Here is a 143,580-nt window from a genome sequence, read left to right as displayed (position 1 = left end):
ATGATTTTCGCTTACATATGTGTTTATAAAATAGAAGTTAATGCATTAACATTATTTAAAGTACAAAGATTGATGACAATTACTTCGAAAAATTATTTTTGTCTGTAATAAATTAAGTGGATAAATCGTAATAAGCAAATATATGACTTATAATTAATAAAAATTCCAATATATATATATTCTTAGCATATATATGAATGATATTATTATATTGGTAAAAACTCTAATTAAGATATTAATGTACATACTGCATGATTTAAAATTAATAAAAATTGTAATCATCATATGTACTTAGCGTAGGAATTATATTAAATTAAATGCTAAAAACTCTAATTAACATATGTAAATACCACATGCATGATTTAAACCTTTTAAAAATTCGAATAGTCATATATAAGTAGCATATGAAAGATAGTAAATTAAATTGTGAAAAACTCTAATATATGAATGATAGTTTTAAAAATATATTAAATTTAATACTTTTAAAAATTCTCCAGTCAATTATAATTAGCATATGAATGATAGTAAATTAAATGTTAAAAACTCTAATTAACATATGAAATTGCCACTTGCGTGATTTAAAACTTTTAAAAATCCTCTAGTCAATTATAATTAGCATATGAATGCTAGTAAATTAAATGTTAAAAACTCTAATTAACATACATATGAAATTGCCACCTGTGTGATTTAAAACTTTTAAAAATTGTAAGTATCACATATAACTAACATATACATGATTTAAACTTGTTGAAACCTCTAATAATCGTGCGTAATTAACATATGCCATACATCAATTGATTTATATGGATAATCAATACATCCAAAATAGTTTACATCGTGTACACAATAATTACGGCATTACATCGGCGGTGACGGTTGACCGCACGTACTTTCTCCTCACTATTGTTCCCTCCTTGTGATCGCTGCGTGAGTAAGGGGTGTCTTCATTTGATAGGAGGATGCTAGGGTCAATCGTCACCGTGAAAGGGGGTTGCCCATCCAACTAATCGTAATCCTCGTCAGTCTTGTCCTCAACTCCGACGATTTTTCTTTTGCCTGGGAGAACCACTTGACGCTTAGGCTCATCAGGCCCTCTGCCCTTCTTTCCTTTGCTAGACATGTCCTTCACGAAAAAGACTTGCGTTACATCATTGGCAAGGACAAAAGGTTCGTCCGAGTATCCAACCTTGTTAAGGTCAACAGTTGTCATCCCACTGTCATCAATCATTACGCCTCCACCAGTCAACCTAACCCATTGGCACCGGAACAGAGGAACCTTGAGAGGACCATAGTCAAGTTCCCATATGTCCTCGATGGAACCGTAATACGTGGCAGTTGTTCCATCGTGTCCCATGGCATCGACACGAACAGCGCTGTTTTGGTTCGTGCTCTTCATGTCTTGGGCTCTCGTGTAGAATGTGTACCCATTGATCTCATATCCCTGGAATGTCGCGATCGACCCAGACGGTCCCCACGCCAGGAAGGCAAGTTGTTGGTTGATCGACTCGTTACCCATGAGATGTTGTCGTAGCCACGCGGGGAAAGTATCAATGTGATGCCGTGTAATCCATGCATCGGACTTACCGATGTTCCTTGCGCGAACTAGAGCCAAGTGCTCCTCGATGTAAGGAGCTACCAATGAAGAGTGTTGCAGAACAGTGAAATGGGCTTTACGGAATAAATTGTTGTCTACCGTCGTTATTGCTTTCCTTCCGAGAGTTCCCTTTCCCTGTAGTCTCCCTTCATGGCGTGATTTAGGTACCCCGATTGGGCGAAGGTCTTCGATAAATTCTACGCAAAATTCGATGACCTCCTCTGTTCCATAACCCTTGGCGATGCTTGCCTCTGGACGAGCACGGTTACGAACATACTTCTTCAGAACGCCCATGTACCTCTCGAAAGGAAACATGTTGTGTAGGTACATAGGTCCGAGAATACGGATCTCTTTCACAAGGTGACAAAGCAGATGCGTCATTATATTGAAAAATGAAGGTGGAAATATCAACTCAAAACTGACGAGACATTGCACCACTTCATTCTGAAGGGCTTCTAATCTATCCGGATCGATGACCTTCTGCGAAATTGCGTTCATGAATGCACATAGCTTTGTTATTGTTGCCCGGACATTGTCTGGAAGGATACCCCTTATTACAACTGGTAGCAGTTGTGTCATCAACACGTGACAGTCATGAGACTTTAGGTTTGTGAACTTCTTCTCCTTCGTGCTTATTATTCGCTTGATATTCGTGGAGTATCCAGACGGTACCTTTATGCTCTCCAAGCATTCAAACATACTTTCCTTCTCTGCCTTGCTAAGAGTGTAGCTGGCTGGACTCAAGTAATGGCTTCCTTTCTCCTTTGGTTCCGGGTGAAGGTCGCTACGTTGTTCCATATGCTTCAGATCATTACGTGCTTCCAGTGTATCTTTCGACTTTCCGTATACACCTAGGAAGCCAAGAAGGTTTACGCAAAGGTTCTTAGTGAGGTGCATCACGTCGATTGCGTGGCGTACGTCCAAGAATTCCCAATATGGTAACTCCCAAAATATAGAGTTCTTTTTCCACATCGCCGCGTGACCATCTTCGCTCTCTATATGCTGGCTTCCAGGCCCCTTTCCGAACACTACTTTAAGATCTTTAACCATAGCAAACACTGTTTTCCCGCTGCGATGTTTAGGCTTCGTACGGTGGTCGGCCTTATGTTCGAAGTGCTTGTCTTTCTTCCGTACCGGGTGGTTTGCTGCAAGGAATCGACGATGACCCATGTATACAACCTTCCTACAGTGCTTAAGATACGTACTTTCTGTTTCATCCATACAGTGAGTGCAAGCCTTGTAACCCTTGTTGGACTGTCCGGATAGGTTGCTAAGTGCAGGCCAATCGTTGATGGTTACGAACAGCAGCGCTCGTAGGTTAAACTCCTCCTGTTTGTCCTCGTCCCACACGGGGACACCTTCCTTCTTCCACAACTGTTTAAGATCTTCGACCAGTGGTCTTAGGTACACGTCGATGTCGTTACCAGGTTGCTTGGGGCCTTGAATAATAATCGGCATCATTATGTACTTCCTCTTCATGCATAGCCAGGGGGGGAGGTTGTAGATACACATCGTAACGGGCCAAGTGCTATGGCCGCTGCTCATCTCTCCAAAAGGATTCATGCCATCCGTACTCAAACCAAACCGTATGTTTCGTGCGTCCTTTCCAAATTCTTTAAATTTTCTGTCGATGTTTCGCCACTGCGAACCATCGGCGGGGTGTCTCAGGATCCCGTCCTGTTGACGCTCTTCAGCATGCCATCGCAACATTCTAGCATTCCCCTTGTTCCTGAACAAACGCCTTAGCCGTGGTATTATAGGGAAATACCACATCACCTTAGCAGGAATTCTCTTCTTTGTTAGCTGCCCGTCAACTTCTCCTGGATCGTCCCGTCTAATCTTGTATCGTAGTGCTTTGCAAACAGGGCATGCTTCTAGGTTCTCATACTCCTCACCGCGATATAGGATACAATCGTTCGGACATGCGTGAATCTTATGAACTTCCAGTCCTAACGGGCAGACTATCTTCTTAGCCTCGTACGTTGTCTCGGGCAATTTGTTTCCCCCCGGAAGAATGTTCTTGACGAGTTTCAATAAATCGCCAAATGCCTTGTCACTAACCCCATTTTTTGCCTTCCATTGCAACAAATCCAGAGTGGTATCCAACTTTTTGTGCCCCTGCTCGCAACCTGGGTACAACGAAGTTCTGTGGTCCTCCAACATCTTGTCCAATTTATGGGCCTCCTTTTCACTTTCGCTGTCTTCCCTGGCGTCCTGCAACATCTGACCAAGATCATCCGCAACGTCGTTACCATCAGCAGCTATTTCCTCCTCGCCCGTTTGATTTCCTTCAAATCCAACATACTGAGCAAAGTCCGGAATATTGTCGTCTTCCACTTCATCCTCTTCCATTTCAACACCTTGCTCTCCGTGGGATGTCCAACAATTATAGCTTGGCATGAACCCCGACTCAAACAAGTGGAAATGAATAGTCCTGGATGCAGAATACTCCTTCTGATTCTTACACTTATTGCATGGACAACAAATAAAACCCCTTTGCCTGTTAGCTTCGGCCACTCTCAAAAAATAGTGCACGCCGTCAATAAACTCTTTGGACCGCCGGTCAGCGTACATCCATTGCCGATCCATCTACATGAGTCAAAAAAACCGCACACAAATAATTATTCTTACAATAATGACAGTCATACAATAATTATAAGATATCTTTATTCATACAAAAATCATAAAATATTACACCAAATAATTCTTAAAAACTATTTGTAAAGTTTTAAACTAATTTTAATGTGTTTTACTTCTTTTAATTTTTATTTTAGTTTGTTTTCTATTATTTAATATTAACTTTCACTAGAGTTTTCCTTCTCAACTATTTTATAAAACCTTGTTTAGCAAATGAACTAAATTTCTATATATTCTTTCTTCCCCACACACATTTTCTCTCTCATCAACCTGCAACTAAATTTTGGAGACAAAAAAAGTGTGCAAAACATAGGTGCAAATGTAGTATGACAAAAAAAAACATTGGAGGATGAAGTTGCAAACCTTTTAGGCACCTCCGATTTGTATGTAATCACCAAAATAAATTCAATAGAAATTTTGGCATGACCTCCCCTCTTTTTTGAAGAAATTTTGAAGCTTGTTCGGGCAGCTGGAGGAGGAAGAAGACATATATATAGGGGTGGGACTTTAGTCCCGGTTGGTAGCACCAACCGGGGCTAAAGATCATCGGGATTACCAACCGGGACTAATGATCCCGATGATCTTTAGCCCCGGTTGGTGCTACCAACCGGGACTAAAGATCCCGGGGGGGCCTGACAGGTCCTGACAGCATTCGAACCGGGACTAAAGATGATCTTTAGTCCCGGTTGGTAACACAAACCGGGACTAAAGATCAAATATGCCCGTTACCCTTTTGAACCGGGACTAAAGATCATCTTTAGCCCCGGTTTTTATTGCATCCGGGACTATTGTGGAAATCGGCCGACCGACGAAAGATGGTTTCTCCACCAGTGTAGTAAATAATCTTGTGACCTATATAGTACCTACTTCTGTCAAAGATCCCAGTGCCTCATAGACCTACCTGTCCTGCCATAGAAAGCAGGCGGAGGAAGAAACTAGGTAACATCGAGATTGAGTTAGTTTAAGTTCGATGCACGAGTCATCAACAAGATCGAGCCATGCCACTTCTGTTGGAAATTTGGTCATAATTCGGCATATTTTAATCCAAAATAACAAGATAATAAACATGATATTTACAATAGGATTTGATCCAGTGATAGTGGTGAATGTAATCAACATGAGCATGCTTAACGTTGAATAAGCATCAACAATCACATAATGACACAATGTTGACATTGCGATGAACATTAACAGTAAAACTTCTAATTGAAATAATGTAATAAGGTTATACCCCAAGAATGGTCCTCCGCTGGAGTTTGAGGTAGTATTGCCTCCGTTGGTGTTGACGGGAGTCTCCTTCTCCTTGTCTCCAGTGTTCGACATGTTGGTGAAGATGAAGTAGATATTGACGAACAGTGAGTAGTCGCGCCTTGCGCTCCCCAAAAACCTGATCGCCCGCCCGTCTGTGCAAACGTCGCAGCAACGCGTGGTTTCGGAGGCCTACTCTCCCAACGCGTGTGCACACACTCGTCGGGATGGGATTACCGTAGCAACAACAGCTTTGGAAAATGGATGAAAGTGTGTCTTCTTTTTCTCGCGGGAGATCAAATCCATTCCCATTTTATAAGAAGAATGGAAGATGAAGAGTAAGAGTCATGGAATAGGAAGAGGAATGGAGCAACTAATTGTCATCAACTAGCCATGAACCATCCTCCACTACACAACCATCAACCAACAATCAATTAAGAGTAATTGATATAAGTTACCAATGGAATAGGAAGAGGAATAGAGCAACTAATTGTCATCAACTAGCCATGAACCATCCTCCACTACACAACCATCAACCATCCATCAATTAGGACTAATTGATATAAGTTACCAATTCCTTAATCAAATGGATTAATTCTCAAAACTCTTCATCCCATTGATATCCCATAGAAGAATGAATTCACATGAATTCCTAGCATAATGAGCCTTGGAATTTATTTGATTTAATTAATTTAAATAGATTAATTACCCAATTAAATCTAACAATCCCCACCAAATTTCAAGGCTCATGAGAATGCTCTCTATTCCATAGCAGCTTTTATATACCAGTGTTTCGGTGAAGACTGTTAAGTTGAACTTTCACCTAGAAAAGGAGCTACACCTGACCACAACTGAACAATGGACTATGCCTTGAATTGTCAGTCTTGTGCAGTTAGGTTTCACTCAATTCCATAACTGATACTAGGCAACCATTAGTATTCCCTCGGGTTGGAGCTTATAAGTCATACTCCAGGCCTTTCATGAGTATCTAGAGACTGTGACTAGCAGTCGAACTCATATAGGTGTGTTCCTTCTAAGATGTTCTGCAGGTCAACATCTCTGCTTGGAAAAGCCACTCGGATCACATTAAGACATAAGCCATCCTACCATGCAGGAAAGAAGAGAAGCACATCATGAAAATGAGCCCTTTTCAAGGGTCTCTTCTCTCAGTCACACAATAGTTTGTTTCACCATCCAAATTCACGGGATCTCCGATCATAATGGACAGGTTTCCACTATTATGCAACCTTAGGTGGGTATCAAGCCCATTTCCCTCGATGCACTGTCTATCACATTACGTGGTAGCCCCTTGGTAAACTGATCTGCCAGATTTCTAGCCGTTTGGACATAGTCCAATGCTATCACTCCGGAGTTTTTCTGCTTTCTGACAGATTTCAGTCTTCTCTTGATGTGTCTAGATGACTTCATGTTGTCCTTTGAACTGTTTACTTTAATAATCACTGTTTGATTATCGCAGTTCATTAGGATAGCTGGCACTGGTTTTTCAACCACCGGTAAATCCATCAGGAGTTCACGAAGCCACTCGGCCTCAACTGTCGCAGTATCTAGTGCTGTAAGTTATGCTTCCATTGTTGACCTCGTTAAGATGGTCTGCTTGCAAGACTTCCAGGAAACAGCGCCACCTCCAAGTGTGAACACATATCCACTTGTGGCTTTTATCTCATCAGCATCAGATATCCAGTTTGAGTCACTATACCCTTCTAGTACTTTTGGATACCCGGTATAGTGAATTCCATAGCTCATAGTACCCTTTAGATAGCGCATTACTCTTTCCAGAGCCTGCCAATGATCATCTCCCGGATTTGAGACAAACCGGCTCAGCTTGCTTACAGCAAATGAGATGTCAGGCCTCGTTGCGCTAGCCAAGTACATCAATGAACCAATGATTTGAGAGTATCTCAGCTGATCCCTTGCTATTCTTCGGTTTTTCCTTAATAGCACGCTGGGATCATAAGGAGTAGGAGCTGGCTTGCAGTCACTATATCCAAAGCGACTCAAAACCTTGTCCACATAGTGGGATTGCACAAGTGTAATCCCACCCTCATCTCCTCTTTGTAGTTTGATGTTAAGAATAACATCAGCCTCTCCCAAATCTTTCATTTCAAAACTCTTGGACAGATAGTCTTTGACCTCCTCAATCACATTAAGGCTGGTCCCAAAGATCAGTATGTCATCGACATATAAGCACAAGATCACCCCTTCTCCCCCACCATAGCGATAGTATACACATTTGTCAGCTTCGTTCACAACAAAGCCTGCAGATGTAAGCGTGGTGTCAAACTTCTCATGCCATTGCTTAGGTGCTTGCTTGAGGCCATACAAGGATTTCAATAGTTTACACACCATTCCCTCCTGACCTTCTAGTACATACCCGTCTGGTTGATCCATATAGATCTCCTCCTCCAGCTCTCCGTTTAGGAAAGCTGTCTTAACGTCCATCTGATGGATGAGAAGACCATGAGAGGCTGCCAGAGCAAGTAGTACTCGAATCGTGGTCAAGCGAGCAACTGGTGAGTATGTGTCGAAGAAGTCCTCGCCTTCCTTTTGGGTATAACCCTTGGCCACAAGCCTTGCCTTGTACTTTTCGATTGTACCATCAGGCCTAAGCTTTTTCTTGAAAACCCATTTGCATCCTACGGGCTTGCACCCATATGGACGCTCAACGACTTCCCAAGTACCATTAGACATAATCGAGTCCATTTCACTGCGTACTGCTTCCTTCCAGTAGTCAGCGTCAGGAGATGAATATGCCTCTTCTATGGTTCTTGGGGTGTCATCCACGAGGTATACAATGTAGTCATCTCCAAAGGATTTTGCAACCCTTTGTCTCTTACTCTTGCGAGTATCTACAATGTTGTCCTCCTCAGGATTTTCCTCAGGCGTTTGATCATTGTGTTCTATCGGTGCAAAGTGCTCATGGGGCATGACAGTTTCTTTACTAGAAGTGCTAGGTGTATATTTCATAGGAAATTCATTCTCAAAGAATGTAGCATCTCTGGACTCAAGAATTGTACCAACATGCATGTCGGGTACTCCAGAGTTTACTATTAAGAATCTATAACCCACACTGTGGATAGCATAACCAAGAAACACACAATCAACAGTTTTTGGTCCAAGTTTCCGCTTTTTGGCTATAGGTACATTTACCTTGGCCAAACAGCCCCATGTTCGTAGGTATGAGAGATTTAATTTCTTCCTTTCCCATTCCTCGAATGGTGTTACTTCCTTATGCTTCATTGGAATTTTATTCAGGACATGACAAGCAGTCAAAACTGCCTCACCCCACCATTCCTTGGAAAGCCCCGCAGTGTCTAACATGGCATTCACCATCTCAGTTAGAGTACGGTTCTTTCTTTCGGCCACCCCATTTGATTGGGGTGAATAGGGAGGCGTCATCTCATGAATAATTCCAAACTCTTCGCAAAAGGATGCAAACTCATTGGAAAAATACTCCCCACCTCTATCAGACCTCAACCGTTTAATTTTCCTTTCAAGTTGGTTTTCTACCTCAGCTTTATAGATTTTAAAGAAATGCAATGCCTCATCCTTTGTTTTCAATAGATACACATAGCAAAATCTAGTGCAATCATCTATCAGTGTCATGAAATATTTCTTTCCCCCTTTAGTCAACACGCCGTTCATTTCGCACAAATCGGAATGAACAAGTTCTAGAGGTGCCAAATTCCTCGCCTCAGATGCCTTGTGAGGCTTGCGAGGTTGTTTCGATTGAACACAAGTATGGCACTTGGAACCTTTTACCAAAGTGAATTTTGGAATTAAACTCATGTTAGCTAAGCGCGTCAGACAACCGAAATTCACATGACAGAGTCGCGAATGCCACACATTAGACTCATCAATCTCGCTAATATGGTTCACAGCATTATGATTATTACACATGTCATTCAAAGAAAAGCGGAACAAGCCTCCGCTGTCATAACCTTTTCCAACAAAAGTCCCATATTTAGATACGACACATTTATTGGACTCAAACACAAGTCTAAAACCTTCTCTACACAATAGAGAGCCGCTAACTAGATTCTTCTTTATTGAAGGGACATGCTGCACGTTCTTCAGCTGCACGGTCTTTCCCGAAGTAAACTTCAGATCGACCGTACCAACACCATGAACAGCCGCAAGCGACTCGTTTCCCATCAACAAGGAGGAACCTCTCCCGACCTGATAAGAAGAAAATAGAGAAATGTCAGCACATACATGAATATTAGCACCAGTGTCCACCCACCAATCAGGTGAATGAAAAACAGAGAGAACTGTAGGTAATATTTTACCGTACCCCGATGTTCCTCCGCCCTCGCTAATGATCATGTTGGCAGACTTCCTGTCTTTGCGCTCAGGACAGTCCTTGGCCCAATGCCCAGACTTGCCACACACAAAGCAGTCTCCCTTTGCCTTTCCCTTGCTTTTCTTCTTAAAATTGGTTGCAGCCTTGGGTTTGACATCAGGCTTGACTTTCTTGTTGTTGTGGGATGCATGAGGGTTCTTCTTCTGTACCATATTGGCACTAGAACCTCCCTCAACCTTTTTGCCCCGGACGTCCTTTGCCCTCGCCTTCTCCTCAACACCCAAAGAGCCAATGAGATCAGGAACACTGAACTCTTGTCTCTTGTGCTTTAGAGAAGTGGCAAAGTCCGACCAAGAAGGTGGTAGTTTGGCAATAATGCCACCTGCCACAAACTTGTCCGGCAACTCACAGTTGTTGTTCTCAAGTTCCTTAGCCAGCATCTGAATCTCATGAGCTTGTTCAACTACAGAACGGTCATCGACCATCTTGTAGTCATAGAACTGCTCCATAACATACAGCTCACTGCCGGCGTCAGAAACTCCGAACTTGGCCTCAAGTGCATCCCACATGTCCTTCCCAGAAGGCATGTGCATGTACACGTCCACTATGTTGTCAGCGAGTACACTGATCAATGCTCCACGGAACAAGCAATCCGAAGCCTCGAACTTAGCCTCTTCCTCAGGAGAAAGAGGTGGTTCACTTCGTTTGCCCCGTGAAACATAGAAGCACTGCATCGCTGTCAACCACAATAGTGCACGTGCTTTCCATCTCTTATAGTTTGAACCATCAAAGGCATGTGGTTTCAGTGCAGCAGCAAAGCCAACTACCGAAAATGACCAATCAGGTTTTTGGATTGTTGGAAATTTGGTCATAATTCGGCATATTTTAATCCAAAATAACAAGATAATAAGCATGATATTTACAATAGGATTTGATCTAGTGATAGTGGTGAATGTAATCAACATGAGCATGCTTAACGTTGAATAAGCATCAACAATCACATAATGACACAATGTTGACATTGCGATGAACATTAACAGTAAAACTTCTAATTGAAATAATGTAATAAGGTTATACCCCAAGAATGGTCCTCCGCTGGAGTTTGAGGCAGTATTGCCTCCGTTGGTGTTGACGGGAGTCTCCTTCTCCTTGTCTCCAGTGTTCGACATGTTGGTGAAGATGAAGTAGATGTTGACGAACAGTGAGTAGTCGCACCTTGCGCTCCCCAAAAACCTGATCGCCCGCCCGTCTGTGCAAACGTCGCAGCAACGCGTGGTTTCGGAGGCCTACTCTCCCAACGCGTGTGCACACACTCGTCGGGATGGGATTACCGTAGCAACAACAGCTTTGGAAAATGGATGAAAGTGTGTCTTCTTTTTCTTGCGGGAGATCAAATCCATTCCCATTTTATAAGAGGAATGGAAGATGAAGAGTAAGAGTCATGGAATAGGAAGAGGAATGGAGCAACTAATTGTCATCAACTAGCCATGAACCATCCTCCACTACACAACCATCAACCAACAATCAATTAAGAGTAATTGATGTAAGTTACCAATAGAATAGGAAGAGGAATAGAGCAACTAATTGTCATCAACTAGCCATGAACCATCCTCCACTACACAACCATCAACCATCCATCAATTAGGACTAATTGATATAAGTTACCAATTCCTTAATCAAATGGATTAATTCTCAAAACTCTTCATCCCATTGATATCCCATAGAAGAATGAATTCACATGAATTCCTAGCATAATGAGCCTTGGAATTTATTTGATTTAATTGATTTAAATGGATTAATTACCCAATTAAATCTAACAACTTCTTCTCCACTTGTAACTCCAGGGCGGAGTACGCCACCAAGATGAATTCATCATGGTTGACTTGGGTTCCAGCACAAATCATAGAAGTGGCGATGACGTAATCAAACTACTATACCACAAGCGTTCAGTACTGTCCTGTTGGCTAAGGACGATGCTCTAGTGCTCTCTACCACCAATAGAAATGATTTAAACCGTTTGTTATTAAGGAATAATTAGTAATTTACTAATACAGTGACTAGGGGTAATTTTGTCATTACTTTTTTTTTGTCTAGATCGATAAGTGATTATCCATTCTGCTAGCATCGCTCATATTCCATCGAAAAAGTCTAAAAAAGATAAAAAAAAATTAGTCACTACTAAATGATGATTACCACATCATTTTTTTTACAACAATGTCTCTCCATATTTTTACTTCCGCTAACTAGAATGATAGTATAAATTGATCTAACCCCTTCTATTATCAGATTGCTTTCTATTATCAATAAAGAGCACCGTAGTGAGGCACAATGGGTAAAGCAGGTAAAAGCTAGTGGATCTCCCTGTGCCTCCCATGCCAACCAAAGCAACCCAGTGGAGAATTCAGATTGTCCTGGTGCTCACTCATCACTCTTCATCAGCCTATATCACTTGCGCTCGCTCGCCTCTAGCAAAAAAGGATAGTATGATAGCAGTATATATATGGGTGCTCTAATCTGATTCCATGCGGTTATTCAGGTTCTGCAATTTAGTTCAACTAGGAAGGTCCGCGCATTCGTGCAGGTATGTATCGTGTGCTGCATTTGAAAACAGATTATATTTATCAGATAGCCTCTGCCATGTTTTGGAAGTACATTTCCTCAGCGAATATTCTTCGTTGACATCACGTTGATAATTTCTCTATGCTATATACTATATAGTAGTATAAGCAATTACTATAATCTTCATCATCATCTAAAAAGGAGCTAGACCTAGTTTGTTTAGAAAACATGTTTATTAAATTAAAAGCAAGGTGTTTTTTTTCTTTTTTTTTGAATGCTTTGGGCCCTGATGGTGAAAACGTAAGACAGCTAAATTCATTGTTCCTTTTCCCCTGCCATACGATTTTCATGCAGCTCCTAGTCACCGTGTTGAGATGTGGTCATTGTACCTATGGAGGTTGTCTTGTGATTCATCGTAGTTGTGATCACTTTTTTGGTCAAGCTTAATTACTCCTATTTCCATGTCTTGTTATATCGTAAAATCTAAATGGACTCCAAAATTAATCATTAAAGTATATATATACAACAAAAATATATTTGCAGACAATTAATGTTTATATATAGGGATGATTCACCTTTTGAATGGTCTATGCACAAAGAAAATAAACGGAATTACCCGAAATGCTTAGAAGGCCAGAACAACACGCTTGAACATATATCAATAATATACTAAAAGTGCATTAAGCACCATCTAAAGTCAATTAGATGGTAACATAGTTTAGAGAAGATACACGAAAGATCATTTAGCTTGCTTGGATTATTTTAGCACATTTTAAAAAAAATCATGAAGTAATCAGATATTCTGTAACTAAAGCCATTGGATTTTCGATGCATTGGTGGTTTGGACTTCATATTTTAGTTAGTCCTATTTGCTTAGATAGTGTATATCTAATTTAGCTATGCATATTTGACAAACAACATACGATGATACAACCTGTATTGGATTATTTCGTAATTCTTTTACAGCAATTCAAATGACATGTAAAAGGGCAGGGATGTTCTTCCTTAATAAAAAAAATGTTTCATAGTTCACTTTGAAATTTTTGTTTGGATAAATATTGATTTAATTTAGCTATACATGTTTGCAGAATGATGTATAGTGATGTAATATGTGCAGCAAATTTGTTTAAGCTATTTCAATCATATTTGGATGCTATGCAAAGCGCGCGGGATGAATGTGGTTGAATGTCATATTTTGTACATAGGAAAATATAAGGATACGGATCTTAAATTCCTAGTTTAATTATAAACAGAGCAACAATTATATTAGAAATCAGACGTAGCTTAAAAATTATGGTTGTTTTAATATATTAATTATTTCTCTTTTAGCTTACTCCTACCCAAAAATAGGGATGGGATTAGCAGTAGTCTTCACGCATGTGAAGGGGGCGAGGAGGTAGATGCGATTTATTTTTATAACTTCTCCAAATAATGTAACTTAAAACCAATAATAATATGTTTAAATTTTTCTCAAAACTTCTAAGATTATTTATTATTTTCAGGACAAGACATGTGGCGGCGTAAGATTTTTCGTAAATTAAATTTAATGGTAAAAAATAATGGGTCCATGAATTTAATTGAAATATTTTATAATTTTAAAATGTGACATATGGTAATTTAAGTGTGCTCGAAAGGTGTTTAATTGGTTTTTATTACGTAGACTGATTTAATATGAATAATACATGTTTTCATTCTATTATAATTTTTCATTTTCATTCAGTTTCCATGCAAAGGAGTATTTTAATTTTTTATATAGTAAAATACAACTATAATGGATATTGAATTATTCAATTAATTTTAAATAAAATAATAGTTAAAATAAATGAAAAAAATCAAATATAATTTTAGAAATTATAAGCCATTTAGCTATTTTTTTAATATTAGGTTGTTAGATAAAAAATATAAGGCGAGAGATCAAAGGAAGTATATGTATAGCAGGACGAGAGACGGAGATTTTTTTTCTGAGACATATTCCAACGGATCCTAGTCTTTAGTTATCTATTTTTAAAATATAGATATAATTTTAGATCCATTAGAAAATGTGTTGGGTGTTGTATTTACTAATATAAGCTAAATGTTGCCAATTATATGGTTTAAAAATCTAATTGTATCGTGTGACCAATAGGTAGTCGCTAGCAGCATATGACCCAAAGAAATACATTTATTTTACTTTTAAAATGTAGTTAATGTAGGTATTGAATTCTAAATTTTATTGTAAATAATCTCATGCTGTGCATAGATAAAAAATTTGCTATTTAGATGGTATAGTTGTTGAAAATAATTTATTACAAAGTATGTTTTCCAATATTAATTAAGAAAATGCTTGAAAATAGGAGGGCATGTCGCCCTCATGTATTAGGGTGAGGGAAGGATATATGATACATAACTACCTACATATACCTAACGTAATGTAATGGATGCCAGCGGTGGGGTGTGGGCCTTTCTTTTTCTTTTTTTTAAGTAAATCCGATGGTAGAAAATATGGGTCCACTGTATATTAGTGAAAATCGATGGCTAGATGTTTTGTTTTTCCTATAATTTGCTAGAGTGAGACATGGTGAGATGTGAGCATTTGTAGAATGCCATATTTTTAACGGTTTAAGAGTGTTTTTAGGATGTTTAATAGACTTTTAGTATATAATAGATTATCAAACAACTAACTATTATATATCAGCCCCATACGTCGTGACGTATTTAGGACCACAATATAACTTTTATAATTTAATTAAAGTACAACGGAATCACAAATTGGAGATATAATTTAAAAATAATTTAGAAGACAGTTCAAGGAACATTGATCGGATATTTTATATTATTATTATAGATCTTAGTTTAACTATATATATTTATATTTGTGCTGTAGTTTTTTTAGAAAACATATCATCGATTTTTATGATGTATTATTTTATTGTCTTTTCTATGTACGTGCGTACTGTTTTTTCTTTTCTTTGCAGTGAACAGTACGTAAACTATTTGTTTTGTTTTTGTGTAGGTAAGTACGCACGGGAGAAGGACGTGGTTTGCATCGTATCAACTTGTACGTACATGGCAACAATAGTAGTGCTTAAATCATACAAAGAGAAAGTTATTATTTTTTAATAATAGATCTAATCCAATGGTGTAAAATGGCGGGTCCACCAATTTAAGTGAAAATCGACGGTGAGATTTGATAATACCATGTAGCGGTCTAGGAGCGTTTGTAGGACGTCACGTGGCGGCTTATGAGCGTTTGTAGGAAGTTTAATGGACTTTTAGTATATAATAGATAGATAGATAGATAATAGATAGATAGATAGATAGATAGATAGATAGATAGATAGATAGATTTGCATTTACAACTGCTTAATCAACTCTTCGATCAGCTCATCAGTCAAGTGACCATAGTATACCATACGTTTGAACCATGTAGCCTGGCCTCCATATGTGAACTACTCATCGATCTCTCCTATTGGCACAAAATGAAAACATAAAAGAAAAAAGAAAAACGAGTGTTTATCCTCTCCAGGCTTGTCACAGTTGACAGGAGCTAACTCCTGTTATCATAATCTACCACGCGCTCTATGGGCCAAATATATAATTCCGTGCAATGTATATCCGAAATCTGTGGTTCAGTTTGACATGGACACAGCTAGCATTGCTACCATTTTAATTTTATTCAGTTCATCATTCAGACCAGGAAATACATGGCTTTCATCTGCAGGACTTTCAAAGGCGGCACAAGCAATTTGAGCCGTTGCCAATTCAAGCTTAACAGGCTTGAGCCGTTTCCAATTCGAGCTTACCAAGTTTGATGGAGTACACTGGGAAAATCCATCTAGTGGTGCTCGGGCTCGAGCTAACCAAATTACCATCCCAACTGCATTGCTTTGTCCTACTGCTAGTGATCTGTAATGGAGGAGCTCTCGATGCCTTCCAAACCTACCATAGGAAGTCCACTAGCCTGCCTAGCACTCATAGACCCTTCATGGCTTCATCATTCTAACATTTCCCACATTCATATTGATATTAGTGAATCTAAACATATATATATATATATATATATATATATATATATATATATATATATATATATATATATATATATATATATATATATATATATATATATATATATATATATATATATATATATATATATATATATATATATATATATATATATATATATATATATCTAGAATGACTTACATTGTGAAACGGAGGGATTAACATCGATATGAATATGGGAAATGCTAGAATGACTTACATTGTAAAACGGAGGAAGTAACTGTTAACAGTAGTGGAGACACCGATATTAACTTTGGGCGTCATAACCTCCTTGGGGCATTGTTGAGGGTTACTCTCTCCCTTTCTTGGCGAGCTTCTCTAGGTGAAAACCACATTTTTTTTAGATGGATGATGGCGGTATCCTAGATATCGTGACCACCTGTGGTGGTATCATTTTTGAAGTATCGTCTCTGTGGTGTTGTCGTAGGCCTAGCTGTGTTCTTCAGTCACGCTTACCGGGGGTTGTTTGGTGCTAGGCTCCACTCTCAGTGGTTTGTGCTTGGGTGGTAGCGCGTGGTGTGTGGTCATGTACTTTGGTGCATTATGGTGTTTTTCTTGTAACTTTTACTCCTTTTTAATACATTCGGATGGCCAGCTTCGGCCTTCCTGGCAAAAAAATAAACTTGCTATCGTACAAGTTCAATCACAGATTAAAAAGGAAAAAATACTCATGTAATATGGAAAGCAACAGTCACGTTGATTATTGAATAACATATGAAAAAAGATCAAGACACAACTATCGGTTAAAGTTTTAAGCAAAAAAAGCAGGGTACTTGTCTAATTTCCCAATTCCACCCAGCAAATTACGTGCATGCCTGCCCTTACAACATATACTTTTCTACAGTGCTGCCCTGGCGTCCTACTTCCCAAAACTTAGGTGGCAGTAATCACATTCAAACCAGTAGGTTAACACACAAATGGACGACGGTCACTATTCCCGGGAGTGTACTGTAAAATTGTCCAATGTTGTAGAAGAAAACTGTTAACTAACAAATTATACTTTTAGAAGCGTGAACTAAATAATTCGAGGCGATAATTAATCCAGCAAATAATAAGTTTAGAATGGAGCATTACTCATTCCTGCCACAGTCACATACATACAGTGACTTCAAGCGACTTCACAGTTGACACAACTATGTCCCAGTCTTGATGAATCAGTGATAAGGAATACGACAGTATCAAGCTTGGTTTTTCTCCTGGAGGCATCAGCAATATGACATGCTGATGGTCTCTTACCACCGGCGGTGCTGCTCTGGTTGGCTCAGATTGTAACAGCAATGCTGGTAGTCATGCTGGTGGACTCAAGAGACACCCAGACACCAAACCGCCCGTTTGAGATACCTAAGAAGTGCAGACTACAGTACCAGTGGTCACGGCGATGGTGATCTGACCAAACCAGTACCTCAACAAGTTGATTTGGTCCAATGGGCTGCAGTTTATAAAACAAAGGAGCTCCCGGTGCCTCCCATGCCTACAATATCGAGGTATTGTCCTGGCCTCATAGAGCCATATGTATAGCCCATCAGCTCATAGAAAAGTATTTGCTCGTCTCATCTTTTATTGGGAAAAAAAGAAGGGGCCATATGATTTGATCTTGCGCAGTTAAGGTTTGCAGCTGAGTTAAATGTGCACCCATAATTTCATGTTTTTGTGGGGGAGGGTGGCGGCATTAGATCTGAGCCGTTCATTCCCAAACATCGGCTACGCAAAGCTACGCGGACAGTAGGATCGAGTCTCATGGCAGATCGTACAGTGCACGCAAACTTGGACGTGCGCATTATTTCACAGGAGGAGGAAGGTTTTTCTGAAAATCGCATGACGTGGTGCAATAAATTTCAAGTTTTCCTACTATGTTCAGAGAGGTTAATATGCACATATACTTTTTAATCCGAGGCTGGATTGCTGAGTAGTCTTCATGGAGTATTCATCCCTCCGTTAGGGGAAAAAGAAAATAATTAGTTTGACATGCACGTCACCACGTATCATGCTACCACTTTTGTTCAGTCAGTTCATTTCAGATCAGGGAATAGATGGTGATCCAACATGTTTTAAGACCATCCTAATAGAGCCATACAAACCAGATCAATTTAGGTTGTCGAATCTGAAAAAGAAAATGTCAACAAGAAATGTGCATTCCAAATATGAACACCTTATATTTAGCATCTTCTGAATGTTAGTGAACATCCTAACATCACTAGCTCAAATAAATAGAGATGAAAAGACACAGTTCTAAAGCATTCTTGAATCTTTTTTTTTTTGGGTCCTTGAGGAGCTACCAATTTTCCATTGTAAAATTTGGAACTTTCAGTACCCCTGGTATTACAAAGTACAGAGTATCAAATTAATGACAACAACAATCCTTTCGATCGCTCTCTATCTCCTATAGAATTTCCTCCTCCATCTGATCATTGATTTATGGATTTTATTTATCCAATTATTCCAACTATGTCACTATAGTTTAATAAAGCAACTACCAGGCTGCCTCCCATGTGGCCAAACTCAGAGTTAAAAGATGACAAGGAAATGTTGATGACTTTCTTTCATTATCTTAATTCAAAGCTTCCAATCCAAATCGAGTCAACATATAAAAACATAAGACATAATTAACTATTTGAAAACACGTTATTTTGTGCCAAATATCAACTCCTGACTCAGTTGGACAACTTAGACCTAATTACATACATCTGGTCTTGTGCACATCACAGGTTGCCACTATTAAGAGATGGATGATGATCTGAAAGATAATTTTCTCTAACAAATTGTAAAAGGGAACTCTGGAATACCAATGTACCATCCTTCAGGATTACACAAGAGCTTTAGTAATACTAAATATCTTCTAATGCCTCCCCAGCCTTACAAAGGAACCTATTGGAGATAGGACTAGTTCTCACTATAATTGTTCAATTCTGTTTCTCAGATTTTACCACTTGGGTTCACTTATCATCTCTATGTTATATGGAGCAAGAGAGTAGCACCATATCTGATATGAATACACAATCCAGTTCCATGCAGTAATTCAACTTCTTGTTGGAATTATTAAATGGGATAAGGTATCATCAACGACAGAACCAACCAAGGCAAAATAGCTCATCTTCAATACGAAAACAATTAGTATTGCATCCTGGAACCTTATATTTCAATAGGGATGGTGCAGGTACATGGTCTCAGCCGCTTAAACATTTGTGTGAATCATGTCAAGTGGCTGTTCCATGGTAATACCGAGATATAACCAAATTTATTGTCCCAGGCGGTGTTAACAAACGCGCTCCACAGCTAGTTTGAGCTCCAACGAGAGAGTGTGCAGTAGATGTAAAAGATGACCTCCCGCCTCCCGGTGACTCCTAGGCCTAACATAGCGGCCCACTTGACTAGTTCATATGTTGTTCATCCCTCCCTATCTGCTTGTAGCACTTGGGTCAGTCATATCTTCTTTATTGCTGCTAAAATGGGCAGCATCCTACCATATATCAATACAAAATCTGATTAACTGTAATTATTCAAGTCTTGCAGGTGAGACCAATGTACACCTACAAGTACATGCTTTAATTATTTCTTCAGCTCTCCGTAGAAATGTTGATTGCTCGGCCCTTTTTTTCAAAAGATAATAGAAGCTTTTATTGAACCCAATCAATTACATCTATGCCCATCCCTTTTAACCAAGTAAAAATTTCAAGATACATTACCATGAGATGGATATCAAAGGAAGAGGAGAGATCAATTCCAAAGGCGATACCTCCTGTGGGTGAATTCTTTCGTCCACAAACGTAAACATATCCTCCTCAATTAGACAACACAAACTAGCTACTTGTCGGTGACATGGGATCAGGAGTATCATGACTAGAGGTTTGAGGCAGACACAATCGCACACGTGGCCTGGTACCCCCGAGGGACGTCGGGCCCGAGGGTGATGTGTTCGCCCTCCTCTTAGTCCCCCCGAGGGGGTCGGGCCGCACCCCCCTCGGCCCCGAGGGCCGAGGCGCCCCGACCCCTCGTGGGTTTTTGCTCCGCGTGTATGGGTTAGGTGAGCACAGTGGGGCTCACCTAACCACATTTATTGCGGTTGGGCTGAGCGTGTCACGCCGCATGTAACGCAGTGCAGTGCACTCGTTTATCCGGTCTGTGACCAGTCACAGACCGGTCAGATCGCGGGTTAGGTGGCGACAGGCGGTCTGACACACGCCTCACCCCATCCCGTCAGGACGAGGGCTTCTAGGCGCTCGTCTCCAGCTGGAGCTAGCGTGTTACCTCCCAGAGATGGCACGTTAGTCCTGGTCAGATATATGCCAGGCTTCATCCTAACCATTACAGGCAAGATGTTGTGTGAAGAAGGGCGAGCATGTAGATTGCTAAGCTGACACGTGGTGGACAAGAATGACCGACGTGACTGGTCTGATACCGGTCATGTCGTCAGCAGACAGCCACGATTCCACGTCACGCCTGCTTCCGGCGGAAGTGGAGGTAGGTATGGGCCGTCCCATCAGAAGGTCATTCGGACGGCAACCATACAAGTCTCCGTCTGTTTATGAAAAGGTGGGGTAAGTCCCCACAAAAAAGAGAGAAATGGTGCATGTGGTATCCCCTTAAGATATAAAAGGAGGACCTTGCCCACTGAGAGAGAGACTGGACTTTTCCAGATTAGAAACCCAAAACAAGGGAGAGGCTGGCTGATACTTTGTAGCTCCTTCATACACAGATCTCCCAAAACACAGGAGTAGGGTATTACGCTTCTCAGCGGCCCGAACCTGTATACATCGCCCGTGTCTTGTGTGTTTCCTGTCTCGCGAGCCTTCCACATACAGAGAGCTTAGAATCTCTCCCTGAGCCCCCGGCCGAACCGGCAAAGGGGGGCCTGCGCGGTCTCCCGGTGAGGAGCCCCACGCTCCGTCACTACTTTTTTTTCCTTTTTTTTATTCCTTCAATTTTTTTTCTCTTTCTAGTGGTATAAAACTGCCACTTGATATCTTATCTGCATGTTCGGAAAAATTAATATCTCGAGAAAGGATAAGAGGCAACTACCTGCATGTAGTGGTCAGGCATACAATCTGACAAACAGAAATGAGCATATATATACATCTCGAGGTGTTGATCAGGGAGGAGGGGAAAAATACAAATAATGATTTTTAACGGCATTAGGATTATCAAATACCATTCAGAATTAGTACAGTAAAATTATGTGTTCTGCTATTTGTCCAAACTTGTCTCTCTTTCCTAAATGAATTTTATCGAAAAGTATGATGAGTTCAAACGCAAGAATAATATCATTGACGATAGTGTGATGGAACGGTTATATACTGCAGGGTTTACACTTTTGGAATGGCCAAAATTATGGTAATTTTGGTGGTCACCAAATTTTTGTGATTTTTGGAACTTTTTTTCCATGAAGTTATCTAAATTTTTTGTAAATTTTGACTGAATTTGAATAAATTTTGACCAAATTCAAAAAAAAATGGATGAGATAGTTGCTTGCTAGGGGGTCCCTGATTTACTGCACTAACTAGTAAGGAAAGATAGTAGCTGGTTGTTGACATGAAGAAAATAAAATAGTAGCACCGACACTTAATTTCCATGGTATATTCTTATCCAAGTTGATAAGAAGATATCACTGAATTAATTATGCCAGAGCATAAGCAACATGCTCATCATTTAAGCTACAGAGACTGTACGGAGTAGATGCTCCCGGTCTGGCCTTTGCTGCCTGCTGTCTGACCGTCTGCCTCCAAATTAACATTGAAAATGCGAGCAATTTATAACATAAAACCTCCCGGTGCATCCCAGGCCATCTTCCATCATCTGAGCAAAATATTAAGCGGTTCATATATATGTTTTTGCCGTCACACAAATACTCCACTGCCGCTTCATGCCTCCCGTCGGTCGCAATGGAGTCCAAGTTCTATGCATAATGGCATGGCACAGTTCAGTCACTTTAATGTACTGTGTAATTAAGTAGCAGTAGCTAGCAATTCACTTTTGTAAGATTTGCATTTTGGCTAGAGGTAGAAGAAAACAGAAAATCGCCCAAAATTCTCAAGCTGTTCCTGTGCTCTTCCCCTTTGCCCCCTGCTCTTCCTGCGCCATTGTGAAAATTCTTCCAAATTCGGCAAAGTGAGTGGGAGAATGGGAGTTTCAGCGTGCGATAGTGTCCATTTTCAACAGCAGCTTCTTTCGTTTGGATGACTAGCACCATAATTCTGGTATGTCCTATGGCCTACAGATTGGAAAACAGAGGAGATCCTGGTGACTCCCAAGCCTACCATAGAAACTACAGGCCTGATCCTCATAGCTCTTCAATCTTCATCTTTTATGGAAGAAAACAAAATGACAGTACGATCTGATTTCATGCAGTCATTCAAGTTCTGCAGACTGCAACTGAGTTCAGTGTGCATCTATAACTGTTTTTTTTTTTTTGGATACATCTGCACAGCTGATCAACTCTTCAGCTGATCAGTAAAATTAGTTTGACATGCATGTTCAAGGGTACCAATTTTGTTCAGTTAGTTCATTTGAGAGTTGAGACCAAGAAATAGCTAGATAGCGAGGCATTTCAGCATCTTTTGAGACCATACAATGGCATGACATCGATAACCATGATCGTCAACTAAATTTTTGAATGGATTTGGGATTGGCAAAAAAACATTAAAGCACCACTACAGTAATACTGCACATTCGACTCTTGCCATTGAAAAGGAATGCAGCACCTGACACCTGCATGTGCCGATATATGATCTGAGATTAGGGAGGATGGAGATATATAATACCTGAATGCTTAATTACTCCAATGTTCAACTCGGTTAAATGTTAGTCAGGAAAATATTGATGGTTCATTATTATCTGACATTTAACGACAGTATTTTTAGGACTCATTAATATTCCTTCATATGCTAAGTAGTATAGTATCACTCCGTCTTTTTTAGTATGACGTTGTTGGCTTTTAACATGATATTTAACCATGTCTTATTAAACATTTTATATAAACTTGGAAGGTAGCCCGCGCATTCGCGCGGGCATGTGTCGTACGGTAAGTTTGAGATATTTGTAAGAGTGAAATATTAAACAGAGAACATCTACCATGATTTCTCCATAAAGTGTTTTCATCGGCACTAATTGCTTTTATAATTTTCTAAGGGTGAATACCCAACATGATCCTTAAACTTTCGCTTAAGGATCAATTTAGTCCCTGACATTTTGTATTGTCCAAACAAGTACCTTAAGTTCATTGTGTGATTCAATATAGTCCTTGGACCCTCTAAACATGACATGTGTACATGCCACATCATCTATGCATGCAAATTTAATATTTAAATGTCCTTTACACCATTACGTTTTCATAGGAAATAAAGAAAAACTATAGAGAAAAAACAAAAAAAGGGTTTGGGCCATTGGCAAAAATATGTAGCATTGATAGCTAAAAAATTGGCATTTTCCTTTGTTTTATGACGCTTCTTCTTGTTTTTCTTTTCTTTATTTGATAGAAAATTGAAGGTTTAAATGGACATGCACGAATGACGTGGCATGTCCACGTGGCGTTTTAAGTGGGTCTAAGGACTATATTAAACCACGTAATAATCGTTAAGGTCTTGTTTGGACATTATAAAATATCAAGGACTAATTCGACCCCTGAGCAAAAGTTGAAGGACTAAATTGGCTATTCACCCATTTTCTAACCTATTAGCTTTATATTGTATCATATTTAAATAATATCTATAAGCAATTATTTATAATCTTCTTTATCATTTAAAATTAAGTAGAATTATTTTTAAAAAAACATGTCAACGGAAGTAAAAATAAGGTGTTTTTGAAATTGCATATCTATTATCATAGTTCATTAAAGAATTAATTAGGTGGAACATGAAGCTGCACTAAATGTTTGGGTTTATATAGTCTAATATAATTGATGTAGTTTGAGAGGCGTTCATATATGAACATTTCATGTAGGGTGGGTGAGAGGCTCCATGCAGCCTAACATGAATATGATAACTATGATAATGACGAAATATAATTGTGCAGTAATATTTTGAAAATATCATGTACCATGAATACTTTTTTTTTTATGTAAGATAGATCTAACGATTATAACTAACAGATTAAAAGGCCCATAGGACTATTGCAGAAATATAGATTAAAAATTATGGTTGTTTTAATATCCAACGTTATTGCGAAGCGAGCGCACCCAACTGGTTAAATTTCTTGCGGTGGAACTTGCCCACACGGGTTTAAGTCCTAGATTTGACAAGGGTGTGGACATTTACGACTAATTATTATTTTAGTGGTAAGTGACGTACCCATTGACAGCGAGACGCTGTGGTAACTTCTTCAATCTCAAAATATGTTAGCTCAGTCTTTTAGAGGTACTAAAGGAGTAGGGTGCATGCACTCTATGTTTTTAAAAGATTTCCAATATTATTGATTGTTTCTGTTTTAGTTTTATAGCTAAGAGAGAGGAAAGGGACGCTAAAATCTATTTGATTTTTTCTTAAAAAGTATAGATTAGTGAACAATAGTTGGTGCGTAGAATATATATGATCCAAAGTAATGAATTTTTTAATAATATAGTTAACTTGGTTCTTTATTTTTAAATTTTATAGTAAATAATCTAATTTATCTCCTACTTAGGCTACATTCGATCTCATTGGTTGGGCTTATGTAGGGCACACAAAACGATATAGGCCATTAACCATGATTAATTAAGTATTAAATATTACAAACATGAAAATAGTTTTTTTTTAAAAAAAAGTGTATAGAATGTATTTGCACAACACGCACGGTTTAGCAGTTTGGAGAACATGCTCAAGATAAATGAGGGAACCAATATGATAAACACTTTACAACTCAACCTTAAATTTGTTACTTATGTATTTAAAAAATATGTACAAATCAAAAGCGTAGATTGAGTCATGAACGGCTAAAATTCTGACCTTGTTTAGCGAGAAAAACATGCGACATATTTTTAGACAATATATTTTTTATTTGTGCTTTTGACAATATGTCCTGAGTAATATTTTAATTATTCATTATTTCATCTTTAACTATCAATATAGGCCCATTGATGCAAATAAATTGTATCTATACTCAACAATAGTTGTGTGAAATGATACGTTTATTTGATAGAACTTTATTTGATATTCTATATTATATTATAGATCTACTTTTGGCTACGAATGTTTGTGAAGTGATATATTTTTCTTATACTACCACCTTCACTAAATATATGACGTTGGTCATCAATATAAGAAAACAATAAAAAAAATACAAAGAAAGTATCATAGAAAATCCAGATTAAAGAGCGTTGTTTTCTTTCGGTAGTTTCACTAAATATTTAACGTTGGCCGTCATAAAAAAAATACAGCGGAAGGTGAAAATCCAAGTTTAAAAAAAGCGATTTTTTTAAATTTCCAGTAGTACGTGTACAGTATGTTTTTTTTCTGTATATCATTTCTTCTTTTCTCGGTCGTGGTTGGTAATTCGCACGTACGTATGCCTTCTCAGCCTTTTCTGGTCCATTTTTTTATGGAAAGTATTACTCGATAAATTAGGAGGGATAGATTACTATTTATAATATTTATAACAGATCTACTCCAATGGTGTAAACTGATGGGTCCACCAACTTAATTAAATGAAAATCGAGGGATAGATTTTTTTTCTTTTTTCTCAGAATTTCAAAGTTTTTTCTATTTTATTATAGCGCCATGAGGTAGCTTGAGAGCGTTTTTAGAGCACCATGTGGCGGTATGAGAGCATTTGTAGAAAGTTTAACGGTATTACAAATTAGATATAAAATTTAAAATAATTTAAAAGATGGAATGTTTAAAGAGCGTTGATTGGATATTTCATATTCATACGATAGGTGTATGTGTAATTTAACTACGTATATTTGTGTAAATTTGTAAATTGTATGAAATAAAGTCGATTTTTCTTTGGAACGGTACTACGTTCTTTTTTTTTCTTTTTTTTCTCTATCTTATAAGTACATGCACATGGGTCTTCTTTTCCTTGCGGCAAACACTGGTTTAGCCTTTTTTTTTCCTTTTTAGTCGTACGTACGTGGGGAAGGTATTTATCTTTTAGTCAACAGTTATATATTTCTCCTGTGAGGAAGGTACTATTTTTTAATAACAAATTTAATCTAATGGTCTAAAATATTGAGACCGCCAATTTAAGTGAAAATCGACGGTGAGATTACATAGTGCCATGTGGCGATATAGGAGGTACTATCTTGTAATAACAGATGTAATCTAATGGTTTAAAATATCGGGACCACCAATTTAAGTGAAAATCGACGATGAGATTAGATAGTGTCATGTGGTGATATAGAAGTGTTTATAGGATTGCCATGTGGCGATTGAGAGCGTCTGTAGGAAATTTAATGGACTTTTCTCTATCTTATAAGTACATGCACATAGTCTTCTTTTCCTTGCAGCAAACACTGGTTCAGCTTTTTTTTTCCTTTTTAGTCGTACGTACGTGGGGAAGGTATTTATCTTTTAGCCAACGGTACTATTTTTTAATAACAGATGTAATCTAATGGTCTAAAATATTAGGACCACCAATTTAAGTGAAAATCGACGGTGAGATTAGATAATGTCATGTGGCGATATAGGAGGTACTATTTTTTTAATAACAGATGTAATCTAATGGTCTAAAATATCGGGACCACCAATTTATGTGAAAATCGACGGTGTGATTAGATAGTGCCATGTGGCGACTCTATCTTTTTTTCATTCATTCTCCTTTAGTTTTTTTCTCTATCTAGAAGTGGAATAGAATAACCCGGTTAAAGGGTAATGATCATACGTCTGTAATGTTATCAGAGCGTTTATAGGATTGCCACGTGGCGGCTTGAGAGCGTATGTAGTAAGTTTAATGGACTTTTAGTATATAATAGATAGATATTATTTATTTTTGTTTGACTTGTTTTATTATCAAAGAAACTATAATCCTTACTAATTATACCTTTACATATTTATACTATTTTTTGAATAAGAGGAATGATTAAATGCTATCCGAAAATTCAACGGTGTCATAAAAATACAAAGGTAATAATGTATATCAAAGATGTATTTTTCACCTACTTTCAGGATAGCCATCCACAACCTCTGAAGGCAAGCTCAAAGTCTGTCCATGAATTTCATAATATAACATTGTTTCTACTTTCATAGTTGAAACAGATCCATAACACATTGGAAAGTGAAATCTATAATTTCACCACTGAGTCAGCTCGTAGGATTGGAAGTTATCAGGAACATGAGGACCGTGGCTGATTAATTCGTTGCAACAATGAAGATCTTTGAGTGAAGACAGATTGTTCGGTGAGGCAGGGTTTCCACAACCTGCCACCCGCATCGCACCGGAGTTGCAGCTTGGTTATTAGCAGATGCGTATTCGCCTTTCGGGAAGACTGGATGGTTGTGCTTAACTCCAACCCCTCAAGTCGATAAGCGCCTAGCTAGCGACGTACGAACTGTGTTGTAAAGCAACACCAATTTGGTTAGATTTTTTGGCAAGTTTGCCTTGGGAGCAAGGCAGCAACGCCCAGCAGCTTGAAGCCTGCACCCAGCAACCCAAAGCCATGCTTGCCTAATTGCTTATGTTTACCAAACTAAGTTAATTCATCATTAATCAATTTTAATCAATTTTATGGATCCAATAATGCTTGTTTCACCCTCTTTATTATTTCGTACAGTAACTATAGTCTGCAGTTTATATAAAATCCTCCCCCATTTTATCCTACATGAACTTAGTCCAAAGGGTGCAATGCAACAGAAATCTCCATGAGATAAAATGCGAAATCGATGACAAAACAACAACCCAAGGCGAATAGATCATCTACAGAGAAATCAGTGCCGCCACCTCAAATCCTCAAAGCTTTGTGTTTCACCTCCAATGAGTGAACTTATGCAGCCTATTGGTGCCTACATAAATGTGAGGCTGTGAGCCTAAATCAACTACCCTTTATTGTTCATTATGCATCATAGGGAGTTGGTCTTCCCATGGCAATACTGACCTATCACCGATTGGTTTTCTTCTAGCAACCTACCAGGTTGCCAGTTTCAGTTTCATCGATAGGGCAAAACTAGTAATGGTATATAGATCCATTAGCTTCTACTACTGCAATGACGACCTGACCAATCTACCATTTGGTGTTCACATTATTGTCCTTATATAATTGCTAACTATAACATAGGAGCTCCTAGTGCCTCCTAAACCTACCATAGCAAGCCAACTAGAATGGTCCACATAGTTAGTCATATCACTTGGGATCACTCGCTTTATGTTTTATGGAGCAAAAGAGTTCAACATGATACCAAGACCATACATAAATGCACGGTCTAATTCCCTGCGGTTATTCAAGTTCCACAGTTGATCAGTCAATTAATGTGCAAGAATGAAACGGCATGCTTAATCAAATCTTCAGCTCATCCATAGAAATGTACAATGTGCATACCTTTTAACCAAGTCATCTGTAGAAATATAGAATGTGCAACCTTTTAAATGTATAGAAATGTAGAATTGGGAAACCTTTTTAACCAAGTAATCTGTAGCAAGTTCATGGTACATGAAATGGGTCAAGAAAGAGAAGAACAGATCATTTCCAAATGGAGATATCGATAATGTTCCCATGTGGATGAATGCTTTTGGGCCACAGCGTAAGCAGTTACACGACACAGACACAAACCAGAAATTATTTAACCGCCGTTGTTCAAACTAAGTCTCAGTTGAATGCTGAAGAATTATTTAGAGCGAGCAAGTCTAGCAGCACGTATTATGACATTCGGAGTTGAGATCAAGCTGGTCGGGTAGCGATTCTGAACAATTATTTGGAAAATCCGGTGTCAAGTTTCCATCTTTGTATCGATTTTGAGCTGCCTCCTTAAGCTATATATTTGTGTTTTGATCCTTAATCTCAAAGTCAATCAGTTAGTACTAATTTGCCTATGTAATTTGAACTTCAAATTTCGAATATAGATCTACACAAAGCATCAACAATGTAGAGTCCGAGCTGGTTTCATGGGACCAATGATAGCATGCCTGGCTCCCTAACGTTATCCCAGTTCCAAAATTGACAGCGATGCCCAGTTAAGAACTGGTGAGGATCTTGATATTTTGCTAGTACACTACAACTATCGAGCCAGATTACCTTGGTGCAACTTAATTAATCGATAAACTCATATACGTGAAGATTATTTTTCTCCTTAATTAAGTCTGGTTGTCATTAATTATGCTATCCAAATGGTCTTTTTTTCTCTTTTTTTTTTTGCTTCTCATGGATGGAGATTTAGTATATAAGCAACCAGAAAACATTGAGAACAACGTCCACCTGGTACAGACAGACAACTCTATATGACTAATGTCATGGGAATTTTCAGATGGCAAAAAAACATATTTCACCACAGTTTTCAGTTCTCTCTCCTTCTAACTCGTCTAGCAAACCATTAGTACAAGCGAATCAAATATCTGTGTCAAAGGTCTCTTGTGCACCATCACCAACCTTGGTACGAACATTTGTCAATCAAGTCAGACAGTCAGATTGGGTAATTTGGTGGCACAACCATGGCAGTTCTCGACAGAGAGCCAGTGAGAGGCGCCAAATGTGAGCGATGTAGCCATGTAGGGGCATCTGACGAACAAATGCTCGCAATTTCCTTTCGCGAAGGCACACTGTCACCACTTGTTTCTCATCCCAGTGTCGTGGTACATAGCTACCATATTTCCTGATGCCTCTCATTCTTAGTGCAGCTAGCAGGGAGCCAGGGAGAGTAGTTTCCGACCAACAGCGTTGGAAAGCCTTGGATGAATCGCTTGATTTCTTGAAGCTAGTCGATCTGCTGAAAAACTCCGATGGACTTGCTCCTGAACTCCAATCCCTTACGACCTCCATCGCGATGTCTAGTTCATCGTCGCTGCTGTTCTTCCTGGTGCCTCTTGTTCTCAATAAAATATACTGATTCATGACTTCATGGGTGTGGACTAGATCTGACAAAGCTCCAACGGGCCGAAGCGAGCGTACCTCAACTGGTTAGATTTTTTTGATGGAACCAGCCCACCCGGAATCAAATCCTAGATTTGACACGGGGCAATCGCATCGTAGTGACTTTATCAATCTCAAGATATGCCGGCCCAGTCAAATTCTAGATTTAACATGGGTGATCGTATCGTGGTGACTTCATCAATCTCAAGATATGCCGGTCCCAGTATTTCGGAGGTGCAGGTTAAGTTGTGCATATGTGCGTTCATAGGGGTATGAGGTAAATGTACGCGCGTTGTGAGTACCTATGTTCGTACTGTGTTTTAAAAAAAGAAAACACTAATTCTCGATCGCATCGGAATTTCTGTTTCGGCAATAGTACACGTGCCCCACGCGCGGGGTGTGCGCTACTTTTTCTATTTTTTTTCCCACGATCCATCCCCTTTTATTTATGAACGGTCCTTGCATGGGATATCCATTTTAGGCCTCGAAGCTAGTAAGGTTAGGCCCAATTTACCTATTTTTTTTTTCCTTTTTTAAAATTCTAGCAGTTTATTTGTTTGTTGTTCATGGTTAATTTCATCATTCACTCCAGCAGTCTATGTAGCATTACGGCTCGTTCATCTCATCTCTAATGTGTGTAGCAAAAAGAACAGGATGGTGTCGAACATAAACGCACAACATAATCATTTATAATGGTGCTACTGTTAACGGCAGTGGAGACAACGACACTAAATTGTTATTGTACGTTCAATCACAGATTAAAAATGAAAAAATTACTCATGTTAATTATATGGAAAGCATCAGTCACGTTGATTGTTGAATTGAAAAACGATCAAGACACACAACCATCGGTTAAAGTTTTAAGCAACAAAGCACATTATGTGCCTAATTTCCCAATTCCACCAAGCAAATTATGTGCGTGCGTGCGCTTACAACATACTCCCTCCGTCCTAAAAAAAAGACAAACCCTGGTTTTCGTGCCCAACGTTTGACTGTCAGTCTTATTTGAAAAAATTATGAAAAAAATTAAAAAGACAAGTCACGCACAAAGTATTAATCATATTTTATCATCTAACAACAATAAAAATACGAATTATAAAAAAATTTCATATAAGACGGACAGTCAAAGTTAGACACGGAAACCCAGGGTTTGTCTTTTTTTGGACGGAGGGAGTATACTTTTCTACCCTGCTGTCCTGGCATCCTACTTCCCCAAACTTAGGTGGCAGTAATCACATCAAAATCATTAGCTTAAAACAAATGAACGGTCACTGTTCACTGGTGGGTACTGTAAAATATCCCTATGTTGTAGAAGAAAAGTTGTAACTAAAAGAAATCGTATTTTTAGAAGTGTGAGTAATAACTAGAGGCAACAATTAATCCGGCAAATAATATGTTTAGAACAGAGCATTACTCATTCCTGCCACAGTCAGTCATTCACCTAAGTACAGTGACTTCACAGTTGACACAAGTGTCCCAATCTTGGTGAATCAGTAGTGATAAGGAAGATTATAGTGTCAAGCTTGGCTTTTCTCCTAGCCGGAGGCATCAGCAAAATGACATGCTGATGATAGGCATGCTGGTGGACTCTTGACACCCACCTGCCCGTTTGAGACAACATGTATGTGCATACTACAGTAGCAGTGGTCACTCTGTGCAGCTCTGGCTCCGGTTTCTTTGGTCACGGCGACGGTGACCTGACCATACCAGTAGTGTGACTACTTGATTTTGTCCATTGGGATGCATTTTGTAAAACAAAGGAGCTCCCGGTGCATCCAATGCCTACAATATCGAGCTATTGTCCTGGCCTCATAGAGTCATAGTATAGTATGTCAGCTCATAGAAAAGTATTTGCTCACCTTATCTTTTATGGGAAACAAAAGGGGCAATATTATTTGATTATGTGCAGTTAAGTTCTGCAGCTGAGATAAATGTGCACCCGTAATTTCATGTTTTTGTGGGGGAGGGTCATGGCATTAGATCTGAGACGTTCATTCCCAAATCACCGATCCGATGGTGGTGAAACATCCGCTATGTACACTAAGTCGCGCGGCTGGTACGATCAAGTCCCATGGCAGATCGTACAGTGCGCACAAACTTGGACATGTGCATTATCTAACGGAAGGAGGAGGGTTTTCCTGACGTGGTGCAATAAATTTCAAACTTTCCTACTATGTTCAGAGAGGTTAATATGCACATATATTTTTGAACCCGAGGCTGGATTGCTGAGTAGTCTTGATGGAGTATTCATCTCTCCATTAGGTGGAAAAAAGAAAAAAAATAGTTTGACAAGCACGTCAGCACGTACCATTCTACCACTTTTGTTCAGCCAAGTTCATTTCAGACCAGGAAATAGATGGCGATCCAACATGTTTTAACACCACTCAAATAGAGCCATACAAACCTGACATCAATTTAGGTTGTCAAATCTTGAAAAGAAAATGTCAACAAGGAATGTGCATTCCAAATATGAACACCCTGTTTTTAGCATCTTCTGAATGTTACTGAACATCCTAACATCACTAGCTCAAATAAATAGAGACGAAAAGACACAGTTCTTAAGCATTCTTGAGTCACATCACATAAACCTTGAGAGTATTTCTTTTAGGTTCTTGAGGAGCTACCAATTTTCTGTTATGAAATTTGGACCTTTCAGTGTACCCCTGGTATTAGGAAGTATGGAGTACCAAATTTATGATATCAACAATCCTTTCGATCGCTCTATATTTCAGCCAATAGAATTTCTTCCTCCATCTGATCATTGATTATTTTATCCAATTATTCCAACTATTTCACTATAAAGCACCTACCAGGCTACAACCCATATGGCCAAACTCAGAGTTAAAAGGTGACAAGAAAATGTTGACGACTATCTTTTATTACCTTAATTCAAAGCTTCCACTCCAAATCGAGTCAACATATAAAAACATGACATAATTAACTATTTGAAAACACGTTATTTTGTGACAAATATCAACTGTTGACTCCATTGGACCTCTTATACCTAATTATATACATACATTTGGTCTGTTGCGCGTCACATGTTGCCACTATTAAGAGATGGATGCTGATTTGAAAGATTTTTCTCGAACAAATTGTACAAAAGAACTCTTGAGTACCAATTTACCATCCTTCTGGATTTACACAAGAGCTTTAGTAGTAGTACTTGATATCTTCTCGTGCCTCCCAGGCCTTACAAAGGAACCTATTGGAGATTGGACTGGTTCTCACTATAATTCTTCGTTTCTGTTTGCCAGATTGTAGCACTTGGGTTCACTTATCTTCACTTATCATCTCTATGTTCTACGGAACAAAAGAGTAGCACCATATCTTATATGAATACACAATCCGGTTCCATGCAGTAATTCAACTTGTCGTTGAAACTAGGAAGGTATCCCGCGCATATGTGCGTGCACCATATTTAATGTGCGTGAAATTTTATTACAAATGGCCATGTGTGGGTGACTTTGTATTAATTTTTTTTTACTATATATAAATAATAAATGAACTTATTTAATGTGCTTTGAATGCTCGTTATAATTTTTTTTCTGATTACCCTTGCAGCACATAAGTTCTAAATAAAATTACTCGAAACCGTACACTTCTCAATTTATGAGAAAATATTTTGTCGAAACAATAGATGTAGTTCCTATGAGAAAATTTTGGGTATTTTGACTTCCTGTAGAGATGTCTTACCCCCAAACATTTGCTCAAAAAGTCCAATTTTTTTTTGTTGGATTCTATTTGAAGTTTTAGATATTTTCATTCTATTAGTCCTGCTAAAAGTTTGAATATTTCTATTTAGAGAGGGTTTTAAACCCTTTTTTTTAATTTGAATTCTTTTCATGTCCATTTTTTAAAGAAATTAGGATAATTCAACTCTATGAAGTATCTTTGAAATGATTTGATCTCTACAATTTGGGATAAAAATATAAGTAGGTTGAGCCTACAACCTGACATGGGGTAAAGTCATCTCTTTATGTTTGAGTGAAGATGAGAAGAGAAGATTGAGAAGATAAGCAAAATGAGGTAAGCCACTAGTGCATGATTAATTCAGTATTAACTATTTTAAATTTCAAAAATGCATTCATATGATTTTTTAAAACAACCTTCCTATAGAAAATTTTTGCAAAAAAATATACCGTTTAGTAGTTCGGGAAGCGTGCGTGTGGAGAACAAGACAAATTTCCTCTCGATCTCCCACTACTTGAATTCCTAAAATTATCTATCTTCAATTGAGTAAGAAATATTAAAATAATAATAAATACACATTTCTAGATTGTTTTACGCTAAATTTTAGTAATTTACGATGTAGCGTAGCAAGTTTTACCAAAAAAAGAAGTAAATGAACATGATGTTTAATTTCCGCATGCAAGTGACTCACTATACTGGTAAGGCCACCTCATGATTGTTTCACTGCTAAGATTTCTTGTTGCAGTCTACATGCTTGATACGATCAATATGATCTTCAAATGAGCACCTTTTTATTTTCAATATGTTGTCTATAAAAAATTAACGCTAGATGGGGTACACATTATGACGTAAAAAACGATAACATTTAAAGTTTTTCTCTAATTTATTAGTGACTTCATAGATCATATATATAATTTAGATGCTATGATCATCTTAAGATTATTTATTTATCTCCTAAAAAGATCATTTATTGATAAAAGCACCAAGATCAAATTGTATAGGTAAATAGCCCCCATATACATGTTGAGATAAATTAATTAAGTTGATTGAAAGTTGTTAGGTGTCTAACGGGATATAACTAATGGGTCTACCATCTTTGTTAAAAATTAAGTTGGGATATTCTGATTTTCAATAACGATTTTTTTATTTAGTGGAGGCCTCAAGATGGATGTGGGTCCGGAATGTAATTTTTATGTTAGCATTTAAATATAGTCAATATGAATATTAAAGTATTGATTTCACTAAAAATATAATATTTCAAACAAATCATAAGTTTAATATATGATTTAAAAGTAATAATTATTTTATTTATATTGTTCCTATAAGTGCTAGCAAAAGGAGAAAGGGACGAACAGCGCCAGTAGGATAGCTGGCTAGATCTAATATGTGGAGGTTTATTTGTGGTTTTTTTCCTATAAAGATAATTTTAATTTTAATTATCTTAAAATAAGAGAAAAGGAACAACATACACCGCACGAGGACAGGGAGGGAGGGAGGGGGATGTTTTCTTTATCTTTATATATTAATCTTTTACTACATAAAAAACCGTAGTAATGGTGGTGAGTCCTGAATGATCCAATGGTTGAGTTTTTTCCTAGGATCCTCCTCATAGGATCGACGGCCGAGGTCACCTCAACCATCTGCGCTCGCATCGCGCCGAATCGATCCCCTCACCGCACGCATTGCGCATCCATCGCTTCGCTACCCTCTCTCACGCTCCATCGCACGCTGCCCTCTTCCGCCGGGTTCACATCCTTTACCATAATGGCACTACCATTACAGATACTGGTGTGTGGGGCAAGAGTGCAACGGCATGCTTAATCAAATCTTCAGCGCATCCATAGAAATGTACAATGTGAATAGCTTTTAACCAAGTAATCTGTAGAAATATAGGACGTGCAACCTTTTAAATCTGTACAAATGTAGAATGGGGAAACCTTTCTAACCAAGTAATCTATAGCAAGTTTATGGTACATGAAATGGGTCAAGAAAGAGAAGAACAGATTAGTTCCAAACGGAGATATTGATAATGTTCCCTGTGGATGAATGCTCTAAATTTGGGCCACAGCGTAAGCATCTTCTGCAGTTAGACGACACACACACATACCAAAAATCATTTAACCGTCGTTGTTCAAACTAAGTCTCAGTTCAATGCTGAAGCATTATTTGGAACGAGGAAATCTAGCAGGACGTACGATGATATTCGGAGTTGAGACCAATTAAGCTGGTCGGGTAGCGATTGTGAACAATTATTTGGAAAATCTGGTGTCAAGTTACCATCTTACGTTATTGCAACATTGTCGCAATTATTAAGTGTCAAATCAATAATTATTGCGATAAAGATGGTAACTTGACACCAGATTAACATTGTCAAATCAACATTGTCGCAATTGTTGGCGTCTACATATGCAGGCCAGCCTACGTTATTGCAAATTGATACTTCCTCCATCCCAAAATATAAATATTTTTACCATAGTGACAAGTCAAGCATTTTCAACTTTAATTATTAATAGCAAAAAAATAAAAAAATTCAATCATGTAAAATTGATGTTACTAGATTAATCATTAAACAAACTATCATAATATATAACTTTTTTATTTAAAACATATTACTTTTATAGATATTATTGGTTAAAGTAGTATCTCGAAGACCGTGTTAGGATAGAAAAATACTTATATTTTGAGACAGAGGGAATACATAATGAAGTGGTCGTCCTGTGGAAAGAGGGTATAGTCTAGTGGAAGTTCATAAACAGCACTAGTTGCCCTCTTTGCTAATTAATTTGTTGCTACTGTGGAAAGAGACATCTCAGAGTGAATTTGAACTTCACAGCGAAAAGGAACTCTTTAGTACCATCCCTATATACAGCTCTCGTAACACAAGAGTTTCCGGTGCCTCCCAGTACTACCACATCAACCCATTGAACTTGTTCTCGCAACTCCTCATTTCTCTCAATCATCTTGTAGCACAAGCTATAAATAGATTCTGCTGGTGTTCTGTCACCGACACGGCGAAAAATCTGAGCACTTGGGCTCTCTCATTTCATCCTTTTATAGAGCAAAAAGTGAAGCGCCATATCATATACTCCCTCCGTTTCAAAATGTTTGACACCGTTGACTTTTTAGCACGTGTTTGACCATTCGTCTTATTTAAAAAATTTTGTGAAATATGTAAAACTATATGTGTACATGAAAGTATATTTAACAATGAATCAAATGATATGAAAAGAATAAATAATTACTTAAATTTTTTGAATAAGACGAATGGTCAAACACGTGCTAAAAAGTCAACGGTGTCAAATATTTTGAAACGGAGGGAGTATTAGCAATGCACAATCTTTAATTCCCTGAAGAAACTCAATTTGTATAGCGGTTGAGTTCAATGTGCACCTACTAGGACAACTGCATGCTTAATCAACCTTTTCAGACTTCAGCTCATCAATGAAGTCCCGGCCCCATACCTGTCAACCAAATAGCTGAATTGTTGGAGTGGCCCCAATTGAGTATCAACTCTCCTTTTGGCCAAGGGCGGAATCAGGCATGGGGCAGCTAGGGTTTGGGCCCCATACCTAGCTCTATAATCCCCATTATAATCTTGAAAAATGCTATGTAATTTATGAAAATATTTAAGATCCCATTAGCTTAGCCCTAGGCGTGGAAATTTTCTGGCTCCACCACTGATTTTGGCACAAAAAAATATTAGTGCTTTCCTTCTAAGCTAAAATTAAGTAGCACTGGAGCTACAAAGGATTCCCTGGTGCTCTATGGCTCAAACGGATCCTTGCAATTTATCCAAAATTAACTTGCAATTCAGCTTGACATAACTGGCATGCACTTACCAAGTTACGCTGCCACTGTTGTTCAGTCTGCTCATAATGTTGATGACAATCGCCATTTGGCATCTTTGAAGCTAGCCATCGTTGTAGAAAAAAATCAGTACTAATCGTTGGAGTGGTGCAGAATCGATATGAAAACAATTAGTATCGCATCATAGAAACTTATATTTCAACAGGGATGGTGCAGGTACATGGTTTCTGCCAGTTGGCTTGAACACTTGTGTGAATCATGTAAGTGGCTATTCCATGGTAATACCGAGATATAACCAAATTTATTGTCCCAAAGTCCCAGACGGTGTTAACAAACCAGCTCCACTGCTAGTTTGAGCTCCAATGAGAGAGGGTGCAGTAGATGTAAAAAATCCAGCCAATATGATTCCAGCTCCGATATCTTTTGTGATGTGATAGGGACCTGATTCAAACAACATCGTGACTGCAAACCACTGACTTGTTACCTGGAATTCGTAAAAGATGAGGTGACTCCTAGGCTAAGAGCATCTCCAACAGCTTCTCTATCTCACTCTCCAAGCCAAAATTTAGCCATTTTGAACAAAAATCCCACTCCAACAGCCTCTCCATCCCACTCTCCAAGCCATCCGGATGGCCAAATTCCTTCCCTCACTAGCCAAACTTGGCCAGCCTACTCCACTTGCTATTCACTGGCCATCCGTAGGTCCCACTGTGCTCCTCCATGTCTTCTTCGTCGTCGCCTCCAAATGGAAGCCGCAACGCCAGCTTCCCACGCCGCCGCCTCCAGTCGCGCGGCCGCCCCGGCCCGCACCGCCTCGGCGAGCTCGATGTCGCTACGGTGCTACGACGCCGCCTCCAGTCGCGCGGCCGCCTCCAGCCCGCACTGCCTCGGCGAGCCCGGTGGCCACCTCGCCGACCGCGCCGACCTCCGCCGCCTCCTCGGCGCCGCCATGTTCGTCGTGGGCCACCTCGCCGACCTCCGCCGCCTCCTCGGCGCTGCCATGGTCGCCTCCGGGGCCACGTCGGCGGCGCGATGCGGCCTACTTCCTCGGCGTGCACAGCTTCACCTTCTTCCTCGCCGCCGAGGTCGCCAACGGAGTCGTCCAGTCCGCCCGGTGGCCATGCGTCGTCGCGTCGTCGGGAACTGGTTCGGTCACGAGTCGCCGCCGCCGTCGCCTCGCGCACCCGCGCCTTGCGCGCACGCGAGTCGCCACCGCTGTCGCCGTCCGCCGTTGCCTTGCGCGCCCACGAGTCGCCGCCGTCGTCCGCCGTCCGCCGTTGCCTCACGCACCCGCTCTTTGCGCGCACGCGAGTTGCCGCCGCCGTCGTCGTCCGCCATCGCCGCATCCAAGGTAAAGGCGAGGGGAGGAGGCAGTAAGTAGTACTGTAGATGGTAGAAGGGGTGGCCAGGTGGGGAAAAGAGAGTGGAAGAAGGGTAGTAGAGGCTGACGTATGTGTCCCATTTGTCATAGACTTATAATGGAGATGGTAAATGGAGAGGCTGTTGGAGTAAACAACGAGTTTGGCTTGTCAAATTAGATGGAGAGTTGGCCAAATAGATATTTGGAGAGTGAGATTTGAAGAGACTGTTGGAGATGCTCAGCACTTGACTAGCTAGTCTTCATAAGTAGTTCATCTCTCGCTATCTGCTTGTAGCACTTGAAGCTTCAAGATCATCCAGTGAAGACACAGGGGTGGCTGAGGCAGAGTCTTCGCAATCCGACGCCCAAATCGATTGAGAGATGCAGCTTTATATTCGTGACTGCTATACAGCTCTGTGTTGGGAACATGCACGGATTTTGCTTCCGGGCAGGTTTGGTGGCTGCCCGGGTTTCATCCTGAAAGACAAAAACAAATTCAATGGTCTATTAAACAAACATTCAATGGCATTCCATTGATAACCATGACCGTCAACTAATTTTTTTAACGAATTCGGGATTGCCAAACATCATTCAGCACCACTACAGTAATACAGCACATTGAACTCTACCATTCAACTACAGTAATTCAGCACCTGGCACCTGATGGCTCATTATCTGATATTTATGGAGAGTATTTTAAGGTTCATTAATGTTCCTTCCTACGCTAAGTAGTATAGTAATATTTACCTCAGCAAACCATTATTCAGAATTTATTAACGAAGAGATGTTTTTCACCTACTTTCAGGATATCGCATTAAAGAAGAAAAGAAACTAATAGAAGTCGAAGACGCGGAATGGTAGTGAATAGAGAGAAAGATTCTTCTGGTTTTCTTGTTCCTGAAAATATTCTATCTATCTCCTAGACGCCGTAGAGAATTGAGAATTTTCATGTCTTTCAATTCTCGTACTCGTAATTGGAAAGTTACGGAAGGAGATCCATCATTTTGCAATGAAAACTACATAAAAAACTCTGGACAATTTCGAAATCAGGCCAAGCGTCTTAATACATATGCAAAAAAATTCATTATTGGCCCACCATTGATTAGAAGATTTAACTTGTATGAATCGCTATTGGTTTGATACGAATAATGGCAGTTGTTTCAGTATGTTAAGGATACAGATGTATCCACAATTCATTTAGAGTTACTTAATAGCCTATTTCTTATACCATATCTCTATCCCGTGAAATTCTCGAGCCGAAAGATGGATGCATATGCTATGTTTCATTTTGCTAAATGATATCAATTAAACGGTGTATCAATTCCATAAATTGGATATAGCAATAAATAAATCAGCAAAATTCTTTTATTTTAGATAGAAGAAACTTTTCTTCTATCTAAAATAAAAGAATGTACCCTTCTATCCAAATCCAATTTGCATCGATAAAATAAATCCAAATTCCAGTAGTAGATGAATAATTGCAAATTTTTGTGTGTACGAGATTAGAATAACTTCAAAATAACTGACATAATTTTTTATTTTTCCTGATCAGAAAAATACATGAAAAAGAAAGGAGGTAGAAAAATTTTTGGATTTATGGTTAAAGAAGAAAAAGAAGAAAACTGGGGTTCTGTTGAATTTCAAGTATTCAGTTTCACCAATAAGATACGGAGACTTGCTTCACATTTGGAATTACACAAAAAAGATTTTTCATCGGAAAGAGGTCTCCGAAGACTTTTGGGAAAACGTCAACGTTTGCTGGCTTATTTGGCAAAGAAAAATAGAGTACGTTATAAGAAATTAATCAGTTAGTTGGATATTAGGGAGCGGTAATTTCATCGTTCGAATTTTTTTTCTTATTTTATTAGTAGTCTTATAGTAGTCTTAGATTTTGCATTTTGATGAGCCTCGTTTTGAGGAATTCATGGAATAATCCATTTTCATGGAATAATGAATTAAGGAAGAAAGGATATGAGTCTACCGCTTACAAGAAAAGATCTCATGATAGTCAATATGGGCCCTCAGCACCCATCAATGCATGGTGTTCTTCGACTGATCGTTACTCTCGATGGTGAAGATGTTATTGATTGTGAACCCATATTAGGCTATTTACACAGAGGAATGGAAAAAATCGGCAAATAGGAAAGCTACTTAGGCAGGAGATAGGGGAATTCCTTAAGAAAGAAAAAAGAATAAGAACACAGATACATAACATAAAAAAAAGAATAAATAAGACGAAATTCGACCTCCCCCTACATATTTAATTTCTTCTCCTATACAAAAACTAGCAAGACCTACTCCATTGGTAATTCCATCAATGACACCCTTGTCGAAAAACTGCGTTAGTTCGGTTAATCCTCTTATACCCAAGGTAAAGGTCCTAGTATAGAAAATATCTATATAACCGCGATTATATGACCAACTATATATCTTTTTTTTTAGTTGATGGAAAAAATACTTTTTCGGACCCCCTTTTACAAAGGAATTTATTAAATCCAAATTCTGAAAAAAAGAGTAAGCAGATCCATAAAACATATATGCTATGAATAGACCAAAAATAGCTAGACTTACAGAAGAAATTGCATTAGTGATAAATTCATATGAATTTATGGAAGAATTAGAACTTTCTTGGAAAAAGTTGATTGAGGGAGTTAGCCACTTTGATAATATGGTTAATTCCCCTATTTCATTATCAAAATGGATTCCTATAGATCCAATAAACAAAGTACAAAGCAGTAATATAAGAAGAGGAAATAGCATAGTATTTCCCGGTTCATGAGGATAGACAAAAGTGTTTTTAGTCCCCAATGAAGTACTAAAGGACCCTATCCTATTTCCTGTATTAACATGAATTTTGGATAGATTTTGTGAAAAAAAAGAAACTCCACTCTTCGCTGTTGATAAAACGAAATCTCTATTGACTCCTTTAGATATCCTTTTTCCCCATAACGATATTGAATACAACGAATCCTCTTTAGTACTACTGTAATTTTGAAAATGAACACGCAAATACCCATCAAAAGTAAGTAAATATATCCGAAACATATAAAACGCAGTTAATCCTGCAGTAAAAGAAGCTATTATTCCAAAAAAGGGTGAATATAACCAACTATTACTAAGGATTTCATCTTTGGACCAGAAGCAAGCAAGAGGTGGAATACCACAAAGAGAAAGGGTACCCCATAAAAAACAAGTTATTGTAATTGGAATGTATTTTCTTAAACCACCCATAAGAACCATATTCTGACTTTTATCTGGTGAATATCCAACAAGAGGTTCCATTGAATGAATAACAGATCCGGATCCCAAGAATAATAAAGCTTTCGAATAAGCATGAGTGATCAAATGGAATAAAGCAGCTTGATAAGAACCTATACCTAGAGCTAACATCATATAACCCAATTGAGACATTGTAGAATAGGCTAAGCTTCTTTTAATATCTCTCTAAGCAAGAGCTAAAGTGGCTCCTAAGAAAAGTGTTAGTGTACCTATTAAAGAAATGAAACTCATTATCAAAGGTAGGGATATGAAAAGAGGAAAAAGTCGAGCTATAAGAAAAATCCCCGCAGCAACCATAGTTGCTGCGTGTATAAGAGCTGAAATGGGGGTGGGTCCTTCCATAGCATCGGGTAACCATACGTGAAGAGGGAATTGTGCCGATTTCGCAACTGCACCAAGGAATAATAAAAAAGCACACAAAATAGTAAGCAAGGAGTTAATCTCATTATTAGGAATCCAGTTATTAGCTATTTTAAACAAATCCCGAAACTCTAAACTACCTGTTATCCAAAAAAAACCTAGAATTCCTAATAACAGACCAAAATCCCCTACACGATTAGTTACAAAAGCTTTTTGACAAGCACTCGCTGCAATTGGCCGTGTAAACCAAAAGCCTATCAATAAATAGGAACACATTCCCACAAGCTCCCAAAAAAAATAAATTTGTATCAAATTGGAACTAGTAACCAATCCCAACATGGAAGTATTGAAAAAACTTATATAAACAAAAAATCTCAAATATCCCTCATCGTGAGACATATAATCATCACTATAAATAAGAACCAGGATTCCTACAGTAGTAATTAGTATTAACATAATAGAAGTAAGCGGGTCGATTAAGTATCCAAATTCTAAGGAAAAATCATTATTGACGGTCCAAGACCATAGATATTGATAGATAGAACTTCCATTTATTTGTTGAATAGACAGGTGAACTGAGAATACCATAGCTATACTTAAAAGTAAAACACTAGGAAAAGCCCATATGCGACGAAGATTTTTTGTTGCTGTTGGAACAAGAAAAAGTCCAAACCCCATTGACATAATAACTGGAAGTGGGAGAAGAGGGATTACCCATGCATATTGATATGTATGTTCCATAAGAAAAGAAATTGCAATTTTTACTTGAAAATTTTACTTCAATTTTTCTATAAAATTGAAAAAAGTTTCCGATTCACCAAACTAATTCTTATCTATTTCTGAAGGAATAAAAAAATACTAGAATTCTTAATTTTTCAAAAATTTTCTCATTGAAACAATCAAAAAATAAGAATAGGTTTTGTTGGTTAAAGTCAAAAAGTTAATGAAATAACTTCGTTACCTAGTTATTACCTAAAGAAGGACTTTTATTAAAATACAAAAAAAGATTGAATCATTTTACTTTAATATTTTTTTGTATTAAAATGAAGCAGCTCCCTTGTTTCGTAACTCAAATTGATTGGAATTCAATTCTGGAATACTTTAATTAACTATTTGATTGAATTTTCCCTTCCTTTTATCCTCCCGTCTTATATGGGGGATAGGCCCCCATACCTTATATCTGTATATGGAGAGTATACTTGAAATATAAATTGATTTAAATAGAAAACCTTTGTATATATTCTATATTATTAAAACAAAGTCTAAAAAAAATATATAATATGTTAAAAAACTCTTGTCTTATCCGCATTAGACAAAATGAAGTAAAAAAGAATTCAGAATTTCAATATCTTTTAGTATCTAAGTATAAATACTAAGAAAAAGAAGAAAAATGGATTGATTTGCGGCAATAGATGTCTTTCACATACAACTAGAAAAAAGTAATTTCCTTTTTGAATGGCAGTTCCAAAAAAACGTACTTCGATGTCAAAAAAGCGTATTCGTAAAAATCTTTGGAAGAAAAAGACTTATTTTTCCATAGTACAATCTTATTCTTTAGCAAAATCAAGATCATTTTCTGGCGTCAGCGAGCATCCAAAACCAAAGGGTTTTTCTCGGCATCCACATCCTCTGAAGACAATCTTAAAGTCTGGCCATGAATTTCATGATATATCATCACTCCTCCTGCTTTCATGGTTAAAACAGAACCATGAACCTGAGCACATTGGGAAGGAAAATCCATGATTTCACTATGGAGGAGCGTTTAGGATTGGAAGTTATCGAGAAAACAAGAATTGTGACAGTTGAATTAGAAGCGAGCTTCAAGATATATCAAAGCGCACAGTGAGGCATGGTCTCCACAACCCGACACCCGAATCGCCTCGGGGTTAAGCTTCATCCTGAGCAGGGGCGGACTCGCCTTACAGGCAGACCATATGGCCCCATAATCCCAAGTAAACCAGCATGTGGCACACGTATTCAGGTAGCAATCGTTGCGGCGATGCAGCGTGCACATATAGTAGTATCATTGTTTCTGTTTGACAAGCATCACTCAATCTACATTAATCAATTCTATGGATCCAAAACAAGAGACGGCAAGCAATGCTTCGTTCAACCTCTTCTTTTGTTTCTTTCTAATAGCTAGACCATCCATGTTTGTGCACGGTTGATGAAAAAATACGTAACTAAGGACAAAAACAAATTCAATGGTCCATCGAAAAAAATAACAGCATTACATGTTACATCGATAATCATGATAGTCTTCAAACTTAATTTTTGTAAGGATTTGGGGTTCCACAAGCATCATTAAGCACCAGAACCGTAACTATGGTCTGCGGTTTATATAAAATCCTCCCTTTTTTTTCTCCCTAGAAACTTGGTCTAAATGGTCCAGTAATGCAACAGAAAATATTGGTGAGATAGAAAAACATCAGCGATGACAGGACACGATCCGAAGGCGAAATAGCTCATCTACGAAGAAATCGGTGTCGCCACCTCCAAGCTTTGTATTCCAACTACGATAAGTGAACTTATGCAGCTTATTGGTGCCTATCTGAATGTGAGGCTGTGAGCCCAAGTCTACAAACCTTTGTTCATTATGTCACCGAATTAACTTTGTTACTAGCAATCCACAGGCTGCCAGCTTCAGTTTCATCGATAGGGCAGAGTTGTGGAATCTAGATCCATTAGCTTCTAAGATCGCAATGCTAACTTGACCAATCTACCATTTCGTGTACGCATTATTTGCCTCATGATAGCTAATTGTAACATAAGATCCCGCAGTGCCTCCTAAACCTACCATAGCAAGCCAACAGGAATGATATGCATAGCTAGCTCTTTATTTTTTCTGTAAGGTATAACTTGGGATCAGTCATCTTTATCTTTTATGGAGAAAAAGAGTTCAACATGGTAATATCATGAGACTCGGTTGGGCCTAGAAATGTTTCCGCCCATCCATCATTGGCCCGCTCTAGCCCATCTAATATGGGCTGACACCAATTCAGCCCAACCTGACGATGTGCCGCCCTGCAAAATTGCTTGCCCTCCGCGTGTATGCTGCCAAGGACACGTGGCGTGCATAGTGAGACAGAAGCAGCTAGTAGGAGGGAAAATATATGGTGTAAATCACATCGTATGGAAACTCGGAATTTTTTTATAAAAATTCTCAAATAATATTAAAAAAATCACACATGTAAATAATATGTAAATAAAAGATAAGTTGCATGAAAAAACTCAATTCATTAATGAGATGTAAAATTAGCAAACAACATTTTTTTCCTTCTTTTTCTTTTTCTACTATGTTTCTTAATTTTGTATCTCTCAAATGAAGTTGAGTTTATTCTTGAAACTTTAGGCACAAATATGATTACGCAGGATGTGCTTTTAGTTTATGTTTGATCTATGTAAAATTAATCTCTTTAAAAGAGGAATACTGAAGGTAGGACTTGAGCTCAGGACCTACTTTATACAGATGTTGTGCCCACCAACAACTGCTTCTAGTACTCACTACTCCTATGTAATATGATCTACATTTCAGTGAAAATGTTATGGGTATTTGGATGAATACCCTTGAACTATGGCTGAACCATCCCCTCATGTCACTCATGAGCTTCCGGTGCATCCCATTCCGGCATGCCATACCAATCAACTCTCTACATATCATCATTTCTCTCTGTCATCCTGTAACAACAAGCTTGTTAATAGATTTGGCTAGAGTTCTTTTCCTTCACCGGCTTGGTGATAAATCTTGCGGCAGTTGGGCTCTCCCAACTCTCAAGGCTCATCTCATCTTTTAAGGAGCAACAAGGGTAGTAGCATATAATACATGAATGTACATTGGTTGTGTGCATCCTAGTTATGCAGAGGCCGGGAGTTTTCTTAGTATGGTTCTATCATCTTAATGTAATCGTCTGAGATTAATAAAAGCTTCCTTTATAAAAAAAATACATGAATGTACAATTTGGTTTCCTCCAGTTATTCGAGATGGGTAGAGTTCAATGTGTACTCATTACAACTGCGTGCTTAATAAATTCTTCTAGTCATCAATCGAGTTGCAGTACTTCTGAATCAGATATTCCCTCCATCCCACGAAAAACTAACCTAGTACTGGATGTGACACATCCTAATACTATAAATCTGGACATATCTCTGTCTAGATTCGTTGTACTAGAATGCGTCACATCCAGCCTTAAATTTTTTTTTTTTGGGACGGAAGGAGTAGCTGGATTGTTGTAGTGGCTTCCATGGAGAACTCAATTAGTCAATCTCATAGTCTTGTGCTCTATGGCAGAGAGAATTCCCTGCAATTTGAAAAGCACCTACAGTTGAGTTTGACATAACTGACATGAACTTTCACAAACTCAACTTGTTCATTTATTAGTTCATCATTTCAAACTAGAGTTCTTTCATAAAAGAGAGAATAAAAAAGATCATTACAGACCAGCATGTAGATTGCAATGCCATTTGACATCTTTAAAAGCCATTACTATAATACATCAACACAAATTCAGGTGGTCAAGTCTGAAAAAGAACATGTCACAGTATTACCTCCTCCCTCAAATTCTAGCAATCTAGCATCTTCTCAATGTTACTGGCTAAAATTACTAATGGATAAAAGAAAGCACATGTCTTAAACATTCCGGTATCATATCACACCATAAAAGCCTTGATTTTAACAACATTTCAGTAGAATTAACAAGCTGCTAATAAAAACTTCCAAAGAAGAAAAAGAAAAACAAGCTGCTAATAAAAAGATTTGCTTGAACGAGTATACATGACCTGAACAGTCTGAACAAAAGAAGAGGAAATTTTGTGCCAATCTGAAAGGCATTTAAAAAAGAAGCAGAAATTGCAATCAGCTCAACCTTTTCTTTCAGTTTAAATGCGTGGCATCAAGGAGACTGAATTACCCGATATCCCATTTCCCCTGTCGTCTTTGGTTCTGTGGCGGAGGTCCGATCCAACAAATGCAGCCCATACGGACATACGGTCCGGCCCATCTAACACGGGCCAAAATCTGTTTGGGCTTTATCCGTCATGGGCCGACAAACCGACGGCCATCCCCTTCCGGCCCATCCAGCTTGCTGATTACCTGAGTTTCTGCTACTTCTCACAGTTAAATTAATCACGCAGGATGTGCTTTAATTTCTGCTTAATCTGCAACTAGTACTACTACTTTGTATCCCTGCTTATAATTAGCCATGTACACCTTATTGTACGTACTGTTCCTCCACATATTTACTTAATTATGGAGTATTTAAGTCACAATTCTGATACAAGAGTTTAAAGTTAACCAGAGAAATTATAATGTTTGCGTGATTTATCGACCGACTGATTACGATCGATAATCCATGGATGCCCATAACAAATGATTGCTACTGCACGTACTACAGTATTGTTACACACTTTTCGCTTGCCGCTGAGGCTGAACCTGTACTGGTATGATTATTTCTAGTAAAAGAAATGGGGTTTCGACCCTTGCTAAAAAAATATATTGTTACACACTGTTGGACAATTAAGGGTGATCTTGTCGTTTGAACCACAGAATTAAGAGAATAAGATAATACTACTCACTTATCGATAATTAAGAAATCGGCATTGATATGCTGATGACGACAGTTGGCTCTTGTCACTACATTTCTAGCTTAATTAATTTCTCTCTTATTACATTATTACTGAATTAGTTCACCGACCTTAATCTCAAATAATCAACTCTATGGCAAAACAAGATATGGCAAGCATTCCTTGTTTCACTCTACTTTTTCCCCCTAACTAGACCTTCCAAACGTTCTTGGTGCACAGTAGATGCAAAATAGGTAACTATAGGACATAAACAAATTCAATGGTTATTAAAAAAAATCAATTGCGTTACATTGATTACCGTGACCATCATCTAAATTTTTAAATAGATTTGGGGTTGGCAAACATCAAGCACCACTTTAAGTCATACTCCAGCACATTCAACTCTGCCACTAAAAAGGATTGCAACACCTGACACCTGTATAAGGCTATGGGCCATTATTTCATCTGGGATTGGGGAGGATAGAGATGTATATACCTCAATGCTTAATTACTCCGATGTCAACTCGGTTAAATATTAGTTAGGAAGAAAAATATATATAATGACGCCTGCGTCTTTGATGATGTTCTTTCAGGTGCCGACGGTGGTGGAGCGGATTGTGGAAAAAGGATGGCGATGGATTGAGGCCAATCCTGTTGGAAGCTTTGTTAGGCACATAGCTTAACTTAGTTTCATTTCACTTCTCACAGCTTCGTCTTAGGAGTCGCACTCAGTTTAGAAAGCTCTTTAGAGCCATATTACACCTCCTAGTGACGTAACCACATCGCCGTGTTACCAATGTATGCTATTTTTCTTCTATTATATTGGCGTGTAAGGTTTTTGTGTGTTCGTGACAGACTCATGAATGTTCCTTCATATGCTAAGTACTAGTAGTACAATAATATTTATCCAAGCAAACCATTATTCAGAATTTATAACGAAGAGGCATTTTCACCTACTTTCATGATAGCCATCCATATCATTTGAACACACCTCAAACTCTGCCAATGAATTTTATGATATATCATCACTACTTCTGTTTTCATGGTTAAAATAGAGCCATGAACCTAAGCACCTTGGAAACGAAAATCCATGATTTCACCATGGAGCGAGCTCATAGGATTGGAAGTTATCAGGAACATGAGGACCGTGGCTGATGGATTCGTTGTGAGCATGAAGATCTTTCAGTGAAGACGAAACGCTCAATGAGACAGGGTTTCTGCAACCCAAAACCCAAATCACCATGGGGTTGCTGCCTCCTCATGATTAAGCGGGGCCGGATTCACCTTCATGGTAACTTGAATGTTTGCCCTTGCTACATTCTTTCTGTCAGCCGTTTGAGTCCTAGCTAGCGATGTGCTATGTTGTAAAAATGCAATCGATTTGGCTAGATTTTTGGGCAAGTAAGCGAGCTGTGGGATGGAAGCTAGGCAGCAAACTTGCTTCATCCTTCATTAAATTTTTATGGAAAAATTTGCTATAAGACACTTAAAAATCATGTAATTAGCTGAGAGACACCGCAAAAACGTGACACTGCCCATAGACACTACAAAAATTATGTAATTGGCTGTAGGACACCGGACGTATTATTTTATTATTTCCGGGCTGAAAGTGGTGAGTTTTTTTCAAAATGACCGGAGTGCCCCTGCTGTCGAAATTGTCGTTGTTCTCGGTGTGAGGACCGAGAGACAAGGAGTGATCGACAACGTCGAGTGAAGTTCAACGGTCATGAGTGAATTTAAATTGAAGTCCGAAAAACTGCCGCGCGTAACGGACCCAGAAATTTCCGGCGGTCATCTCTCTCCTTTCCTTGTAATTCGCACCGGCGGAGGTGCGTCTATTTAAGGGAGTTTTGGGGATCCAATTTGAGTTCTGCCTGTTGAAAAAACTCTCCAGCTTCCAAGCGTCCCTCGTCTTCTTCACTCCCGCAAAAACCCTAGCCAACTCATCTCGGTCCTATCTCGGTCCTTTCTCTGGCGATCTCCGGTGGCCATGGATCTCGACAAGTCTACCTCCACCAATGCGTCACTGAAGAAACTGCAAGAGGATGGCTCCCTTCCCGGTCGCGGGACCGCGGAGAGGGAAGTAGGAGGTACTGAACCCCAGCCTGTCCTGGGTCGCATGGTTACGGTTGAGGACTTTATTCTCTGCGGTTTTCTTCATCCGCCTTCTGAATTTCTCCTTTTCGTCTTGAATTTCTATGGTCTTTCCTTGCTCCATTTGAACCCCAACTCCATCGCCTTCCTGAGTATTTTTACGCATCTTTGTGAGGCCTACATTGGGGTAGAGCCGTTTCTTGACCTCTTCCGCTTTTACTATGAGTTACACTAGATGGAATCCAAAAAGGTGTCCGGGTGTGTTGTTTTTCGACTTCAGGATGGCCTGAAGTCGCGATACATCCCCTTTCAGTGCCCCTCATCTCGCAGCAAATGGCGGGGGAGGTCGTTCTATCTTCAGATAGAGGATTCGGATCCTGTATTCGTTGTTCCTGAGGAGCAACCAGACAAGGTTCCATCTTGGACCACCAAACCCGCCTTGACCCCGTCCCTCCAATCTTTCATCGATATCGTTGACGACCTCCGAGAACGGGGGTTGTCGGGGTATGAAGTTGCTGCCGACTTCATTGGTAGGCGGATCCAGCCGCTTCAGGCTCGAGCCCATGCTGCCTTTGATTATTCTGGGCCAGAGGACGCGACCCGGGTTTCTCCTCGGGGTATTTCCTTTTTAGTTAAATTGACTCCCTTATGCGCGTGTTCTTCCCGGCTTATCGGATTCTGTTCTCGATCTACAGGCTTGAATAGCGCAACCGTGGAGCGCCGCGTCAGCCAACTGATGATCAGCGGCCCGACAACGGCGAGCAACGTCCCCGTCCCCCTTTGCGAGAAAGGGGCAGCCGAGCGCGACGCTGCCATCAATGTAAGTGTACTTAGCGGTCCTTTTGCATTTTTCTTCCGGGATCGCATTATGACTTCATGAAACGTAGGCTCTCCATCTGACTGATATCATCGAGCTGCTCGTGGACCATCAGGTGGCGACATCGTTGAAGGAGAAGGTCGCCAAGGAGGCGTCTAACGCTGCTGCTACCGCTGCCACGACGAGTGGCGGCGACGTTCCAAAAAAGGGGAGGAAATTCTCCTCTGTAGTCGGACATCGTCGGAAGACACCCACCCCCTTGGTAAGTTCTCCTGTTATTTGATTACGTAGTCGGAAAACTTCCACCTCACATCATATCGATTGTACTCCAGGCCTCGGACGCATCTCCCTAGCCTCCGCGACTGCGAGCTTTGTAACCCCAGCTGCGGGGGGTGGGAGTTTGGCAGGTTTCGGCTGTGCTGGGGATCGAGGTAGCAATATCTCTCCCCACCGGGAGCCCCCTACCTGGCGCGCCACTGTCGACGGGGGATACCCGTAGACCGGATATAGAGGGTATTGGGGTACGCTGGTACGAGGATCTACGTAGTACGACATCAAGCAAACAGGAAACAGGGATTATACTGGTTCAGGCCCCTCGGTAGGTAATAGCCCTAATCCAGTTGATATGGGATTATATGATGGAAACCACAGATTACAAAGGGAATAGCAGAACTCGACGATACCGTCGAGATCGTAGTCGAGTTGATCCGGCTAGATCTCCCGGCGACTTGGCTCCGACAAGCTCCGGCTTCGTAGGCTGTGGTGGATGTGTTGGCTCTGAGATTCGATGCCTTAGGTCCTCCCGGGGGGTCCCTTTTATATCGCAGGTCACCTATCTCCCAGTAGGACTCGGAGAGACCGGACCGAACACGACACAATAACGACCCAGTTCTGACCGAGTAGGACTCCTTCCATCTGTGAACTCCATGATGAATTTCCTTAACGTATGCCGAAAACGATGTCCGTATACGCGTGAACATACCATATCGATACGTGACGTATATCAAAGGGTAGAGGGTATACCTTACCCATAACCCTGACACCTGCCCCTCACCATCTATCCCAGACTTGGGTCCCTAGTTGAACCAAACCCGGTCGGATTCGTCACCTGGTGTTGGCGGGCGGATGAGCACCCTGGGCACGACACCGGCGAGGCGAGCAGGTCCTGCTGCCGCGACATCGACTAGGAACAGGTGGCTGCCGTCCACGTCGCGGAGCCCCACATGTAAGCCCCTCTCTCCCTCTCTCTTTCCAGATGGGGCAGCGGAGCGGTGACTCGTTGTGCCTGCCTTGGCCCCTGCTCACGAATGTGCTCCCAGCCGAGGCGTCGCACCGGCCCGTGCCTTGCCGTGCCGGAGCCGGCGCTCTCCCTCTTCCTCAGGCTTGCTTGAAGAAATAGCAGAGAGAGAGAGAATGAGGGAGAGAAAATAAAAGGAGAAATTCCCTTTCCACAATCATCAGAGAATTGAGTTGAATCAAACACTGCAATAGTGCAATTCCTTCAAATCCATCATAAATTCAGAGAGGAATTAAATCACAAACTCAACCAAAGGAACAAACAAATCAATCGTGCAATCACTAGCAAAGCTAGGCGCAGCCATGGGGATGCCCACGACAAGCTTAGCACTAGTAGTTCTTGTCGGCAGTGCCAAGCTTGCACTTGACCTTCTGGAACACCACCGCCGGCGGCGCAAGCTGCAGCTTGAGCGGACACGTCGCGGCGAGCTTGCACTTGGTGTAGTGCGCCTGGTACCTAACCTCGCCGGAGACTGTCACCTCTACCTTCAACTCCCCTGTCGCGCTCTGGCATCACCTCCACCACGTCGTGTCGGCCCGAGCCCCTGCGTACGATTCTGTAGCGTCTCCCCAGCCGAGGTGCCGCACCAGCCCACGCCTCATCGCACCGTCGCCGGAGCTCTGCTCTCCCTCGGGCTCGCTTGAAGAAGGAGCGGAGAGAGAAAGAGAGAAAATGAGGGAGAGAGAAAAGAACGAGGAAGAATTAAAAAAATAGAAGGGTAGAACCGTACTTACATAGTTGTTTCTCTCTCCAATTCGTCCGGATATAATAACATAATCCGGTGAGTGTCCAGAAGCTAATTACCAGTTTTTTACGGTGCCCTATAGCAAATACCCGTTATTGCGGTGTCTCCCAGCTAATTACAAGTTTTTTGGATGTCCTGTAACAAATTTTGCCAATTTTTATTGAGTAGAGTGCACTGCCACTAGTCCAAAACCTTACCAGCCGTTGCATGGATGCAGCATGGACTTTGCTTCAGCCATCATTAAATCTTACTTGAGTAGAGTGCAATATTGATCCCTAAACTTATTTTCTCGTGTATCCCTGAACTCTTAAAATATATTTTGAGATCCATCTTCATTTTTTCCTCCCATTTTTCTTGTCTTTTCCTCTCCTCTTTAGAAAAAGAAAAGAAAAAAAAGAGAAGGGCAGCGTACAGTGGGAAAAAAAGAAAAAGAAAAGTTGGGACAAATATCTGATGTGCAGCAGATACAAAATAGGTAAGGTTGTCATTAATTGGCCAATTGATCATAATACGTCAAATGCCCAATGTATTAGCGATAAAAAATAATATATGGTTAAAAATTTTACATATGTGTTCTTAATGACCTAAACGCCAATATTAAAAAGAAATTACAATGATAAACCTTAAAATTAACTTCAAAAATAAGTTTTAAGATTTAAATTTTAGTATCGGTATACACGTTGTACAGCAGAAGTATAGGACAAAAATAAATTCAATGGTCCATCATCAAAAAATGAAAAAAAAAACAATGGCATTACATCGATAACCATGATCCTCAAATTAAATTTTTCAAGGGATCTGGGATTGTCAAACACCACCAAGCCCCAATACAGCAACACTATTTGTTTGTTCGATTAATTTCCTCCTCAAGGATTAACCGAATAACGCCTAAATGACTTAGTCCAAAAGGTTTAATGCAACAGAAATCTCAGTGAGATGAAATGTATCATTGAGGACACAATGACAACCCAAAGAAAAATAGCTCATTTTCTTGCCTTCCCCTAGTAATTTTCTTTCTTGTCGGATGAAAATTCCTGTAATCCTGCCCTTGTAATCCCTCAAACGTTTTATGTTTTCCAGCTTTTCTCCTCCTAATATAACCAGCAAGGCAATTCTCTTGCTGTTTTCAGTTAAAAAAAATAAAGAATTCAATGTACCAACTCAAAAACTTCATATTTTCAACGGGGATGAGTGAAGTTATGCAACCAGTGGTGGCCAGAGTACGAGGCTGTGAGCCCAGGTCAACAACCCTTTGTTGTTCTTTATGCATCATGGTAAGCTGGTCTTTCCATGAAGATATCAACCTATCATCGAATTGACTTTGTTACGAGAAACTCACCAGGCTGTCAGTTTGAGTTTCATTGATATCATGGAGCATGGTACTAGCATCTAGATCTATCATCTTCTATGAGTGCAATGGTAGCCTGACTAATATACCATTTGGTGTACACATTATTGTCCTCAAGATTGCCAATTGTAACATAAGAGCTCCCAGAGCCTCCTAAACCTACCATAGCAAGCCAACCAGAATGATATGGGTATCTAGCTCTTCATTTTCTTTGTAAGATTATTGTAGCACTTGGGATCACTCATGTTTATCTTTTGTGGAGCAAAAGAGTTCAATATGGTACCAATACCATACATTAATTCACAGTATGATACCCTGCAGTTACTCTAGTTCCACGGTGATCGGTCAATTAATGTGCAAGGGTGTAATTATGTGTTTAACCAAATCTTGAATTACTAAAAATCGAGCAACATGACACTCAAATAAAAGATGTTGGATAATCTCTTTTCTTTTGCATAACAAAAAAAGATGTGGATGGCTCATTAAATGACATTTTGTGTACTGCAGTATTTTTCAGACTAATTATTGTTCCTTTATATGCTACAAGTAGTAGTAATAATATTTGTGTTGAAGCCATCCATATTCTCTTATGACAAAGTATGGCCATATATTTCATGGTATATCATTACTTCTGCTTTCATAGTTCAAAAAAAATCATAAACCTGAACACATTAGGAAGGAAAGTCCATGATTTCACCATGTAGAGGGAGCATATAGGATTGGAAGCTATCAGGAAAACGAGGACTGTGGCTGATGAGTTTGTAGCGAGCTTCAAGAACTATCAGAGAAGACAAAGCGCACGGCGAGATAGAGTCTCCAAAAACCCGACACCCGAATCGTGGCGAAGTTGCATCTTCGTCCTGAGTAGGGGTGGATTTGCCTTCCAGGCAGGCTGGATGGCTGCCAAGCTCCACCCCTCTGAGTCCATGAGGCAGATCACATTGGTGTAGCACATCACTGGCTGCATTGGTGTAGCACATCACTGGCTACACTTTTTTTGTGGCCAACACAAGATCACTTAACGATTTGCAGTGTAATCAACAGTCAAAATCGAAAGATCAAAATCAACTAGCGGAACCGATTTCAAGATTAATTCACTTTCGCGGAATCAAGCGACTAATTTACAAGCAAATTAGCAAAGATGATAAATATCGTACTTACGAGACGACGAACAACTAGTTTCCGAGCAAACTAGCAAAGGATAACCTCCTCGCTTTCATGGAGAAGCATGACCATTTTTCAGTGCAAAACGATAAAGGTTAACCGAATTCTAGGGTTGCTACAACTCAACCATGAAAACGAAATAGAATCGAACTCAAAGAAAACGAAATGAATAGTAGATTGATAATTTTGATCGGGGTCCTTTCCAATCAGCCGCCACCAGTATAAATACCGGCATACGGTCGATCTTTGGCATCTACGTTGGTCCCACAGGATACAGAAAATCTTAACTAACATAACATGGAAACAATTTGATAAAGTAAAATTCTATGCTTAACTATATTGCCGTCACACGCGCTAACTGGCTTCATCTCATGCAAATCGACGCCACCGTTCCATCTTTCACGAAGCCGCATGCAGCACGATTTGCCAACACAACCAGAGCAGCTCGATCCCGCGCGGTCTTAGCGCTCCAAGGCTCCAACCCGATCATCCTCCTGCACAAGCGCACCTAGACCCAACACTACGATGCACCCATCCAGTGTCAATACTGCTCTCCAGCTGCAACCTCTGCCAGTGATCGATCAATGCAGTCCTGGAACACAAGCCTACTACTCAGCTGCAGGATCGCGCTCCTCTGACGTAAAGTCAGAGGGACGTGGGTCACTGACGTGTTTACGTCAGAGGGACGTGGGTCACTGACGTGTCTGACTTTACGTCAGAGGAGACTCATCCTCAGCTACACTATGATGCAATATGTATCAAACCGGGTTAATTGATGCAATATGTATCAAACCGGGTTAATTGATGCAGCCACACAACAGTTTGCACACACGATCTCCGAGTGTATCATAAATTCCTGCACACATAAACTTAATTGATGCTTCAAGCAAACCCCTCAACATTTACATCAACTATATATTCTAGCCAAATTATGATGCAAACACAAACTTCATTAAATCTTCATAAATCAGTTCTATGGATCAAAAACAAGAGACACGGCAAACAATGCTTGTTTCACTCTCTTCTTTTTGTTTCTTTGTAATAGCTGAACCGTCCAAACATACATGCTTGTGCTGTTGTGCACGGTAGATGCAAAATAGGTGATTAAAGGACAGAAACATATTAATGTTCTATCGAGAAAATGGCACTACATAGATAATCATGGTCGTCAAACCAAATTTTTGGAAGGATTTGGGGTTTAACAAAACATCATTAAGCACCAATACAGTAACTAATGGTCTGCAGTTTATACAAAATCCCCCTTTTCTTTTCTCCCAAGAAACATAGTCTAGAAACATAGGCAAAATATCTAATTTATGAAGAAATCGGTCCGAAAACTTCGTATTTGAATTGCAATGACTCCATGTTATGCAGCTAATCATGCATTTTCTAAAAGAAAATGTTATGCAGCTAATAATGGGTGCCTGGATGTGACCCTATATATGAGCTAGCCCAATTAAGTCGACAACCTTTCTTCTCTCTGTAAACTTGTAGAACTACGACTAAAGTGACTGGCTCATCTCTATCTTTTCATGGAGAGAAAACAGCAGCACGATGCAATTCAATACATAAAATGCACGATCTGAGAATTCACTCAATGTCTTCAAGTTCTGCATAAGAGTTCACTTGTTGACTGGTCAGAGGTGGCGTCAGCAAACCCATCCAACTAGAGGCTACCACTGTTGTTCAGTTTATGATTTCAGCCAATGAGATTGGATGACCATGCATGCCGAGATTGGATTTTTTTTTTTTAGTGTTGTCAGATCAAAAACTAAATATGTGCTGCGAAATTCTGAAAATATCGTTAGAGAACTCCATGACAAATATTGTCACACCTCACTCCATCAGCATGTACTACTGAATACTGATATATACCACTCTTTTAGCTAAGGATTACGGTTTCATGCATGGCAGTGAACAAGCAAACCGAGATGGAATTATATATCGAGTACATCGTAGAAATCATCCGTGACAAAGGCATTCGGTGACACAGTGACACGATAGCTTCTGATGCCTCACATTCCTACCATAGCAACCTAGTACTGGGAGTACATGAATCAACAACACTACCTATCATACCTAAAAAAAAACACTACCTATCGACCTCTCTTTTAGTTGATTACGGTTTGATTAGCTGCTACTGGTTTGTGGCTGTGTACACCCTACTTGGGTGTAGAGGTTGGGTTTTTATTAAATCCATTATTAAAAATTTAGCTGCTACTGACAAAAGATGCACGCAAGTCAGCAGAAGGGAATTAAATCGCAAAAAAAGAACTCTTTAGTACTATCCCTAACTCTAACCCCGGTATTATGTCTCGGTAACGCAAAGGCTATGTTTGGAGGAGATGGCTGTGACTGCAAGTGCACTACGCTGCAGCTACATCATGTGCAGGAAATTTTGAGCTGCTTGTACTGTTGGTACAGCCAGTGTGTTCCTACTTGCGTTGCATATTGTGTTAGGAAACCCAAAGATCGTGAGGATCGACGAACACTTCACGCGCACACTGTAGCTGATCCGGCAAATGTGGAAAAACAAAGGAAACAGAGTATTTGGCACAGCGTAACAACTTGCTGCTTCTGTTCTTACTCCCATATAAAGAAGTGCAAATTACAACTGAAATAATCACGAGCTAAACTCGGATACCTCCACTAACTCATGGCTGCCACACAAATCGGCAAGCTCATGCATGACCAAATCAAAACAAATAGAGGGATAATCTTGAAGTTAATGAAGTCGACGGGGGTCATTGGGGTTCTTCAAGGAGGCCTCAAGGTTGTCACATAGGCGGCGCTCGAACATATCGTGCTACTTGCCAACCGTCACTTCTGCAGTTCTGTTCGCTAGTGAATACACAGGTATGTCACAACTGATACCTAGGTATCATGCTTGATACCAATTACCAGGGGTCTGATACCTCGAGGGTATCATGCCTGGTACCTAGGTATCATCCGATATCCATGTGTACTAGGTGCAATGGTATCAGGTACCATAGGCATCAGGTATCATGTGGTACTTGAAGGTATCATACCTAGTAGTATCATCCGATACCCATGGGTATCAGGTGCATGAGGTATCATGCCTGGTACCTATGTATCATCCGATATCCATGTGTACCAGGTGCAATGGTATCAGGTATTATGTGGTACTTGAAGGTATCATGCCTGGTAGTATCATCCGATACCCATGGATATCAGGTGCATGATATCATGTACCAAAAACCATAGGTATCAGGTGTCTTGTGATACCTGGTACTACATGTACATGATCAAAGGTGTTGTCAGCTGGCTGACCGATGGCCACACATCGTTGCCTCTCTTATGTTCTCATGTTCTCCTTTTCCCATTTCCTCTTCTCAACGTATCCCTCTTCCTTTTTTTTCTGTCGGTGAGGACAAAGAGGTGAGGAGGCAAAGAGCATAGGAACGGAAAAAAACAGGGGATTAGATTCATAATGTATCCCGTTCGAACGGGATTCCGTACTCTAGCAGTTCTCAAAAAAGAATCGGGAGTTTTGCGTACGTACGTACGTGAATGCGGCCAGGAAAGGGTGACAAAGGATTTAGTTTTTTTTTCCCGATGGTTAATATTATTGTGTCCATCGTTTTAAATGAAATTTAACGGTTATATATGTTTTTTCTGTCATATTTTTTTAGGAATTTTTCTAGTGCCATATGGTGGCTTTGAAGCATTTGTAGTAAGTTTAATAAATTTTTAATATATAATAGACAGATAAATAGAAATATTTTTTTTCTTTACTAACTAATAAAACATTGAAATATATGAGAAAGAATACGTGAAAAAAGGAGGAAGGAATTGAGAGGTGGAGGGAGTACGTTAGTAAATCTAGGTACGTTCGTACTGGCCAAGGTGGGCCTCGTTTTGGAGGATGGATTTTTTTTCTTAGAGATAAATGTAATGGTGGTAAATAATGGGTCCACTAAAATTAATGAAAATCAACGGTGAGATATTTTTCTTTTTTCTCAGAATTTTTAGGAATTTATCTAATTTATTACAATGCCATGTGTCGGTATAGGAGTGTTTGTAGGATGCTACGTGGTAGCTTAGGAACGTTTGCAGGAAGTTTAATGAACTTTTAGTATATAATAGATAGATAGATAGATTGCACCATGATTTGATAATATGTTGCTACAGTAAGTATTTGCTAATGACGGATTAATTAGGCTTAATAAATTCGTCTCGCAATTTCTGGACGGAATCTGTAATTTGTTTTATTATTAGATAACGTTTAATAATTTAAATATGTGTTCGTATATCCGACGTGACATTCAAAATAAAAAAAATTTGCCATCTAAACCCACCTTGTTCAATACATAAATGCACGATCTGATTCCCTGAAGTTCTTCAATTTCTGCAGCAGAGTTCACTTGTTGTCTGGTCAGAGGTGGCGTCAGAAACCCACCCAACTAGAGGCTACCACTGTTGTTCAGTTTATGATTTCAGCCAATGAGATGGATGACCATGCATGCCGGAGGTTGGCATTTTTAGTGTCGTCAGATCAAAAACTAAATATGTGCTGCGAAATTCTGAAAATATCGTTAGAAAACTCCATGACAAATATTGTCACACCTCACTCCAACAAGCTGAATACTAATATATACCTCTGTTTTAATTAGCTAAGGGTTACGGTTTGATGCATGCATGGCAGTCAACTAGCAAACCGAGATGGAATTATCGAGTACATCGTAGAATATATAGAACCGAGTGAATATCTCGCGCACAAGAATCAGAGGTAGCAATCGACAAAGACATTCGGTGACACGATAGCTTGTGATGCCTCACATTCCTACCATAGCAACCTAGTACTGGCCTACTGGGAGTACATGACACTGCTGCACAACTAATCTTTGTCATCGGTTGGCAACCGTTTGTTGTCCTGGTTATGAAACCGGGATGGCGAATCCGGAACTAAAGATAGCTATATTTATTCTCGGGTGAAATAATCGGGACTAGAGATCTTTACTTCCGATTGGTGTTTCCAACCAAGACTAAAGATGCCAGCGTTAGCCCCGGTTGGTCACCATTTTTTTTCCATTGTTTTTTTAATTTTTCAAATCAAGTTACTCCTTCCCAAATCACAAATCACATGCATCACAGATTATACATCACAAATAAATCATAAATCATATACATCATAGATTATACATCACAACCGAGTCACAAATTCTCAAAACAAAAATACATCTCAAATTCTAAAGAAAATACATCACAAATCACATACATCACAGATCCAATGAATCACAAATTGGAAAAAATTCTCAGATCCAATGTATCATAAATTCTTAAAAAAAAAAAGAACAGAAACTGTCGGGCCGCTACCGCCTCCCGCCTGTCCTCCGGCAGAAGGGAGGGCGCCGCCGGCTCCGCCCTACGCGCGGCCACGCCGGCGCCCGCTGCCCGCTGCCCTCCGCGAGGCCTGCCGCTAGCCGCCGCCGCCCTCCGCTCGGCCTGCAGCCGCTCGACCACGCTGCCGCTCGATCTGCAAGAGAGGATAAGGCAAGAAAAGGATAAGATCTATTTGTAGCTAGAAGAGAGGAGAGGATAAGACAAAAAAAAAAGGATAAGAGATAGTAAAAATAGAAGATGAGAAGTTTGGGAGGATAAGTCCTAGGGATTATATACGGTACATCGAATTTCTTTAGTCCCGGTTGGTAACACAAACCGGGACTAAAGGTAGGATCTTTAGTCCCAGTTGGAGTTACCAACCAAGACTAAAGATCCCGGAGGGCCTGACAGCCCCTGACAGCATGTGAACCGGGACTAAAGATCACATAGTCCCGTTCCGCTTATAAATCAGGACTAAAAATCATCTTTAGTCTCGGTTTTTTATTGGAACCGAAACTATTATGGTTTTAGCCGACTGGGCAAAGATGGTTTCTCCAGTAGTGTGAATCAACAACACTACCTATCATACCTCAAAAAAAATAACACTACCTATCAACCTCTCTTTAGTTGATTACAGTTTGATAACAACATTAGCTGCTTCTGGTAAAAGATACACGCAAGTCAGCACAAGGGAATTGTTCAGTACATCGCAAGAAAAAAAAACTCTCTATGTACCATCCATAACTCTAACCCCTGGTATTATGTCTCGGTAACACAAAAGTTATGTTCTGAGGAGACGGTTGTGGCTGCAAAGCGCTGCAGCTACAGCATGTGCAGTAAATTTTGTGCTGCTTGTACTGATAGTACAGCCAATGTGTCCCCGCTTGCGTTGCATATTACAGCTGTAGACTAGTTGCTGCAATATGCAGCGCAAGCACTACAAGAAAACGGAATGACCTTGGCAGAGTATAGCCCAAATGCTTCCGATGCCTCCCAGTCATATATAACATATTGACTAATTAGGTTGATCCTCGTAAGACTTCATTTCGCTCATGTTATTTTGGTAGTGCTCTTCTTAACAAATTCAGCCAGTGTTCCTTTCGCCGGCCCTGTGGGAAATATTGCGGCAGTTAGGCTCTCTCAAGCCTCACCCCTCATCTTTTATGGAGAGAAATGGAAGCATGATATATGTGTGTACAATATGATTCCATTCAAGTTTTATAGAGTTGAATGTGCACCCACTACAACTGCATGCTCAATGAATTCTTCAACTCATCTGTTGAGTCCCATATTACTAACCAAATAGCTGGATTCCTAGAGTGGCCTTTACAGAGTATCCAATTCTCCTTTTGGCACAAAGATAATACTCTCCTTATTTTTCATGTATGACATTGTTGACTTTTAGACTTATGTATAAACATTTGCTTTATTTTTAGTATTAATTATTTTATTATGACTTGTTTTATCACAAAAGGTACTTCAAGGCTGACTTATATTGTTTATATTTACACAAATTTTCTCAATAAGACTAATGGTAAAATGTATGTGTAAAAGTTAACGACATCGTACATTTAAAAAACGGAGGTAGCTCCTCTTCTGATGATCTGCTCCTCTATGGCACAAATGATTCTGTGAAACAAATCAAAAACCAGTCGTTTGGTTTGACATAACTGACACGCACTGACGCACTTATGAGGCTACCATTGATGCTCACTTAGACAATAAAGCAGGAAGAAGATAGCAAGCCATTCGGCATCTTTGAAACCTTCAGAATAAGGCCAGATCGTAAACATTCCGGTGACATATATTCACATATAACACCATAGAAGCACTGATATCAAGTACATGTCGGTATAAATGTCACAAGCTGCTAACGAAAAGATTTGCTTAGTATACAGAACCTGAACAATCTGGGGGAAAAAAAAAAGGGGAATTTGTGCTAATCTGCAAGGAATTTCAAGAGAAAAAACAGAAACTGCAATTACCTTAGCGCTTTCTTCAGTTTGCACCCTAGTAGCATCAAGAAGACTGATAACCTGGCGTTTGCCTGCGACGACTACGAGCAAGAAGAAACCGACCTAGCGAAACTTGGCGTACGTCCAGCCCAACCAATACGGCCCACATACAAATTGGTCCAGGCAGAAATTCTGACAAGACCAAAGCCTCTCAGTTGGCCCAAACACTGTTTTGGCCCATTCATAATGGCCGCACCCGCACGTCCACAGCTATCCCACTCTGGCCCATCTAATATGGGCTGACACCGTGTAGGTTCGTACATGGAATAAGTCCACTTTTACCCTTCCCCCCCCCCCCCCCCACACACACACTAGCTCCAATCTAATTCGTAACGCTTAACCGCAATACCGCATATCTTGAACCTCAACTATTAAAACAATATTTTTGCTCCCTCAGCAGCTTTAAAAGTGGTTTTTACTGACATGGCTTGTTGACTAGCCCAATTGGCTGAATTAGCCAGTGGGTCCCACATGTCAATGTCCTTTTGTCTCCCTTCTCCTTTGTGCGGCAGCGGTGGCAACGACAGCATGGAGAGGACATGGCGGAGCGCATGGGCGGAAGGTAGGGAAGGGGGCAGCAGCGGGAGGTGCGGAGGAAGAGAAGGTGGTGCAGTATTTTCCCAAGCGCCCTCACGAAGCAGGCCACGTGCATCGAGAACGAGGCTCGGGCAAGTATTGAAACGAGAAATTTCGGGAAATTCGCACCCCCCCCCCTCCAACAAGCAATTATTTCGAGCAAAATTTTTGAATTTTTTTTTCAAATATTTGTGAATTTGATCGTAATTTCTTCAAAATCAGTAAAAAATGTGTTAAATTCTAAGAAACTTTGGAATTTCGGTGCCCACCGAAATTGTCCTGCATTCCGAAATGGAAAACCCTGGGCTCGGGCCCTCATTGCCGCGCGCGTACGTGGAGGTCGACCATGGCCACGCAGATGTGCAGGGAGGGACTTGACTTGAAGTCCCCCTGCCCCGGCACGCCGGCGACTAGCGGACGGGCGGGAGAAGCGTACGTGTGGACGGCCGTTGCTGAGACGCAGAGGATATGGCGATGAGTTAACGCGAACATGGACAACAGTACAACGCCGCCGCCCACCCTTTTCATTCTCTCACTGTTTTTATTTAATTTGAGATCTGAACGACACAGCTCGATCGATCAAATTATGCATGAATACATGTATGTAACCTGAACATACGTATCGTTGATTTGATGAGGTAGTGGTTCCGTCGTGGTAGTTCTGCCTCGAGGCCGCACTGCCACATCCAACCACTCAGCACTACGATAGAATCATAGTTTTGCTATGATCTATCTCTCGCTAAAACAATATGGGAATTCAGATGGAAACTAATGAATCGTGGGTGAACATGTCTGCCTGCCACACACATATATGCTTCCGGTGCCTCCTATTCCTGCCATACTGATCCACTGCACTGGTCCTCGTAATCGTAGCTCCTCATTTCTCTCTCTCATCCCGTAACATTCATCTTAATAAATTTGGCTAATGTTCCTTCACCGGACGGCGGAAAATCTTGCAGCAGTTTGGGCGCTCTCAAGTCTCAATTCAGTATCATCTCATCTTATATGGAGCAAAAATGGCAGCACAACACATGGATATATGCACAATCTGATACCTTTAATTATTAAGTTGTGTAGAGTTCAATGTGCACCCACTACAAGTTGCATGTATTCATGTTAAATAAATTCTTCAAGTTACCAATCAAGTTTTAATGCTTCTAAATCAAATAGCTGAATTGTTGGAGTGGCCTCCACGGAGTATGTGACGGGAGTAAGAGCTAGCAAGCTGCTATAAGATTTGCTTGCTCAGGAGTATACAACGCCATGATGTTGCCTGATTGTTTGCTCTTTTTGACAGAATATTGTAATACTATCTCTTTCCCTAAATGTTTGATGCCATTGACTTTTTTAAACATGTTTGACCATTTGTCTTGTTCAAAAACTTTTGTGAAATATGTAAAACTATATGTATATATAAAAATATATTTAACAATGAATCAAATGGTTGGAAAAGAATTAATAATTACTTAAAATTTTTAAATAAAACGAATGGCCAAACATGTTTAAAAAAGTCAACAGCGTCAAGAGGGAGTAAGTGGTTGTAACTTACGTGAAGCAAATGCGAAAATTTATTCAGAAAAAAGACTATACAAGACCTGAACAATCTAAACCAAGGAAGGAAAAATGTGCCAATCTGCAAGAGATTGAAGAAGCAGCATATGCAATCATCTAACGTGGCCCAACCAATACGGTACATTGAACTCAGACAAGACTGTCGGCCTCATTTCATTTCAGCCCAACAAACCCCATCACTGGTCTGTGCCATCCACAGCTCTCCCGGTTCAGGTCCCGCCCATCGACGCTTTCGGCCCAAGTCATATGGGCCTTTATGACATGTAGCTAGCCAGCTAGGGATACAAGCGGACCAACCAACAAAGTCGCTTATAAGCTAAGTTAGGGTTTACCTACTAATTTGATCTGTAAAACTAATTTATCTGTAAATAGGTTTATGGATTGACCCACTTACATCACTAAATACGATAAGTCAGACAAGAATATGAAATCATGTGAGTTATCACTTATTTGACATATGTAAGTAGATTCGCGGGTTGGTCCGTTTACATCACTACGTGTAGCGTGTCACCTCATCGGAAGTCAGAAACATTGTTATCTCTCCACGTGGCGTGTGTATCCTGCCACGTTGACGGACACGTGGCGCACATACCGAGGCAGCCCAGCCGCGACGAGTAGCCGTGAGCCAGGAACAACAGACAGCTCAAGCCCTCTCCTGGAGTCTTCTCGTCTGCCTCCACGACCAACACGCGCGCCATTGGACATGGAGACGCCGGCCAACCACGACCACGGCGCCGCCCCGCCGCTGCCGGCGGTAGCCCACTCGAGACTTCCAGCGGCGTCGACGGCGGGACAACGACGCCGGTGGTGGCGAAAGAGGAGGAGAAGAAGAGGGAGGAGGGACGATCAGCGGCAGGGCAGAGAGCTTACGGCGAGGGCGTGATCGCGCCGCCGGTGAGGAGGGGGGAGGAGGGGAAGGCGGCGCCGGCGACGGCGAGGCCGCTGCCGCACGAGCAGGTGCCGCAGCCCGCGGACGTGTACAACCCGCAGCTGGAGCGCCTCTGAATCTTTTCTCTCTGATCAATCCAGCTCTTGCTGATTACCTGAGCTTCTGCTACTTCTCGGAGTTAAATAATCACGCAGGATGCGCTTTAGTTTCTGCTTAAATATATTAATCTTGTTTATAAGCAACTAGTACTACTACTTTGTATCCCTGCTTATAATTAGCATGTACACCTTATTGCACGTACTGTTCCTCCACGTATTTTCTTTATTATTGAGTATCTAAAAAGTCACAATTCTTTTTTTTAACGAATCAGTGGGCTGCTAATTTCATATAATAGTGAAGGTGTAAACTCTACAGTGTAAAACTGAAAAACACAGGACCTTTGGCCCCAAGTCTCGCGCCAGCTAAGGCTCATGTCTTGGCCTCCACTTTAAATTTTACCAGCAAGCCGCTTAACAAAAGCTTCTTCCGTTGAAAGATTAATCTGCGGTTTCTTTCGTTTCATATCTCTCAGATGATCACCTTCACTTTGATTTTTGCCAGCAAGCCACTCCAACGAAAGCTTCTTCTGTTGAAAAGTTCTGCGGCTTCTTTTGTTTCATATCACCCAGACGATCAACAACGTTAGGGAGCGAAGGGTCTTTTTAGGTGCCTCTTTTACGCTTATGATTAACTCCTACCATTGTAGTACTGTCGACGATTACTGCCACTGGTTTGGGTGTAGATTGTTGCACACCGCACATTTTCCTAGAGCTGCCCATATTCTTCCTGTGTAGTGGTAGCCCGGGAAGAGGTTAAGGGTCGTCTCCTGGACCCAACGACATAAGAGATAGGTGGAGCCGTTTGGTCGTCCCTTGATTGCTAGTTTGTTAGGAGTCTAGGCTCTATTTTGAATGACCAGCGAGGCGAAAGTTTTACATTCGCGCGGAGTCTAGGGTTTACGGATTAGGTTGTTAAAGTTAGTGATCGTTGTGCTGAGTTACGCATTATAGACCGACGCTGATATATATTCTTTTGAGGCTATTGAGTAACGTCGATGTATATTCTCCGAGGCTATTGAGGTTCTCGTTATTTTATCTCTGACAGCTCTATTGTCTGGGACGCACTCCAGACCGTGATAAGCTTATCGATCACTTCCGTTGTCCAGCCCGTGCCCGCTGGTAAGTCTGATCACAATGCATATTGGAGCGTTCTTTCTTTTTCTTAGAAGCCGCGTAGATTAGTGCCGCCACGTCTTTCATCCCTCTCCCATGCAAGTCACAATTCTGATACAAGAGTTTAAAGTGAACCAGAGAAATTATAATGTTTGGGTGATTGATCGACCGACTGATTACGATCGATAATCCGTGGATGCCCAAATCGAATGATTGCTACTGCACGTACTACAGTATTGTTACACACTGTTGGAAAATCAAGGGTGATCTTGTCGTTTCAACCACAAAATTAAGAGAATAAGATAATACTCACTTATCGATAATTAAGCAATCGACATTGATTTGCTGATGACGACTACGGAATCAGATCAACCATACGTGTAGAGACAGTTAGCCTCTTGTCACTACATTTCTAGCTTAATTAATTTCTCTCCTATTACATTATTACTGAATTAGTTAACAGACCTTAATCTCAAATATCTCTGCATGTATACTTTGGAACAGAGCCCATAGATTTGCTTGACAGAGCAATTATTCAGAGTGGTTTGGGAGCAGAGTTTTTTGTCGCTGCGTATGTATTATTTGTTGCACCCAAAAAAAAATTATGTTCTTAATTATCCTCTTTTGAGTTGTTCCACAGGCACACATGTTGTTCAGTGGGCAAAAGCAGGCGAAAAATAACCAAACTTAGATGGCCTTGATTAATTGGAATAATCGTATATTTTGAATCATTGATGGTAGGTAAATACCTCTGAACCATCTTTTCAACGTACAGACAGCAATGGCTCCTCAACCTTAATCAATATTCAGACCAATTGTATCTTGCATTTGTACGAATTGAATCTCATCTGAATTTTATACAAGCTTAATTATTATAGCCTTATAGTGATCATTGTACCTTACAGAAATTTGCCCACAGGGATTTCTCTTCGAACATGATTCTGCCTCGTGCTAATTGAGATTCCTCCAAAAATCTTGTGGATTAAACCATTTCATAAGAAATGTAGAATTCGTAAGGACCCATTCGTTTTGCTACAAAGGAACAATTAGGAATCTTTATAGGATTTATTTTCTTTAAAAATACTATATTTTTACTTTTATCCTGGAAAAAGCTTTTTTTCCCTTCTTTTTTTAAAGATAACCCTTAGTACGTGTGGTAGCAAGTCCACTTCCATGCAATTGCTGGATATGGTGACAAAAACCTGAAACAACTGCATAATATTAATCACATCCCTGTGGAAGCATCTGCATTTTCTGCAGCAGCTAGGGGGCAAGAAAATGACCTGATTTGACCCAACCAATTGATCCATCACCAACTGTGAACAATCGACTACCATCTAACCTAGTAATGCCTAATTATGTTTTAAGTCTTGCAAACCATCTGCATATAAACAATCCTGTTTTCACGATGCTCTGATTACAACTCACTATCACCATCATCCAAAAGGGGCAATTGATCTATCTTTTTCCTAGCCGGATTAATCCGTAATCACACGTTTGATGTTGGTGGTTACTTTAAGATCAGTTCTGATTGGGGGAAAAAGAAAAGAGAGTTGCATGATTGTTGAGTGTTGATGGGTGATTTGTCCCTCTCCTGATCATATGGTCAACGCTGGTCAAAGATATTAACGTCTTTATATCAGCAGTGGCATGCACAATTTGGGCTTTGCCAGGGTAGGGGCAAATGGAAGGGCCTTCATGAGGGTAAATGAGTAATTTAGGGCTAAAAGACCCCAAAAAAAATTGCAAACATACGGTAATTATGATAAGTGGTGTCAAAATTTTGGAAAAGCAAAGTACAAGAAAAACAATATTAAAATACAAACACTTCTCTTCCAGCGGTAGAGCCAAAGCGACGGACAACGGGCCACTGTCGCCCCTATCATCCCTCTAAACTAGAAAACACCTATGACCTCCTTGCCTCCAAACGCCCATCATCCCCCACCCCTAACCTCGAAATCCTAATCCGCAGATCCTCTGTCAGCCAAAGTTCGTCGGAGACAGATGAAGCATGAATGTTGGAGATCGAGGTCCCAAGGTTAACATGCAATTCGTTAATTTCCCCTTAAGATATATCGAGTGGTGCATACCAAAATTAAAGCAGGAAACCTCTTCACACATAGCCGCGGTAAAGGAGGATAATTCATTCGGCACGAATCTTAAAGCATATGCAATAACGAGACCAAATTTTCACTTAGGCCCTGTTCGAATGTAACGAAAGGGGTGGATTAAATTTTAGATTAAAATTGCATGCTTTTTAAAACGCTAAATTGTGCGTCTTGTGCGAAAACTTTCTATATGAATGTTACTCTAAAATATCAGATTTATCCATTTTTTAAGTTTTTATTAATTAAAACTCAATTAATAACACGTTATTACCACCTTATTTTGCGTGAAACACTTAATATTCATTTTTAGGATATTCAAAAGGTGTTGTGTATGAGCTATTGTGGGCTTGTGGCCACTTGGCACTCACATCAGAAAGATGCCTGCCTCTCTACATACACACACTGGCCTTTAATAAGGGCCAACCGGACGCCCTCCACATTAGCCATAGCTCATTGTTGTTAGCTCCTATACTCTACTATTTCAGATTCTATTATCCCAACGCCCAACCTGCACACACTTCACTCTCGCTGCTGCGAAACCAGTCACGGGCCACTCACAACCACCACCCTAAACGTAGCTAGCTATTGAGAGAGAGATCGAGGTGGGTGCAATGGCGGCCATGGTGAGACGGCGGCCGTCGCCGGCGGTGACGACGATGCCGGTGGTCCTGGTGGTGGTTGTGTTTGTCGGCGTTGTGGTGGGGGGAGCGAGCGCTTCGGCGGGGCCGCTCAAGGCACACTACTACCGGCACGTGTGCCCGGCGGCGGAGGCGGTGGTGCGCGACATCGTGACGGCGCGCGTCGCCGCCGACCCCGCCGCGCTCCCCGCCAAGCTGCTCCGCCTCTTCTTCCACGACTGCTTCGTCAGGGTACGTTACGTACGACGCGTTAGGTGTTCGCCGCCGTTCATGGCGCCGCTCGCTTCGCTGACGGTTGTGTGTTGGTGGGTGCAGGGGTGCGACGCGTCGGTGCTGATCGACACGGTGGCCGGGAGCGGCGCGGCGGCGGCGGCGGAGAAGGACGCGGCGCCGAACGGGTCGCTGGGCGGGTACGACGTGATCGACACCGCCAAGGCCGTCCTGGAGGCCGTATGCCCCGGCGTCGTCTCCTGCGCCGACATCGTCGCGCTCGCCGCCAGGGACGCCGTCTCCTACCAGGTCAGCCAAGCCACTATTCCCTGTCATCTCCGGCGCCGACGCCGGCGAGCATTGTTGACGCGTTTTCGCCATGCGTGCAGTTTGGGAGGGACCTGTGGGACGTGCAGCTGGGGCGGCGCGACGGCGTGGTGTCGCTGGCGTCGGAGGCGCTGGCGAACCTGCCGGCGCCGTCGGACAACTTCACGACGCTGGAGTCCAACTTCGCCGGCAAGGGCCTCGACGTCAAGGACCTCGTCATCCTCTCAGGTAACACACTTTCCCTCCCACAGACCACAGTAATCGTGTCATCAAGCCAAGAGAAAATAATTTATACTTGAGTTGGAGTAAAAGGTTTTAAGGAAAACATAACCGCGCAAATTTAGTTTATTCGTTACTCCCTCCGTTTTATAATATAAATGATATGCTATGTGAGAAAATAAAGTAGTATAAAATATAATAGATTGACAGAGAACAAACTAGTAAAAAAATGGTAGAAAAGGAATAAGTTAGTACAAAAGTGATTAGTTAAAGAAAAAAATACTACTACATCGAAATTTTGAAGTCTTTTATATTTTAGGATAAATTTAAATGGTAAAATTTTATATTATAGAATGGAGGAAATATGCAAAGTTTTGTCCATTGACTATGAAAAGTCAGGCTGAAAAACAACAAATTTAAACAAATTAACAATGAGTTATTTTTTTATAAAAAAATAAGTAAAGTTATACCTGGCAAATCCGGAAAAACTACTCAAACGGACCAGGACACCGATCAAAGTTAACAATTTTTTTAGATCAATTTTTAAAATTTAACCGTGCTATCACCGCTTATGGAACTAAGCACCGGTTTGTTGAAAAATGCGGGGGCCACCTATCAGATGTCAGATGGAATGGAATGGAAGGAAAGAACAAGACAAAGGGGAGTCACTAAGATGGCCTTATTTTATTCTAAGTGGGGTCATCTTAGTACAATGAGTGATTCTACACATGTTTGTATACCTTTTTCCTGTTTGGTATTTGTGTGGTGGATCCTACATTGAACCTTCAGAACAACTCTCTAAAGTCTAGATTATATTAAATCTCCAAATCCCTAAATATTGCCAAGAACTGGTTATAAATGGCAGTGAACCGGTAAACTACTCTCTCTATCCAAAATATAACCAAGAACAAATTAAAACCGTTCCTCTGAATATGGGATTTAAAAAAGGAATAGAAAAAGGAAACATTAGAATTCCATAACACCTCAAATAATATGTTTTTTTACCAGAGGTTAGACCTCGTGTCAAAAGTTTTTAACCAATCCAAAACAATTTCATAGGATACGTGAATAGTTATTTGCTTTGATCAAGTGAACTACGTACATATATATAAATAATTTCATGGATTGAATTGCTCCAAAATTCCTTAAAAGACCCTTTGATTCGAAAGGATCACTTCCAACAAAGAAAGAAAAACTATAATACCCTCATTAAACGAGAAGTGTACGTTGATGTCGTAGAACAGCGGTTAGGGGTATCCCCGTTCAAATGAGGATCGTGCTGTTTGAGGCGTAGAGGTTAATTAAGAAAATGTGATATACTCCTTCCGTCTCATAAAAAATCAATTTAGTACTGAATGTGACGTATTATATTACAATAAATCTGGATATCTAGATTCGTAGTGATAGAATATGCTACATCTAGTTCTAGACTTTTTTTTAGGAGAGAGTATGGAGAGAAATCAGCTTCAAAATATTGATCATAATCAGCGCATGTTCAATAGTAGAGGTGAATATGGTTTCTTAAGCAATAGAAAAATATTTAGAGACCATGTCTGTACAATAGTTGAGACGACAAATGCTCTAATCATTAACTCAAAAATATTCTTTTTGTTGATATTCTTTTCATTCTTTTACCCTCATGCAACCCTATTTCCATATTATAGTGAGTAAGAGTCGTTGTTAAGCCGTCGTTATGCATAACAATGATGTTTTGTCTCTTTTTTTTCTCTTTCTTCCATGTCAATAAGTATTTCTAATTAGCAACGCTAATAGAGAACAGTTGTACATGCCCTCAGGAGGATCGATCTCCTGACTCCTGGAATGCATGCATGCGCGTGCGTTGCATGTCCACATGTTTGTTGCGATCGATCGAGCGCATCTGCGGCGCCCTAAGAGCAAGGATAATAATAGAGCCCACTTTCTATTATTAGCCTATATTAAAGTCAACATATATAATAGATTAGCTATAAGGTTGGCTACAATTTTCTTCTCCTCTCTCTATCTCTCACTTATACATTTAATGCATTTGTCTTGGAGCTTGTGATAAGGTAGCTCTTGCATGAGAGCCAACATCCTTAATTTTTCACTACCTCTCTCCTCCATCTAAACTTATAGTAGGCTTATAGCTCACTATTATACTTGCTCTAAGCTAGCTTTGCATTGGGTGCCATGTACCGATCCCCATCCAAGTGTGTCGTACTCTCGTACCACACGCCCGGCCGCGCCCCAGGAAAGACGGCGACCGTCGTTGTGGACCGCATGCTACTCTAAATACATACGCGTTCGTTCGTTGGTGACATCGTTTGTATTTAGGAGTATATATATATACTCCCTCCGTACTCGTAAAGGAAATCGTTTTTGACAGCGACACGGTCTCCAAAATACAACTTTGACTTCTTATTTCTATAAAAATATTTATTAAGAAGTGATATATGTATACTTTTATGAAAGTATTTTTCAATACAAATATATCTATCTTTATATACTAAAAGTCCATTAAACTTCCTACAAACGCTCTCAAGTTACCACATGGCGCTCTAATAAATTAGAGAAAATCCTGTAAATTCTAAGAAAAAAGCAAAACATCTACCCCTTGATTTTCACTTAAATTGGTGGGTCCAATATTATACACCGTTAGATAAAATTGATCCTAAAATAAACCAAATACTATGGGTCCCACCTAACTCACGTACGTACATGGGTATGCAGTACGTACGCCTCCTTCCAATTATTTTGGTATGTAGTATGTACGCCTCCCTCCAATTATTTCTTCCTTTTTCTCTCTTCTTTTTTCCATTTATATAATTGATATATATATATATATTCTAAATAAACATAATTTACAAACAAAGAATATACCATCATATAATTCTTTATAAACACAGTTAACTAAATTAGCTCTACAATCTTTGAAAATAAAATTTACACCATTATATATTTACCCATTAAATCAATATAATTTCCAATTAAACTGGTGTACTCATTAATTTGTACTATTATTTTCAAATAATACGCTATTTTAAAATAAAGTTTACACAATTATAATATGTACTTATCAAATAAATAATTTAAGATCTATATCAACTAATTATACGTGCACTTAAACAGATGGACCCATTATTTAAATCATGGGATCTTTTTTTTTATTAATTTGGACTATTATTCTCAAATAATGTACTATTTTAAAATAAATTCTACACCATCATATTGTGTACCCATTAAATTAACAATTTAAAATATATATTAACTAATTTACATTTACACTAGAACCAGTGGACCCATTATTTAAATCAACATATCTATTGTTAATAACTAAAGTGTCTAAAGTTCTCTTTTTGGTCCGCTGCACAATGCACATCTACACCTTTGCCTTTCGCACGTGTGACAAAGCATCGTGTCTGAGGCATCTTAGGTGATCACGATCGCTGCAACGCTACCGCTTTTGTTAATAAAAAATCTTAAGCCACCACATATATATCAACTGTTAAAGATTTTTAGAATGAGAAAACAACGAGTTCTCACCTACATTATTTAGAAACATTAGAAAAACAATGTCCCCTCCACCTCCCTCTCCAATCACATGTGCATAACACTGTTACACTGCCAACCCATCTCTGGCTCGAGTTGTATGCTATTCATTCCTCTCCAATCTCCTCCCTATTTTCAGCATAATATTAACACATATTAATAGAATTCGTACTAGGATAAGAGTAATAAGGGAGTTTTAAGGCCCTATTTTTTTTATTGATTCCATCTTTTGCATTTTCGTTTGCACGCTCCACGCTTTTCCAAGTTTATAAATGGTGCTTTTCTTAAACGACTTTTTAACTATTTAGAAGTTAATTCATTTGTTTATAATCTCAAATAGCTATCACATAAATCAGATAATTCATCAATTTCAGTTGTCCTAAACCCTAAGTAGTACATATTTTTTTTCGTGCGAATCATGGTGATCAACGAATAATCAAAGTGGTAACATGAATCTTAAGAGCTACTATGAACAATTGCAAATATGTGTCAAAATTATTTGCTATTAATTAGACATCTAATGGTTTGCTAGCAACATATTTAATTTCTCTCTACATGTATATAAACATGGACAAAGCTAGAATGAATATTAACATATATCCCATACATATATATTACATGTTAATATTCTCATTACATGTGGTAAGTCCATTAAAATTTCAAATACCCTCAAGCTAGCACTTGGTGCTCTAATAAATTAGAGAACATATTAGAAATTCTAAGAAAAAAAGCAAATTATCTATTACTTGATTTTCACTTAAATCGGTGGGTTCAATATTATAAACCATTAGATTAAATTGATCTTAGAAGAAACTAAATACTACAAGGTCCCACATCTCCACCTTCGATACGCACCTACGTACGCGTGGGTACCTATGCTTCCCCTCCCTTTTATCATTTTTCCCTTTCTTCTTTTCTTCATGTATACGCTTCCCTCTCTTTCTTAATATATCATGCGCCTTCATGAGACGATTTAATCACAAGAATTTTGAGTATCTTGCTCTCACATTTTTAATTTGTAGCCATACTACAAGCAATATATAGTTTATTATTTACTCGAGAAAATAACATGATTCAAAAGTCGTAAGAACTTAATCCATCTCCTACTTAAAAATTTGTGAATGGATTTTTAAGATACTTTAAGAAAAATAGAAACCTTAAATTATTATAAAATTACATTATCCGAACTTTAGTTTTCCCTTAATCTATGAGACAAAATCTTTGAACAAACAATAAAAATCTTACCTTTCAATAATATAAGTGCCCGCGCATACGCGCGGGCCACCTTCCTAGTTCATATAATTTTTACATATTCAAACTCAACAACTTGAGAGTTATTAATGATTTATATTCTCAAGGTTTGACTTAAATATTGTCCTAAACGACTTTCTTTATGAGTATGGAGGGAGTACTCATACTATATATATATATATATATATATATATATATATATATATATATATATATATATATATATATATATATATATATATATATATATATATATATATATATATATATATATATATATATATATATATATATATATATATATATATATATATATATATATATATATATATATATATATATATATATATATATATATATATATATACACACACACACACACATGTTCGTACGTTATAACGTGATCGATAGATAAAAATATGATTCATCAACGCCTTTTATAACCAGTTCTTGGCAATATTAGTAGATAAAAGTGCAATTCAATTTTTCTATGACGTTTTTTTTTTGGGTTTTCTGGAGCGGTTTTTTTAAAGGTGAGGGAGGACGGGAGAAATATTCCATTTGTTTCATGTTATAAGTCATAGTCAAACTTATTTTAGTTTGATAAATTTATAAAAAAAAATATAGCAGTATATTCAATGCAAAACAAATATATTATTAAGATATATTCACCGTAGATTTAATAAAACTAATTTAATATTTTAAATATTGCTAAATTTTACTATAAATTTAATCAAACTTAATAAATTTTAATTAAAAAATGATTAAACGATTTATAATATAAAAAAAGAGAGAGTACTAGTTAACAGTGATGTAGAGAGAGATATACCGGGTATACATATGACCGTATCGGTATGGGTGTGAATGAATGAATGATGATGACGATCGAGACCCAGCATGGAGGCGGCCAAGTGTAGCAGCGAAAGTGACGGTGCAACCGCCACACGCGCACGCGTATCTGTGCATGCATGTGGTGCTACACACATGAGATGCATGCACGTGTCGGTGCAACGCAAGGACCGGCCGCCCTTGATTACCGGCGCCCGTCTACCAGCTCTCGACGAGAGCCGTCCGTTTCTGATAAGCTTTGCCAGGAATGAAGCTAGTATAGAACGACTCTTCTAGTTATAACTTTGTTAGTTCTCGTTCACTACAGCTTCTAAATTTAACTTTTGTAGAATTACCTAAGCCTAACTCGTCCTATTTAGTTTATTTTGTGAGTCCTAAAATTATTTGGTTGTGCTTCAAGTTTTGGCAGGCCCTTAACTCTAAGTAGTTGGGTATTGAGTGAAATTGTGAAGTAGATTAAATTCAGCTTCATCTCTCTAGATGATTTTGTGAAAGTACTCTAACCGATTCTACTTTATTTCTGAATGGAGCTAAAACCTTATACCGTATACGGTATACGGATCATACGTATGGTTGTACTCCAACTTTACAAGAGGTGAAATTAAGGATTGTTAGGCACCGTTCCAGCTCCACATCATCGGTGGCGAACACCAAGTTCAGTTTGTCAAACACAGAGAGAGAAAAAACAGAACATCCGCCATGTACATAAGCTAGGAACTATATATAAGGAGCATAAATAATAACGTCGATAAGATTTTTCCCTTTCCTGACAAGACCATTGGCATCATGCATGATTTGTCACCTCATGATCTAATCGAATCCTAATTGAACACCGTATGATCCATCCAGTCATACCAATTCAACATGCATCGTGCCTGCCATGTGCTGTGTTGCGTTAGCTCAAGCAACCAGCAATCAGGCAGGGCTGCCACCAAGGAATTAAGTGGCTAATGTCTCACCAGGCATCATATATATCACACTGATGATCCAGTGATCCTAACAATCAAAGTACTAGTACTACTAACAACCAAATCACCAAAAACACGGATGGTCCTGCCAATTCTAGCAATCTGCATGCAGTGTGTTACAGTTGTGCAGTCTACCAACTTACCAATTAAGCTTGCATCTCTCTATATCTATCTATCTCCTCTCTGCTTGCATTGTAGTGGTTGTTAGAAACTCAGATACTCCTATACTATCTTAGCTAACAACTAACAACTACCACTGAATAGTAGCTAGCTGCATACATATGCAAGCTGCCACTTCTAACTAACATCCATATCCAAAGAGAGTATCCAAGCACCTGTACGGCACTAGAGCAAGATAGATTGGGTTCCATTATCTGTGTGTTGTTCAATGGTGCCCATCAGCTAGTTCATCATTGAGTGGTTTCAGTTAAGTGCCGAACAGTGCTGTGTACCACTCCATCCCAAGTGCCAAATTCCAAATGCCTGCTTTGATTAAGTTAGCCCAGTGTAGGATAGGATCTCACTGTTTTTGGATTGTACTTTGATGTGAATAATGTTGGATTTGCTCATCAATCAGCAGTGTGTGCAATTCATGCATGCGCTGGAAATATATAGCGGATGATAGATGAACAGCTATAGCTGAATTAAGTGGACCATGCGAAAATGTGTGATGTTGGGGTGTCAATCATAGCTACCTTGCATTGGACTTGCTTAATTTAGTTGCTGGCACTGTACTATATGATAAGTATGATCAGAAGTGTTAATTTAATTAGCACCCAGGGGCCTAGCAGCGCCCTATGTAGATCTCTGTTTGCACAACGACCACAATCCTACGAAATAGCAAAAACAACTCACTCTCATTTTCCAAAATATAAACATTTTTATAGATTTTAGTAAAAATTAAATGCAAGTAGAAAAAACTAGGATACTCATTAGTATATGAGATAAAGTTGGGAAAATATGAGAAGAAAATCGAATAAATGATGGTTGATAAAACAATTAGTACTCTATTTAAAAGTGTTTAATATTTTAATACTGATCTTGTTTATATTTTAAGATGAATTAAGTACCACAAATGACCTCTTTTACGCCATAAACATGTTTATGCTACTTTGTAAATACTTCTACGACGTTGTGAAAAATGTCACGTGTCAATCACACGTGGGTCATTTAAGGTTAACGACACGTGGGTAAAAAAAGGTAAATCTTAAATTTCCATTAAAAATTGGAGGGTATACATCTATATATGATCAAATTGTACATAAGAAAAAAAAACAAAATGCTTTTAACCGAAAATAACATTATATATTGGTCCTGTTTGGTATGAGTCCTTATCCGACATTTCCTGGAGCGGGATAATTCTAACTTTACAAATAGGTGAATCATATTCTTTTTATTTTTGGTAAAATACAAAATTTTAAACCAATTCAATTCAACCTACAAACTTCATATTCGACTTACATATGAAATCTGGAGCTAATTTAATTTCTACCCCGCAAATTCGCCGCACCTGCACGCAGGGGCGCACACCATCGGCGTGGGCCACTGCAACCTCTTCGGCGCCCGCCTCTTCAACTTCACCGGCGCCGCCGCGCCGTCGGCCGACCCGTCGCTGAACGCCGCCTACGCCGCGCAGCTGCGGGCGGCGTGCGGGTCGCCGTCGAACAACGCCACCGCGGTGCCCATGGACCCCGGGAGCCCCGCCCGGTTCGACGCCCACTACTTCGTCAACCTCAAGCTCGGCCGGGGCCTCTTCGCCTCCGACGCCGCGCTGCTCGCCGACCGCCGCGCCGCCGCGCTCGTCCACGGCCTCACCGACCAGGACTACTTCCTCCGGGAGTTCAAGAACGCCGTCCGCAAGATGGGCCGCGTCGGCGTGCTCACCGGCGACCAGGGCGAGATCCGGAAGAACTGCAGGGCCGTCAACGGGAAATGATTTTAGTTGGTGATTGAATGATGATGAAATCGTCGTGATCAGTTCATAATTGTGGATTTGTGGATGGATGGAGTTTTTTTTTTTTTTCAGATTTTTTGTTTTTTTTTTAACTTTGTTTGTTGTGAGTTTGGTATGGTATAGTGAGAGAGTTCAAAGTAAGGGATATATATATAGCGGTTTATAATTTATTTTACTGTATTCTGCAGTTTTTTTCCTTGTTTGTGGGGTGGAGTAAATTTGTACAATGTGTTTAGTCTCTCTTTTTTGGATTTTTGTCTTGAGAAAAAAATTAAAAATGTAATTATGTTGTTGTCTTTCGTATCGAGATGGAATGTGAAGTATCCTAAAATTTCGGCCCAACAAGCCCAAATTATCCGAAAATTGGAATAAATCTATTTTACCTCCTTTATCTCTTGCCTTTGGTCAAATCGTACCCCTCAACCACAAAATTAAGTATAACGCCTCTTTTGATATAACTTAAAAAATGGGACAAATTTGCTATATTGGACTTTTTTGGTGGTTAGAAAAAGTGGTTTCTACTGACATAGTAGGTTTACTTGGTCCAAATATACTGGCGTGGTAGCGCAGGCATCAAAACATTGAAAATAGAAGTAGAGTAAATCTCTTTTGCAATTTTTTTTGTCTTGAGAAAACATCAAATGTAATTATGTTGTTGTTTTTCGTACCGATGGAATGAAATGTAATCATCCCAAAATTTCGGCCCAAAAAGCCCAAAATGGCCCACCAGCCTCACAATTTCACTCTCTCGTTTTTCGTATGGACCGGCTGACAGGTGGTCCATATCCTTAAACACTGACATGTGGGGTCTCACTCGCCGAGGTAGAGAAACTGGGCCCACAGGTCAGCTACTGGGCCCCCACCTCCACCGCTCCACGCGTACGCCGAGGCGACGAGCGCGTGCAGCGAATTCCCCCCGCTAATCTCCCCTCCAAAATTCCCAATTCCCTCCAAATCCCACCCCCGCGCGAACCCGAAATGTTTCGCCTCCTCCACGCGCGATCCCGGCCGTCCGTTCCAACCCCACACCTTCCCAATCCAACAGCTCAGGAATCCTCCACGTCATCGATCCGCGGCGCCGACGCCTCCACCAATCACGCGCCTCCGTCCCTTCTATATAACTCCTCCGCGCCGCCTCGCCTTCCTCTCCTCATCGAAACACCAGTAGTTCCCACCACCACCGCGGCGACTGCTCCGGCGATCTCTCCGGCGAGTGACCAGGCGAACAAGGGCGCCGTTTCCGTCGATTCAGGTAGAGGAGATGAGTTCCGCGGGCGGCGGCGGCGGGAGGGGGAAGTCGAAGGGCTCCAAGTCGGTGTCGCGGTCGTCCAAGGCCGGCCTCCAGTTCCCCGTCGGCCGCATCGCCAGGTACCTCAAGGCCGGCAAGTACGCCGAGCGCGTCGGCGCCGGCGCCCCCGTCTACCTCTCCGCCGTCCTCGAGTACCTCGCCGCCGAGGTAACCTCACCATCTCCCTCTTCCGCCCCCTTCGCCGCCGCCGCGCGCCGCTTGGGGATTTGGGTTTAATCTCATGGGGGGTTTGTGATTGGGCGCAGGTGCTGGAGCTGGCGGGGAACGCGGCGAGGGACAACAAGAAGAACCGGATCGTGCCGAGGCACATCCAGCTGGCGGTGCGCAACGACGAGGAGCTGAGCAGGCTGCTCGGCGCCGTCACCATCGCCGCCGGCGGCGTGCTGCCCAACATCCACCAGACGCTGCTCCCCAAGAAGGGCGGCAAGGACAAGGCCGACATCGGATCCGCCTCCCAGGAGTTCTAGGATCCCCTCTTGGGTCCGCTACTCGGAATCAAGAACCTTGTTGCTCCCTGTTCTTTGATCCGATTCTTTTCCCCCTCCCATCTTAGTAATATCCATCCTTTGTAGGTTGTTAGGTTAGGTTTTGATGAACGGTTGGATGATGGTGTGATGGGTTTGGTGCTTGAGAAATCTTGTTGGAATGGAATGGAATATATGAATGAATGCTCGTTTCTACGCCCTGATAGCTATCTGCATTTGGAAAGTTATTCATCTGAACTTTTGGTGGTTGTTGAGATGAGAATATTGCAATCTGAAAATTTTCCATTGTTTGGGTAAATCTGTGTCAATTGGTTCAAAGTACATGGGTCTTGAGTCTAGGTTTCTGAATATCTTGGTTTGGCAATGTGATGATGCGGCCTGAAAATTCTTGGTGTTAGCCTGTGAGATACCATTGTGTTCATCAGTTCAGGATTCTGCATTTCTGAAGCGGCCAACGGATTGCATTCTCTTGTGGTCTACTAGTTGGTTCTTTCAACTGTTGAGGATGGAGAAATCAGATTAGTCTTTTACGCCAATAAATTAGGGAAGAATGGGGGATATTCTTGCGCTTTAAAGTAGGAGTACTTGGAGAGAATCTGAAACTTTTGTAGTCCTGAACATTGGTTCACTAGGTGAACGTGAATGATCAGTTTGTTGGTCTGGATCTTCTGTAATTCTCAGTTTGTTGTTCTGACAGACCTAACTGCCGTACTCCCTCCGTCCCAAAAATCAGAAGCTCGTTTACCATTATCAGAAGATCGGCATATAGTACTCTCTCCGTGGTTAAATTATTTAAACTACTGAGTACCAGGTTTTGCACAGTACTACTGAGTACCAGTTATTATATTAAAAGAAGAATTCATCTTTTCAGAAACACAATACAGGTTCAAAGTGAAAGCCACACTTATGTTGATGAATACACCTGACTGAGAGGCAATAACTGTACATTGTACTCCCATTGTCATTTAATTGAACTATCTTTGTTACTTTGTATTAGTAGGAACTGTTCTGTAAGCATCACAACAATACAACCTGGCGATGTGAACTTCATAGTTCAAGCATGAACAATTAGATGCACCAATGCAGATCAAGTCAGATTAAACAATTGAGTGCTGAAGATTCTTTGGAGCTACTTTCATGAACCCTAGTACACAGCAGTACAGTATTGATAACACTTGTATCAAACCTAGAATCCAAGAAGTTAGCACAAGTCGAACCTAAAAATCTTGTTACAGATTAATTTTCTGAATGTCCTTCATAGGCAGACACTACTCAACATTGTAGAGATCAATTAATACCATAGAATCTTACAGTTAAATCAAGAATACAACGAATAGCAGAATGTAAGCAGAACTCCACTTCACTGCACAGTGCATAAAGGCAAAGTAAATTTTGTTCTGGAGGTTGAACATCTGACTACCATTGCAAGATACCTCATTCTCATTCTACCATTTTAAGACCATATTCTCTTTTTAGAGGTTTTAAATTGTATTTTGTCTGTACAGGTCTATACCTTGCTGGTTGAATTAAACCGGTAATTTGGTTGGAAATTCCAGCAGCAACCAGTTTCATGCATCCAACTAAGCAAGGAGTAAATAATCACATGGCAACTCATTGACAAAGAGATACCGTGTGTCATATACCTCTGGATAGCTTAATTCATTATGCCGGTAAACTAGTAATGGTCAATAATAAAAACAGAAAAGAGGCACATAGTCTGTAATACTCTAAAAAGCAGAGAGACAGTTCATCACTAACTTGTCCCGTATTTGGCATTCTTTACAATCTGTATGCAATGCAGTAACTATTCTTTAAGCATTACCTAATGAGAAACAAAACCATCTTTGACGACACTCAGATGATTCTACCATACGAACATGGATGCAGGACAAGTGGACGACAGTAACTATAGTAGCTATTAAAGGAGAAAAGCCTACTTCAATTTATTGTCGCGTGTATATTAATAATTCCACAAAGGCAATCCAGTAAACTACACAACGGAAACGATCTCTCAAAGATAAAATGCACCCCAGATGAACAGGAACAAAGAACACAGCACACACACATCAGAACATAAGCAAAAGTTTCACTTCATTGCATAGTGGCAGCCAATCACCATCATAGAGTAATTCAGCGAGATAGCAACCTTATCATATCGAGTTGCATACTGATAAGCATGTAAACAGAAAACGGAACATAGCAAAAAGAAAAGTGTAAGTCCTTCACCGGGACTTGGTGGCATAGATGAAGGAGATGGCAGCCACCATGGTAGTCGTAGCCGCATATAGCCAAGCCCAAATGCCACCCTTCCTCTTCCTATGTGCCTCAGCCACTTCGAGATTCAGCTGCTCGATGTCCTTGATTAGAACATCGATCTTCTCCCTCTTTTCCATCAGTGCCACCTTCAGCTTCCCAATCTCACCGTCCTTCTCAACATTGCAGTTCTCAATAGCCTCAATTTTCGACTTCAGCTTGCACGCTTCAGCCTTCTCAGCATCCAGTGCCTCCTGAACAGAATTCTTCTCATCATTCAGGAGCGAGCGCTTCGTATCGAGCTCATCACAGGATGCTTGGAGCTGCGACATGGAGACATGGAGCTCCTTCAATTCATTTCTGAGCTTAACAGCTTGAGCGTCCTTCTCACGCCCTGCTTCCTCGGCCGCTCCCTTGCTGGCCTGGATTTCCTCCACCTTCTGCTTGAGCTCCCCAAATTCCCTCATGATACCCGCCTTCTCAGCATCAAACGCCTTGGCAGCTGCCTCCTTCTCCTTTGTCAGCACGCCCAATTCCGCGCAGAGCCTCTCAACCTCTGCCTCAGATGCGCGATGCTTCTTCACTGCTGTCGCGACCTCCGAACGAAGCCTATCGTTTTTGCCCTTCACCATATCGAATTCCCCCTTCTTCGCCACGGCATCAGCCTCCAATTCCCCTCTCTTAGCCACAGCAGCTTTGAGCTCCGCCTCCAAAGACACCACCCTCGCATCCATCTCCGCCTTCTTGGCACCCAACACCTTCAATTCCTCCACTTTCGCCTTCACTTTCTCCTCCATTTCAATCTGGTCCGCCTGCGCCGTGTTCTTGAGCTCGCCCAAACTCCTCTCCACCGCGGCCTTCTGGTCTGACACCATCCGAATCTCCTCCTTCGTGACCTCCAATTGCTTCGCCAGTTCATCCTTCTCACCGAACAGCGCGGAGTTGTTCCTCTCCAGCTGCGCCACCATGGCCTCCAATTTCGAGACCTTGTGGGACACGGACGCCACCTCCGCCTCCTTCGCGCGGAGAAGCTTCAGGACATGGCCCTTCTCCTCGGCGACGGCCTCGAGGCGCGCGTTGGCCTCGTCCTTGGCGGCCGCCTCGGACGCCCCTCTCGATTCGGCGGACCGGAGGGAGCCCTCGACGGCGGCGAGGCGGGCGCGGAGCGCGGAGACCTCGTCGGCGGCGGCGCGGAGGGGCGCCGCGAGCGCGGCCTGCGCCACGGCGCGCTCGGCGGCGGCCAGCGCCGCGTCGTCCGCGGAGAGCTCGTCGAGGCGGCTGGTGAGCGCCGCCACCTGCCCCCGCCGGTCCGCTGCCTCCTTGAGGAGGATGGAGTTGAGGGCCTTGAGCTTCTCCGCCTTCTGGTCGCCCCCCTGCTTCTCCACCTCCATCGCCTCCGCGTGGAACCCGTTGCCGTTGACGACGATGCCGTCGGCGGCGGCGTGGTGGCCGTTGCCGTTGGCGGCGGCGGCGGCGGCGGCGGCGGAGGATTTCTTCTTGGCCATTGGGCTTTTTTTTTGCTAGGGTTTTCGAGTGGTTGAAATGATGCGGGTTTCGGCGCGGATTTATGCGGCGGGGTCGTGTCACTGACATGTGGGTCCCACGCTTTACGTGGGCCCGCAAGTCAGTGGCTATTCAAGGTGGGTGGCTGGGTACGGGGGCGCGACCGTTGGTGAGGGGAGAGAATTTGAAATGGCATCGAATGGACGGTTGAGATTCACAACTGGCTTATCGCGTTCCGCGCCGCATTAAATTGGGGACGTGAGAAATTTTTTTATTATTCTCTTTTTGTTGATGCGTCAACGAATGGCGCCACGCCACGTGGCAGTGCAGCCAAATGCAATCTGCAGCCAAATGGACGGAATTCTTTGGGGAATTTATCTATTTGTCATTTTAGGTTTGGTAATTATCTAAATGCTCTTTTTAGGTTTGCAGTTAATTTTTTTTGCCCCTCTAAAGAGCTTGTCTCTTAACTATTTGTCACTTTTGTCCATGTGGCATGCCAGCGTGGCAAACTCGGGTGAAAAACATTGTGAGACCCACTCATCTCTCTCCTGCATTCACAACCCCATCGTCATGGGCTCGCCGCCGCCTCCCCTCTTTTCCACCGAGCGGCCGCCGCCGCCTCATCGACGTTGGTGCCGCCTCGCGGCTGACCACCGCCGACACCACCTTGCATCTAACGCCAGGGCCCCCATTGCCGGGCGCGTGCGGTGGAGCTAGAACCTCGGCGACGGCGACAGAGGTGGAGGGCAACAGGGTGGAAAAGGGCAGGGGCAGGGGTCGTCGAAGGGGAGGAGGGGGGGACTGAGGCAGCGGCGAAGCCCGCGGCGAGCGGCGGAGGAAATTGGTGGCGCACGTGGGTGCTGGCGCTTTGATTCACCGCCTGCCGCAACACGCCGTCGGTGGGGCAGTGCCTGGCGGTGGTCGGCCGCGGGACGGTGCCGACATTGATGGGGCAGCAGCGGCCACGTGGTGGAGAATAAGGGCGGGGCGGCGGCGGCGAGCCCGCGACGATGAAGGCTGCGAACGCGGGGAAGATGAGAGGGAGTGAGAGACTGATGAGTAGGTCCCACAACATTTTTCACCCAAGTTTGCCACGTTGGCATGCCACGTGGGTAAAAGTGACATAGTTAAGGGACCACGTGGTTTAGAGGGGCAAAAAATTAAGTGCAAATCTAATAAGAGCATTTGGATAATTGCCAAACCTAAAAGTTGCAAATAGTTAAATTCCTCAAATTCTTCTTTGCAATTTTTAAGATGAAACCCCACGTATTGCTGCGGGAGTTTTGTATGATACTTCCTCTTCCTAAAAAAAATGAGTCGTTTTAATCCTCTCCTAATGTCCCACAAAAGGTGCCTTTGGATTATAGAAAATCCTATATACTTATAAGTATATAATCCATCCTCACTAAGTGTAGTTATTGCTATTTCTCTCTTCTCTCATTAAGCCGCATCACTCTAACTATTTCTAGCCATTGAATGATAGATCTATAGTTCAAATTTTCTCTTCTTTCTTCTCTTATAACACCATGCAATCTCAATTATTTATAGGATCAAAATTCATGTATCAATTTGTTTTAGTTTTAATAATCATATTGCATCATATTTGTACATATTATGTAACTTAATTCCCCGCAGCAACACGATGGGGTATTCATCTAGTTTGATTGAAAAGTGTGACCATTTCTATATTCCATCAAATCGTCTGACAATGAGCTTTGAAAGAATGTATTATTTTAAACATGAATAGTACTTTATGCATGACTTATGTTTTTAGTTTTTTCAAAAAAAAATCAATTAAGACGGACAATTAAAGTTAGATACGAAAACTCATGGTTGCGCTTATTTTGGGATGGAGAGAGTACTCCGTAGTAACATGCTGAGTGCAGTACTCAATGAAATGATAATTGAATCAAATAGTTATTTGTAATTTGGTCATTTTAACATGAAGCTAATTTGGCTTAGAAACCAAGCGTCAAGATTTTTGGAATGGAGGAAGTAATAGTAGAAATAATATGTTCAACAAAGTACAAATGAGTAATGGCGTACTGACAAATGCATGATAGCGAGAAGACAAGTTTAAAATACACCAACACAAGAGGAGAGATACATCTTTTTCATGCAACAATCCTATTAGTAAATCCTCATCCATAGTTGGTGAATATTTGCATGACCATTCATTCCAAATTCCGGCATACGATACACACACACATTGTTCTCATAAATTAAGTTGTATTTCTTTCTAATTTAGACTAGTTGGATTATGATTTAAACTCTAAATGTTCAAAGACACTTGCATGAAAAGTTGACTATGAAGGACACTTGAATGAAAAAATTGACTGTGAAAGACACTTGTATGGTAAATTGTGTATCAATGACACTTGCATGGTAAATTGAGTGTCAGTTTAAGAGGGATTGTGCACAATTAATATCTAAGGTTTAATCTCTTTGGGGACAAGTATGATTGTTTGGAAATGACACTTCTGATTCCAAATCATTAGGATTGGGGGCTAACATCGTAAGAAGTCTCACATTACTTGGCTCGCTCATAGATAGGTACTACGTAAGTGGCCCAATGGATACCTAGTGACATCTTGACCACCACATACATTTGCTACCTAGTAAAAAAAACATACATATGCTACATTGACACCTAAACCTCACAATAAATTCAAAACAACTAGCTAAAAAAGCTAATTAAGAAATACAATGTTTATAGACTTCCAACCCAACATTAATTTGAAGTGCAGGCTCCTATGCATGCACTAGTAACGATTATGTATGCCACTCTCCCTCACTATATTGTGGGGACACTTCATCCCAACCCACACATTAGGTTCACGTGACTATCAATTGCCATGGGTCATGCAACCATCTTAATGGTAGGCAAGCACAAAAGTTAAGCTATTCTGTACCCATTGGATGATAACACAAAAGGAAATCTTGGCTACTTAATAGTACCACACTGGCACAAGTTGCACCTTGTTATATAGCTAGACACACCTCTCAGCTCATTCCTACTCTAATCACAACCCGAACAAAGGAAGCAAAGAACTCTAGTTTTCTTGCTCCATAGAAGAGAAGCTTATTGGTTTTGTGATGCTTCATTCCATGATTGCGGCAAGTGATGTGCAGTGGGTTCTCGGTATTGAAAATAGTGATGGAATCCAAACTAAATCTAGGAGATGATGAATTTTCAATTATTTATTTTCTGTGATGAATAATGTGGTGTTGAAAAAAAGGAACTTCAATCCAGGAATTCTCATGCGGAATGTTCAATATCAGTGAATGCAGTAAATCAAAGGATAACACTCCATTGCAAAATATTCATCATATGGAATTTATGAAAAAGAAGTTACAATGGATAATTGCATAAAGATAGTTTTTTTTAAAGAAGGGGTTTATCTTCAATACATGCTCTTCTTAACACCGGAGATCATAGATAGTAACTATAGTTAGAGAACATGCATTTAATACATGCTTTACACTAGATCTCACTAAGTTTCTATTGAAAGCACATCATCGCATGCGTAATATTCGTGGGCACCACGAGTTAAAACATCAAGGGCTTATTTCACTATAAAGTGGTAGCATTGGGCTCTAAGGCATATTTGGATGGCATCCTCAATTTGCCACAAGTGTGGCTATTTAGCAAGGCAATGTTTGGCAAAACAATGGGTCTATGTGAGCCAGAGTGTAGCATGAACCAAATACTCACCTAAGAAACTATGGCATTACAAAGTGTAACATCCAACCAAACATGACATATATATATAGTAATCCTTTTGAAATTATTGTGTGCAACTTTTGTTATGTGTCTGTCCTCCATCTTCTCTAAATAGTATTTAGCACACTCATCTTCTAGGATTTGTCGCATATGGATTTGATCATAAAGCTATATTTTTCGTGAATATAGGAAAAATTAGCTAATTGAGCATAAGTTTAAGAGGGATTTTGCACCATCCAAGGATCAATCTTGTATATGTTAAGTGTGAATGTTTGGAATGGGCTTTGGATCCTAATCACTAGGATTTAGCTGATATCCTAAGAATCCTCACATTACTCGGCTCTCTCATAGCTAGGTGCTAATCATCACATAGCTAGGTAAGCTACTCAATGGCTAGCGAATGGCATCTTGATCACAACATACACTTACCTCATTGGCACCTAGACCACACAATGCATTCAAAACAATCATCAAGCTATAAAAAAACACAAATTGAAATACCATGTTTATCGACTTCAACCCAAGTTGATTTGAGGTGTGTGCACGCTAACTATGCATGCACTACTAACTCTCCCTCACTGTATTGCGCGGACACTTCATCTAGCCATACACACTAAGGTCACATGACTATGAACTACCAAGGTAACGTAGACATAGCGGTAGTTGAGCACAACTAGCTATAGTTGGCATAACTGCACTAAACTACAACTTCTCCTACACCGTCAATTTTGGAAGAAAATGTGAGTCGTTCTTTACCCATTGGATACTAACAAACCTGGTGAAAAGATTTGTCAGTTACTAAACAGTACCACACACACCTTGTTATATAGCTAGACACACCTTACCTCTCAGCACATTCCAACTCAAATCACAATCCTAGGAGGCAAAGAGCTCTAGTTTTTTCATTTCAAAGAAGAGAAGTTTACAAGCTTTGTGATGCCTCATTCCATGATGCGGCAAGCGATGTGCAGTGAGGTTCTTGGTTTTGAAAGTGGTGGCAGTCATGTCACCATGGATATCTTACCGCATGAGGTCTCAGAGCCAGAGTCAAATCTTCTAGATATAAATGAGAAGAGAAGGTTGGCAAAGGAGTCACGACCGCCTCTACCACCAGCAATGCCATGGAGAGGGAAGCGCATAGTCTTAGACCGCTATGATGGGCGACTGATAATGTCACAGGTACCCACAAAGCTACCCTTCACTCTCCATGCATCTCGCGTGGATGGGCGGCTTAGATTGTCTTGTATGCACCCATCTGATAGTGTTGATGAGCTTAAAGTAGCTAGCAATGGCAAAAAAGATGTCGAGGATCATGCAAAGGGTAACCATGGTGAGAAGAATGTTGAGTACATCAGTAGCAAAGCAAAAGTGGGTGAGGGGAATAACTTGACGGGTTGTGGGAGATCATCTGGGAATGGTGTTGCATGGAGGATTTGAGAAAGAGATACCTTTTGTGGGAGTAATGAAGTTGATGTTCTGGTAGGAGTGTTGCAGTAGGTTTATCAAAATACTGCCCCCTTACATTCAGTTGTATTGATTCTATAATAGTAAGTTAGGAGGTTCCAGCATCTATTTGTCGGAAGTGTGTATGCCTCCTGTCCAATTTTGTTTTGTGCGAGGCCATGATAAATTTATATCAATTTATTTCTTCTCCAGGTTTATATGGGAATGAAATTGTAACTTCTCTTGTAAGAACAAATAAAGTTTCTCTCTTGAGTCCCTCTATGCTTCCTAAATTAGTATGCAATGCTTCATGTTTCTTTCAAATCATATATGTAAGAGGGTGGTTTTTCCTTTGTTGGCAACTTACGTTTCTAGGACCTTGATCACTCGCATCTTGTCTTTAAAATCATAAGGAAAATATGTCCTGAGCATTCAATCAACCCGTTAATAATAACGAGAGGAAGACCTTAAATTTGCTTTGTGCACTTGCTCTTCCAGATCATTATTAAAAGTGAACCTGGTTGAAGGGGAGCAAATAACACACATATTCCCATTCAACGTTCTCTAGGCTATATATTGGGGATGGGGTATCAGTGAACTGCAAAAACAACTTCCCAATTAATCCAAAAAGTGATATTGCGGTAACTCCAATACCACCTTATTGGCAACAGATTGTTGGGGGATTGTTACAAAGATGCTCTAAGATCATATTCCCTATGTATAAAAAAAATGTAAGGTATATAGTTTACAGGTTTTTATACCAAGGAAACTTGTTTATTTTACTAAATACCCATAATTAATGTATTCTACTCCAGTACATGCATTTATAACCTATAAAAATGGGGTTTTAAGGCTAATAATCCCATAAAAAGTGCTTTGAGAAATATGTGTCCCTTACATTTTTTTCAAAAGTGTTCAAAGCACAAGCTTGACATCTTTATACTGAAGGGAGTAACTAGTTAGAGAATGTGTCCCTTGCTAAAAACCTACCAAAGCCCTGTCGATTGTTTGGAAGGGGGTTCTGGATTAAATCATTTTTAGGTGCCAATCATTGCATATATAAATTGCCCAACGGCTAACCAATGGCATCTCAACAACGACATACACCCACCTTGCTGACACCTAGAACCCACAAGGAATTCAAAAGAATAAGCTAGCTATAAAAAGCAAATTAAGAAAGTATCGACTTCCAACCCAAGTTAATTTGAAGTGTGCGCATGCTACTATGCATGCACCACTAACTTTCTCTCACTAGGGACATTTCTTCTGGTAGTACACACTAAGTTCACATGACTATGAACAACCATATGTAACATAGCCGTATTAGAGGTAGCTAATCACAACTAGCTATAGTTGCCACAACTGCGGTAAATTACAACATCACCAAGACCGTCAATTTTGGAATAAAATATGAGCTGTTCTTTACCCATTGGATACTAACAAACTTGATGAAAAGAACTGTCAGTTACTAAATAGTACCATGCTTGCAGAACTTGCACCTTGTTATATAGCTAGACACACCATACCTCTCAACTTATTCATACTCAAAATCACAATCCCAACAAAGGAGGTAAAGAACTCTAGTTTTCTTGTTCCAAAGAAGAGAAGCTCACATACTTTGTGATGCCTCATTCCATGATGACGTAAGCGATGTGCAGTGACCCTGCAATGCATTCAAACCTATCATCAAGCTATAAAAAGAACAAATTAAGAAACACCAAGTTTATCAACTTCAACCAAAGTTATATAATTTAAAGTGTGCGGATGCTACTATGCATGCACTACTATAACTCTTCGTCACTGTATTGTGGGAACACTTTGTCTGGTCTTAAACACTAAGGTCACATGACTATGAACTACCAAGGTAACGTAGACATAGCGGTAGTTGAGCACAACTAGCTATAGTTGGCACAACTGCGCTAAACTACAACTTCTCCTACACCGTCAATTTTGGAAGAAAATCTGAGCCGTTCTTTACCCATTGGATACTAACAAACCTGGTGAAAAGATTTGTCAGTTACTAAACAGTACCACACGCACCTTGTTATATAGCTAGACACACCTTACCTCTCAGCTCATTCCAACTCAAATCACAATCCTAGGAGGCAAAGAGCTCTAGTTTTTTTTGTTTCAAAGAAGAGAAGTTTACAAGCTTTGTGATGCCTCATTCCATGATGCGGCAAGCGATGTGCAGTGAGGTTCTTGGTTTTAAAAGTGGCCGCAGTCATGTCACCATGGATATCTTACCGCATGAGGTCTCAGAGCCAGAGTCAAATCTTCTAGATATACATAAGAAGAGAAGGTTGGCAAAGGAGTCACGACCGCCTCTACCACCAGCAATGCCATGGAGAGGGAAGCACATAGTTTTAGACCGCTATGATGGGCGATTAATAATGTCACAGGTACCCACAAAGCTACCCTTCACTCTCCATGCATCTCGCGTGGATGGGCGGCTTAGATTGTCCTGTCTGCACCCATCTGATAGTGTTGATGAGCTTAAAGGAGGCAAAAAAGATGTCGAGGATCATGCAAAGGGTAACCATGGCACACTGCACACCGCGCTAAATTGCAACTACCCCAAGAGCATCAATTTTGAAAGAAAATATGAGTCGTTCTTTACCCATTGGATACTAACAAACTTGGTGAAAAGAATTGTTGGTTACTACATAAATAGTACCACATGCACCTTCTTATATAACTAGACACACCGTACCTCTCATCTCATTCCTACTCAAATCACAGCCCCAACAGAGGCAAAGCGATATAATTTTCTAGTTCCAAAGAAGAGAAGCTTACAAGATCCATGATGCCGAATTCCACGATGCGACAAGTGATGTGCAGTGAAGTTCTTGGTATTGAAAGCAGTGCTGGCCATGTTGCGATGGAGATCTTATTGCGTGAGATCTCAGAGCCAGAGTCAAAGCTCCTTCATATATGTGAGAAGAGAAGGTTGGCAGAGGAGCCACGACCACCTCTACCAACAACAATGCGAAGGAAAGGGAAGCACATCGTGTTAGATTGACACGAGGGGCGATTGGTAATGCCACAGGTACCCACAAAGCTACCCTTCACTTTCCACGTGTGGAAGGGCAGCTTAGATTGTTGCTTATGCACCATTTGATAGTGTTGATGAGCTTAGAGTAGTTAACAATGGAAAATAATGATGTTATGGATGGTGAAAAGGGTAAACATGGTGAGAGGACTGTTGAGTACATTGAGAATGTCAAGAGTAGCAAATAAAATGCAGGTCAGGGGAGTAACCATACAACGGGTTGTTGGAGATCATTTGAGAATGGTGCTGCAATGAGGGTTTGAGAAGGAGATACCTTCTATGGAAGTAATGGATTGAGTTGATATTCTGGTAGGAACTTCGCAACAATTTTATCCAAGTATTTTTTTTTCTATATACAATTGTTATTGCTCCTAGAATAATTAGTTAGGAGGTTCCGGTATCTGTCTGCTGGAAGTTGTTTACCTCCTGCCCAATGTTGGTTTGTGCTAGGCCAATGCGATTTATATTGATTTATTTCTTCACTATCATTTCAGTATGGGAATACTATTGTTACTTCTCTTGTAAGAACATATAATGTCTATCTCCAAGTCCCTGTATGCTTCTTAAATAATTCCTTGAGCTTCTCCATCTTCAGGTCATGCTTCTCTTGCCCCACCACCTCCGCACCCACTCTTGTTGGTGGTGCTTCAGTGTGGAACCTGTTGTAGTTGTTGCTAACTGCACCAACATGATGACTGTTGCCATTGGCGGGGTGGTTGGGGGGGGGGGAGGGGGGCTTCGTCTTCGCCATTTTCTTGTGCTAGTCTTTTTGAATGGCTAAGATGATATGTGTTTTGCTTGGGATTTATGCAGTGGAATGGCACTGATCTGTGGGTCCTACCATCCACATAGGACCACATGTTACGGCTACTAAAGGTGGGTGCTAGGACTCGACCGTAGGTGGGGATGTGTATTTGAAATGGAATTGAACGGACGACTGAGATGCACCAAAGCTTATCGATTCTCCGCCACATTAAATCGGGGAGATGAGGACTTTTTTCTTTCTTTTTTAGTGGATGCATAAATGAATGGTCATGTGCCATGTGGCTTTGCGGCCAAACTGCAATCCGTAGTGTGGCACACCAGCACACATTGCACTTGATGGGAAAAAAATCAGTAGGAATTCTCCTTTGGAACTGATTAGACCAGTGGATGTGATAAATCAAATGATCATACGTCGTATATACCATATAGAGTACTTATTCCTTTGGAATGTATGAAGAAAATAATTGTAATTGTTCATTTCCCTTACCTAAAATTTTAGGGTTAATTGGATCCATGCCACTGCAATTTTGTCAAATTAAAAAAATGCCACTACTGTTTGCGATATCTGTTAGGTGCCACTGGAACTTTATAAAATTGGATCCATGCCACCGCCGTCACATTTTCCATCCATTACCATCACACCCCAGTGTGGGACCACATGTCAGCTCCATCTTCTTCCTCAATCGCCTCTCTTCGACGGCAATGGCGTGTGGATGAGCAACGACTTCTTCCTTCTCGAATCGCAGTCACACCCCAGTGTTGGACTCCTTGGCCGTGCCACGCACGGGGTCGCCCTCGAACTCTCACCGCAGCTCGCACCCCGGCGCGTCGCCGGCGGCGGCGTCGGGGACGACGACGATGACGCGGAACATGGCGAAGAAGACGCCGAAGCCCATACTGTTGCCATTCATCTCGTAGCGGAAGAAGCGGCGCGCCGCGTCGTGCTCGAGCAGCATCTCGTGCGCCCAGTCCGGCGGTGTCCCGTCGCCGCATGGCGTGCCCTCGCAGTACAATTTGTGATTTTGTGCTTATGGCTGTGAGCCGTGATTAATTTGTAGATCCACATGGTCAGAACGGACGAGCAAGGCAACTAGGCAAGCATCAGCAGCATGCTCCCAGCACTCCGTCTCCGAGCAGACGTGGAGGTGGCCGACGAGAAGGATCTCGGATTTGCTCGTGGTGGCGTGGCTATGTGACAGCACGGCTTGGTAGCAGGCGTAGAAATCAAGCGGTCTCGAGGAGCAGGCGGCGTGGGGGTTGCGCGTGGCGGCCGCCATCCTCGTCGCTTGCTGCTCCCTCTGGCCACTATCCCCGACGCCACCCTCACTGTGCTCTCTGTTGTGGTATCCCTCTTCACCGTCAACTTCTGGGCGTCGCCGGCCTCGCCAGCCTTGCCGCCTCGTCTCGAACATGGCCAGCGCCGCCGCCGCTGACGGCGAGGCGAGGCGGCACTTGGCGACGCGCGGGTGCCAGCGGTGGAACGCGAGGAAGTCCGACAACAGCACCCACGCCTCGTCGGCCGTCGCCGTCGGCACCGGCAACACCACGCACCCTTCCCACTCCAGCACCCTCGTCACCTTCTTCCCCTCCTCCTCACCGGTCGGACCTTTGCCGGTGCTGCGTCTACCACCGGCGGCCATGGCGCGTGGATGAGCAACAGCCTCTTCCTTCTCACATCGCAGCGCCATTCTTCCATGCCGGCGGCGCCGTCGTGGTGGCAGCGGAGGGGCGCGACGGGGGCGGCAGGTGGCTGACGTGTGGGTCCCACACTGGGTGTGACGGCAATGGATGGAAAATGTGATGGCGGTGGCATGGATCCAATTTTACAAAGTTCCAGTGGCACCTAGCAGATATCGCGAATAATAGTGGCATTTTTCTAATATGACAATTTTGCAGTGGCATGAATCCAATTAACCCAAAATTTTAAGTGAAGTTTTTTTTAAAAAAAAATGTACCGTCTTTAATATATGCACTTCTTAACATTCTAAGATCATACTCCCTCCGTACATAAATGTAAGGTAGTATATAGTTGTAGGTTCTTATACCAAGAAAACATGTTTTTTTTTTACGAAATACCCATAATTAATGTAGTATTACTCTAGTTACATGCATTTATAACCCATAATTAAGCTAAATATACCATAAGCAGCGCTTTGAGAAATATGTGTCCCCTACATTTTTTTACGGAAGTGTTCAAAGTATAAGCTTTACATTTTTTATACAAAGGAAGTAACTAGTTAGGGAATGTGTGCCTTGCCAACAATCTACTAAAGTCCCCTTGACTGTTTGGAGAGAGGGGGACTTGGCTCAAATCGTTACATAGGTGCTAAGCATCACATAGTTAAGTTACCTATTGCCTAGCCAAAATAGCATCTCAACCACTACATACACTCACCTCACTGACACCTAGACCCCACAATGCACCAAAACAATCAATTAACAAAAAGCTAATTAAGAAACACCATGCTTATAGACTTTTCGACCCAAGTTAATTTGAAGAGTGGGGACTCCTATGCATGCATGTCACTCTCCCTCGCTATATCATATTATGGCCTTGTGGGGACCCTTTATCCCACCACACGGGTCACATGACTACCATCTGTGCCAAGGGTAACACAACCATCACAAAACTAGCTGTAGTTGGCAAACCACGCTAAATTACAACCACCCCAAGACCATCAATTTTGGAACATTCCACACACACACACGCGCACGCACGCGAGCGCGTGCACACACACAAAGGGTGAAAGGGGGTTTGAATGTGTAGTCCTGAAGAACACTTCTAGCATAAATAAACTTCTCTTTCCGGAATATTTGTTCCTAACTACTGAAGTCTTCGGTTGGAATGTTCTTGTCTCCGAGAACATGCCACTGGACACGTCGGTGATTAATACTGGATATTCCGGTCCCTCTGCAACACGCCTCAAGAGATGTGTGCAAGGGACAAACTTGTCCAAGATTGAGACTTGGGAGTAAGATGTACGAAAAAGCTTTTGCATGAAGTGAAAGAATGAAAACACAACCGAGACACAATTATTTTCTGAAGTTTGGATCCAACTATCCTACTCTCCGTTCAGGTGCACTAAGGAATTGGATCTCGATTGATCCTAAACCTCTCCAAGCTAATGACCAGGAGAAAACTTTAATCTCCAAGCTACCACCAAGTATTAGTGGGTTTTCACCCGACCACCAATGTCCAAGGATGAACCACTCACACCTTCCTTCGATGAAGCTTGCTCTACGAAGCAAACTCCTAGATATTAGCTTGGGCTTCACTAGATTACCTCTTTCCTTGCGGAGATGAGGAAACCCTTCACAAACTTTCTTGGGTAATCCACACGAACAGATCCTTGTCGGTGACGCCTAGCCAGCTAGGTGGAAAAACCACCACGATTAATAAGCTCAAGATTTGGCCAACGCTAATCCCCAAGTGCTCAATCCGAAGAACCCTAGCTCTCAAAATGTTGCCCCCCGGTCTTGTAACTGGAGACCTCATGTGTTTTCCTATACCAATCTCTTGATTAGTAGTTGGTACACATGTACATAGTTGACACAGCTGCGCTACACTACAACCATTCCTAAGACTGTCAATTTTATAAAACAAAAGGTGAGCCATTCTTTACCCATTGAATTCTAAAAAACCTTAGTGAAAGGAATTGTTAGTTATACTGATGCCTCATTCCATGAAGCGGCAAGTGATGCACAGCGAGGTTCTCGGTATTGAAAATAGTGATCGCCATACATGGAGATCTCAATTTCATGTGCAGATTTGTGCAGCTCACCTTTTTGTTAAGCTTGACGAATCCATTTGGCAACCTTGAATTTATTAGAGCAGTCATATTGTCTGCACATAGTTAAATTTCCCTCAGATTTCGGGCTCCATCTACAAACTAATTTAGCTGTTTAGTGTAGTGAATTTATATTACCCTGCTTGTCATACAAGTAGCAGCTTGCAAACAAGGAAAAGTAATGACTGTATTCAGGCTTATACGTCGGCCTGATCAGGAATCAGGATTTCTGGCTGAAATTGGTTCTGGAACCCTAATCCATCTGATCCATATTATCATTCTTTTCATAGAAATACAAATGTGTTGGCATGAAATTTTCAAAAGGGTCATATGAATATGTTGCTGCCTCGATCTGATGTTCACATTACCACCACAGTTCGTACGATCAGTTGCTCACAGAAGATTGCCTTTTGGCTTCTAACCTTTCTATTCACATTCTAGGTGTTAATTAAATCATGTTAACAGTAAGCTCAGAAGTCTAGAATGAAGAATTGGTAATCCGAAATTCAGTACCAAGAATTAATCAACAAGAAACCAGCTGTGTAGGCATTTATTTATATACACAGATAATGTCTGGATTAGTGAAGCGTTATTATGTAACTAGTTTACACTTACAGTGGTCCTTACTGCAAAAGCTCTAAGTACATAAGTCCTGACATTAAGCAAGAGAACACATTTTAGAACTGCACATTAGAGAGAAGGGAAAAGAGTTACAGCAAGTATCGACCGCAATCCAGCAGTATCTTGAATGAAGATGATACACTGCAATAGCCGGTTTAGAAACTAGAGTTCATCCTTCGGTGCTGGTAAGCAGTCCTCATCCCAGAAGTAGGGGAACTTCAGTTTTGCTGCTGTATGAGGCACACTCCAATCGTCATATGTAAATCTGCAAACAAGCAATATCATGAAAGGTCAGAACAGTATTTATTACCCAAGATGCAAAGATATTAATTTGCATATAAGGTCATACAGAGCATATTTAGTGATCCTTGTGAGCCACAAGAATATATTTCAAAGTTTCATGGCATAAGATTATATGTGCATCCAGGGTTTGGAAAAAACTGAGACAATCATTATTTAAGTCAAACCAGCCTGGAGTCCTGGGCCAATTTCTTGTAGGTATTTAGGCCTTAAATGATATCATGGTCACCATTTTACATAGAGTATATGTATTAGTGGTTCATACACATAATAAGTAACCCAAATATTAGAATTTGGAAAATCGTCCAAAATACTAGGACATGGAAATATATTTGGTATGGATGAAACAAAATTTTGAGGACCCTGTGTGTATTACACTCACATCTTGACAGGTGGGCGCGAAATGATCACAAGCACCTGCAAATCCTCATGTTCATCAGAATTCCAAACCTGCCACCACGAAAGAGAAGTCGCAAACGCTAACACATCATTGCCCACTCCATCCAAATAAATCAAACATGCTAATGAAATCTCAGTAAGCTTCGCGACATAATTTCAGCACAGCTGTGCAAACTAGGATCAGGAGGTCTCACATTCAGTAAATAATATAACCACAATCATTCGCTCTACCTGGTGCGGATCATTTACAGGAACAGAGAATGTGCTATTCTGAAAGACGGGAATCTCCTGAGGCTGCCCTGGATACTTCATTGAGCTTGACCCCAGCAAGAGTGTCCCTTTCCCTTTCAAGACGACAAAAACTTCCTCGCACGAGTGCCTGTGGATCGGCGTCCTTTGCCCTGGTCCAAATGTCTGAAGCCACACTTCCACCTAAAGGAAAACATTTCAGGTAGATGCAAGAAGAAAAGAAAAAATCATCCATCACAGCAGTATTCATCTATATCAGCGCAGTGTCTTACGAATAAAGTTCAACACAGAAACTATGCCTATAATGCGTATATCCGAAAAAAGAAGTCTGCATAAGTTCTTGCCAAATCTGGATGGGGAAAACAGTACTGATGGTAATTCATTCCTCACCTCCTTCATTCCATGAGCTAGGGCACCAGCAATGGTTATATGTGAGAACCCTTCCCTTCCATAGTTGCTTTGGTACATTTTGCTAACATCTTTCACAAGCGAATTGTCTGAAATACGCTAGATACAGTTCAGAAATTGCAATAACTGACATACCTAAATCCCTAGAACTTTGCTAGAGAAAAAAAAAACTTCAAGAGCTAATTTGCATACAACTATATCAAATACTTCCCGCATCTCAAAATGAGGGACCTAGGACCTTGCCAGTTCTACGATTTTGTAACTTTTAAATAGATTTTTTTAATCTTGCGAAGTATTAAACCTGGAAGTTTCAAGAAACTCGGAAATGGATAGGGGGAGGAGGAGAAAGAGCTACGGGGAAGGAGAGACGACCTCGCGGGCAGGACGATTCGGCTACGGGGAGGAAGGCGGCGGCAGAGACGACGACGAGCGCGAGGAGGAGGGCGCCGCGGCCGGCGCCGGCGAGGTGGGCGCCATGGCCGCCGGCGGCAGTTGGTCCAGTTCTAGTCTCCATCTCTTTTCTTCTAGACCTCTCGAAAACTGAGAAATGCAGTAGAAATTAACTTTCCCCTTACTCCAAAATAAATCGATGACCAATGGGCCCCACACAATCATGGGCCCACACGCAGAGAGATGTGAACTTTTCCCCTTAAAAAGTAAAATAAAAGAATAGTAGCTTTCTCTTGCTACTTTGCTAGTGTCTTCAGTAGTTTTTTTTTTGTGTGTGCTATTTTTCTACTGAATCAGTGTGCCTGTTGCTACCTGAATGTTTCTGTTACATTTTCAACCATGTTAAACTGTAAAGCTACTAAGCTCAGATCAGATGTTTAGGATGAAAAATTGAGAAATTATTTTTAATCAATGATTCGATAAAAGCATTGTTATCATGGAAACATTGTGAAGTAGTGTCCCTTATTTCAGAAGCTATCAGGTACATATTCTGAACATTGGGCAAGAAATTGCAATTACAGCCTGCACCTTGAACAAAGATGACAACAACAATATGCAGTTTATAGCCTAGAGTTCATCTTTAGGTGCAATTAAGCATTCCTCGTCCCAGAAGATGGGGAACTGCAGTTTTGCAGCCGTGTGAGGCATATTCCAGTCATCGTAGAAAAACCTACAAGAAATGCCATCAACGTTCAGAAACATTATTACCCTTCATAAAAATGTTCAAGATTTACAGGTGTAATCAGGTACAGAAGTATACATATAGCATGTCTAACAACCTTCTGAAGATCGATTCTGAGTTCTGACAAAAAAAAAATTACACAACTGATACAATTCTATAAAGATTCATGATTGTAACAAATTTTTTCAAGCAATGAATACTCACACTTTGATAGGCGGGCGCGATATGACCACAATAACCTGCAAATCCTCATGCTCATCAGAATTCCAAACCTGCGATAAAAAATCGAAACATAATGTAATTAAACACTTCGATGTAAATTGCACATCCCACCAAAATAAAATCCAACATGTTTTACCTGGTGAGGATCATTTACAGGGATAGTAAATGTGCTGTTCTGAAAGACAGGGATCTCCTGAGGCTGGCCAGGGTACTTCATTGAGCTTGATCCCAGAAAGAGTGTGCCTTTCCCTTTCAACACAACAAAAACTTCCTCACATGAGTGCCTGTGGATGGGTGTCCTTTGGCCTGGACCAAATGTCTGAAGGCACACTTCCACCTGATGAAAAAGTTACATCAATGTTATGAAAATAGATGCACAACAGAGACATAAAATTTTACATGGAGAATCCTTGCGGAAAAAAACCACGGGTGCCGACCGACAATAATCACTATAGAGGAGTTGGATACAAACGCTGGGATACATCGGGCTGTCGCACCCTCCCCGGGCGGCTTACAAGGGATATATATGAGAGAAATCTAGGAGTCCTAATAGGCAAAGACTCGAAATCCTAATAGGAAACTAATCCTATAATGCAGAGTCCTATTAGAAAACTAATCCGAATATATTGTGGGCCCAAAATTCGGATCACATATTTAACAATCTCCACTTTGATACGAATTTCTCTTGTAGTATAAAAATCTTCAATCTCCAAACAACCTCGTGATGATAAAATCAATATGCGCCAAATAGTCACTTGGACTATAATCCATAACACCCTTGATCCAAAAGAGGTAGACCATACTTCAAACTCACCATTGAGAATAGATCTTGAATATGCTAGTATAAACCGGTGTGAACCTAGTAGAGACGCGAAACTCATGCACAAACTTCAAACTCGCAATAGGAATAAAATCCTGAATCTGCTAGCATGAATTTATGTAATCCTAGCAGAAACGCGAAACTTTTGTGCTCAAAACGAAGTACTTAAATCTCCTGATAAAACCTCCTGATATGATGGGTATGATGGTAGCAAACTTTGCCAGAAATTTTAATCACCTTGAGATCTAGACAGGAGTAAACCTCCCTCTCAACGACTTGAATATGCTTCTTCTTTTCGGCATACTTCTCCTCCTAGGTAGATACCCCGCTGCAAAACTTCACTTGCCATAATAAGAATTTGTACTCATCCAGGAGTAGGAGATCGAACTTCAAACTCGCCTTGGAAATAAAATCCTGAATCAACTGGTATAATTTGTGGTGTATGTATATATATACTAGCAAAAATACCCGTGCGTTGCAACGGGTGAAAATTTTTTAATGATAATATAAGTTTTTCATGCATAATCATCTCAATGACAATGTTTGTATTTTAATGAGCGGCTCGTTTTTTTTTTATAAACGATGTTTTTTCTTGCACGATTTTCTCAAACCATTTTTCAGAAATAGCGCATTTCTTTCTAACAGGTTTTTCCTAGCATGTTTTTCCTTTTCCTTTTTTTTTACTGATGACGAAAGCCATATTTTTCTCCCCATTTTTGTTTTGCTTTTCTCGCGTGTTTTCTGCCTATTTTTTCTGACAATTACTTTCTCGCGTGGTTTTTTTTGCCTGTTTTTTCTGAATGTTATTTTTTGCTTTTTTCCAATACATGGAAATATATGACGAAATAAAAGCCGTGTAGTAGATGGTAAAAAATCGATGGATCCTATCCGACTCAAGCGTCCATCAATTTAGTTTTTTTCTGACAATTTTTTCAGAGCGATTTTTTTATATAGATAGTGTTTTTTTCTTGCGTGGTTTTTTCAAACCATTTTTTTTAGAAATGACGCATTTTTTCTGATAGTCTTTTCCTCGCATGTTTTTTTAAAAAGTTTTTGCCGACAATGAAAATATTTTTTCTCACGCGTTTTTAAATTTTTTTAAGAAGATGGAAAAACCTTTTCAGCGTGTTTGTTGCGCTTTTTTCTGACTTTTTTCTCACACGTTTTTTTGACCATTTTTATTTTGTCGTGCCTTTTTTTATTTTTAAATAGTTAGATTAGACTAGAGATAGAGAAGAGATTTATACTGATTAGAAATTGGACTTTGTTTCACCCTTTCCATTTTTTCTCGCGTGCAATTTTTATTTTATACGAACCAGTTTTTTATTTTTTACGACCCATTTTTTTGCCACTTTCTTAGGGAATCGGACGAACTTTTTTAGATGTTTTTTTCAATTTTTTTTGCCTTTACATGAATCAGACTTTTTCCCCTTTTTAAAGGAATCGGATCTAGCGTTTTTTTTTCGCCACTTTTTTTTTGTCTTTTATAGGAATCATATTTTTTTTTCCGTTTATATCTACAGTTTTTTTCGCCACTTAGAGGAAATAGACTTTTGTTGTTGTTGTTTTTTGTTTATTTTCTTTTTTGTGTGGCTCTTCTTTTTCTTTTTATGCACATTTCTGTCTTTGTTCTGTCCCTTTTATTTATTGTTTTTTTAAAAAAAAGACCAAAAGCACCTTATTGCAAGATTATAGGGACTCAAATGTAAATATAAAAATTACAGGGACTCAAATGCAAATGTACAAACCCAAATTAAAATCATATAAAAATGAAATGCTCTCGACATGTAGTTTCCGTTTTTGCAAACAGATCTTCAATCCGGCACATCAATTTTTTTTTCACCAAGATGTATGGAATATATAGATTGAAACCGAGAGAAGTGGTGCCTAGTATCTCGGACTCAAACCGAGAGGAGTGGGACTCGGATATAGAGTCGGACTTTTTTTTTTGTTGTTGTTTCTGAGAGGGAATCGCAAGAGGAGTCGGACTTTTTTTTATTTTTATCGCTATTTTTTTTAGGGACCGAGTCGATTTTTTTTATCGCTATTTTGTTTTTTCTTTTCTTTTTTTCGCACGTTTTTGTTCGTCCGTTTTTTTTATCAGACAATTTTGGTTTTTTTTCGCCTGGTTTTTTCGTCCGGTTTTTTCTGGATCGGACATATTTGGTTTTTCTTTTTTTTCGCACTTTTTTCGCCTGGTTTTTTGATCGGACAAACTCGGTTTTTTTCGCCCGGTTTTTTTCGGACGATGGAAACACCTCTTATTTTTTTAAAGTATAAAAAGTAGAGAAGAGATAGAGATAGAGATAGAGATATAGATATATGAAAATTAGTATATACTGCTACAAAGTTAAAAGCAGTATATACCACTACTATAAAAATTCTCATATTCTGCTACTAGTAAAAATTAGTATATACTACTAAGTTAAAAACAGTATATACCATTACTACTTTACAAAATAGTATATAATGCTACTAAGTTAAAAACGGTATATACCTACTACTTTACAAAATAGTATATACTGCTACTAACTAAAAACACATTTGTATATACTGTACTAACTTAAAAACAGTATGTACTTCATTTGAACTGAATATACTGCAATATATGATCAACTGCATGTACACATACTCCCATCGTGAACGTAGGTACTGCTAAGTACGTTCATAAAATGAACGCAATAAGTACCTTCGTTTCAGATTATAAGACTTTCTAGCATTACCTACATTTATATAAATGTTAATAAATCTAGGCGTGCGCACACACACTCACATTGAGAGCAAATGTTAGAAAGTGTTATAATATGAAACGGAGGAAGTAACAAGTAAAACGGGACAGGCAGTGTCATTAAAAAGAACACCATATATACTTCAGCGGCAGATATGCTGCTGATCATTTCCTAAATGAATACATGCTAACGGGATTTAGGTATATGATTAATTCAAGCCTTGAATAATTCGGTTGCATCAAAACCGGAATCACGCACGCATGCATGCGGCCGTGAATAGAGGAAAAAAGTCATATTTTCGTTTCTCCACCGGCTCAAATTTTAAATTAAACACTACTGGAGTATCCAATAGAAGGGGGAAGGGGGTGTACATACTCCCCCTCTCCCTCTCGCGCCCAGGCCTGCACTGCACATAAGGGTCCTTTAACAAAGCTGATACACAACAATCAGCAGTTTAGAACCTAGAGTTCATGTTTAGGTGCTGGGTAAACTCAGTACTCACACCTTGATAGCCACGATATGACCACAATCACCTGCAAATCCTCACCTCATGCTCATCAGAATTCCAAACCTGCGGTAAAGAGAAACATGGTGTAAACACCTTTATGTAAATTGCACATCCCACCAAAATAAATCCAACATAAACAACCTGGTGAGGATCATTTACAGGGACCATAAATATGCTATTTTGAAAGACAGGAATCTCCCGAGGCTGCCCTGTGTACTTCAATACAAGTATGCCTTTCCCTTTCAATACAACAAAGACTTCCTCACATGAGTGCCTGCGGATCAGTGTCCTTTCGGCTGGTCCAAATGTCTGAAGCCACACTTCCACCTGATGAGAAGAGACATCATTTTCACTTATAAGCAAGAAAGAATCAACCCCCATGGTTATCCATCTAGATTGACATATTGGTCGTGGAATAAAATCTAACAAAGAAACCATAGATACACGAGTTCATCCAATCCAAACAATTTATGTGAAAGTTGATATCAACTAGACAACTATGAATAGGGGAAAATTCAGGTGGCTTCTTCAGTTCATCCCTTACCCCTTCATTCCATGAGCTAGCGTGCCTTGGGGCATTTGTCTAATGTCTTTCACCACTGAATTGTCTGAACATACACCAGATACAGTTAGCACTCGCTCAAGCCAAGATTGGTGGCACATCTGCAGACTTGCTGGAACTGAAATAGTATGAAGTAATTGGCTAATTGCTAGATAAAAGGAACATACTTTCGAAATGGGCAAAAATTACTGCTCTTATCGGTTCTACAGTTCTGTAAATTCTTGATCTTTGAAATATTCAGCAGTATAAATCAAGTTTGGAAGTTCCCAAGAAACTCTAAACCAGAGAGGGGAGAAGGGGAGAGCACGGTAGGGAGTACCTCGCTGGCAGGAGGGGAGGGAAGCGGCTGAGCAGCTGGAATCTGCTTCTATGGTTGGTCCATGCGATTTCCTGAAAATCATGCAAATTTTTCCACTGTACATGGAGCCCTCATGAACAAACATGTCTAGGCATATGGACAGTTCTAGTTTTTACTTCAGGATTTTTTTTTCCCAAGGCTTTGCACATAATTTGATCAGTTGTTTTCAAATAAGTGCAGAATTCTAGGTTGATCGTTATCGTTCAGGTATAACTCAGATGTACACGCATGTTCCTCTTGTACATGTCTAAACAAGATTAGTGACCTAGCTTATGATCGTGAATACGGTTCAAAACAGGAATTGAAGTGCTTACGATTCTAATAATGTCCCAAACTCAAACTTGAAGAACTACAAAAATTGAACCAGTTAGTGTAAACATACTATGAATTCAAAACAGATTATACATGTAAGCCTTTAAAATAGCAGCGACATTAGAATATTAGAGTATTATAAGATTTCAACTAATTAGTGTGAAAATCCCATAAAATTCTTGTATTAAAATAAATCTGTATTAACATGAAAGCCTCTTGAAATAGTACCACATACACACACGTCCCATTTGAAAGAAAAAGAGGTTCTTACGGAAAAAAAATCATTTCGTGACAATATTTCCTCTGTTGGGCAAGAAACACTCATTCACAACCAAATTCAGAAGATATTCCATGTCAAAAATAATTCAGAAGATATTCTCAACAGAATTACACTCATTCGCATCATAATTCAGAAGATATTCATCAATCACATCTCATTCACATTTGAATTCAGAAGATATTCACATCGTTCACATCAGAATCACACTCATTCACATCAGAGTTTGGAAGATACATCATTCCCATCAGAATTACCTCCGTTCACATCAGAATTACCTCCGTTCGCATCAGAATTCAGAAGAAAAGTTCACTTCACATCAGAATTCAGAATATGGCAAGAGAGGGACCATCCAATGGAAGGTATTCAGCACAACCGAATTTTCTTTTCTGAGGCAGTAGAGCTGATTCCATGCAAATTTGCTTGGATAACCTGTATTAGACCATATAATCAGAACAGAAACAAAGTGATTTCACTTTAAGAGTAAAGGACTTCAAGCTTCGGCGGGCTTTAAGAGGACATGCCTGGGGCATCGCAGATTGAAATGCCTGGAGAAGTCAGCAGCGAGGAATGGCTCAAACCTCCAGAATTTATCCTCAGCAAATGCAAGCATCTCAGGAGATGGATCTCCCATTTCATCATTGATATATGGAAATGACATTTTCAAGGTCATTTTACTCATATCAATTGCAAGGAGCCATGTTTCATCGTAATTGTATCCTGCCTCCTCCACCATCCCATTCTGTGCCAAGACAAGATATATAACACTTGAGTCATCGATGCTGATTAGAGGGAACTGCACTCTTGGGAACCTATTGGTAGTGATAAAAGGGAACTCATCTAGGGGCCAAAGAAAATCGGGTTTGAGCATCGACCAAAGATAATCAGATTTGAGCACGGCATCTTTCTCCCACACCATCTTATCCATTTCATCCATCCTCAAGGTCCAGCAAACGATGGTGAAACCAGATTCAGGGGTGTAATTCTCAGCAATGAGGCCATCATCAGGAACCAGAGAGACGAGCTTCATGACGCCATTGGTCACACCCACGGCCTGACAACACCCACCGAAGCATGCTCCTCTGACATCCGCGGGGAACTCTAGGTAGTGGAGCTGTGGATTCTCATCAAACATGTCGCAGAACAAGATACCAAGACAGTAATCCACCCAGCACAGGTAGCTCCCGAACGGGATGACCGTGTCGGCGTCCCAGTCCCAGAGAAATTTCTCCAGATCGAGAGAGCCGCCGTTCGCAGGGGTGATCGGCGGCCGCTTGAGCTCCCACTTGCGGCTGGAGGTAGAAGAACGCAGCACGTGGAGCTCCGGACCGACCTCTGACCTGGTGATCTGGAGCTCCGCCACGGCGAACTCCTCGCCGTCGCGGCACAGGACGCCGATGTCCAGGCACTTGAGCCTGCGGAGGTGCTGGTTCGTGAGGCGGATCAGGCCGTCCGCCTCCATCCTGGCCTTGAGCTCGTCGACGGAGCCACCGAAGGGAGCGAGCAAGTCGAGCGACGGCGAAGAGCCGCCGGCCCCCGCCGCCCGGTAGAGCAAATAGTCGAACGCCTTGTAGGCATTGCTGGGGCCCAACGAAACCAGGTAACCCATCTGGAACAGGACGGCGTCGCGGTGGGCGGCGACGACGGAGAAGTCGTCGCAATCCCCTGTGCCAGCCTCCCAATCCAGGAAGATGCTGGACGGCTCCGGCGGCGCGCGGAGCAGGAAGCGCACGCCGACCTTGTCGCCTCTCGAGTTGTGCCCGATCGCCGCGGTCGGATCGTCGTCGGGGAACGGGCCGTCGCGGAAGACGTAGGGGTCGAGCATGACCCAATCAGGGAACGCCATGGCCAGGGGGAGCAGAGGTTCCGGGCGGCGGCGGCGGCCGCCGGCGACGGGAACGAAAGGGGAGGGGTTTTTTTTTTTTCCTCTTTCCCCTTGGGAGGGTGGCGTACGGTTGGTAGGGTAATTAATAAACACGGTAACACAAAATTAACCGAGCACCCTATATATATATATATATATATATATATATATATATAAAAGAAAATAACTTATCCGATTTAGAATCTATCTCCACAAGATAAATCCTAATCCTATTCAAATATGGCCGGTATTGCAAACAGAGATTTAAATATATGCTCATCACAAGGTAATCCTAATCCTATTCGAATATGAATATTCCAAATAGATATTTTAATGCATATGCCAATTATAGGAGCTGTTTGGGAGCTTACGATTTTGAGAATAAGCTAGTTGGTAGCTACTCCCTCCGTCCCATAATAATATAAGGGATTTTGAGTTTTTCCTTGCAACGTTTGACCACTCGTCTTATTCAAAATTTTTTGAAATTATTATTTATTTTATTTGTGACTTACTTTATTATCTACAGTACTTTAAGCACAACTTTTCATTTTTTATATTTGCAAAAAAAATTGAATAAGACGAGTGGTCAAACATTGCAAACAAAAACTTAAAATCCCTTATATTGTGGGACGGAGGAAGTATCTTATAAGAATCTGGAAAAGTTAGGTTTTCCAGCTTCTGTGTCCTAGTTCATTTTTTGTATTTTAAAATTACAACTTCTCACAATCTAGATAAAAACTGGACTGTTTGGAGGAACCTCTAATTCTGGGAGAAGCTGCTGCAACTAGAAGCTCCCCTAAACATGTCCATAGAAGATAATTCTAATCATATTCAAATATACACATTTCCTTCGTTTTATAATGTTCATTATAGGCCGTTCTAACCTTTTAAAGTCGAACTTCTTGTGATCAGGTTTATAGATAATATATAGCAATATTTATAACACCAAATTAGATTCGTTGCATATAACATTAAATATATTTTGATAGTTTCTTCGTTTCGTGTTAAAAATATTAATATACTTTTTACTAAGTTGGTCAAACCTAAATAAATTTGACTTATAAAAAAAAAGTTAAAATGACCTATAATATGAAACGAGGTATTTCAAAGACATTTTTAAGACATGATTGTGCTCACATTAAATTTCGAGTGAAGTGCGTTGACAGTCCTAAACTTGTGTCGGTGTGTTATCTATGTCTTTAAACCTTCAAAATACATTTTTGGGTCCCTAAACAGGCTTCAACTTGCTCCGCACATTGATGTGACATGCCACAGTGAGACCTACGCATTAGTGGGACCCACATACCAATCACATAGAAAAAATACTAAATTATTTTTTTCTCCTTCCTTTCTCCTTCCCGCGCCTTTGGATATTAGAGGGAGGGAGGGGGAGGGAGAAGAAAAATATTTTTTTTCTAATTTTATTATCACTAGCAAAATGCTCTTACATTGCTACAGGTGAAGCCATTTTTAATCATATACGTAAGTACACTTTTTGCACACCGATGGTGTGGCGCAGTCACGTGCCCCGTGTTATCACGTGTCCCATAGGAACGGGAGTTTACGGTTTGTTTAAGTTGGCAGGTAGAAAAGTCAGGAATTAAGAGCCTGTTTGGATTCTTTGATAAAAATTTTTTCTCCTATCTCATTAAATGTTTAAAAATATGCATAGAGTACTAAATATAGATAAAAAATAGCTAATTTTATAGTTTGCGTGTAAATTGCGAGACGAATCTTTTAAGCCTAATTAGTTTATGATTTAACAATGTGGTGCTACAGTAAATATTTGCTAATGGCTGATTAATTAGGCTTAATAAACTCGTCTCGCGGTTTACATGCGGAATCTGTAATTTGTTTTATTATTAGTCTACGTTTAATACTTGAAATTAATATCCGTATATCCGATGTGACACGTCAAAACTTTTCACCGTTGGAACTAAACACAACCTAGACTGCCTAATATATACACGTTTTAATCATATGTATTATTTGGAGTGGAAAATTAAATGAAGATTCTAAGCAATAAGCTGTAGAATGAGGACCGAGAAATTTCATATTTTCCGTGGAATGTGAAACTAATTCGTATGAATTATCAAACAAGAAACTTTCGCCTTCAAGATTCAACTTTGACCATTAATATGTACCATGCATGGTACCTATGTAAAACCAGCGAAACCCATTAAGATTATCCATCATCATCACTCTCATCAGCGTCGGAGACGGATAGAGAACCGGAGCTCTCTTCATTTAAATCTCATTGTCCAATGAAAGCCTCAATATTCTTTCATTCTTTCTCGGGTTTCTTCATGAGCTTGTGGCTTCCACTCTTACTCTTCTTTAATGATTTGTCCCCTTCATCTTCCTTGGAATGACACTTTAGGCAGAATGCTCCTTCTCGCCACACTCAAAACATCTCAAACTAGAGAGTCTTGTTGGGCCTTCTATTCCTATAAAAACTATAGTGTTGTCATAGTCATGGATACCACATACCTAATAGTAGTTGACTAAATCTCGGCAGGACCCACTACATACCATGTCCTATACGGAAACTGACTTCAGATATGGAGGGAGTTCCGGATAAGGAAAGACAGCCAGAGTTCTACATGAAAACGACAAGGACTACTCGGATTGTATCCATATTGGTTTCCTTAGTTCTACTTGGACAAGGGGACACCTATGGGTATAAATACAAGCCCCCTAGGAAGACAGGGGACGGACACACAGACTCACCATGAGATGATCAACACGATCACCACGATCGGGACGACCACCTCATCAACACCCAACACAATCAACATACAAGCCTACATACGCCAAGACACGCCACCGGATATCGACTTCAGGGATAGGCATGGCTATTCCCCTACGGTGTCTCCGGATACCGTCAGGAGATACGAAAGCGCTATCTCTGATCTCGCCGGACACGGATTCGAGGAGGAAGACTACCCTGTTGTCGACTATGAGTCAAACCTTCAGACCGACATGTCGACAACAGTTAGATAGGCTACCCACATATTGTACTGGTGTGATTATGGTGAATAAAAAGCAACATCGGCTCCGGCCAACAGGATGTAGGGCTATTACCTAACCGCTCAGGGACCCGAACCTGTATAAAAATCCCTGTCTCCATCTCTTTTACCTCAGTCTCGCATATATCCTAGCACCGACGATTCTCATACTATGCAAATACCAGAATGACGACATCAAACGTCGACAAGTGTCCTTTTCCTTTTCCTTTCTCCTTCCCAAGAGAAAGAAAAAGGAAAGTATAGGTTTGGGTTTTGTCGGACTTTACAATCAACGGTTCGACGTCGGGGTCAGTAGACCGCGCGAACGTCTCCATGGAAGGCGTAAAGTTCCAAACGGTGGTTGTTTAGTGAATAAGGGTAATTTGTGATAAAAGAAGATATTTGAAAAGGTAAATATAAATTCAAGCGGTATTCAAATAAAATTATAAAATAGCAAATTTGGTATCAAAATATAGATTTTGAATTTAGATGAATTTAGGTCCAAGTTTCATTGGAATCGGATATATAGTTTAGGAGATATGGGCTTCTAAAGATTGGGATTTGAATTAAATCTTGAAAATACGAAAAGGTACTATTTATGGGCCCACCTGTCAGTCTTTTTCCCTTTTCTTTTTCTCTCTCTTCTTCTTCCTCCCGTCTCTTCCTTCTTCTTCTCTTCCACCACGGGCAAACAGAGAGGACGGGGAGGAGGGGCGCCGGCCCTCCGGTGGTCGGGATGCGGCGACACCGGCGGTCACGCGTGTTCCCGGATGTGGTGCACCAGTAGGACGCGATTTCCACTGCAGGAGAGGAAGGATTAGATGGGAACACCGGTGACAAGAGCTCGGCCCGGCAGGAAAGAGAGAGCTCGGTGATGGCTTAAAGTGAGGTGGGAGAGAAGGGGGAGATGGGCAAAATGAGTTCGCCGGAGGGAGGCCAACATGGTGGCGCGAGGAAAGGGATAGAGAAACTATGATGGAGGAGATCGACCGTCGGCGGCGACGGCCGGACATGGGAGGAGAGAGAGAAAGAGATGGAGCTAAAGGCTCGGTGTGGGGGAAATAGGACGGGCTCGTCGGCTATTTATAGGCGGCGAGAGGCGGTGGATGATGGTGGTTCCGGAGGCGGTCGGCGGCTTAGCCACGGCAACGGCAGCACAGAGAAAGAGGAGACGGCGCCGACCTCGTCCTTCGATTGGCTGGCGTCAGCGGCGTGAGCACGTGGCTGCGGCAGAGGAGTTGGACGGCGGAAGAGGAGCGGCACGGCACGGCGATGACCAGGCGCGGTCGGCGAGACGACGGTGTAGACTGTGGGCGGCGGCGGCGCAAATCACGGCGATAGCGGCGGTGGCGTGTGCGCATGCCACGCACGCCCACAGGAGGAAGGAGTCGGCTCGGCAGTGGGCTTGCTGGGCCGGCTCGGCTTGGAAGAGAAAGAGATGGGCCAGAAGAGAAAGGAGAGGACTTCGGCCCGACTAGAAGAAAAACATTTTCTGAAGGAATAAGTCCACTTTGGGTCTCTTTATTTGTTGCCCAGTCCGAATTTTATCCCTTTTACCGCAAAACCAGGTACGACCCGTCCCCCAACTTACGAAAACCGGGCGAATGAGGTCCCTCGGCAGTTTTGGTTCGGATAGAATTTGAATTTGGAGGGAATTCACAAAAGAGATTTCCTAATTTATTTGAGTGGAATATTTAGAGGTGGAGTTTGAGGGAATTTATTTGGAAGCACTCAAATAGGAATTCAACACCATAAATAATATGGCTCTAAATTTGAATATATTTCTGGAAATGTGGTAGGAAAAACAAAGAGAGGAATTAAATAGGATTTTTAGCCCCCCAAAATATATGGCAGGGATTTTAGAGAAGTATTTGAGGCTAATAGGAATTTGAATTTGTGGAAGAGAAGGATAAACTTATATTTTCTTAGCACAAGAGCAATTATTCACAATATTTGTAATAATATTATTCTTGTACCGAAGAGGAAATCAAGTCATAGGAATTAAATTGGCGGCTAGATTGAAAGGAGGAATTTGGATATTTGAAATTTGGAAAGGGAACTAAGGATAGGTTTGGAATCAAATGATAGATCAAAGGATGGGTTAACAATTAATTCCAATGGAATCGGAATTACGATGGTTTAGGTTTCAAGGGTAATAGTGGAGAATTTCTTGGACCAGAATTCATGAAAATAGAATGGGTTTTCAAACTAAATTTGAATAAAGGAAATTTTAGTCGAAAGAAGGTTTTAAATTAATATCGAATCAAGAAATATCCCAAGATAATTTTAAATGAAAATTACAAAAGCTTTTAAATATCAAAGAGGGATTCTATGCAAGTTAGTTTTAGGAGGTCCCTCTAATTATATTTTCCTAGGTTTAGAAGGTTATTAAGAACATAAGAACCGGCATAATGCAGGATTAGAAAATAAGAAATTTTCAGGATGTTACAAGTATTCTCGCGTGTGAGCATACTCCCGGTTCTTCAGCATGTAGTAGGCTTGTCTTTCCCGATCACCGACAAGGTCGAGGTCGGCGTCACTCAAGAGACTCTGTGGAACATTAGCGTCCTCCATCGAGACGTCGGCAGATGAACGAGTGCTAGACTCATCATGATGACTTGATGGAGAGCCGGGTCCCTTCTTAAATAGACGAGACAGTCACCTCCTCATTCTGCACAAAGGAACAAGAACGGACTAACTCGGCGGGGGTTAGGATAACAAAACTTTCACCCGCCGGTTAGCTTCACCAAAGCAACTTGTGTCTATGCAACTAAGTGTTTGAATTTGAGGGAAACTATCAAAGCTTGAATGAATTTTGAGAGCAAAACTTGGAGAGGGAATGAAAATGAGTTGAAATGGGGGTGGAATTCCCTCTCACAGCCGGCCGGCTTATATAGGGCAACCACAACGGTCAGAAATGACATGTGGGCCCCATTAGCCGTTACCCTGCCAAAAGTGGTAGGTAATCGTTGGCTGGCCGGTTCGGTTGTGGTCGTGGCACAACAAATTTTCATTGAAAATTTTATTTTTGTTCCCTCTGAAAAATTCATTTGAAAGAATTTCCTCAAAATTCAATCCTAAATGCAAATTTTGAAATTCAAACATGCATTGATGCAAAATTCAAATTGATGGAAATAAATATGCGGATACATACCAATTTACCTTTAGACAAAGGTCGCATCATTTTGGGTCCGACGTGCAAGACCGTACCTCCCTTTAGTTTAACTCGCGGATTTTCCACCCGTCTCCGGAGGTGATGGAGCAGGCCGCTTTGGCTTTTCCTTCCACACCTTCTTTGGTTTTGGTGCGGGAGCCGGCTTCTCTAGCTTCTTAGCCGGTGTATTGGGTTTTACCAACGTCTTCCAATAACGATTCCTGGGAATCGTTGTTTCCTTCTCTAGGAAATTCTGCATGAATTTCACCAGGCTGTCCGTCTTGGGCGGCTTCACTTCGACCACTTGAATATTCTGCGGGTTTGGCCCGTATTGATCCAGACCATGGAGCATTGTTCGGTCCTCGGCTGGAACTCGAACTTCTCTTCTTTCCCGTTGATATGGAAACGGATGCTCCCCATTCCCACATCAATGTTGGCTTCCGCGGTGCTAAGGAACGGACGCCCCAGAATGAGCGGCGTCTCCTTCTCTGTGTTCATGTCCAGCACCACAAAGTCAACCGGGATGAAGAAATCCCAAATCTTTACCGGCACATCCTCCGCTATCCTAGCTGGGTAACGGACCGATGAGTCAGCCAATTGCAGGCGCATCGGTGTTGGTGTCAACACCGTGAAGTTGAGCTTGTCGAAGACGTCTTTAGGAATGACGCTTATGCTTGCTCCGAGGTCACAAAGAGCTTGGTCAAATTATTGTATCCCAATCGAACAGGTGATCGTGGGACACCCCGGATCCTTCTTCTTTTCCGGGAGCTTGTCGAGTATTACATTGCTGCATTGCTCCGTCAGCTTGACCACCTCAATTGTCGGGAGCGGTCTTTTCTTGTTGAGGATATCCTTGAGATAACGCACGTATGTTGGCACTTGCATGGCATCCAACAATGGCACGTTGATATGGATCTTCTGGATTACTTTAACAAAACGAGCGAACTGCTCGTCCACTGACGGTTTCCTGCTTCTTTTAGGAAACGGCAACAACCGTGTGTCACAGTACTCTTGCAGCACAGTCTTCTCTAGCTAAACTTCTTCATCAGTCGTGTTACCAGATGGTGCTTCTCGGGCGACACTATTAGTCCCTGCAGAATTAGAATATGGCGGATCACGAGTGGACTTACCTCCCATCATGATACGTTACTGCAAAACTTACATCTTGTTACTGCACTTTTGGCAGTAACATTATGATGAAAATTGTAGTAACATAAGCATGTAATAGTAACAGTTAAGCCTGCTAATGGGACCAAAACCGCTTCAAAACCACCCCTATACCATTTCTAAAAAAGTATACTTCAACTCCCTCAACTATGACCCAGGTATGATTCATGACCTCTAACCACAAAACCGGACATATCAACTCCTCCAACTATCAAAACCAATGCAAACTATATCCCTGAGTGGTTTTGGAAGCGGTTTTGACTGACGTGGTGCCCATGTGACGGTATTGACCCGGTCTTCGTCCCATGTGTCGTCGACGTGTCGCTTATGTGGCACAAGAGTAAAAACAAAAAATTGTGGAACTGACATGTCATTCACACAAAAAAAAAAGTGGGACCACGAATATGTGGGCTCCACATGTGAGCTCGCCGTCCATCTGCGCGCGGGGGAGGAGCTCGTTGGCGTCCGCGCGCCGGGGGGAGGAGCTCGCTGCAGTCCGCGCGTGGGGAGGAGCTCGCCGCCGTCTTGCTGGTGCCCGTCGGCATCTCGAGCAGCGCGTGGCCGCACGCGTCGAGGGCGCGCTTCAGCTCACCCATGTACCGCCGTCCCCACCGCCACCGCCACCGCCACCGCTCCCTACCGAAGAGAAAGGCCAGGGGACAGAGAGAGATAAGGAAGAGAGAGAGGGAGGGAGGATGAAGAAGGGAAGGAGAGGGAGGATGACATGTGGGTCCCACAATACTTTATTTATGTGAATGACATATGGGTGCCACATATTTTTTTATGTTTTTTATTCTAACGCCACGTAAGCACCACGGAGGATAAAGACTCAGTCAAAACCGCCACGTAGGTGCCACGTCATCCAAAACCACCCAGGGATATTGTTTGCACCGGTTTTGATAGTTGGAGGAGTTGATATATCCAGTTTTGTAGTTGGAGGACATGAATCATACTCGAGCGATAGTTGAGGGAGTCTAAGTATACTTTTTCCTACCATTTCCCCAGCGCAAAAACCACCGATCCAACTCACTCCACTCCTCCACCTCTAAGCCCCAAACCAGTCCAGTCCATTGCGTGTTTCTACCCAAACCAATCCGAACCATTTGAGCTAAGTGGGCTCAAACCATTTTAGCCCCATGGACTTGAACAAAAGGTTACAATGACCATGACCCAGTCTAGTCAGTAGCTCAACGTATCAATGCATAGCAGCAAGACAATAGATGACAAACAAATCATTGAGAAACACAATAGCTCTAGTATCAGTTGATTAAGCATAGTTGCATGTAAGGGATCAGATCCATGTTTTGGGAGTCAAAATATAAAATGGTTAAACAACAAGGTGCATAAATAGACACACTACGGTTAAATAATTACTGATAAGAGAATGAGCAGGATGGGGCTCATCAGTTGGAGTTGGTAGTGGAATAAAAAAAAAATTACTTCCTCGTTCCCAAATTGATCATCATATAATGGAATTCAAAATTTCTCAAATTGATCATCATATAACCGCATAAACACGGATTTTATCATAATACAATTAATACAACACGGATTTTATCATAATACAATTAATACAAATTAATACAGTATGAGAGAATGTGTGCATGCGTGCATGCTAAGGTGTAATTAGCATGGTGTTTTAATCAATGCATACATTGTGTAAGAATATGTGTACGATGTCTTGATTGATGTGATTTAATATTTTTAGTCTTAGTGCATAAACATATATAATGATCAATTCGATAAGCTGTGAGTCGAGCCATTTATGTAGATGGCACGTAGTGTGCCATGTAGTGTGTTGGCCACTACATATACAATACGTATACGTATACGTGTATACACACACACGGACTTGGTGGAAAAAGAACTCCAACTAGATGCTGAAATTCCATGGACTTAAAAAGGATTGTAAACTCTTCATTGGACTGAAATACTCTGGAGCTTCAAATCCTGAGTTTTCTTCTACAAATCCCACAACCCAAAGGGGGCCTAAAAATACATTGAGCAGAAATTACAATATTCCATTAAAGTATTTTACTAAGAAGTTACTACTTACTCCTAGTACAAGTTCACCCATCCAAAATTCTATTTTAATAGAATCAATATCAAGTTATCTACTAATCACATCCAACATAACTCTGACAAGACAAAGCATGTGAAGAAGCACATAATCCACCGAATAAATTGAAAACAAGAGCAAGTATAGCAGCCACCATCACACATCTCAAGCAACTTCATGTCCTCCATAGTAACCTCCAACACAGACCTGCAAGACAGTAATTCATCAAATTAGTATTCACTCGATGGAAAACAAATTGAAAACTCATTCACTCAGGCTGTGTTTAATTCCACACCAAAATTGGAAGTTTGAAGAAATTGGAACGATGTGACGGAAAAGTTGGAAGTTTGTGTGTGAGGAAAGTTTGATGTGACGGAAAAGTTGGAAGTTTGAAGAAAAAAGTTGGAATCTAAACAGGGCCTCAATGGAAAATTTACAGAATGTGGTACCTTAACTAGACCTTAACAGTATCATTCTGAGCAGAATCATCCACCGAAGAAAATGAAAACAAGAGCAAGTGAGCTATATTCATCAACTGATCTCAGTCACCATCATACATCTCAAGCAACTTCATGTCCTTCATAGTAACCTCCAACACAGACCTGCAAGGCACAGTAATTCATCAAATTAGCATTCACTCAATGGAAAACAAATTGAAAACCCAATCAATCAATGGAAAATTTATTGAATGTAGTACCTTAACTAGACCTTAACAGTATCTTTCTGAACTCTGGCTCTCCAAGTACATCCAGAATAGCTTCTTGAAGTAGTGGCAACAACAAAGGATACATCACCAGAAGTATGAGCTCATGCTGATGTGGTGTCAAGCTTATGTTTCTTTGGAGACGGTGAGCTGTACCGTGGCGAATGAAGTCCAGAAACATTTCAGCCTCATGTAGCTGAATTTCAATTTCAGTATAAAGTACACCTTTTTCATTGAACTTAGGAAGGCAACCATAATTGCTGTATATGAAATTGATCGTCTCGTGAAGAACAGCATTTTGATTTGCAATTATTCTCCATTTTTCATGATATGGAACCCTCATCAGAATCAAATTCTTCTGTGCGGCAGTTATCTTGAATTTGATGTGCTCATACATTTTTGTGAAGCACCATCCTCTCTGAGTGGGATTCAAGTGAAGGGTGGACAGTGTAAAGAAGCACTTTTATTTGTTTTTTGATAAGACTAAGGAGATGTTCGATATCCTTTGGGATGGTCTTTTCTCCAAAGAGGAGTGTTTTTCCACATTGCCCTTTTGGTTTCATAGGTAGTAGGGAAAAATCTAACATGTTTGAACATTACTTTTCCAGAAGGCCCGACGACGAGATTATTTTCATCAAATTTCTCAAAGCAGTTGCCATCTTCAAGATTCGCTTTAACTCCTTCTATCACAGATAGGATCAACTTTTTGCATACCTCTGTACAGAAGGGAAGCGAAACATTTGACCAGGAACCCACCACTTCATAAGTAGATAAAGGATGTTGTCCAAAGCTAAGTTTAGCGGAATTTTGTCTCTTGCTACTTTGCTTAGCTAGAAAAACAAGCTTGTTCTTAGCTTTGAACTGCATAATAGGTACGGTCTCATCTTCAACCTCCAAACCTAACTTCTTATCAATGTACAAGTCATAGCTATAGAAAGTCCTTGCTGCACATAAAATAAATAAATCAACAACTACTATGTATGTGGCTTTTAAAAAACAGATGTACAAAGGACTTGTTTGCACCTTTTTTATGGCGGTTTAGATGCCCTGCCTGGTCCAAGTCCATTCTGTTGGTGGCCATCAATTGAAATGAGCTGCCTAATGCCTGCATAGAATTGAATTTGAAATGGTAGTCAGACTAATTCTAATCCCTCAAGCAAAATCAAACACCTCAACTTCTCAAGATTCACCTATAAATGAAGAGGAAGGAGAAGAAATGCAAGATGAAGCTGATTTGGAGAACATAAATGCAGTGGATATGGCACCATTTACAGAAGATAAAGTTGATTTGTCTAATCTTCCAGCAGATCTTGCACTAAGAAAGCCAATTTCACAGTATAATGTGAATGTTCGTGACGAGGTGAGAAGAGCTTACCTCCAAAGAGGTCCATTTCAGACTCCAGATCATAAGTTCTCCCAAAAAGATATGAGTGGGTGTATGCGTCGTTTTAATCCAGATTGGTTTAAGACATTTAGTAATTGGTTGGAGTACAGTATAGTAGAAGATGCATCATACTGTCTTTGTTGCTATTTGTTTAAAAATGAAACTCTAGGGCATGGTGGAGGAGATGCATTTTCAACTCAGGGGTTTAGAACTTGGAAATTCGATAGGTTCAAAATTCATATTGGTGGCCCTTCTAGTGTTCATAATCAGAATGTGAAGAGATGTGATGATCTCATGAACCAACAACAGTCTATTCGATCTAATATTGTTAAGCAAGAAAAGAAAGGTAAGATGGAGTACATGATTAGTTTAACAGCATCCATTGATATTGCAAGATTGCTTCTGACTTTGGGTTTGCCATTTAGAGATCATGATGAAAGTGAATCTTCTAAGAGGAAGGGAAATTTCCTTACTTTTTATTAATGGTATGCAGAATGCTCTACAGAAGTGGGTGCTGTTGTTCTTAAAAATGCTCCCAAGAACTTCAAATTGGTTGCTCCTGAAATCCAAAGAGATATTGTGAGAGCTTGTGCTGAGGAAACACTTAAAGCTATCATAGAAGATCTTGGAGATGAGTACTTTGCTATATTGGTTGATGAGTCCCGTGATGTATCACACAAGGAATAAATGGCTCTTGTTATACGATATGTTGATAGAAGGGGGTTTCTGGTGGAGCGGCTTATTGGGCTTGCTCATGTTACTCAAACAACTGCTATTGCGCTAAAGGAAGTTGTTTATTTTGTTCTTGGAAATAATTCACTTAGTCCCTCTCGAATCCGTGGCCAAGGTTATGACGGAGCAAGTAATATGCAAGGGCATCTAAATGGTTTGAAAACTTTAATCATGCAAGATTCTATATCTGCTCATAGCATACATTGTTTTGCTCATCAACTCCAATTGACACTAGTTGCAGTTGCCAAAAATCATGAAGATGTTGTGTTTCTTTTTGAGTGGCTTAATGTTATATTGGCCACTATTGGAGGTTCATTCAAGAACAGGGATATGCTTTAGGAAAAACAAGCAAAGATAGTTGAAGAGGCATTGCAATTGGGTGAACTTGGAACAGGACGTGGTCTAAATCAAGAACTTGGCCTTAAAAGAGCTGGTGATACTAGATGGGGCTCTCATTTTAATTCCCTGCTGAATATGATTGTTATGTTTCCTTCGGTAGTTGAAGTTATTGATGACATTGCACACAATGGCTCTAAAGCTGTTGATAGGCTTAAGGCAAAAGGGGTGTTGGATGCCATACAGACATTTGATTTTTCTTTTATGCTGCACTTAATGAAGGTTATACTTGGAATAACTAATGATTTGAACATAGCCTTGCAAAAAAAAGGACCAAGATATTGTGAAAGCTATTTCATATCTGGGCACAACTAAGAGAAGACTACAAGACCTGAGAAATGATGGTTGGGAAGGTATGTTCAATAAGGTTATTGACTTTTGCATCCAGCATGATATTGAACTTCCTGACATGGATGACATGCATGTTCCTCGGGGATCAAAATCAAAGCGGAAAGCTCAAGTTGATGGCATATCAAATGAGGATTACTACCAGAGTGTCATTTACGCTGTTATTGACCTATTACGTGTTGAGCTTAATGACCGTTTTAGTGAGAGCAGCACTGTGTTACTACTTGGTGTGGCTTGTTTGGATCCTGCTGATTCATTCTCTTAACTTTGACAAGGACAAAATACTAGAAATGGCTCGATTGTATCCTGATGATTTTGACAGTGAACACAAGATTGAAGAGCTTGGTTGCCAACTTGAAAATTTTGTTGAGAATATTCGTGATGATTCAAGATTCTGCAATCTGAAAGGGCTTGCTGATCTGTGCAAGAAATTAGTTGAAAAAAAGAAACACACTTCTTATCATTTGGTGTTTTTGTTATTGAAGCTGGTATTAATTCTACCCGTCGCCACAGCATCAGTCGAGAGAGTTTTTTCTGCTATGAAGTATATCAAGTCTGATTTGCGCAATAGAATAGGCAATACTTTCTTATATCATTGCATGATTGCCTATGTTGAAAGTGATGTGTTTCAAAATATCACTACTGATACCATCATGAACCGATATCAAGGGATGAAAACCCGTAAAAAGGAGCTCTGTAACCGTAGAAATGAACTCTGATTTAGTAATTATTTTCACTATGTTACTTGAAGCCATTGTTATGTATCAGCCTTGACCCCACAGGGTTTGAGTCCTGGCTCCGCCACTGGATGCAGTTGAACTTGACTAGTTACACAGTAATATGACAGCAGCACTAGAGGTCAGATTTGTTACTGGACTAAGTAGTGATGCCCTATGCAGGTAGCACATATTATAGATCGGGAAAATCCTAGAAGAATACAATCGAAACAGGTGACGACCTTGATCCACATACTCCCTGATATAAACTCGATCCGAACATTCCCTAGAACGTAGGAGAAATCTAGACAGGGAGGGAGGGGGGATTTTCGCGTGGCATTCGCCTAGAAACTCACCGAATCGCCGCCGGGGAGGAAGGCCGGGGAGGGGAGGTCACGGCTGGCGTCCTCGGGTCCGATCTGGTGGAAGAAGGTGACGATGGTCCCCGGCAGCAACGCGCGGTGCGGGAGCGGAGAGATCGGCCGGCGGTGGCCGGGAGCGGCGGCGGCGGCGGCCGGGACCGGCGGTTGTGGAAGGATCTCGATCTGCGAAGCGAACCGCGCGGCTCAAGGGGAGAAGGACGGCTTACCTCTGGGGTTAAGCCCGTGAGGCCTTGTTCGGTTGGGCCGGGAACGGCCGGGATCGGGGCCCAATCCCCGTGGATCACCCCGGCGAGGAAATAATCCCGGCCCATGCGAAATTATGTGTTCGGTTAAGTCCCAACGTGGATTTTAGCCCGGCCCACCATGGGTTTCCCTGTTCTGTAAGCCCGAGAAAAAATCATCTACTCGAGAGGAGCAGAAAAATTCCTCGCGGCGGCGCAACGAAGACACGGACGTGACGGTGGGGGCGGCGCGTGGCGCGACCTGGAGGCGACGGTGACGGCACGGCTCTCTCCTCCGGCCGCCACCTTCTCTCCGGTGAGCACGCTTCCTTTATCCCCTCTCCCCTCTGTTAAACTTTGCTCTAGGATCACCTAGATTAGATCTAGGTCGGGTGGTTCTATTTGGGTTGATGATTGAACAATAGAGATTGAAAAGGGAGAGGGTTTAGATAGACCGACCGGTTGAGGTGTTGGAGGATGAAGAAGCGTCGGCCATCGTCGTCGTCGTCGCGCGGTTGTCGCGGATGCGGCGCCGGTGAGATCGACGGCGATGACTGCTGCGGCGTGACGGTCGTAGATGTCCCGGCGATGAGGCGTGGCGCGGCGGTGGCGTTTCCCGTCACTGGCTGCGCCCCCTCTCGATCGGATTAGGGTTTGTGGGGTGGAGCTTGCGGCGGCAGCGAACCTCGTACCGTATGCCGCCCCGGCCTCTACCCCCTTTTATATTGCGCAGTGTGACGGGGACTCACCAACCATTGGGCTGGGCGCCCCCGATCAGGGCGCGGGTCAAGGCCCCCTTGAGCCGTTGGGCTCAAGGGGAGGGAGATCTATCTAACACCCTCCTCTTTCAAATTTATAGTTAGGGTTTTCTTCTCTTCTCCCTTTCCCGTCGTCGCACGCACCGTGCCGTAGGGGCCGGCCGTCTGGTCGTGCTCCGGCGCCGACGCCGACGCCGACCGCTTATTCAGCTCCAGATCCGGCGGCGGCATGGCCGGGACACGGGAGGGTTCTTGGATGCCGGAGAGGAGAGGAGAGGAGAGGAGAGGAGAGGAGGAGGAGGAGGAGGAGAGGGCTCTTGGTTCTTGGCCCGTAGCCTTCGAAGTGTCGGCACCCTCCACGTCGGCTTCAGCAGCCGGTGCAGCCCCTCCACATCGCTGATCTTGTTCTCCGCCAGGTGCAGCTCCCTCAGCGCTGTGCACCCTGACAGCCCTGTGAGATAAAGATTCAGAAAGTCATCATCGCATCTCTGCAAGACTCGCCAAAACCCTGATGAAATTCAGAGTCATGTAGATGTAGTTGCAGTTGCAGGTTTGCGAAATCTGAAGGAATTCAGAGTCATGTAGTTGCAGGTGCAGTACAGAGGACTTTCCAAAGTTGCAGGGTTCGAACCTTATTCTTCTCAAGATTGCAAAATCTGAAGAAATTCAGAGTCATATAGATATAGTTGCAGACTTGCAGTGCATAGATTTTCTTTTTTATTTGCTGGTAATAAGGTGTCAAGAAAGACATGAAGCTTAATAGCATCAAAGTGAAACTAGCATACATATACCTGTCCAGGGCCAATCAGCAGGAGCACTGAAGTGCTAATAAGAGTTGTTTTTTATTAGTCATTAGTTTATTGTGATATATATTTGATTAATCAATTAGATTTGTACTGGATTAGGATCCTCTGTGTTTATCTATAGCTAGCTCTTGCTCAAACTTCAGATTGTCACGGTGTTTGAACCAATTTAGTGTGCTGCTAGTTGTATTCAAATACATCTAGTGTTACTGTTTTTAGGATGTACAATTTTATCTATTTTTAGTCGAAAAGAAAGGAAAGCACCATATACTTCATCCTAGCAACAATAGGTGCAAGTTATATATTGTACCCTTCAATTGATTTCCCTGTCTTAGATTCACCAAGAACTAGTTCTACCTGAAGACCAAGATTGGTACTGTATGATAGATATGTATGTTTTATGGTTCTAGATTTTTTGAGAACTCATGTTGAAGTCTTTTCTGCATTGGCCATATATCTATCTGTTATATATATCTATCTGTTATAGGGAGTGGATTCTAATCCCTCAAGGGGGATATCCCCTCGTATACTTTTTTCTTCCAAATTCGATGCAAATAGTTGTGAAAAATTCTAAAAAAAATTGACAATGTAGAGTATAATGATACCTACTAGTCCACCAAAATTCATGTTCAAATTCGATCTACACATCGAGAAACAAAAAAGACAAATTTAGATATAAACAGTACGCTACTATTCATACGCTGAATTTGTCTTTTTTATATCTCGACGTGTGAGTTGAGTCTGGATTTAAGATTTTGTGAAGTTGTATATATGTGTTGTATGAATGTTGTCAATTTTTTCCAGAATTTTTCATAACCGTTTAGATAGTTTTTGATCAAACGAGGAAACATCCCCTCGAGGGATTAGAATAGTTTCCCATCTGTTATACATGATTTCTGCATCTTCTGAAAATTCAATCATCTCAAGTTTTGTTTCCTTTTATCTGTTTATGAGATAGGAAAGCTGATGTTTACTCATTGTGCTTTGTAGGTTCCTTGAAATCGACTGGTAGGGATATTCCAGATAATTTATTTGATGGTAGCAATTTTCTGAGGTTCCTGAAGATTTATTGCTTCAGACAGCATGATGAAAGTCAGGGCATCATTATAGTGTCTCCTGCTGCTCAGCTCATTCCACTCATAAACCTGTTTAGTTTGTGATTTATCTGAGTTACTAAGAATGTGTTTAAACTGAGTTCTCCCACACAGTGAAATGTGTGATATTTGATATTGTGGACATCTTTTTTTTCTTTGTACCCATCACTGTTTTCCTGTGCTTCTAATCTGCAATACTGTCCCGGCAAGCTTTGAAGCGTCGCTGCTCAGATTAGCTGCTTGTTACAGCCATTGTAAACGAAAGCTTTGACGTAATTCAGGTCTGATTATAGCCGACTGATAGAACAAAAGCAGGTCTGCTCGGAGGAGCAACCACGGGATTTATCATATTTTGATAGCAAAAATCCCTAGCTAAAACGAACATGGGGTTTAAGAGAGGGAATAAGAGATAGCAAGGGATTCCAACCCCTATAGGGATTGAGTGACATGGGATGGATTCACTCAATCCCTCCCTGGATATATTCCACTTGAGGATTAAATCCCAAGGAACCGAACAAGGCCACATCTATCCTTTTCACAAAAACACCCCTGGTAAATTTTCTTATAATTGGTTTTTGGCCCCTCAGCCCCCTCCCAGCGTTAGCACATTTCCCCTGAAGTGTACCAAAAATGCAAAATCCTACTAGAGAAGTCTCCCAATTGTTTATTTTATACATTAATGTTCAAAAAATCCTGACTTCCTGAGTAGGAAATTATCACACAAACAGTAGTAGTTCATAATTTTTTTTATATAAATTAGATACAGTTTTAGAAAGAAGTTCTATAATGCCACATATAAGAAACTAGTGCGGTGGTGCCTCAACCTTACGCTGCTTAAACGGCCGATTATACCATGTAAGCAGTCCATTTTGTCCCAACCTCTGTCCCAAAAGTTCAATTCTAAATACAAATCAAGACACGCACGTGTCTTGATTTGTAGTTTAGATTAGATTTTTTTTTATGGGACGGAGGAAACAAGTGCCTATTTAAGCAGCAGTCTTTACAAAGAAAACTAATATGTAATATAGACAGCAGAACATCACTGGGATTGCCATTCAAAAACTGCAAACACCACATCTAAAGTAAACTGCCAACTGAAGACACCACCTTGTAGTACAAAATTACATATCGGGAGCATAAATAGGGATAATTATCATAACGTCCCAAGGAAATAATCAGATGAGAAGCTATAAGCCTATAATGCTCCTCAGCTTCAAGCATATAGTACACTTGAAACACGATACAATGTGTTCTTGTTTTGGAATTTGCTGTCCATCAGAAATGAGCAGGCTAAATCTGAGAAAATGTTCAACAATCATGTCTACATCGCCTTGTCGGTTAAGTACAAACTATCCAAAACAGCAAATCCTGCAGCAACGCCACCTTCATCTGACGATGAAACTTTTGTCCGCATCAAGTAACCACTCTGTTCATTCATAACCACCTTATCATTGTTCCTGGGATTAGAGATAAGAGTAGTGAACTCTTAGTTAGTCAGATCAAAGCATTGACCTTACCGCAAGTATGTGAGATTGGGAATCTTACCGCAAGTAAGCACCATAAATTCCAAGCTCAGATATTGTGAGGGCCTCATGGCAAACACCACCACGAACCAGATTAGAGAGAGAGGCTTTTGGGAAGATTCTTTGCATCAGTATGTAGGCTGCAAGCGCATCCCCTCCTTCCTTCTGGAGTCTGATCAAAGTCTCTCGTACATCAATACCGTATATGTTGTTCCCTGCATATAAATAGCGTAATTATTGAGAAAGGTAGTGTAGGATTTGGAGAAAGACCAACTAGTAAGAAAAAATAATAGTTATGTTTTTGGAGAAAGACTGCTTAGGGTCATCATCCATTGATCATTGATATTTACAGTACAGTATAGATAAGGTCATACAAAGGAAACGCTATCTACACAAATTATAGCAAATGGATTGAAAAAATGGTGACATTATTGTAGAAACTAACCTCCGCCTTCACGTTGGGGCTTCAAGACAAACAACTCGGGTTTTTGGATTGCGGATTTCACAATCTCTTCATCATCCAAGCTCCATAGTCCTGCAAAGCATTTACGGATCTTTGTGATTTCCTCCTTGTTTTCAAGAAACCTATAGAAGGAATAGATAATGGTTAGGAAAAAGAACATGACACTTTTGATCTGTACCAAAGAATGCTAATTGATCCATGCATAGTATTAACAGTATACGGATGGATATGAAGTTATGTATCTTCATATGACAGCAAATTCAGGTGCATTTTATCATTTGGTACTGAAAAATCAAATCACCTTTCAAGAACATTAGGTCTTGCTAATTCTTGTTGAATCTTCTTGGTCCCCACTAAATGGTATGATATCGAAGGGCACTTTACAGCAGATGATTGTTCCAGCAATAGCCTTGCAGCCCATTCCTACAACATAGAAGAAACTTGTCATCGCCATCGGATAATAAAACCAACATAACATGCAAATATATTTTTTCTTTCACTGTTTGACCCTGTTTACAAAACAGAAAACTACATCAACAATTTTGGAAGAATATAGAAGCATTTAGACATGTAAACAACAAATACTAGGTCAAACAAAATTCTTCTTTTTCCAGGCAACTGATTTTTATTAGGAGGAACATCAAATAATGCATTTTATTAAAACATCAAATAATTGTGTTATGTACATACTGCTTCTGAAGGATAATCATTTGGTGTATAGCCAGCTCTGAAGTACACCACAGAAACTGTCTTGCCATCTCTGCATTTTTCAAAACAAAAAAATAATAATTAATGAACACACTGCAAGGTTACAGAAATCCTTCATATGGTAAGTAAAAAAATCAGTAAGCCATCATTTTTACACATATGGATACGCACATGACAAGTGTTCCATCTGGGAGAACGTGGCCTTCAGCCTCTACCTCTGACAAAGTTTTCCTGATAGTCGTTATGCCATGTGTAATGAATTGTTAAGGGAGTGTAAATTTTATGTTTGGACCTCTAATAGAATATAAAATTTTAGAAAACAAATGCTTGCCAAACCCTTGAAACAATGCCCAAAGAGTATCAAACATTTTAGTGAGCCTAGCAGACAAACTGCAAAGCAAGTTCTTGGGCACCATATTGGAGACAAGCAAGTATAGTGGGTACTAAACTTTAGTTATAATGCAAAAACAAAAGGACAGCACAAAGTGGGCTCTAGGTTATTTACAGGAAAGCAAGAAAGTACGGTAGTCCAATTAAGTTTCTGCATACTAGAAAAAGTACCAGGTAGAAGATAAAAAGAGCATAAAAGGATATGATTCCTTCAAATGTTTGGCGAGCCAGTACTGGTCATACATATTTCTTTCTTCGGGCTGAACAATCATCATAATTACAGCACTGAGCAATTTGTGAAAAGATAATGTCAGTTAATGCTCAGTGATAATAACTATATAATATGCATGATCCATGTAGAGCATACCAAACCTGTCAACATTAAACTCATCCCATGCTCTGGCCAATGCTTTAGCAAATTGACTGCTTGCCTCATTTCCAGGAACCCTCTTGGAGTCTAGACAAAATAAGTGTCCATACTGATCAATTAAGGTCCTGCATGGCAATTAGTGAACACTCGGTTGGTATTCATCATATTGATGACCCAATGGTAATGCTGCACATTGATAGGGAGAAAATATTCAGAGGTAACAAATGAAAGTTACTCCTACTTTATGAAAGAAACTAGGGAGAAAGTTCCTCAATTTTCTTTCACTGGCATGGAAGTTGGAGCACTACAGCACTTGAAGGAAATCTTTAGTGCTGTACCTTCTTAAGAAAGTTGAGTACTAGAGAGGGATGCAGAAGATGCACTATATATATCTTACATATAATCTCATTACGATTACAAATTTGATATTGCATACCAATATCAGTGGTATGGCTGCAATACCTAGTCAACTAATGAGGACACAGGACATTCGTTTTGAATACTGGAGCATATTTAAATATCAGGTGCACAGAAAAAGGAATACAGCTCTGCAATGTGTAAATCTAGTTAGAAGTTCCTAAACATCTGTATTTAAATATATATTAAGCCATTTTTTAACAGTGAAGTACAACGTGGCATTCTTTTTTAAACAGCATTGAAAACATATATTCAAACATAGAAACCATGTGCATGCCACCTTCCATTTTATCTCAAGGCAGAGTTCTCATAACATGTAGAATGCCAGCACATTAAAACATAGCAGTATAGCTCTACTAAATATATTGATTGTTAGATTTTACCTGTGAAGCTCACTTACTAAGGAACCAAGCCCAGGGAAAGATGCTGAAATAGTGTTGAGCTCTATTTGAAGAAGAGAATTGGTCTCTGAATCAAGCATATAGTCTGACCGATGCAACCCCAACCGGATATTCTGATATAGCAATTATTAGCATCAGATTACAAGGACAGTACCAAAAAATGGAATAATAATAATATTAATGTAACTAGCTCAGGTGAAGCACCTCCTCCTTATTTATTTCCATCATCTTCCTATGAATCTCTAACAGCCTAGAAGTGAAATCGTCAACTTGCTTTGTTCTGAAATAGCAGTTGATCCAATATCAATAATTGCAAGTGCAGTGGTTCCTTAGAAGTTCAGAGTTTTTGCATGGGTGGTCAACTTGTACTCAAAACTAGACATTCCATTTGAACTTTCAAGCAGAAACGTGAATGAAAATATGAAGAAACTAATCGCAAAGACACTTACTTAGACAAAGAATCTTGCAAGAAGTCCCCGTCCAAGCTAACACGATCCACAAGCTCGTTAAAAATAGGAGCCAACTCGCACGCCTGCCTCCAATGAGATTCTGGAAGATGCGTTGGGAGCAGAGAGAAAGGAGCATGAACCAAACCAACGCCGGGGACTGTTCCAGATCGCTGAAAGAGATCAATGACAATGTTATAATCAGGACAAATGCTTTTCAAACACCTCAATTCAGTTCATCGCATGAAGGTTTACCACAAAATTTCACTATATTACTCAACAGTTGATTCTGAGGCAACCATGTTTTCTGTATCTAGTACTACCATTCTGCCAAAAGACATTAAGCACAGCCAAACCAAGAGTGAAATGCAGAAATGCGCTACCTAAACCAAAACAAAGTAACCTAAGAAGTCCAAGAAACAAAGTAGTGGTTTTACCGAAGAAATTGGGTACTATAAACAAAGTAGTGGTTTTTCAAGATAGCTGAATCAAAGAGAATGTTATAACATCTCATGTACTTTTCCCGACAATTATGGTTGCTCTTTCGGAAACAAAATTGCAGACATATATTTCTGTGTTTCCTACATCATCTGTATAGGAAATTATCAGTAATCAAGAGGTGCGATGAAACAAAATTATTAGTAAACTCTCAGCCACTCACAGTGCTACACTGCTACTCATGTATACTTCACCAGTAACTACTCAAACCGTGAAAGAATCACGAGTCCAACCTATAGCTCGATCTTGGTAAAACTATCCTTAGCCGATCCAAGAACAGATCCCAACCTCTCCATGGAGGCGAGAGGGAGGCGCTTGCGATTTGTGAAACCAAATTAGGAGGAGAAGAGGCGTTACAGGGTCGGCGCGGTCGCCGACGACGAGCCCGTGCAGCGCGCACCACGCGGTGGCCTCCCGCACCATCTCACCCGCCGCCGCCGCCGCCGGCGGCCTCCCCTCCGCGGCGGCGCTCATCGCGGGCGGTGGACTGGAGGGGGATTAGGGAGTGAAAAACAAATTATGATTTCTCGAGGGGATATTTGCAAATTGCAATCTCAGCTTCACTCTCTCTGCGAGATTGTCGAGTGCCGAACTGTCGAACCGAAGTTTATAGTTGAGGTGGGAGTTGCAATTTCGAGGAAAGTGGAGGGGGCTGCGCGAAAGTTGAAGGGTCAGGTTCAGCTTTTCTGTGAGTGCGCCTCCAACTCGAATAAATTTAGCACAGCAAAAAAAAGTCAGTTTGGAATCAAATTTTGTTTAAGGGTGTGTTTAGTTCATGTCAAAATTATAAGTTTGATTGAAATTGGAACGATATGATGGAAAAATTAGAAGTTTGTGTGTGTAGTAAAATTTTGATGTGATTGAAAAGTTGGAAGTTTGAAGAAAAAGTTTGGAACTAAACTCAGCCTAAATATATTTTAAGTGTTGTGTACTTGTATAGAAGTTGAAATAAAATATAAATGAATTCATGACCTATTTGGAACATTTGGCACATAATATTTACATTGCCTCGATTTTTTTTTCTCCATCACCCATTTCTGGAATTAGCACTGAGTAAGGGAATATTTTTATCTGTTGACGTTAGAGACAAAAATGCAAAATTGCACCTAAATTTTCTGTCTTTTTGAGGAAAATGTTGCCCTATGTTCCTTGTTTTTTTGGCCGGTCATGTTATTCCTTTCAATGCAATCCGAATATTACATCATCTATCTCAATGGCATCATGCATGACATTAGCAAAAGAAAATGTCTCGGTTCAATGGACCTTCAACATGACATTCCTCTGTCAAGGACTGACAAAATAAATAAAGATGAAACATCTCTATCTAACAACCTAGAGAAGGAGGCCCAGAAAATTGGGACCTGTTTGGGCTCAATCACCAGTAATCATACAGATTTATCATGCCAAGTCTCATGTTTGTGGACAATGAGTTGGTTTTTTCTTGCTGATATAGTACCATATTTCCTGACATGGAAGTTATCTCAACATGCTGCTAGTAATCCTACGAAATGGAATTTTATTGCCCAATAAGGTCATGGCTTCAATATTGCACCCAATCAATTTTTTTCTCGAAAACGGTATTGCACCCAATCATGAACTCAAGTTTAGAATACCAGAGTCTGACATAGATATATCCAGAATTGTTGGGTTCCTTTTTTTCCCTTGAAACAATAACTCCTGAACAAAATTCAAAAACTTTGAGCATAGGTCTGGTGATGTGAGTAGAGATCAATTGGGGAACCATACTGTAGGTTCTGTACGGCAAAGAACACGCGCCCATGAATATGTCCGGTGATGAACATCCATCGGTATTCATAATTATTTAGGCAAAGCAGCAGAAGGACATTTTCCTAAAGTGTTCCAGAGTATGTAATCTCCAGATGAAGCCTGTACAAGAAAGTGTCAACAATTTAGTTATCAAAATTAAATACTATATTCCATCCCAACGCTGGAAGTCACAACAGATTACTATGAAATATAAGCAAATCCAAGGGCAAGTTTATATTTGGACAGGAGGCAAGCATTTTATTAATGAGTCAGATTTTTTGTGTCGGTATTGCCCATTAGTTATTAATCATGTCATGAATATCAGGCTGCATAGATCAAGCTACTTCCTTCAGAAGAAGAATCCATTAAACCAGTATCAAGGGTACAGAATACAGATGTGCAGCAGGAGCAGGAGATTAAGCATTAATTATCATTTAGAGAACGAGCAGACCAAGTTGAAGCGATTTTTGTGCCTTTTCTACAGTAACTAATGTTCACAGAGGCAAGATGATCTCTCATTGCCATGTTGCTTTCAGCTGTTATCAGATTGTTCTTCAAATTAAGTTTGAAAAACCACCTTCTCCTTGATCAAAATGGAGACATTCCCTTTATAAACAGCTGATTTTGTAAAGAAGCTGGGAAACTGCTTCATATCGCAGATCGAAGTGTGCATCATTTGCAAGTACTAATAAAACAGGGTCATCTATTTAACCGTGCACAATACCAGGTACTAGGTACTTTGGAATGTTGTAAAAGCAACTACCTTGCTAGTGGATGGAATATTTAAAAGAACAAAAGTTATAGTTAATGAGATCAAAGGATCACCTGCATTGAGTATTCAACTGGGGCTTTGACAGAAGGATAAATGGTTACCTGCAGAAGGCCGTTAAACTTTAAAGTAGCAAAAAAGGAAAGTACAAATTTATGATCATGGTCCATATTTGAATAAAGAATAGGAGTTCCTTTTAACACAGCCAATGCAATTAACTTTATACCAAATGTCCAAATCACCACAGTGACAAAAGAAGAATTCAAGAATAGTGATCAAGAGTTCAAGACATTGGAAGGAGAAATTTTAGAGTAATCCTCTTTAAGCAGGGAAGTAATGAAACATTAGCATAATTGTTGGCACCAGAGGTTACCAACATACCATCAGCCTGGTATGCTTCCTAAATCCATGGACACATGGACAAATATTCTGCCTTTTCATAACTGATAACACAGTAGGTAAAACTCGAGCAAGCACCACAACATCTCAACCTAGCTACTGAGTTTTTCAATGGGAAGGGACTGAATGCACCCTGTGTGACAGTGACATGGTAAATTGGTAATATTTGTCTGACATTTTTCTTCACCCAATGAAAACACTAAACATCAGTCACTCAATATCGACATAGTTTGTGCATCAGATTTGCAGATCAAATGATCAACCATGGGATGGTAATGCATAACTATTCAACTGATTAATTGAGGTCAAAGCATAAACCATCAGAATGGAACAAGAAAGTTAATGAATAACTTACAGATTTTGGATCAATTGTTAGACCAGAAAGGGTGCCCCCAACAATCTTAAAAGAAACCTGGCAAAATGTTTCATAACCAATTAAAAAGTAAGGAAAGAATCCTAAACAAGAATCAAAGTACAGGAGTATGCTGTACTGATACTGACAGACTTCCTACAGGATCATATATGAACTATCAAAATAATGCGCTAAAGTGAAAGCAATATGGCCATTAGTCATTAAGCATGTCAATAAGGTATGACCAGATATGGACCCTAGTGATCTGATATTTGGGGAAAAAAAATGATAAGATAGATTTGCATGTGCCAGTAAATATCCTGGTTTGGCATAGACTGACCTTAGCATAATTATAAGCTTGCCAGGACAATGGCTCTTCCAAGTTAACTGCTTGAAGGTCCTTATTCATTTTTTCCATGAGGTAGTCATCCAAATTGGCACCATTCTTAGTATTGTCTTGTTCACTATCACTATCTTCAACAAATGCAGTGCTTGGAACTGATCGAAATGATGAATTTACTCGCTGGATTGTTATAGGATGGAATCTAACAGTACCAGAGAAGGTAGCCTCAATGCTCCTTCCACTGAGGCCCCGACCGCTTGAAACGATTCTCCATTCAATTGAATGTTCTGTCATTGAAACTGTCCCAACAGATGGATTTCCATCATATGATGCAACTCGTCTTCGAGGAAACGGCATTGTAACCATGCAAAATTCCATAAGAAAGGGAGATTTGTAACCCTCCATCAATCTCAGCTTAAATAGAAAAGCACCTTCATTCTCAGACACCATAGACAACTGGTAGAAACCTTTAACAGGTGGGTCCATGTTGCATGAAGCTTGATAGTGCATCAAAACAAAATTTCCTAGTGGTGGTTGAAATATTAGAGTTTGCTTATCATTGGTAGGCTCTGAAGCTTGCACACAGTGATGGAACGATGAAACCTCCACACGAGCAGCTTTTAACCCAGACAATGGCAAAGAAACATCAGGTAAACCTTCTAGCTCAGCCCTACATGTCACTTGTCCAGAAACCGAAAGGAAATCTTGCACATCATCACGGTCATATAGTGCAGCATTTAAAGTCTCTAGGCTTGAGAAGAGAGTCCTTTGTCTCCCTTTGTACAGATAAGGTTTCCAGGCAGGCTGCTTCTGGTCTGTAGGTAGAGGATCAGCGGAAAACCCAGTTGTTCTTACCGAAGTAACATTGGCATAATTAAGATCCTGAGGTGTTCCTGTCAAATTTTATTGCTAGCTAAGTTGGCAAATGCATAAACAGATCCAAAAAGAAATTGATGAGCATAGTATGTTAGCTCCATGATAGAAGGCTATGTTGATACTAACCAAAAGGCATCGCACCAAGGATGAAATTCCGTAGTAAATCCTTGTCAAAAGGCCTCATACCACCTTTCAGAGACTCCGACTGAGGAGCACCAACAGGTGAAGAAATTGATGCGGTCGGGGCTGCGACAGGTGCAGCAATAGGTTTTGGTCGAGCAGAAATACCTATACTTCCTGTCAATGAATCTAACAGCCCACCAACAGAGGGGCCAGTACTAACGATCACCTCAGGCTCAGCGGTATCACCAGTAATTATGTCCCCAATAACATGTGCAACCATTAATGCCCTGCCATGGAAAATGAAGTGTAAGAGTGCAAGCCATGAACACCCATAAATTGGTTGATGACTTTAGCAGTATAGCACTGACAAAAACATTTCCATGTAATCTCGGAAAGATGGTGAGACTCAGACAACATGATAGGTAGGCAAACTTACATTACCCTGTTATGCATGGAAGGTTGAGCAGAATGGAAGAAAGATTGCCCTTCTCCTTGGCAGAACTCCCGCAGTCCGACCTTTTCAAGAGGCTTTCATATGCTTTAAATGATTGAGGATCCACCAAAGGCAACACAAGGATATAATAGCTACCCCGCTTCTGAAGAACCACAGGCCACAGCATAAACCCCTCTCCTTCCTCTTTATCAATATGGAGTGATATAATGTGGCGAGTGATTGGATCATCAACCCACGAATCCGACCCAGCAGATGACATGCTCGTACGGATTCCAGAACCACGCGCCGTGCCTTCCCTGCACAATGCCATATTCAAGAGCGTATCACCACTGTTCCTAACATGAGTTTATACAGCTATGTTTCTAAATCATCACTAGTCAACAACATGAACTATAACAGTACAGGCAGCATGTCAAGTTTGTTGCGCTCGATATATTATTCAACTGCGAAGCTTCAGATGGGGTTTGTTCACTTAACATTGTTGTATGGCTTATATATAATTCCTACCACCACTAATATCAAATCCTAACGCCTAAATCCACTTCCACGCATGGATTAACTTAGTAATATCCAGATCAATTCACCAAAGCACAATCCAAGGGAGTGAGAGAGAGAAAAAAAAGGAGGCAAAACCTTCTCCGGCGTTCGGCGAAGGCGGCGGCGACCTCGTAGTCAGCCGGCAGCGGCATCATCTCCGCCCTCGCCCCGCCCTCCGCCTCCCACGCGACCCGCCACCGCTTCTCCACCACCGCAAATCGCCTACCACAAGAAGGGGAAGGAAAAAAACGTTAGCTATTGGGATCGGAAAGGACCAAATCTTGCCGCGAGATGCTCGAATTTTTTTTTTCGCTCTCTTCCCCACAAGGGTTTGAGCAGGGAGGACTCGAAGCTGCACCTGGAGAAGGCGACGGCGTCGTGCGGGGTGAGGATCCAGATCGCCCGGACGCTGCATCCGCCGCCGGACATGGCCCTCGCCGGAGTTGGCTGCCGCCGCGGCGGTCGTGCGCGAATGGTGGTGCGGGGAGAGACGGCCAGTGGGGAAGAAGACGATAGGCAGAGCAAATACGCCTTCAGGCTAAGATTACGTACACCCGCCTTATCAAGTGAAAACATTATATAAAAACTGGAGGAAGAAAAAACTCAACTAGCTGGTTTGCCCGAGTGGTTAAGGGGGAAGACTTAAGATCTTCTGCACTGAAGTGCGCGTGGGTTCGAACCCCACAGCCAGCATAAAATTTTTGAACTCAATTTTATTCTAATCTTTTGAACTTTTTCATTTGAATTGTTTGAACTCAATTTATTCTAATCTTTTGAACCTTTTCAAATTAATATTTTTGAACTCAATTTTATTTCTAGTATTTTGAACTTTTTCAAATTGTATTTTTATTTTATTAAAAAAATACTTCATATACTCTCTTTGTGTAATATTTTTGAACTTTTTGAACTCATTTTTATTTCTAATCTTTTGAACTTTTTCAAATTAATATTTTTGAACTCGATTTTATTTCTAATATTTTTGAACTTTTTAAAACTATATTTTTATTTCTCGTGTACTCTATTTGTGTAAATTTTGATTCTGATTTCCTCATATACTCTCTTTGTGTAATATTTTTGAACTTTTTGAATTCAATTTTATTTCTAACATTTTTAACTTTTTCAAATTATTTTTTTGAACTCAATTTTATTTCTAATCTTTTGAACTTTTTCAAATTATATTTTGATTTCTCATGTATTCTATTTGTGTAAATTTTGATTCTGATATCTGACATACTTGTCACTAGCCTTTTCAAACTGATTTACCATGTGCTCTCCTTTTCTAAATTTGATTTTGATACCTGATTTTAGTAAAAAAAAAAACTACTCTCCAAATAATTTTTGCAGTATGACAGCAATTACGAAGCCTCATGATCTCACACAATTTAACATAACTATCCACTTGGCAGTTTGAAAAACATTTTTTAAGGCCTCAATAATTCCAAAGGAAAAGGAAAACAACAGTGCACTTGCAAGTTTGCAACATAATTTTGCATACGTGCACACGCATACGCCATCATGCGGCATATATACGTGCTCTGGGCTCTTGCTAAGAACGAAGAGTACTGCACAGTGCGCGTGGCACGACACAAACACATAATTTCTTTTTGTGTGTTTTGCAAGGAAAAAGTTCCCACAAATTCAAGCAAAATCCATCAACTCCACACGACCAAAAATGTCCCCATCTCAAAAATACTTAAAAGTAACAAACATGCGTCGTGTGCGTTGCAGTCCTTCCTGTTCCTTGCACGTCTTGCAACTCCTTCCCATTAAGCATCCATGTACAAAATGCATTAAAAAATTTAATTAAATCACTGAAATTCGATCTTTCTCATTGATAACCCCAATCATTGTGTGATCCTTGTATTACAATGCTCAAAAGAATCGTATAATAATTAATTAATTAATTTAATCAAATTAACCCGTGTGATTTTCTTTTTCTTTTGTTGGAAAAGAAGACATGCGAGATGCTGACGTGGCGGTTTTCTATTGGTCGTCGGTGCCACGTGCCCCCATGAGCTCGAGCGCGGTGTCGACGAGGGCGGAGAGGGAGACGGCGTGGCGGCTCAGCCCGGCGCTGCCGGAGAAGACGTGGAAGCACTCGAGCTCCGACGTGGTCTCCGCCACGCGCCGCAGCACCGGCCCCATCCCGGCCGCCGCCATCATCACCGCCACCGCGCCGCGCCGCCGCCTCCCCTCCGTCATCATCGCGACGGCGAGCTCCACGGCGAACCGCCGGATCCGCGGCACCCGGATCGACGGGGAGCCGTACCTCGCCAGCACGGCGACCAGCCGTCCGACCAGCTCCTCCTCGCCGCCGGCGACGCCGGCGCCGGCGAGGTGGTGGGACAGCTCGTGCGGGCCCATGAACCGCGCCATCTGGGCGACGAGCCCCAGGGAGACCTCGAGCAGCTTGGACTTCTTGGTGGTCATCACGTTGCGCAGCGCCGTGGCGGCGCCGGAGGTGACGAGGTGGAGGTCGGAGAACCACTCGCCGCCGGCGTACGCGCAGAGGTTGGTCAGGATCCGGGCCGCGCCGATGCCGGCCTCGTCGTCGGTAAGCGCGTCGACGAGGCGGGCGACGGTGGCGGCGCCGCCGCCGCCGCCGGCGCGGAGTATGCGGTCGCAGTTGCGGCGGCTGTCGAGGGCGAGCATGGCGAGCGCCTCGCCGGCCTCGACGCGCGCGGCGTCGCCCTCGTCGGTGATGGAGGGCTGGAGGAACATGGCGAGGAGGAGGGAGACGACGCCGCCGGTGCCGCCGATCTTCTCGCGCGCGTCCGCGTCCATGGCGAGGCGGGTGAGCACCTCGGCGCCGAGCCGCTGCAGCTCGAGGTGGCCGGCGCCGTGCTGGAGCACGGCGCGGATGTTGCTCACCGTGAACACGATCTCGGCGACCTCCCGCCGGAGCAGCTTCCCGGTGCTCCCCGTCGTCTCCGCGAGCATCTTCACCACCTGCAGCGACCGCTTCACGGCCTTGGCGCGCGACGGCGTGATCACGGCGCCGCCGCCGATGGCGGAGAAGTCGATGATCTTGTCGAGGAGGCCGCGCGCGTTGCCGATCTTGCTGCAGTTGTCGTGGTCGCGCGCCAGCTTCTTGATGATGAGGAGGCCGAGGAGGTTGCACTCCTCGTCGCCGGCGGCGTAGAGCAGCGACGACACCGACTCGATGGCGCCGGGGACGCCGGCGACGCGGAGCGCGTTCCGCTTCTTGCTGGCGAGCTTGGACACGACGAGCGCGGCGGACGCCCTGGCGGCGGCCTCGGCGGCGCCGCCGCTCCAGGTGAGCATCTCCACCAGCCGGTCCACCACCGCCGCCGACGTGCCGACGCGCCGCAGCGCGGCCTCCCCGAGCCGCGGGTTCGCCGCGACGTTGACGAGGATCCCGACGCCGATGCGCTGCTCGTCGTGGGAGCCCCCGACGAGGAGCTCCTCGGCGAAGGAGACGAGGTCCATCCGGAGGCCGTCGAAGATGCTCCCGTCGACGCACCGGGAGTAGGCGTCGTAGAAGAAGCGGCGGACGGCGACCAGCCCGGGCTCGCCGGCGAGGTGGCACTCGCCGGCGACGCGCTGGAGGAGGCGGCCGTAGCTCACCTCCCACTCCCACATCGCCTTCTCCATCAAGAACAGCAGCGCCTCCGCCAGCGCGAGCCCGTAGAAGATGTCCAGCGCCGACCTCCGGTTGGTCCGCGCGTCCTCCGCCTCGCCGAAGTCTTGCCCAGCGAGCCTCACCGCCGACACCGCGACGCACGCCGTCGCCGACGCCAGCTGCAGCCAGTAGAACACCCTCCCGACGTGCCGCGACAGGAAGCTCCAGCTGATCCGCCATCGCCGTCGCCCCATCCTCGGCGCGCCGCCGCCGCCGCCGCCGGCGTCGGCGGCGGCCTTGCCGTCGTCGAGGTGGAACACGAAGCGGAAGGAGCGGGCGACGAGGCGGAAGCTGGAGCGGCCTGCGGCGGCGAGCGACCACGTGGCCTGGTGCTGCCACTCCAGCTCGTGGCTGCGGCTGAAGATGCGGGCGCCCTCGACGAGGAGGATGACGGTGACCGACCAGAAGTCCACCCTCCCGAGCGTGATGGCGAAGCCGCCGAGGAGCACGACGGTGGCCCAGATGAAGCCGAGCGCGCCCAGCCCGCTCGCCGCCTTCTCCAGGATCGCCAGCCGCAGCGCCAGCATCGTCAGCCTCCGCTCCGGCCCCACCGCCGCCACCGCCACCACCTCGTCCCCTCCTCCTCCGGTCGCCTCCGCCGCCGCCGCGTCGTCGACGACCTCCGCGACGCTCTGCATGCTCGACCTCGGCGGCGAATCGTCCGACAGCTGCGGCTCGAACGGCGTCGCCATCGCCACCACCATCCCCGCCGGATCACTCGCCTGAGCTTCAATATTCACCCGCACCGACCTCTCTCCCTCTCCTCCTCCACCGCCGCCGGCGCCACCGTCGCCGCCATGGTTGTCCATCGATCTCCTCTCCAAGAACTCGATCTCAACCACGCATTCAAAATGTAATCAACCAACCAACCAAAACCACTGCGACTGTGTGGGATCACGTACGTATAGCTAGCTAGGGTATATATACCTACGCGGCTACGCGCGCGAGATCGAGCTTGGATCGCCATGGATGAGGGAGATTGAGGTTGCGGTTGCGTACGTGAGATCGCGGGGGACGCATGCAGTTGTCCGGAAGGCAAGGGAGGGAGGAAGAGAGATGGACGGATGAGATCTCGCGATGGGGTGGATCCGACGGTGGAGAGGGAGGATGGGATGGTGTGTAAGCAAGGAGAAGCGAGTGATGAGGGAGTGGCTATGCACGGTTGCTTGCTTTGCTTTGCTTTGAGTGATGTCCAGCTTGGTTAATTGCTGTGATTAACCAGTTGATGAGTTGCTTAAAATTTTCATCAAGTGCAAGCCAAAATCATGGAATTATCTCATTTCAAGAGAAGAGGTTTTTCTAACTTTGTGCGGTTTAATTACAGTTGTGCCACTGATATATGCGTCGTAGTAAAGTGGGATTAACATGTTAATGTATAAACTGCACGAGGTCAGAGGATCTCTTTCCATTTCAATTTTTAAGGCATCGTCTGGAACGTAGGTAATTTAAGATAGGATTTTTCATCATGACTCCGATAGGTGATATAATTTGCAATACTAGAGATCGGAGAATTTTAGATAGGGATTATAATATCGATAGGTTTCTCATGTATATACATTGAGCTAAAGGTGGCTAATGTTCTGAGTTGTAATTCGAAATTCGTTTGGAATAGATTCTAAATTCTCCTGAGTTGGATAGCTAATTAAAACGTTGATCTCTTATGCAGTGTGTACACATTAACACATACATAATTGAAGGGTCCTTTCTAAGTTCATTTAACTTTTGTATGAGTGACTATACCGAGCAAAGTCAAAAGCCTGATCATCATTTGCATTTTAGGGGGTTGAGATCCTGTCGACAAGCAACTGACATCATGCGTGCCAATTAAAAACATTCATAGATTATTAATATTTCCTATATGTACAAACCATGTATTAGCTACTGTGTTTATATATATCGTAAAATGAATGGTTCAACCTGAAACATATATATATATATATATATATATATATATATATATATATATATATATATATATATATATATATATATATATATATATATATATATATATATATATATATATATATATATATAAAATTAGTTTTTTCTTCTCGCATGCTTACTAATCCCTAATACACATTATCATATCCCTAAAAAGATGTGAATATTAGGGAATGACCTAATATCAAATAATTAAAAATGATTAGACTTTGAACTCAAATCGTCTAGCCCATTACCTTGTGGAGCTAGCCGAAAGACCACTGTATGTTTCTCAACATCATCATATCCCTTTAATTAGGGTGATGCATGATGTCTAGCTATATGAGATGTACGTACAGTCGTACACATCCGTTGCTAGCAAGCTGTAAAATTAATTAGGAAACATACATTCTACGGGAGTACTTAGAAGCTAAGCTCTTGCTTGCACGCTTACTTAATGTACGATCGAGCTAAATAATGAATAATACAATAAACTTTCACCCTGTTTTTACATATTTATTTTCTTCCGAGCACAACAGTACACTAGCTTGGCGTAATATATCCAGTCAGATCCGACGCCCTTGCATTGTCAGATGATGATCTATTTGAGAAGATTAATTACGGAAACTTGCTTTACCTAGCTAAATTCTACACCATAATATAAGCATACTTGCAGTGATTCCTATAGTTCCTATCCTTTCAATTATTTCAAAGCTAATTAATTAGATGCTTAGAAAGGGAATCTAACTAATTTAAAATTTAAAATTTTACAACTGAAGTGCCTAAAAACAAATATTTTGATTTAACCTTAATGTTTGCTAAACAATTTAGAAATCCTTGTTTTTATAGGGAGAGGATACACATTACCCTCGTACCTGTAACATTGCGCGCTCATTTCTCCGTGACGTAAATAACTATAACTGACATGCATGGTTTATATCCCAGAGCCAATAATTGGACACACGTGAGCACACCTTCAACAGAAATTTGATAGAGAACATATATAGGAGTATCAATTTCATATTGGCACCGGTTTCTGCGGAAGCAAAATCTTTACACCGACCAAGTGCCCGAATCTAGTCTTTGCCGAACCATGTTCTTTGGAGACTTGTGCCTACTTGCTTGCTTGTGGGCAAGCAGATAGCCTGGATGCCTGGTCTTGGAAGCGATCTATTATTAGGGAGCTGCCTAAGCATGCATGCATCCTATGGTTGCAGAGGCCACAGAAAGGGAGATATTGGCATGGGCCAGCAAAATCTTCTATTGGTTCACTGGAACAAGCAATGTCCGTCCTTTTTTTTTTCCTATGGAACATACTGGAACATTCTAGGCTACCTTTGCATCTCCAAGGAGTGGGACCCACTATATCTTAGATCACAAGAGTAATAACGAGGGAAATTGCACTCCTTTAATTTTCCTATATATCAGAGCAGTCCCAGACCTTCATCTAGGATGGTGTCTATGACATTAACTACATTGCCATATAGGATTTTTAGCTTATGTGGCACTATATTAATTAAGAGAGAGAGTGAAGAGAGGAAGAAACTGGGTCTCATGTAAGACACAACTTCAACACGAGAACCTATGCACTAGACACTATCAAGTTTTGCATTGGG

General features: G+C 41.2%; 11 protein-coding genes, 3 long non-coding RNA genes and 1 other non-coding gene across 17 annotated transcripts; 5 read left to right on the top strand and 10 right to left on the bottom strand.

The window, feature by feature from the left end:
- Nucleotides 1-70,050: 70,050 nt before the first annotated feature.
- Nucleotides 70,051-79,857, top strand: LOC4352399 (peroxidase 24). The gene is made up of 4 exons (XM_015762834.3): nt 70,051-70,475; nt 70,560-70,763; nt 70,844-71,009; nt 79,117-79,857. The coding sequence occupies exons 1-4, from the start codon at nt 70,218-70,220 to the stop codon at nt 79,530-79,532; spliced, it is 1,044 nt and encodes a 347-aa protein (XP_015618320.1). The 5' UTR covers nt 70,051-70,217; the 3' UTR covers nt 79,533-79,857.
- Nucleotides 79,858-80,702: 845 nt separating this feature from the next.
- Nucleotides 80,703-81,639, top strand: LOC4352398 (probable histone H2AXb). The gene is made up of 2 exons (NM_001423556.1): nt 80,703-81,006; nt 81,105-81,639. The coding sequence occupies exons 1-2, from the start codon at nt 80,812-80,814 to the stop codon at nt 81,324-81,326; spliced, it is 417 nt and encodes a 138-aa protein (NP_001410485.1). The 5' UTR covers nt 80,703-80,811; the 3' UTR covers nt 81,327-81,639.
- Nucleotides 81,640-83,418: 1,779 nt separating this feature from the next.
- On the bottom strand, nt 83,419-85,136 carry LOC4352397 (uncharacterized). Its single transcript, XM_015762924.3, has one exon. It carries the CDS (start codon nt 85,100-85,102, stop codon nt 83,567-83,569), a length of 1,536 nt encoding a protein of 511 aa, XP_015618410.1. The 5' UTR covers nt 85,103-85,136; the 3' UTR covers nt 83,419-83,566.
- Nucleotides 85,137-98,394: 13,258 nt separating this feature from the next.
- Nucleotides 98,395-100,406, bottom strand: LOC4352396 (auxin-binding protein 4). The gene is made up of 5 exons (XM_015764786.3): nt 100,225-100,406; nt 99,835-99,941; nt 99,427-99,627; nt 99,179-99,246; nt 98,395-98,761 (listed from the first exon to the last, which is right to left on the bottom strand). Exons 1-5 carry the CDS (start codon nt 100,364-100,366, stop codon nt 98,659-98,661), a joined length of 621 nt encoding a protein of 206 aa, XP_015620272.1. The 5' UTR covers nt 100,367-100,406; the 3' UTR covers nt 98,395-98,658.
- A 424-nt stretch (nt 100,407-100,830) lies between these two features.
- On the bottom strand, nt 100,831-107,104 carry LOC107277066 (auxin-binding protein 4). The gene is made up of 6 exons (XM_026022032.2): nt 107,030-107,104; nt 106,145-106,215; nt 105,809-105,943; nt 101,343-101,545; nt 101,189-101,256; nt 100,831-100,972 (listed from the first exon to the last, which is right to left on the bottom strand). The coding sequence occupies exons 3-6, from the start codon at nt 105,924-105,926 to the stop codon at nt 100,870-100,872; spliced, it is 492 nt and encodes a 163-aa protein (XP_025877817.1). The 5' UTR covers nt 105,927-105,943; nt 106,145-106,215; nt 107,030-107,104; the 3' UTR covers nt 100,831-100,869.
- Nucleotides 104,951-105,395, bottom strand: LOC136354848 (uncharacterized). The gene is made up of 2 exons (XR_010738697.1): nt 105,260-105,395; nt 104,951-105,187 (listed from the first exon to the last, which is right to left on the bottom strand). It is a non-coding gene; the product is annotated as an uncharacterized lncRNA (long non-coding RNA).
- LOC9270761 (uncharacterized) lies at nt 106,915-108,753 on the bottom strand. Its single transcript, XM_015764785.3, has 2 exons — nt 107,297-108,753; nt 106,915-107,204 (listed from the first exon to the last, which is right to left on the bottom strand). Exons 1-2 carry the CDS (start codon nt 108,616-108,618, stop codon nt 107,099-107,101), a joined length of 1,428 nt encoding a protein of 475 aa, XP_015620271.1. The 5' UTR covers nt 108,619-108,753; the 3' UTR covers nt 106,915-107,098.
- A 6,336-nt stretch (nt 108,754-115,089) lies between these two features.
- LOC136354594 (uncharacterized) lies at nt 115,090-116,561 on the bottom strand. The gene is made up of 2 exons (XM_066306092.1): nt 116,495-116,561; nt 115,090-115,493 (listed from the first exon to the last, which is right to left on the bottom strand). The coding sequence occupies exons 1-2, from the start codon at nt 116,559-116,561 to the stop codon at nt 115,090-115,092; spliced, it is 471 nt and encodes a 156-aa protein (XP_066162189.1).
- A 1,295-nt stretch (nt 116,562-117,856) lies between these two features.
- LOC136354847 (uncharacterized) lies at nt 117,857-123,600 on the bottom strand. Of its 2 annotated transcripts, none has more exons than XR_010738696.1 (5): nt 123,367-123,600; nt 119,751-119,832; nt 118,722-119,671; nt 118,474-118,626; nt 117,857-118,231 (listed from the first exon to the last, which is right to left on the bottom strand). It is a non-coding gene; the product is annotated as an uncharacterized lncRNA (long non-coding RNA). The 2 variants fall into 2 exon arrangements; XR_010738695.1 differs by lacking the exon at nt 123,367-123,600 and adding an exon at nt 122,660-122,871.
- LOC107279678 (uncharacterized) lies at nt 120,425-122,405 on the top strand. Its single transcript, XM_026021808.2, has 3 exons — nt 120,425-120,578; nt 121,910-122,163; nt 122,356-122,405. Exons 1-3 carry the CDS (start codon nt 120,463-120,465, stop codon nt 122,403-122,405), a joined length of 420 nt encoding a protein of 139 aa, XP_025877593.1. The 5' UTR covers nt 120,425-120,462.
- Nucleotides 123,116-125,725, top strand: LOC107278045 (uncharacterized). The gene is made up of 2 exons (XR_001542315.3): nt 123,116-123,223; nt 125,459-125,725. It is a non-coding gene; the product is annotated as an uncharacterized lncRNA (long non-coding RNA).
- Nucleotides 125,726-126,610: 885 nt separating this feature from the next.
- On the bottom strand, nt 126,611-131,360 carry LOC9272324 (glutathione synthetase, chloroplastic). 2 transcript variants are annotated; one of them, XM_066306632.1, is made up of 12 exons: nt 131,067-131,360; nt 130,284-130,453; nt 130,039-130,114; nt 129,817-129,947; nt 129,019-129,141; nt 128,852-128,931; nt 128,428-128,509; nt 128,239-128,308; nt 127,850-127,971; nt 127,531-127,670; nt 127,108-127,300; nt 126,611-127,019 (listed from the first exon to the last, which is right to left on the bottom strand). In XM_066306632.1, exons 1-12 carry the CDS (start codon nt 131,250-131,252, stop codon nt 126,884-126,886), a joined length of 1,509 nt encoding a protein of 502 aa, XP_066162729.1. In that variant the 5' UTR covers nt 131,253-131,360; the 3' UTR covers nt 126,611-126,883. The 2 variants fall into 2 exon arrangements, with proteins under 2 accessions (XP_066162729.1, XP_015618061.1); XM_015762575.3 differs by having other exon boundaries at nt 128,428-128,508; nt 128,851-128,931; nt 131,136-131,360.
- A 538-nt stretch (nt 131,361-131,898) lies between these two features.
- Nucleotides 131,899-136,916, bottom strand: LOC4352391 (AP-5 complex subunit mu). Its single transcript, XM_015765191.3, has 8 exons — nt 136,757-136,916; nt 136,495-136,620; nt 135,849-136,157; nt 135,411-135,694; nt 134,406-135,301; nt 134,069-134,125; nt 133,371-133,418; nt 131,899-132,665 (listed from the first exon to the last, which is right to left on the bottom strand). Exons 1-8 carry the CDS (start codon nt 136,825-136,827, stop codon nt 132,597-132,599), a joined length of 1,860 nt encoding a protein of 619 aa, XP_015620677.1. The 5' UTR covers nt 136,828-136,916; the 3' UTR covers nt 131,899-132,596.
- Nucleotides 136,917-137,008: 92 nt separating this feature from the next.
- On the top strand, nt 137,009-137,091 carry TRNAL-UAA (transfer RNA leucine (anticodon UAA)). The gene has a single exon. It is a non-coding gene; the product is annotated as a tRNA-Leu (tRNA).
- Nucleotides 137,092-138,201: 1,110 nt separating this feature from the next.
- Nucleotides 138,202-141,176, bottom strand: LOC136351111 (uncharacterized). The gene has a single exon (XM_066306680.1). The coding sequence runs from the start codon at nt 140,848-140,850 to the stop codon at nt 138,382-138,384; it is 2,469 nt and encodes an 822-aa protein (XP_066162777.1). The 5' UTR covers nt 140,851-141,176; the 3' UTR covers nt 138,202-138,381.
- Between the last annotated feature and the right edge of the window lie 2,404 nt (nt 141,177-143,580).

Source organism: Oryza sativa, chromosome 12 (genome assembly GCF_034140825.1).
Source record: "Oryza sativa Japonica Group chromosome 12, ASM3414082v1".
NCBI lineage: Eukaryota > Viridiplantae > Streptophyta > Magnoliopsida > Poales > Poaceae > Oryza > Oryza sativa.
The sequence above is the reverse complement of the archived record's forward strand: the minus strand, read 5'-3'. Positions and strand labels throughout refer to the sequence as shown.

Bases quoted from the DNA above. Each gene is read 5' to 3' on its own strand.
- LOC4352396 (XM_015764786.3), bottom strand. From the start codon at position 100,366: ATGGAGACTAGAACTGGACCAACTGCCGCCGGCGGCCATGGCGCCCAC. The intron at 99,942-100,224 runs GTCGTCTCTCCT...AGCGTATTTCAG, and splicing joins CGAATCGTCCTGCCCGCGAG to ACAATTCGCTTGTGAAAGAT. The intron at 98,762-99,178 runs GTGAGTGTAATA...GCTTGTTTGCAG, and splicing joins TCGCGCCCACCTGTCAAGAT to ATTTACATATGACGATTGGA.
- LOC136351111 (XM_066306680.1), bottom strand. From the start codon at position 140,850: ATGGACAACCATGGCGGCGACGGTGGCGCCGGCGGCGGTGGAGGAGGA.
- LOC4352391 (XM_015765191.3), bottom strand. From the start codon at position 136,827: ATGTCCGGCGGCGGATGCAGCGTCCGGGCGATCTGGATCCTCACCCCG. The intron at 136,158-136,494 runs GTTTTGCCTCCT...GGCATTGTGCAG, and splicing joins TTCGCCGAACGCCGGAGAAG to GGAAGGCACGGCGCGTGGTT. The intron at 135,302-135,410 runs GTTAGTATCAAC...AAAATTTGACAG, and splicing joins CCTTGGTGCGATGCCTTTTG to GAACACCTCAGGATCTTAAT.
- LOC4352398 (NM_001423556.1), top strand. From the start codon at position 80,812: ATGAGTTCCGCGGGCGGCGGCGGCGGGAGGGGGAAGTCGAAGGGCTCC. The intron at 81,007-81,104 runs GTAACCTCACCA...GATTGGGCGCAG, and splicing joins TCGAGTACCTCGCCGCCGAG to GTGCTGGAGCTGGCGGGGAA.
- LOC9270761 (XM_015764785.3), bottom strand. From the start codon at position 108,618: ATGGCGTTCCCTGATTGGGTCATGCTCGACCCCTACGTCTTCCGCGAC. The intron at 107,205-107,296 runs GCATGTCCTCTT...GGTCTAATACAG, and splicing joins TTCAATCTGCGATGCCCCAG to GTTATCCAAGCAAATTTGCA.
- LOC107279678 (XM_026021808.2), top strand. From the start codon at position 120,463: ATGGAGTACATGATTAGTTTAACAGCATCCATTGATATTGCAAGATTG. The intron at 120,579-121,909 runs CCTTACTTTTTA...TGATTTTGACAG, and splicing joins TCTAAGAGGAAGGGAAATTT to TGAACACAAGATTGAAGAGC. The intron at 122,164-122,355 runs GCAATACTTTCT...GTTATGTATCAG, and splicing joins TGATTTGCGCAATAGAATAG to CCTTGACCCCACAGGGTTTG.
- LOC4352397 (XM_015762924.3), bottom strand. From the start codon at position 85,102: ATGGCCAAGAAGAAATCCTCCGCCGCCGCCGCCGCCGCCGCCGCCAAC.
- LOC9272324 (XM_066306632.1), bottom strand. From the start codon at position 131,252: ATGAGCGCCGCCGCGGAGGGGAGGCCGCCGGCGGCGGCGGCGGCGGGT. The intron at 130,115-130,283 runs GTAAGTGTCTTT...CTGCTATTTCAG, and splicing joins TTGCAAGATTCTTTGTCTAA to AACAAAGCAAGTTGACGATT. The intron at 128,510-128,851 runs CATATCCTTTTA...AACAATTCATTA, and splicing joins CGCCAAACATTTGAAGGAAT to CACATGGCATAACGACTATC.
- LOC136354594 (XM_066306092.1), bottom strand. From the start codon at position 116,561: ATGGGTGAGCTGAAGCGCGCCCTCGACGCGTGCGGCCACGCGCTGCTC. The intron at 115,494-116,494 runs GCAAGACGGCGG...AATTTGACCAAG, and splicing joins CGAGATGCCGACGGGCACCA to CTCTTTGTGACCTCGGAGCA.
- LOC4352399 (XM_015762834.3), top strand. From the start codon at position 70,218: ATGGCGGCCATGGTGAGACGGCGGCCGTCGCCGGCGGTGACGACGATG. The intron at 70,764-70,843 runs GTCAGCCAAGCC...CCATGCGTGCAG, and splicing joins GGGACGCCGTCTCCTACCAG to TTTGGGAGGGACCTGTGGGA. The intron at 71,010-79,116 runs GTAACACACTTT...ACCTGCACGCAG, and splicing joins GGACCTCGTCATCCTCTCAG to GGGCGCACACCATCGGCGTG.
- LOC107277066 (XM_026022032.2), bottom strand. From the start codon at position 105,926: ATGTGCCACCAATCTTGGCTTGAGCGAGTGCTAACTGTATCTGGTGTA. The intron at 101,546-105,808 runs GGTAAGGGATGA...AACTTTTTCATC, and splicing joins GCTAGCTCATGGAATGAAGG to AGGTGGAAGTGTGCCTTCAG. The intron at 100,973-101,188 runs GTGAGTATTCAT...CATTTCTTGTAG, and splicing joins TCGCGCCCGCCTATCAAAGT to GTTTTTCTACGATGACTGGA.